We start from the raw sequence: 144,179 nt of genomic DNA on the forward strand, positions 1-144,179 counted from the left end.
GAGTTTAGTGCAATAAATGTCTTTTTCCATCAACTATCTGCATTTTTGTCTTAACACATAATGCCCCCTCTATATTAAAAAAAAATTAAAAAACCCCACCCATATATTATATATATAATATCCTAGGCTTATTTTACCCTGAAATAAAGCATGGCTTTTAACACTGTCCTAGAAGAACTGAGGGATCTGATATTCAGGACTAATTTGCAATCTAATCCCATTCCTAAAAACCTGAATTTATGTTATTTTAAACAGTGAAAACAGTTTAATTTCAGAAGTATAAAATTACCTCAAATAAAAGATGTCCTATTTTAGCAGTTGTTTCACACTCTGAATCTCTCAAAAAGATCTGAACTTTATGGGTCTGCCTCACACAACATGCGAAAAACCAAGCACAGGTTAGGGGGCAAACCAGTTAACTTCTGCAATATGGAAACATGACATCTTTCCTGACCCCTACCTTTTTCCTTTTTTCTTTTTTCTTTTTTTTTTTTTTCTTTTTTGTTAGAGACAGGATTATGCTCTTTATGGGAGCTTGCAATGCTTAGACAACCTGCTTTGATCCTTGTACATCTTTGAAATAAAAGAGAAGCACACAAGAAGATTGTTTTAACTTAGTTGACCCACTTCTCTTCACCATGGATTCAGTATTGTGCAGTTTACGCCAAATAGCTGTATCAAAACACCACAGCAAATGACAAGTAACAACACAAAATTAATAGTTGGTAGTCCTTGAGAGGTTGAATTGGTCCATACAATATTGAAGATGGAGCAATGCTACCATATGTTTCGTACACCACCCCCCCCACCCCCCAAAAGACTTCCATTACATTGAAGCATCAAAATACTCGGAAACAATTCATCTCACTGCAACATACTCATTAAACGCTCCGTGCATCCCTAGCACATTCAGTTTAAGCCACTCTGCACTCAGAATGAAGTAGAGATTCTAAATGGCATGCATATTTTGTCATTATCTGCCATAGTGTTCTGATGCTGACCATGAGGAAAACATACAGGGCAGATACAGAGTGAAAGTACAGAAATGCAGGTTTCCATCAGTAATATATCAAAATGTAATTTCCCCAGACCCCAAGGAAGTTAGATTTGTTAAATAAATTTTCATTTCATTTGGACCTGCATAGTTATAGACATGATTTTGGATTAGATGTGGCTATTTTTTTTGTTTGCTTTTTCTTGACAATACTCATGTTGAGATTCTTTTCTTGTACTTTATCCCTGGTTAGAGTTAAATATGGAAGAACGACATGAACTGAAACAAAGAGAAGCAAATAGAGCAAACAGAATGGATCTGTGTCAAGTCAAGGACATCAGATCTAAAATAGCGGTTGCCTGAGAGAAGGTTTGGCAAGGGAAAGAATAATGCCAGCGATATGCATGTCAGGTTTACTTCATGAAATGTTTTAATGTTTCCTTCAAGTCAATAAGGCATTGGAAAGACATCCAGCAGACCAGGGACCTGTGCTATTTTCCATTTTCTAATGTCGGAACAGATGCTTAATAATGAGCTGACAATGGCAATGACATTGCATTTCCATGTAAAAAGATAAACAAAAAGAATACATAGAATATCACAGAATCGCAGACTGTTAGGGATTGGAAGGGACCTCAAAAAATCATCTAGTCCAACCCCACCCCACCCCCACCAGAGCAGGATCACCTATACCAGATCACACAGGAATGCATCCAGGCAGGTTTTGAGCATCTCCAGAGAGGGAGACTCCACAACCCCCCCAGACAGCCTGTTCCTCACATTTATGTGGAACTTCCTACGCCTCAACTTCTTCCCATTGCCCCTTGTCCTGTCACTGGGCATCACTAAGAGTCTGACTCCATCCTTTTGACACTTGCCCTTTATGTATTTGTAAACATGAATGAGGTCACCCCTTAGTCTCCTCCAAGCTACAGAGCCCCAGCTCCCTCAGTCTCTCCTCATAATCTTTTTTGTGTCTCTGCACTGGACTCTCTCAAGCAGTTCCTTGTCCTTCCCGAACTGAGGGGCCCAGAACTGGACACAGTATTTCATCTGCAGCCTCTCCAGGGCAGAGTAGAGGGGGAGGAGAACCTCTCTTGACCTACTTACCACACACCTTCTAATACATTGCAGATTGTCATTGGTCTTTTTGGCCGCAAGAGTACATTGCTGGCTCATGGTCATCCTTCCATCTACCAGGGCCCACAGGTCCTTTTCCTCTATCTTATAAATATCAGTTGGACACCAATGTTAGCACCACTCTGTTCTCTCCAACAAAAGAGCAATGCAGTTTATAATTACTCCATATGATCTGACATTCCTTGAAGGTATTTCTCTTTCAGTTAAGAGTGCTCTGACCTATTTTCTCTCTGGACCTGCTGACTGTACTTCCAACATTTTTAGATTCTACAATTAAGTTCTTATCCCCTCACATCAGACCCAGTATAATCCCTCCCCCAAATGTTTCCTCTATTTTTCTCTGCTAGTTGTTCTTTCCCTTTCTGCTTTCAGAATTCTCTCTATTTTTATGTTCCAAACTATGTTTGGAAAAAAAAAAGCGAAGTGAAGTCAGAATAGTTAATCTTGACAGGTGCCGAGACAGCAAATTCCCCCGCATTCCCTAAGTGGGATGGCTCCAAAGGGAGAGATGGAGGATTCTGGCACCTATCAATATCATATCATAATTACTTCTGCTTTGTCTATTTTAACCTTAACATTCACAAATCTTTCTTAGCTGATTCACAGTTATCTCCATGATCTCCAATGTGTAAAACTTCAGTTAGGTCTGGTTCTAAATTTGGCCTCTTCATGCTTCACTATTACTAGATATTCAAAATTCAATTGCTGGCAAAAGTACCTTGCTTTTTGTGCCGGGCCAGGAGACAGCCTGTTTTGGCAGACAGTGATTTTGCTAGGATGACCAATGAACTTGTGAGCCTCCAGGCTTCATTATTGGAGTGTATCATATCTGGCCTAGCATCATTTCCCACAGTGTGAAAGATGTGACAGCCTACCAATGTACAAATTCTGATAGTACAGATACAGCATCCAATCCAGTAGGTTTCTGGGTTAAACTCCAAATTCTTGATGTCGAATTCTCTGAGGCATTCAGTCTGGACTTGGCAATCACATAAAGAGTTGTGGGAGAAGGAGGGATGAATAGCTTGATCCTCGAGTTGGTCCAATGCCAGATCCTGAACAGTTTAAAGCGACCAAACGGCATTTCTAAACTACACCAGCTGCTAGCAGCTCCAGAGGAACCATCTGCCAGGTTAGCACATCCCAGTGCAATCATGCCTTGATTATGCAGCTTTCAGTTCTTGCACTGGGAGAACAAACTCTCTGTAAGAAGCTATATGTTAACATAAGGCTCCCATGGAAATTAGGAAATTCTGTTCTGGCAGCTGACAAATTTCAAGCCACTTTGTAATCTTCTTGTATGACAAAGAGACTAGAAGAAGGAGAGAACATATAATTTCACATCTTCACTTTCCAAGCTCTCAAGAGGCTAAATGTTCTGGAGTCACGCTCATTGTGCAGGCACACCAAAATAACATCAAATATCTAGAACGATGGAGTTGTCACTAAAAGCAGAGGCTGGTGCTTCCATGGTGGCTCATAAGTGGGGAACAAGCTGTCAAGAGAGATTAAAAAAATCTGTTTTCTTCTGGATTAAAAAAAAAGAAGAAAAGGAACCTGTTCCTTTGCCAGTACAAATAACAATAATGTCTCAAGGGAAAAGACACAAAAGAAAGAGAAGGAAAAAAAGGAAATGTGTGGAGAAAACAGAAAAATAACTCTTGTGTAGTACACACTTCTAACAGAACAAAGAAAATAGGAATACAGCATAAGACATGTTATCATTGGCTAGTATTTTGATCATTATTGACATACTGGAAGGAAGAAAATGACAGATCAGAGCTGGAATCTCCATGGGTGTAAATCAGTATCATTCTTTCTTGACTGAAAAAAACTATGACAATTTAGAACAGCTGTTATGTGGCTCATATTATTTTTTAGAGGTTTGTCTTGTTTTGTTTTATTTTTGTAAATCCCAGTGATGATCATGGGACAGGGGATGGACAGACAATGTGAGCTGTGAATCCCATGAGACATGTCTGCTGTTTTGAGTTTTTTAAGTATTTTGAGTTCATAATGAAACACTATTTGAACAGCTAACAAAGTTCAACGTTTTCTTTGGCAGAAACCCCATTTGGTATCAGAACAACTAAATTATGACTTCAAGTGCTAATTACCAAATTGCGTTATTGCTGTTTCATGATTGCATGTTTAATGTTGGGAGAGGGAAAATTTAAATTCTTTATCACTGACCATGTCAGCATAACTGCTTTTCTGAGTTCAGAGGGAGAGAGTTTAGACTTCAGTTCTGCTTTTGCTTTGAAAATACACTTTCTTCTTCGTGGAGAACAACATGTTGTTCCTCAATTAGGTTTTGTTCTATTTTGCCCGCAGTCCTTATCTGCTTGTTAAGAGCACCACAATCCAATATGCCTTTATAGTGGTGATTCTTTTACAAATTATTTATTGTAGGCAAATAGGAGTACATTTTATTTAGTAGCAATAGCAGAGTTGTAGGGGGGGGGGAGGGGGAAGAGCACGTAAATTGTTTCTTCTTTAGTTCACAATACTTCAAATACCTATGTGCTAGACACTAGAGATGGCAAACAGATAAACAGTTACAACAGTGAAAGAAAACAACAGTGGAATACAGCATAGCAGAGCCAAAGGAAAATTGACTTGTTTTGGGACAGTATTTAAACCAGCCAAGAACATAGGCAATACAGCTTCTTCTCACCCAGAAAGCAACAAGAGCCAAATGCTGCAGGAGTTGCAGCTGAAGAACCCATCCTAACAACAAACTACACCTGCACCAAGGCAGAAAGGGGAAAAGCTCCAAGAGAACTGAATCCCAGAAGAGCCACATAAAGGCTACAGCCCAGCAATGGAGCACACAAGAAAGAGAGGCCCTCTTAGTCCCCTCTGAGCCAAGCGGAAGCTCCAGACTATAATCTGGGTACGAGAGGAGAGAGGTCCCTTAGTCTTCTCCCAGCCAAGAGCTGCTTGAATTACAGTCACAACACCTGGGACAGAGGAGCAAGTCGTGAGTCCCCGGCTAATCTGCTACAGAATCCCCCTTGTGGGAAACCACAGATTGCAGCACCTTTATTTCCAATTTGAACCACTGTGTTGGAAATTCTTAGATCTGCGCTTACATTGTTTAACTGTCTTCATATGTGAAATGTACTACTCACAACCGAATAGTAGAACCTGCAAATAAGTTATGGCGGTGTTTGAAGGTACTACTGCCCAAAATATGAAATATAAAATACATAGTTTATTACAGTTAATTATGGGAAATGAAGGCATGACCCTCCTGTACTTTTATTTGTTTAAATTACTAATTCAGATCTTATCCACAGAAGTTCAGGCCATTTTAGTAAGGTCTAAATAGCATGGATTTGCTAAATTTCTATTACTTTTTTTTTTTTTTTTTAATGTGAACTCTAATATTTGGCAGCAGCTTGACAGCCACTGAGGAGGTGAAACATCTCAACAAAAAGGAAACATCTCAACAAAAAGGAGATGCCCTCTCAGGGCCAATGGCATCCTGGCCTGTATCAGGAACAGCATGGCCAGCAGAAGCAGGGAAGTCACTCTGCCCCTCTACACTGCACTGGTTAGGCCACACCTTGAGTACTGTGTCCAGTTCTGGGCCCCTCAGTTTAGGAAGGATGTTGACTTGTTGGAACGTGTCCAGAGAAGGGCAACAAAGTTGGTGAAGGGTTTGGAACACAAGCACTATGAGGAGAGGCTGAGGGAGCTGGGGTTGCTTAGCCTGGAGAAGAGGAGGCTCAGGGGAGACCTTACTGCTCTCTACAACTGCCTGAAGGGAGGTTGTAGACAGGCGGGGGCTGGTCTCTTCTCCCAGGCAATCACCACCAGAACAAGAGGACACAGTCTCAAGCTGCACCAGAAGAGGTTCAGACTGGATGTTAGGAAGAAATTCTACACAGAGAGAGTGATTGCCCATTGGAACATGCTGCCCGGGGATGTGGTGGAATCACCATCACTGGAGGTGTTCAGGAGCAGACTTGATGGGGTGCTTAGTTGCATGGTTTAGTTGATACGGCGGTGTTGGATGATAGGTTGGACATGATGATCTTGAAGGTCTCTTCCAACCTGGTCTATTCTATTCTATTCTATTCTATTCTATTCTATTCTATTTGGCTGCCCAGGGAGGTGGTGGAGTCACCATCACTGGAGGTGTTTAAGAAGAGACTAGATGAGGCACTTGGTGCCATGGTTTAGTTGATTAGATGGTGTTGGATGATAGGTTGGACTCAATGATCTCAAAGGTCTTTTCCAACCTGGTTAATTCTATTCTATTCTATTCTATTCTATTCTATTCTATTCTAGTCTAGTCTAGTCTAGTCTAGTCTAGTCTAGTCTATTCCATTCCATTCCATTCCATTCCATTCCATTCCATTCTGTGATGCTACAGGTGAACAGAACAAAGCAGCCCTTTTAGTGAAGGTGGCCATAGATCAACACTAATCCACAAAGTGCCTGTAATCAACTTCTATGCAGCTGCCATATTGGTCTGCTATAATCCATCTCAATATACTGAAATGCTGTTATTATTTCTACCCATAGCGCATACTTGGCAGGAATATTTTGCGAGGTTGTTTAAGAAGGCATCACAATGACAGTGGTCTGTAGCTGCAGAGCACAGCCACTGTTAACACTTGTTCTCTGAGAAATAAAGCAGACCACTGCGTACTCTCATTTGTTGAGCTAACCCAACAGACGAATCTTGTCTTTTAACTCTTTCATAGAGAATTAAAAGGGATAAAGAACTGCGGTTTACTTCCAGGGACTGTTGGTTTGGGGTTTCCATTGGTTTTGGTTGTTTGGGTTTGTTTTGTTTTCAGGGCTAGATCTAGCTGTCACTGTGATAAGTTCCTTTATATAAATAGAAAGATATGTGTGCATCTGTATGCATCTGTGTCTACCTGTGTTCATCTGTGTGTCTTTATGGTCTGTGCGAGCTCCAACAGGACAAGAAAACAGAAAACAGCCACCTCTCTAACTGCTTAGAAACTCCTCATCTTGCCTCTGTGATCCCCAGCTTGACTCCACCAAGAGTTATTAAAGAAATCTTAATTTCAGCACGGAAGTACCAGACCCCAGTATGGGCATTTGTTCAACATCCAAAGCTGAAGCTTTTCCATTCTAACTTTTTAACAAGAAATAGTCCTCCTTCCTCATGTAGAGATTTATTACATAGTAGTCTAGAAATCTTACTTTGTCTTCCTTTTAGGCCGTTATTACACAGTCAGCTGGTTTCCAGAGATTTCTCCAGACTGGGTGGGTTTGGGGGGATTTTTTTTTTTTTAATGTCATTCTAACATTTATTTAAAGATTATTTGAAATGTCTTGCCTCAGTTTAATTTAGGAGATGGAGTTTTCTGCCAAGAAATTGACAGTAAGTATAGATTTAAAGTTTCTCAGAATAACGTTGCTTACAGAAGCATCTTCAGAACTGTTGAATTACTGTTGATGTATCAGTTATGGCTGCAAAATTTTTTTCAGCAATTCAGAGTTGCTAGTATTCACTTCTAGCTTTTACAATAAGTTTATGCTGGTACAGACTTTGCTTAATGCTTGAGTGAAACATGACATTTGGTCTTAATCTAATTTAATATGTTGCCCAGTCAGGATTTCCTCTAATGACTCATTCATACCCTTACTAAATTGAAAAGGATATGTGTGAATTGATGTTGAACTTAAATTCCAAGACTTCTTACCTTTAAATTGGCACCATATGGTATCTTTATATTCTAATCACATTAAAAAAATACAAAAACCCAGGTCTTCCTTTTTTGTCTTGTTTTTCTTGTCTAATAAAGAATACAGGTCATATAAAAGAATACAGGTCACATATACAGGATAGGACAAAAGCAGACTGCAGTTCTGGACAGCCTGTGTGCATAAAACAGTAGCCAAGTGATCCCACAAGCAAGCAATAATGCTGTAAACTCTTAAAGAAACCAGTGGATTTCAGCTACCTTTTGGGATCTGCTTGTGGGCATGCTCTTGTCTTTTGATGAGTACAAGCACACTTGCCCCTTAACAAGAGAACACTCCCTTAGCAAACGATTCACCTTTAGCACAGGCGGAAGAAGGAGTTACACCAGGGTAATTACGCAGCAAAGGGTGTCATCTTCTACTTAACAGTCCATCTTGCCCTGTGGCAACTTGTTTATGTGACTATATCCAAAGGTGCCAAGATTAATACTCAGAACAAAAATCCATGATATCAAATACAAAGTTTTCATGCATTATTGTCATATCTCAGGGAATTAAAATACACTCTTCATAATCTGTCCAACAAGCTTTTGAAAGAAGGCTTGAAATACACTGGAAATACATGGATGGCAATAAAATTCATGAATATGGAAAGCCTCTCTTTTAAAACAGGCAAAGACAAAACTAAAACAAAACAACAGCAACAACAAAAAAATCAGCTGATTGGGAAGCAGGATAATTTAACAGTGATGCTAACAGTCTATTACAACAATATTGTTAGAAGTGTAGTGATCAGGATTAGATCACTTTCTGAAAAACATGATCAAGTTCAACCAGAAATTATAGGGCTTTATGCCAGAAGCTAGAGTACCTGATTATGGTAATTGTCCCTGACCTTTTGATCCAGTAAGACCATGCACTAGTTTCCCAACCACACATAATATGTTTCATTCTTCTGCACAGTTGTGCTGAACATGTGAGCAGGGCCTTGGATGCCACATTGTGAAATTCTCTGTGTGATTCACACAACAGAATAGATAAATCAATAAGCATTTAATAAAGCCTGGGCTTGAGACTACTCTCCCCTTGTGCTAGCTGCCAAATAAATGGTCTATTAACATTACAGAAAATTCCTGCACAATCCCAGAAACAAAATTGTACACACTGAAACGTGTTTTCAAACTAATTATGCAAGTTTTTGTAATCTTGTCTCTTCTTATGGATGAGGATCTGATCTGCATTCTTTACAAGGCAACCCTCTTGCTTTCGGAAATCTATTGACAGCAGATTGCTCCACTGTGGGGTAATGGATCAGGTTTGGACATTATTAGCATTGAAAACAAAACAGAGAAAAACAAAACCCCAATTCATTCCTATTGCACTCCCAGTTATGTGGTCTCATGGTTTCTTCAGTTGTAGCAGTTTCATGCTGGTACAAATTGTTTGTTAGCATGTGTGGTATTGTTTGTAATGAGTGACACTGTTAACAGCGCCAGTACAATGCTGGACCTGTACAATGCTGTTGTTCTCTCACTTTAATAGAACTGTGCCTATACCTGTATCAGCTATTTTCACATGCTTTTAAAAATGAAAATGTTTTTCCAAACTGAGTAAAACATTGATACAGTGTAAGGCAAACTGATGGTGAGGAAAACTACAAATATACATAATTATTATTATTATTTAAAATTGGATGTAAATTAGAAGTCCCACTTATATCTGCTCAAAAATCTGAAAATGAAGATAAGAACAGCATGTCTGCTTTGGTCTCACTCTTTTCAAATAACTACATAGGTTTTGCTGCCCTATAAAAGTGGTAGTTATTCTTGATGGTCCTCAAAACTAAATGGGATTGTTTTGGGTTTTTTTAAAGAGAACGTTGAAGCATCCTGAGGACTGCTTTGAATGGCCCAGAGTCATCATGGGTCATCACATGACTGAATTACAGCTTGCCTTATGCTATTTCAGGACATAAACTTACTCTGTAATTACTAGGTTTTGCTTCATGTGATATTGTTGGTGATGTTCCTTGTTGGAGATATCACACACCAGCAGTCCTAGGCCACCACCTGGAAGTCCACAGGCTGCCTTCATATACATTTTCATAACCCTTTAATGTTACTGTTTAAGTTACCTGTACAGCAGAATACTGATTCCCAGCCTTGCTGTTCTGAAAAAAATGGCAACATACTGTATCTTACTGGACTCATACCTACTAGCCCCCTGTGACCTCCTTTCTGTTTCTGACCATCTTTTCCATCACAGGGCTGCTGCCCACTTTCAGGAACAAGTACAGAGGCACCAGATTTGATCCTGCACAGGGCTAAAAAAGCTCCTGCAGGGCATACCTTCATGGGCATTGTGCCTAAACTAAAATGTGATCATGTCTTGGTCATAAGCAGTATTATCAAGCACCACACCTCTAAGTCTGTCTCCAGGTCATTTCTTGGGGTTTCAAAAGTAATGGAGGGTCTTCTTTCATATTAATTTACATCAATGTATGTGATAGCTGGTGGATGATGTGATTGCTGCTGTCTGCAATGGGCCCCTTTGATGAGGGGCCCTGCAATTTAATTTTGCAAATGCTGCAAGCCCACAGAAGATCCATCTTTCCCATGTGCATCCACCCATATCCTTTGAGTTTCATCAAGCAGGAATACTGAGGTTCAACAAACCACTGAATGATCCTGGAGAAACATACTATAAAATCAACAAAACCCATACCTTTACTCCACTGAGAATATGACTAACAATGGGAAGTTGTTCCTATTTCAGCAAAATTTCTATCTGCATGCAGATGGGCAGAGGCCAATGGGATGGCATTTAATAAGTCCAAGTGCCAGGTGCTGCACTTTGGCCACGGCAACCCCATGCAGAGCTACAGGCTGGGGTCAGAGTGGCTGGAGAGCTGCCAAACAGAGAGGGACCTGGGGGTGCTGATTGACACCCGCCTAAACATGAGCCAGCAGTGTGCCCAGGTGGCCAAGAAGGCCAATGGCATCCTGGCCTGTATTAGGAATAGTGTGGCCAGCAGGAGCAGGGAGGTCATTGTGCCCCTGTACTCTGCATTGGTTAGGCCACATCTTGAGTACTGTGTCCAGTTCTGGGCCCCTCAGTTTAGGAAGGACATCGAGACACTTGAACGTGTCCAGAGAAGGGCAACAAGGCTGGTGAGAGGCCTTGAGCACAAGCCCTATGAGGAGAGGCTGAGGGAGCTGGGATTGTTTAGCCTGGAGAAGAGAAGGATCAGAGGTGACCTTATTGCCCTCTACAACTACCTGAAAGGTGGTTGTAGACAGGAGGGGGTTGGTCTCTTCTCCCAGGCAACCAGCACCAGAACAAGGGGACACAGTCTCAAGTTGTGCCAGGGGAGGTTTAGACTCGAGGTGAGGAAAAAGTTCTTCACTGAGCGAGTCATTCGTCATTGGAATGGGCTGCCCAGGGAGGTGGTGGAGTCACCGTCCCTGGAGGTGTTCAAGGGGAGATTGGACGTGGCACTTGGTGCCATGATCTAGTTGTGAGGTCTGTTGGGACAGGTTGGACTTGATGATCCTTGGGGTCTCTTCCAACCTTAGTTACTGTGATACTGTGATACTGTGATGTTAAGAGAGGTAGGGTTCTGAAAAATTATTTTGGACAAAAAATAATGATGGTGCCATGTAACTGGCAGTGAAAAAGAATCCTGAAATTCTTACAAGAACTTGAGTTGTATATCATAATTTGGAATTCGTACAGTCATATGGCCTATTCAGCACTTCTTATTCAAACAGTATTTCCATCAGTGAGTTCAGAAGTAGATAAATAAACAGGGCTATCAGCTCTAATTGAGATACTATCATATAAAATACATGCAAAGACACGTGGCAAGTTTTTATCTTAGAATCTGCATTTGCATAGGGGTAATATTTATAGCCTCTAGATTAAACCAAGATTTTTTGGGGGGGTTTTAGGTTTTTTTATCAATGCTGTTCTTCAAGCAGACAATACTCCTACATGATATTGTGTTCTGGAGCTGACCTGCATTCCTTTCAAACCATTTAATCACACACAGCTGACCAACATTCCTGTACAAAACCACCTAATCAAATGCACTACAAATACCCCAAATGATTACTTAATCTCCATACACGTACAAGTGTGAAACATGCAGTGTCCAAACATGCTGTGTCACAAAAGCCAATGGTACAAAAGCAAAAGACACTTCCAAAGTAAACCTTCCCCCCGAACACACTCAATCAGCAGAGGTGTTTTTTAAGGTGGTCAAGATAGTATTGCACCATGTAGACAGTCTTGCACACGAAGAATAGAATTCACTGTAATTCATGTTCAAGTTTTCAATACGTCTCAAAAAATGCAAATTAAGAATAAAATATCTTGGCTTCTGGGCAAGTATGTCAAATGAACTGCAAAATACTTGAAAATGCACGATACTGCAGCATCTGAATAGCCCAAGGAACATATCATGGAGGACTGTATTTCCTTTCATCTCCAAGTCTCAGAGTTCAGATGAAAAGCTTCTCAAAACCATTGCTGTCTATCACAGAATCACAGATTGCCAAGGTTGGAAGTGACCTCAAAGATAATCCAGTTCCAACCCCCTGCCATGAGCAGGGATACTTTGCATTAGATCAGGTTGCCCACAGCCCCATCTACCCTGGCCTAAGAAACTTCCAGGAATGGGGTTTCTACCACCTCCCTGACCAACCGGTTTCAGCGTCTCACCGCCCTCACAGTGAACAATTTTTTCCTAACACCCAATCTGAATCTACCCACCTCCAGTTTTGCTCCATTTCCCCTAGTCCTATGACTACCTGATACCCTAAAATGTCCCTCACCACTTTCTTGTAGGCCTCTTTAAGATACAGGAAGGCCACAATAAGGTCTCCTCAGAGTCTTCTCCAGACTGAGGAAACCCAACTCTCTCAGCCTGTTCTCACAGAAGAGGTGCTCCAGCCTTCTAATCCTCGTGACCCTTCTCTGGATACATTCCAGCACCTCCATATCTTTCCTGTAATAGGGGCTCCAGAACTGGATGCAGTACTCCAGGTGGGGTCTCACCAGAGTGGAGTAGGTGGGGAGAATGACCTCTCTCGACCTGCTAGCTACGCTTCTCTTGAGGCAGCCCAGGATGTGATTGGTTTTCTAGGCTGCAAGAGCACACTATTGGCTCATATTGAGCTTCTAATCCACTGGCACCCCCAAGTCCTTTTGTTCAGGCCTTCTATCAAGCCAGCCACTGCAGAGTCTGTATCAGTGCTTGGGATTGCCCTGACCCGGGTACAGGACCTTGCACTTGGTCTTTCTGAACTTCATGAGGCTGACTTGGCCCCGCCTTTCCAGCACGTCAAGATCCCTCTGGATGCCATCCCTTCCCTCCCATGTGTCAGCTGCACCACACAGACTGGTTTTGTCAGCAAACCTGCTGAGGGTGCACTCAATGCCACTGTCCATGTCACCGACTATCTCAGGATTAAGTGAAACAAGTTTGTTGGGTGGTATTTGTTATTTGTTTACTTATTTGAATGTCTGCTAGCCACAATTCGATTAACACTTTCCCTAGAAATCCCTGTCAGAAGGGCAGAGACCCACTGAGACGGAGATTGTTTTCCCCGTTTCCAGAGCAGCACTTGTCGGGAGCAGTGCTATACGCTGACATAAGCATGCTTACGGCACTGCTGACTCTGCTCTGTGAGTTCTCCAAAACGCCAAAACAGCATAAATTCACTTTTTAATTACCTACATGCATCTTTTGGGCTTTTGAAGTGTTTGTTCATCAGAGGAAATTAAAGATACCAAGTTCTCTGTTTGAAATGTGACAGCACACAAATGTGGGGGCGGGGAGAAGAAAGACTGAGAGGGGTACGAAAGGGATACATTTAAGAGACAGGACGTCTGGACTTGATGATCTCAGAGGTCCTTTCCAACCCTGAATGACTCTATGAAACGAGTGTCTCCCAAGGCAGGTAACACCCGCTCAACGAGAAGATGCTGTCGCAGACGTCGCAGGGCGGTAGCGGCCACCCGCCGCCGGCCAGAGGCAGCTCTGCCAACCCGGCTATCGCTGCCAGGCGGCCATGCCGTTGCCGCTCCCCCCGCGCCCGCAACGGCAGCCCTAAACACCTCCGCGTATGGGCCTCTCCGCTCCCCCAACCCCAAACGGCGCCGGTCACGTGGCAGCGCCCCCCGCGCCCCAAGACCGCGGAGGCATTGTGACGCAGCAGGCCTCCTCCCCTCCTCCTCCTCCTCTTCCTCGGCAGCCGCGACGGGGAGAGTGCCGGCAACGCGCTGCCGGGGCCGCCCCCCTCCTCCCGGTGGAAGGGCAAGGGCAGAAGGCGGAGCAGCGGGAGCCGGGCCACTGCCGGAGCTCTGCCTGTACCGGTGGGGAGTGGCGTAGAGGCGGGGGGGGCGGCAGTTGAGAGGCGGCACCTGGGCCCTTTCCGTCCCCCCCCATCCCTCCCGCCCCCGTCTCCATCACCCGGCGGCTGCCGTGAAACCAAGCGGAGGGGTGAGGTGAGGCGGGAGGGGGGGCTTTGTTGCCGCCGACAACGCTGTCCATTGGGGCGGTGGGAGGTGTGGGGCGCGGAGCCGGGCACGAGGCACCTCTGCAGGGGAGCATGGCGGGTGCGGTTAGCGCTGGAGGAGCCCAGGCCGACCTCGGGGGATTTGGGAGGCGCGGACGTGGGGTGCCCGTGCGGTGGGAGAGGCGGACGTGGGGCGGGAGCGGGGCTCGGGGTTGGCAAGCCTTGGCCCCTGCCAGCCTGCGTCAGGGAAGTGTTTTCCGCATGAAATCAGGGCTGAAGGCGGTGAGGTTTATTTGGGCTGAGCATATCCGTGATGTCAGCTCTTCGAAGTGCCTCACCGGACCCCTTGGAGCGCGGTGAAACCCGCTGACACCCGAGGGCGACGCAAATCTGCTGCTCCACTCGGAGCCGTGCGTCCCTCGCGGGAACGCAGCCCTCAGCACCCGCCTGTCTCACTGGGCATCCCGAGAACTGGAAGAAAATCAAGTAGGAATTGCATGTTTGTAACTGTGGAGAAGCAAATGCCAAGTTGTCTGGTAGAAAAAGTGTGCCTTGGCTTGAACTTGGGTCAGTCCGAGACCGTGCTTTTGCAGCACCAGCGATCAGACCTTATTCATACCCGTATCAGTGAGTGTTTTCATGCGAGAAAATGGAATTTTTATTGAGAACTCGGGGATCATGTCCTGATAGTGCTGGATACAAACCAACTCCTGAACAGCCTCAGTCTTCATTGTCAGCGTTATCACCTCGTGGCACTTTGAATGGTTGGCTTAAAGCCACAGTTCTTAGATATTAATCAGGCACAACTGCTTCTTAAAAGGACTTCCCCACCCCAAAACCCACCAACAAACTGCTAGTGGCCATGGTTCCATAGAAAATCTTGGAAACATGGCCTCATTGTGCACCTCAGCGATCCAGACACAAAGGTAACTGAAAAACTTTTAAGCTATTCAGAAGCAAATCACTTGATTGTTGGACGCTTTTGTGATATTTAAGTGGCTTAAGGAAGGGTTACAGTCGTAGCGTGGGAAAATCAAAATTACTTTGTATCTTGTGCAGATCACTGATCCTGCATCCCAGAATTATGTTGAATGACGTGCATTGTAGTTAAGCCTTGTGCACCATGCTGTAGCAGACTTTCAGTGTCCTACCCGTATTGAATTTAGTAGGTGTACTTACTGCACGTACTCCCAACAAGCCATAAATAATACAACCCGTTGCTTTACTACCACCCATAAACATGAGTTTCCTCACCTTCTGCAACTAGCTCATGGGCTCACTGGTGAACATGGTAAGCCTCTTCATACTGCTAAGCCTGCAGATATACCGGGTGTTATACAGGATGATTTTGCACCCAAGCTGGAAACCTGATTTTGAGAGCAAGCTTGAAAGATTGTTCCAGAAGGAGTTCAAACAGTAAGAAGTGGTTTTCATCTGAATAAAACAGGTCACTACAGTTACAACTCCAAAACTGTACAGTAACTTTTCCGTTAGGTAGTCCTTCAGTTAACACAGAGGCATAGTGCCCATGCCTGGTATGAAATGCTTCCTTTGTAAGATGTGTTGTATTTAATTTTCTGCATGTTTTCATGTGTCAAAGACTGACTTAGACAAAATGACTGTTCCACTTCTATCGGTCACTAATGGTATCTTAAACCAGCAGTTCATTTTTCAGATGTTTGTGATTTCTGGTCTGTGTCATTTGCTCAGTGTGCTGCACAAAACAAGTGTGCCTTGTAGCTTGTTGAAAACGTGGGCAAAATAGATTATCAGGCGAAGGGGCCAACAAAAAGTTCCAAATCTGAGGAGCCTGTAAGAGGCCAGCCTGTTAACCTCCTTGTTTGAGTAAGTGGTCCAGTATGGGCTACTCAAGATACTTTAAGTGGCATTTTGGCATAAAGAGATGGGCCATCCTCCAAATAAGAAAGTCCAATAGAAGATAGCAAATTGTATTAGATATAAACTGCCCCTCTTAATGTGTCTGGGGTGTTGGGTTTGTTGTTGTTGTTGTTGTGGGGTTTTGTTTGTTTGTTTGTTTTCCCTCTAATGACAGAAATGTGGTAAGTATGACATGATGTCTTTGGGGCCAGCTTCTGAGTTTACAGAAGCAGCATGTAAAAGATAGACTGGTGGGCAAGGTGGTTGAGTAGTACCTTTGGAGATGCAGTCTCTTCCTCTGCATACTGTGAATAAGTGATAGGTCACTTAATATTCTCTAGAGGTACAAGAAGTCTTTCTCCAAAACGTACCTGAGGTGGGACACCACCTGCACTGATAAAACTCCCAGCACAGTCCTCTTCCAGAATGTCTCAGTCCTAGGTTGTCTCTACACCCGCAGCAGCTCCATCCTGCTTGGACACTTGCCTCATTAGAACCGGGAAGGGGAAAGTGTAACAGCTCTGCTGTGGCTGCTTTAGTTTGTGTCCTCTGAAATGGAAACGTGGGTAGCACTGCCTCTGCACTGATGAGGTGCCAGCGAGAAAGGGGAACGTGCAGCCAGAGGCAGCCAGGTGCAGCGGACCCAACTGTCACAAATAGTGCAAAAGTCATACTGCCAGTAGCGCAGGGATGCTGGCACTTGTAGCATTGAATGGAGGCATGTATGCATGGAGTGGTGATGCTGTACCTTATAAGCACAAAGACCAGTAGGTTCCAGGAGCCTTTGTGGGAGGTAGTGTGTAATCCTCCTTCACTTGGTTTTGTAAACATTCAGCTGGCGGGATGTGCAGCAGTCTGATTACCTTCATGAAGCTCCAGAAGCAACCCATAAGTTGCAATCATGGTTACATAAGCAAGAAGGAAAACAGAAGGGAAGTACTACTATTTTAATTTTAGTTTTATTAGAATAAACCTACATCTCTTTCAGGTTACAGACGAAAGTGAAGTGCTGGAAGGAGAGTATTCTCATCTGTCCTTATGCACCCGTGTTAATGCTAGGTAAAATAAAATTCACGTTTTTCAGGTGAAACTCTTTGTAAGGAATCCATTTGCCAGTGCTTTACTGTATATTCAGTGATTTTCTACTGTCAAAATGCACATATTCATTGCCAAGATGAAAAATACATTGCAAAAAGTTGAGAAGTACTGGAGTTTGCAAGGGCAATTAGCTGTTCTTTTCAACTATGGTCAGAAAAGGACCATAACTAAACTAAAGGAAGTAATGCTTAGGTAATTGGCAAGCTGACTTGGAGGAGCACTGTGTCTGTGCTTTCTCTTTTTCTGGCAGATGTCTGTTTCTCAAAGGAGGCAGAGAAGTATAGGTTTAGGTGGAGCAGGTGCATAGTAAACACAAGGGATTGCCTCTTTAAATGCAAATGTGGTTGAAACAGATTTATGTGCACAATGAAGCCATTGGAAACAAGAAAATAGAACATACACATCAGATACCTTATTGATTTAAGGTCCCAAGATAGTTTCTAACAGGGGGAAAAAGATAATTAATTATTGTGGTAGAAATATTACCAGTTGCTTACTCATCTAAGGTGGAACTGTAATTTCACCTTTATCTTAGAAGTTAAAAATATCCAGAACTCTGAAGATCTTAGAGGTATCAGAGAAATACAATTCAGCTGTCATAGTTTGGCAGTTAGAGCAGTCCTTCATTAGGTACATTTTCTTGTAAAGAGGATTTACAAAAGCTTATTTTCAATATGTGCTTGATTTGCACTCTATTAAAGAATTATTAAGTAACACTTGAAAATGTATTTTTCTGGTTAAAGCTGGCATTAGGTTTGTAAGGTTTGCTGTAAGCATTTCCTTTTGAGTTCCACTTCCTCCCCAATTCTTGTTTACTGTGAAACTGCTGGCATTATTTTTCTTTGTTTATACTGGAGAAAAAGGCATTGTCTCACTTATCTTGTAAACTCAGTACAGTGTATTACATGACCTCTCCTTGTGCATAAATCTTCTACTCTCTGCCCCCATCTGTTTTATTGTTACTATATCAGTCTGGAACTTACAATTGAAAATTAAATTCTAATCAGGAACTTAGCACTTCCCTTCAACACCCACCCCCCAACCCCCCCCCCTCCCATTTTAGCAAGCTTGTTTACATCTGTGAGTAAAGATCAGGCTGTGCTGCATAGCTTTGTCACATGCACATGACAAGGGGATGTACATGGTTACGATTCGAAGCTGTATAGCTCTGCTGGTTATTCATCCATGTAAGAATTGCAGAATCTGGCCATACTGACTGGCATTTTTTCTTAAGGAATAGGAAATAACTTTTAACTGTCCATACTAACAATATGTAACTTTTGGCATGTTTATATGTGCATGTACACATCTCATGTTCATTTACTAAAATACAACTGTAAATATTCTGCCTTTTGTATGCTGTGCTGTCAGTTCCAGTTGAGTCACAGTAGTGAATTTATGAAGAGCCCAAGAATTTCTTTTGATTTGGCTCAAGATTTTAAATATTGAAGTTGTCAGCATGGTAAGAGAATAATTTGAATATTTGTAAATGCTGTGTTCAAGATGTTTTTTAATAACTAAAAAAACCCAAATGAAATAAAGCAAAATAAAACTGGGAAACATAGTTCACACAGAAGCACCAGAATGCTAGCAAGATAAATATGTCACATTCCTGACCCACACTTCTATTGTGCTCGGTCTAAGTATATTAGTTTCTCCTATTTTACATTCAAGAGGTTTAAGGTATGTTTCCCAGTTATGCTGGGATAATTTTGCAAATCCATATGTTCATTACTGGATAAAGCACAATATTTGTGCTTGTTGCTAGGACATAGGCAGAAATTTATCTTGAGTAACAGAATGGAATCACCAGGAAATTCAGTTATACTTAGATCATTAATTATTTGCTTTTCATTAACCTAAACCAGATTTTAAATTAGAGGTAAAGGATTTTATGCTGGCAAAGTGTAAGCAGCTTTGAATATATACTGTAATCTTGAACTCCGCCCTTACTTTTCACCTCATATCTGCAGAATCATTTCCTGGACCTCTTGACTTACACTTCATATTTCAGTTAACAGGCATCCATGTGGTAGATGTGAATGAAGTGAGGTGGTGTACCCTTGGAACAAGCAGTGGTTTAGAAGGAAGATTCAGCTTTCCACTGTCCTTTTGAATGAAAGAATTTCTGCAACATCTTGATATGATATTTAATTAAAACAATTCCATAGCTTAATTTTCAGGAGGCTGAGTTTGTTTATATTCCTCTATATACATCTTTGTGGTGGTTGGTTGGTTTTTTTTTGTTTGGGGTTTTTTTGTGTATGGCATTTTAAGTTTTCCATTGAGAAAGAGCTACATTAAAGTCTAATAATGATCACAGTAGTTACTGTTATGATTGAACCGGCCATATCCTCCAAAATATGCTGTCAAAACAAGCAAGTTGTAAGTTGAAAATTTGTGACTGCACATGGTGCAGTTCTGAAAATTAATGGCTGGAGGTTTTGCATTTAGTTCAATGTGCTTCTGTTAATGATTGCAATAGTGTACCATCTATCTTTGACAAATGGTGATGATACTGCTTTTTGGTGATAAGCTGATTCTAGATTCAGAAATCCTCTACTTACAATACATTTCTTGAAACAGTGGTTTGCAAGCACCAATAGCTGAGAGGTTAACATAAGGTCATTACTTGCTGTTCAGCTTTATGAATCTGCTACTGGTATATATTACACAAATTTAGCAATTATCTCAGCTGCTTGGTAGTGCTTTTAAAAGCATTGATGTAAGTCTAATGGGTAGGTTTTTCACACCATGCTTGGCAACTTTAGTTGTCTTTCTCAGAGCAATTAAACTCTCACCCACCACATTAGAGTTGTCCTTGAGGGTCATGGATGAAGCACATTGGAAAACAGAGTAATGAAAATACTGTTTCTGCTTGTTACTGTGCTGCTCCCTATGTGGAGGAGTTAACCACTGCCTCTCTGCACTTCGTAGTGCTTCCTGATTCAGATCTGAGAATAAAATATCTGGAAAACACTTCCTGATGACCTGAGGTTTAGCTGTGACCTGAGTGCTGAGATGGGCAGGTCTGGACAACTAAGTGGAGCAAGACTGCGCACTTTCCACAGAGAGCAGCGTAGTATTTTTGTCCTTAGTCTCAGAAATTTCTGTATTTCTCTAGCTCGCTTCTTCCCATGGTGAACTAGCCTGTGTGTAATCCCTGCTGATGTGATCCAATTCCTACTAGAACTTCTAATTGTTTGAGTCAACACTAGCTTGTTTCTCTTTATACTCTCCTCATAAGGCAGCTAAGCGTGCTGAAGAACTGCATTCCTTCTTAACTTGTCTTCTGGTTGTGATTTAGCAAAATGCACACAAAATCTCCCTGGAGTGAATCACTCATTACACAGTCAGTTTAAAAGCATGCGTAAATCCCTTTGGTCACTTGCTGGACAAATGGTAGTAAGCCATCCTTGAGAGTAGGTAATGTCAGTAGCACTTTGTAGCTTGTAGAGGCTGTAGCATTGCAGCGCTATAGTAAATCACTGCTTGAAGATTGGAGGTCCTGAATTTTAATTTCTTTAGCACCTTCTGGGTCGCTGCAGTAGTGGATGGTGGCATTGTTAGAATTTGATGTTCTCCCAAAATAACTAGCTGTGAGTGAATCTGTGGATGCTAATGTGCCTGCTTAGGTTTGGGCTTCACCATCCAGTGTTAGTACTTTATGAAGAGCAACGAGTGCCATTTATGTGGAGCATGCTTGTTTCCAGCTGCCTGTAGAATGTAACAGTGTCTCTGTTAGACAGTAAAAGTAAGTGAGTTGAGGTACCTGAAGGATGAGGTTAATCTGGCCTGACTTTGTGAATCCCCACAGGAAAGGCCAACCAGCACACCTTACAGCGTCCTCCAGAAGTACAAGAGAAGCATGCTGTGTAGGAGGAGTAATTAGCCCAGCTAATACAATTTAACAAAATGGACTCTCTGGCATGTGTTCCCCATCAGGTCCCATATGCTTTACAGTATGTTCCCAGGCTTTGCTTTATACAAATGCAGTTTTTAGATTAACGTGTCTACAGTAGCGCTATTTCTGGATGTGTCTCCACTGCAGTTAAGTAGTGTGACTGCAGGACATGCAGACAGATCTGTACAAGCTTTGATCTATATATGATGTGAAGATACGGCAGCCTAGACTGAAGAGAGAGCTGTCCAGGCCTTCTGGACAGATTGTTAAACCACACTGAATTATTTTTTCATCTGTCTTTTCTGCTATTTTTAACTGTGCAATCTAGATAAGCTCTGCTGTGGATCCTTCTACACATGCTGACATAAATTCATGACTTCATACCCACTGCTTCACTACAATGTTGTCAGTGAATGCTCTGCATCTGGGTGTGTGAGCCTTATTCTTTGTACTAAGACAGTCTAGTTTTCTTTTCCACTGGGTCTGGATGTTTTTTTCACTATTTCAATTCCCCTCTATAAAATGTGTAACAGAGTGTAGGAGAGGATTCTGGCAATTTTCCACTCCAAAAATTCACTGGTCTCTATTCCAAGCTTGATTGTTAAAGTCAGGCTTAAAGAACTCCAGATCCAAACCACACATTTTTTGCAAGTGTTAAAATCCAGAGGAGAGACCAGATTCAAAATCCAGAGGATCTGACCAGGTTCATGGAGCAATGTTTAAAAGTTATAATTTTAAAACATTTATGAAAGCATTGAGTATAGATTACTGTTTTGTGAACAACTATTGTGAAATTGTATGAAAAATGTCAGAAATGACAGTGAAGTACAACAGCAGTTATTAAAAGGAATTGAATGTATTTTTAAGAGAAGTAATGTGTATGGGTTTTGAGTATTTCAAGGAAGAGCCCTGCACTGGTAAGAGTTTCTTGGTTTGGCTTCTTGGTTTTGGTGTTTGGGTTTTTCATTTTGTTTCTGGTTTTGTTGTTGTTGGCTTGTTTGTTTGTTTGTTTTCCAGTTGTTTTTATTTGTTTGCTTTGATTTTTGTCCATTTTGTTGGTTGGTTTGTTTCAAATAGATATTTGAGATACTAAAAAGCCACCTGGGTGCAGTCCTGGGCAACTGGTTCTAGTTTGGGCATTGGACCACGTGGCCTCCAGAGGTCCTCAACTGTTCTGTGATTTGTGAAACACTGCAGAGATAGAAGAGGCATCATTATAGTTAATACAGACTATGCAATACTGATTACCCTATGTCTCTGCCTCTGTGATGGTGGCCTTGTATGATGCTGAACATGAAACCCAAGGCATTATACAGCAGGTAACCACAAAAGCTGTACGATTTCACATTTAGGTTGCCTACAATGAGCCTTTAGGTCGTAGATATGTAGAAATAGTCTTCTGCTTCTAACAGTTGTCAGTAGGGAGGTACGGACAGATACAAGGGTACTTCCATGTGCTGTTTATGATTGTGGCCTTTCTGCTGTGTTATTCTGTGGCTTTCCATTAGCCCCTTTGTCTCTTGTTTCCAATTCCTGGGTAGGGATAATAATGATTTCACATCTCGTAATGGAGATTGTGAATGAGTTATTGAATGTTTCTAAAACACTTGAACAATACTGCTGAGCATCCTTGGAAAAGCACTAAAGATATAAATGGTCTTCCACTTACTATAGGGCTTAGTCTAAGATAAGTAAGATTTATACTAGCTAAATACTAGCAGGGAGAAATGGAAATAGCCACCAGATATTTCTGAGTAGCTTTAGTTGTACCCTGCATGAGGTAGAAATTCTTTTGTAAAACATTAAAGTGTGATCTATCAGTTAGACTTTGTATCAAAATCAATACTAGCAAATGAATGTTCCCATGTGTAAATTTAGTAACACTGCGTTTTTTTCTGATGTGGTGAGGTGTATTTCACAAGGGACCTTAAAGATCATCTAGTTCCAAGCCTTCTGCCACGATCATGCCACGCTATGATCATACCCCCCTGCCATGTTTTGATTTGGACTAAATTAATGAGTCGGGAATTATAAAAATATAGTTACCTTTATTTTTCTGAAAACCCCACCCCAAAATTATGTACAAAACTGGTTACATTTTATTTACAGGTTCTGTTCGGTCGTGAATTTTACAAGGGTGCTTATGGGCAACTTTAGTACAATTTAGAGGATTCAGAAAATGGAAAAGGCTAAGCCACAAGATAGCTTTACCCTGCTTACAAAAGCAGAGAGAAGCCAGGACCCTAGGGAAAGCCGAGAGTCGGATTTTACTCACGAGGACGGAGCAGGAATTTGGAGATGGACCCTGGGTCTCTCCTCGGTGGCAGCCTCCAGAACTGCAAGTTTATAATCCAATTTGTAGATCCCATGGCATAAATCCAAAGGAAAAGGGACCCGCCAAAGTTAAAGTGTCCTTAGACACGGCTCCCACGAGGCAAGTCTTGGGGAGCAGCACGCACTGAGCAATGCAGGCGAAACCGCGCTGCTGGCGTGTTTTCAGTGAATAACCGGAGTTTACGGCAGAGGGTCGCTCCAGCGCGGGCAGGGAGGAGGACCCCAGGGTAGGCAGGTCCGGAGACACGCCAGGTCCGGGTGCTACTGGCTAATGTCGCCACGAATCTATTGAGTCCCAGCATGAATCCCAGGAAACCGAGTCCAGAGCCAGTCCGAGTCCGCTTTCTCGTCACTCAGTTTAACATTTCCTTAGACGATGTGTCCAGCGCCAATATATACTGGGCACGAAGAACCCAGCCAATCACAATTCCAAATCCTAGCGTGGGTGAATACACATGAGGGACTTAAGCCACTGGTGGGAAGAAAGGCCCTTTTTTGCCTTTCCCCACTCAAGCCCCCAAGGGGAGGGGAAGACAATTTCGTGCCTTTGCCTTCCCCCATTCAAACCTCCGCAGGTGGAGGTGGGGGAAGCACAGGGCTGGGGGTGGTTGGAGCACCCTGCAACAGGTTTCTCAAAGCTGTAGTCACCCTGGCCTTGAAGACTTCCAGGGAGAGGGCATCCACAACTTTTTTGATCATCCTGTTTTAGTCCCTCACCACTCAGTTAATAATTTCTTCCTTATATCTAATTTAAATATACCTTCTTTAAAATCACTGCCCCTTGTCCTGTCAGTACACTCCTTGATAAAGAGCCCCTATTCATCCTTCTTTTTACATATTGGAAGGCTGCTATAAGGTCTTTCCAGAGCCTTCTGCACTCCAGGCTGAACCACCCTCTCTCAGCTTGTCCTTATAGGGAAGGTACTCCAGTGCCCTGATCATCCTCATGGCTGGTCCATGTCTTTCTTACATTGGGGACCTCAGAGCTGAATGAAGTACTCCAGATGATGTCTCACAAGAGCAGAGGGTTGTGAGTGCATGTTGCTGACTCATATGCAATTTTTCATCCACCAGCACTCAGAAGTCCTTCTCATAGCTTTTCTCAATCCACTCATTGTCTAACCTTTATTTGTGCTTGGAATTAACCTTACCCATGTTCAGAACCTTGCATTTGGCCTTGAACTTCATGAGGTTTGCATAGGCCCACTTCTGAGGCCTGTCAAGAGCCCTCTGGATGGCATTCTTTCTCTCCAGGCTGGTGTGTTTGGCAAATTTGATGAGTGTGCACTCAATCCCACTGTCTTTGTTTCCAACAAAGCTGTTGAACAGCCACAGCCTGAATACTGGCTCCTGAGGAATGCCATTCATCACTGATCTCCACTTGGACATGGAGCTGTTGAGTGCTTGTTCCTTATCCAACAAGTGGTCCATCCTTCAAATTCATGTCTTCCCATTTTAGAGACAAGGATGCCATGCAGGACAGTCTCACATGCTTTGCATAAGTCCAGGTAGATTTCTTTAATGTAGTTTTATAAATGTAATTTGATTTTTATAAAGTATTTTAGGAATACTCTGATAGAAGACACTGAAAAATTACTGCTTAAAATAATACCACTGCTTCTATGGTTGGCCTTTCTGCCATCATCTCATCCTGCACTTTTGTTAGAGCTCTAGTATCTGTGCAATTGAGAGCTAGTCTTGGGGCATATATGCTGCTCATATTATTTCAAACAAGTGGTATTGGATAGCAGTACGATAGCTAGTAGGACAACACTGTGTAGCTGCAGAAGTGGAGTTGCAGGCTATTTCTGACTTCTAAAAAGGAAAAGTAATGACACTTTCTGAAGATAAAATTCAAGATTCACAAACATAGATCTCTCTCAAGAATAACTGAACTGTTGTTTGCTGAATTTTACATTTTCCACAAAACTTCAACTGAAATAAAAAGGCTTTGTTTGAGAGTGATTAAATTTATAGTAGTTTACACTGTTTGACTTCTAAGATACTTTGCAAACAATATCATAGGGTGTGTCTTGGGAATTTGATAGGAAAAATTGTCAGGTTTTTCTGTCCTTTTTAATTTTTTAAAATATATTCACATAGATGTTAGTGGTCAAGTGGTATTGCTAATTACGAGAAGAGTTAATATTTACAGTGAAATTAAGTGCTTTTTAATAGTTATTGGGGGTTATTTTGTTTTGTTTTAAAAGTAAATACCTACAATCACAGAATCACAGAACTACCTGGCCTGAAAGAGGGCCATGAAGATGATCTTTGGGCTGGAGCTGCTCTCCTATGAAGACAGGCTGGGAGAGCTGGAGAAGAGCAGGTTCCAGGAAGGACTTAAATCAGCATTTCAGTATCTGAGGGGACCTAAAGGAAGGCTGGGTAGGGGCTGTTTAGAAGGGCTTGTAGTGACAGGACAAGGGGCAATGGTTTTAAACTAGTCTGGGGTAGAGTTACGTTAGACATTAGGAGGAAGTTCTTTAGAATGAGAGTGGTGAAATACTGGAACAGATGTGCCCAGAGAGGTGGTGGAGGCCCCATCCCTGGAGACACTCAAGGTCAAACTTGATGGGGCCCTGAGCAACCTTATCTAGTTAAAGATGACCCTTCTCAATGCAGGTGTTTGGACAAGAAGACCTTCAAGGGTCACTTCCAACCTGATGTGGTCTGTGGTTCTATGATTCTATGTTCTGCATGATGTGCCCTGCCTAAGACTGACTCACATAACACATGGTAGTATGACGCTGGTTATCTCCTGGTCCCCCTGATTGTGGCTGTTACTAAAACCCACTTTGCATCAAAGGGAAGATTCACTTTGGAATATTTAAGTTTGTTAGAGTTTAGCCATTTAATGTCCTAGTGAATCTCAGTGTGCATCTGCCCTCAGTCTTCTCTTTTCCAGACTGGAATGACCCAGTTCTTTCAGTCCTTCCTCATGATAGAGATGATCATTTTCAGCGTGGTTTTTATGGAGGATAGTAAAGATGTTGGGGAAAGCTGGTGTCTAAAGATGAATGTGGACTAAAAGGGCCTCTGTAAAATCTACTAATAGTGGATGAGGAGAGCTTTGGTGGAAAGTTTTGGAATGTGGTAGTAGGTTACAGATCCTTACTGGCATCACTAGAGGAAATGGTTTACTACTTCTATTAACAGATACTCTGCTTGGTAAATCCAGAGAGTGCTTTTCTGTCAGCTGCTACAAAGGAAAGGCTGTGCTGTCACATTTTGCATAAGAATGTTTGCATTTTGAAGAACTAAAGGTGTTACTTCAACAGCTGGATGATTTAGTGGATTGATTTCAGGTGTTGGAATGGGCTGCTCAGGGAGGTGGTGGTGTCACCATCCTTGGAGGTGACATTTAAAAGATGCGTGGATGTGGTGTTGAGGGATGTGGTTTAGTGGTACTAGCTTAGCAGTAGTTGTGGGATTGTGAGCTCTAGGTGTGAGCTGGACTTGACCTCAAAGTTCTTTTCCAATGTCAACAGTTCTATGGTTCTATGATTCTGTTGTATAAAAGTTAAGAGTGGGGAAAATGGGTGCACATGGAGGACAGATGGGGAAAATGGTTTGGCCCTTGTTGCAGAAAAAACATGTGAGCAGGGACGTGTGTAGACTTCACACAAATGGTGGATACACTTGACATTCTGTGACCCTTGCAGGGAATGTTACTTACATAGGAGTTTTGCCTTGAATTTATAATTAAAGTTCACATGAAGCAAAAGGTCATCATGGGACTAAATGCAGGATATATATTTTGGCAGGCAAGTGTAAATAAGACAAGTTCTAAGTTTCTTATTTCAAATACAGCGTTTGGATGTTACAAACTTAAGAGAGCACCATTTGGCATTGGTTCTTTTGCAGAATATTTCTAGAAGTAATTGAATAGATCACTATTGGACAAGAAGGTGTTGAAATTGTAACTGATGATTATTGAATTTGGATTCAGGAATTTGAATAAGAAAATGAAAGATGCAGGGAGGTGTTTGAACAGAGCCTTTTTCTTATCCTAAAGATAACAGTAAAAAGCCCCAAACCGCAACATGACCAAACAGATGCTTTCATGTGTTCAAAACACACCGAGCAAAGCTATCTCAGATTACTTAGTTTATTGAAGGAACGGTTATAAATGACATGTGTTCTCCAATGAAGAAAGCATCTTAGGAAGATTTATAGGGCTAGTATACTGATTAAATTAATTCCACATTTTTCTATGATCAGTGCCACTGTAGAAGATGAGGTGAATGAGGCTGTTGCATGGCATTAAGGAGGCAACCAGAGCCAGAATTTGAGCACTGTGTCACAAAACTGCAGTGCCAGATACTATGATTTAACTGAACTAGTTGTAGTGAAAGCAGAAACTTAGTGATCACTGCTTCAGTGCTACTCCCCCCAGTGCTGCTGCTGTTGATTCAATGGAAAAAAGCAGAGACCTCAGTTTCTGATTTTAAATGAGAGTGCAATGAGTCACATCTGCTTTATTAAAGACGTTGACACAGAATTCCCCACCTCCTCCCAAACCAACACATGGTTTGGAAAGGCTGAGCCCTGCTATGCTTGATTTCATCCTAACATTAAGTGCTGGAGCCTGCGTTAGCAGTGGTAGTTGCCATAAGCTCTTTGCTGTTCTGTCTTTGTGGCCAAGTATCTGGCTCCTTGTGGATGCTGTTACTAGGGTGTATTATTTTTGGATTTTTACACAAGAACTAGGCTACCAAAAGAAGGCGTCTTTTTTATTTCTGTAGTTCATGAACTTGCAGCAGCCCTGCAGATGTTGAATATTCTTTGCCTTTGCCAAAAGACTGCAGAGGTTGTGAGCACTTTTATGGCACAGTACTTTTCAAATTTTACCTGGAATAAACTGTAGTTGAAGAAAAATATCATGCCTATTTGTATGTATCACTTTCTTCTCAAGCTGGTTAATTTCCTGAATGTTATGTTTAGGTCTTGTAAAAATGCATGCCTCTTAAGCATTGCTGAAGTAAACACAAGGACAGTGTGTACACTTACACACTCTTCCTCATGCAGTGTTTCTTTAGTTTGGTAAACAGGCGTTAAGTGTGGAGTGGTTTAGGTGACAGATGGGCTTTATACTTTCATCTCCTGTTCTGGATGTAATGGTCAAATTTTTATTTTACTTTGTGTTTTCTATACAGAATGTGTCTTGTCTAATTACTTATGGTATATTACAAGACTTGGCAGGGAATGTGGAAATCAAAAATAAGACATTGCTAGTATTGAAACAGTTAATTCCTCCTTAGTTGACCATTTTACTGAATAGCTGCACAAGGCTGTGCTCCTTCTTTGCTTACATTAGCAGTGTTCTGATTGTGTCAAGTAATTTAGGAGTCCTGTCGGCTGATCTCCCAATTGTCATTTGGTAGGTACCTCTTGAATTAATGAAAAGCACTGGCTTTAAAGTACAGTGCACTGTATTTTAGTCACCAGTACTCTTTGAAATAATGAAGTGAACTGTGAATAATCTTGACATGAAATAGCACATTTTATGTCTCCCTTTCAGTGTTCCAAGCAACCATGACTTAATCCATGTAAGTCTTTGGTTCAGTCTCACATCTAAAGTTTTATGGAGGATTTACAGAAATGTTGAACAGCTCTAGTACTTGCACATGATTGATGCAGTGTTCTATATATATTTTACAGTTCTCCATTGTAAATTATTTGGTGTTTTAGTATTAAAAACAGATGACAACCTATAGCTTTAGGATTATACATGCATAAGAGATGGCTATATAGCTATACATACTCCCTGTATTTGTGATTGTTGAATCTCTATATTACATTAAAATGTATATTTCATTTCTGCCAGCAATCAAGAGTCACTGGAAAATAATGGGAACAATCACTTGAAAAATGTGCATTTGCAGTTTGCTTGTATTCATCTCAAAGTTCAGACTGCAGATGTGTAGCCATTCATTTTACTGTTCTCACTGATGCATGCAAACCTCCTGAGGATTCACATTTATGAACTTCCTGCATTGCCATTGGTATTTGAAGTAGAATGGATATGTGACATGAAATAAAATTTGTTTCTGCCATAGAATTTACTGTTACAGAGATATTACAGAAAACAAAATCAACACACAATCTGATTTTGTTAGTTCATCTGTTTTATTTTCACTTGTAGAGTCTTAAATTAGGTTTGCACTAGGCTTTTCCTGGTAATTGCAAATATTGTGTGTGTGTTTTCTCCAAGGAGTCACACTTTAGAGTAGAAGTGGCTTGTTTTCCTAACATTTTACAGGAATTAAAGAAAAAAACCAAAATATTAGTATCTTTTATGCTTGCTTTGTTAAACAAGCTTTTCTGGTCAGATTTCACATTTCTGAAATGACTGAAGAACAGAATTGTTAATTCCTAATGTTTCTGCTCAATCATCATTTGCCATGGAAAGTTATGTCATACACAATCTCCTGATTTGTATGTGAACGTATTATTTTAACCTGGGTTTGATGTTAGCATTAAATTACCAATACTCAAAACAAATGTATTTGAAGATTTCTTTGAGTAGCTCTGCTTAAGAAAATATTTTTTAAAGCACAGAGGAGGTACAATGAACTGGTTACTTAGCTGTGCAATCTAAACTTGAGCCTTCGTACATTCAATGCTTCAAAATAGATCAAAAGCAGATTTCCCGCTGTTGTGCATGTTCTCTTACTGCTTGTTCCAGATGGTGCTTCTGGTCTCATTTAATCTTAGTCATAACCTGATAGGATATGTAATTTTTATTTTATTTTTTCCCTTTGGTTCAGTTATTTTTGTTTTGCTGTAGTCCTTTTACTGCTATAAAATCCTTTTATGTTCTTTCACCATCAGTAAACAAATGAAGAAGAACTTCTTGACAGAGCTGCTTTTTACGCGTTGCTCAGATCTTGCAATTTTAGTGGTCATTTTGATTATGGGCATAATGCTGCATGGTATAAATTCAGTCTTACTAGAACCTTCATGAGGAAATACTGTGATATCAATCCATTGCTGTCATTTTGGACCTTGAAACATCTTGGAATGCAAATTATGAAATGCTTTTCTTCCTTTTTTTTTTTTTTTTATTAATTTAAAAAACATGTTAAGATTGATTGATGGAGGGGAAACTGGAAACAAAGTTTTAACTATAGATACAGTGTAATATGTTCCTTAAATATACTTTAGATGTCCAACTGCAAGGTGAAATATGCGGGTTTCAGCGGGACCAACAGATACAAAAATTCTTTACCTGTAAATGGAGTGGTTTAAACCAATCAGATGCTTGAAAGCAAATTACAGTTTTTCTAACCACAATCCTCCAGGATGGCAACATAATAAATAACCTGCTTTGAGGGGAGTTGCTTCCATAAAACTGAGAAAGTAAAAAAATATTGTGCTTACATCACCATAATTCTGGAGAGTGTAGGAAATCATTATTTTCCTTGCTTTGAAAACCCACTTTGCTGTACATAAAAAAAGAAGAGGTAATAATGTTTTGGGGTGTGCGTTGGTCTCTCACATCATAGAATCCTGCCCTGTCCTGGTTGATGTCAGAACTGTCACATCTGCAGCCAGGCAGAGAGGGACCTGGGGGTGCTGGTCGATGGGAGGCTGAGCATGAGCCTGCAGTGTGCCCAGGTGGCCAAGAAAGCCAATGGCATCCTTGCCTGTATCAGGAACAGTGTGGCCAGCAGGAGCAGGGAGGTCATTCTGCCCCCGTCCTCAGCACTGGTTAGGCCACACCTCGAGTACTGTGTCCAGTTCTGGGCCCCTCAGTTTAGGAAGGATGTTGACTTGCTGGAACGAGTCCAGAGAAGGGCAATGAAGTTGGTGAGGGGCTTGGAGCACAAGCCCTATGAGGAGAGACTGAGGGAGCTGGGGTTGCTTAGCCTGGAGACTCAGGGGGAACGTTACTGCTCTCTACAACTACCTGAAGGGGGGTTGTAGTCAGGCAGAGGTTGGTCTCTTCTCCCAGGCAACCAGTACCAGAACAAGAGGACACAGTCTCAGGCTGCGCCAGGGGAGATTTAGGCTGGCGGTTAGGAGGAAATTTTACACAGAGAGAGTGATTGCCCACTGGAATGGGCTGCCCAAGGAGGTGGTGGGGTCGCCGTTGCTGGGGGTGTTCAGGGCAAGGCTTGACAGGATGCTTGGTTGCATGGTTTAGTTGATTAGGTGGTGTTGGATGATAGGTTGGACACGATGATCTTGAAGGTCTCTTCCAACCTGGTTTATTCTATTCTATGCTATTCTATTCTATCATTCATTGATGAAAGTGAGACTAGACTTAAAGGGATTTTTTTCAGATTTCTGAACTGGAAAATGCACATACATCATGGCTTCTAGGGGCTAAATACCTTTCCCCCAGTTCAGTTTTAGAGACTGGCCAATTCAGCAGCTCCAGTTTTAAGGTATGTAGGTGAAACTCAGTTGTACGAGCAGCAATCCTGTCTGGTTCTTCAGTGTAAATCTGAATTTTGGGTTCTGTACTATATTCAACAGAGCATGATACTCTATCAAATTGCTTGGCTTCTGTGTATGCACAAGTACACAACAGTGTATTTTGTGTCCTAGTGAGATTGCCAGGAAAGATCTGATTGAGATCCACTTTCCTTATCATGTAAGTAATGCTTATAAGGCCCTGCTATATTTTTAGAAAATGTGTACAAGCCTAACTAATTTGCAGGCAAACAGTTGACTCATTTTGCAGGGAAGAATGTAGTTTTGCAAGTATTTTGATGATGTTTTTTTTAAATCTATCAGGAGAAAGATTGTCTTTATCACTTGGGGTTCTACAGATGTGCATAATCTACTGTTGAAGCTCTCCCATAAGACTTTTAGTTTCTTTGTGGACTTTCCATCACTTCTTCATGTGGACTTCTGGTTATGTTTCTGCAAATCTGCAAAGAAATCCAGCAAAACTGAGTTGCTGATCTGAACTTGTGACTATGTTGGATCTTCAGGTGTTTGAACAGCCAAAGTGGGTGTGTTGGGTTGAAATTTCCCCCCCCAACATTAACTTTGCCAGACTAAGTTGGAAGCAAATGGAAGCTGTATTTACAGGCAAAACTACACTCTACAATAGAATGCAATGAATATGTACAAAATATACAGTATTTACAATGTTTACAACTATTTACAATTAACAAGCAATATGAAAACTCCCCTGGTCAGAGACCAGGGAAGCTTTCCCTCTGCCCCGCCTTCCAAAAGGGAGAAAGGAGCAGACTTCACCCAAACAACGCAGCCAAGGTCAAGCAGAAAGCAGATTAGTAATCCCTTCAGAGCACGAAGCCAGCAGAGAAGAGATCAGAAGAGGAAAGACTGTTTTGGTACAGCCAATCTTATAGCAGATACTTCTCCAATGAAATTGTTTTATACCCAGTGGTGATTGATTTATATTTTTTGACTTTTCTGCTCGAAATCTGTAACAAAATTTTAAAGGCATATCTAAAACTACCACAGTGGGTGAAATTCTTCATAACTGGTAAGAATTTGAGAATACAGCTACAAGACTTGGAAGCTGTTGGATGCATGATTTCAGGCAGATTCAGAATTCAGTTACCTCTACTATTCTGCCTTCTCTAACTCCATGTTGTTTTTAAGGAAGTAAAGTTGTAAAATTTATATAGATGAATAACTGCCTGTTTGGTGCAGTATTTCTTTTACTGTGGTACTGTAACTATTCACAAAAATAGAAATGATGGTGATGACATAAGGGACATTCATATTTTATGTGATCCTGAAGGACTTTGTGAACAGAGGACTCTGACAGATGCAGATAATGCAGTCTTTTCTTTGCCTAGCCAGCATTGTTCTGGAATTGTTAGGCATCATCTTTCATCTTCTAAGAGCATTTGTGAGAGTTGCAACTGACTTTTGAGTAGCAAGAATATACTTGCTGGAAGATAGCTAAGTTAGATAACAAGCTGCCCAAGGTCATACTTGTCAGTAGCAGCTAAATGCTGAGCTGACATTGCAATGCAGAGTTCCTTTTCAGACTATATGCCTGCAAATATGATAAAGATCAGTGAATCATCTGTATAATTGAAACACCATATGAACATCCTGGAGCACATAAGGTTCTCCACTTTGACAGTATTCCACAATGCAAATTCTGGGATTCTTCTGTGTAGTAGGATATATGAACCAGGAAATCCTTGTTCCTCACTGTGCACCAGATGCAATGTCCCTTTACCTTGCAACAAGTGAATGGAAAAGGTTTGAGCTGGTTTAAAAGGAATACTCGATTAAACAGTTTAGTGCTAATTTGTTCTGAACAATATTAAAGTGGTTTTCTCTTCCTAGAACTGGGATAGATTTTACCTGGAGTGTTGTTGCTTGTTTCAGTATGTGTGTAGGGAAAAAAGTGGCATTAAAAAAATATTCCCTTGTTGGAAAAATGGATTAATAGTCTTACAACACTGCCTATGTAACTGCACTTATTCTCAGTAAAGTGACTACGCTTGTACCTTGGTCACATGCCAAGGCTGATGATGTGCTTTATAAATGCATAAAATTATGTTAATGCAACTATAAATTATAGTACTCCACAAGCACAAGCTTTTTTATGACAATATTATTTGCTTAAAACCTAAACATTATAACATTGATGCTGAATTACTTGTGCAGATTTTAAACCAAATTTAGCCAGTCCGTGTTTCTGCTTACGTGTCAATTGCAGGTAACAAAATATTTGCTTGTGAAGCTAAGCTGCTGTTAGCCAAATGTTCTCAGGTTGTTTTTATTTTTAATGTAACAGACAGATGTATTCTCAGTTTCTAAATTTATTTCTTTACACTCTTATAGAACTAGGAGTAGAAATGTTGGTTGTTACACTTTTTAGTGAAAAAAACAGATTGTGGTATTTGGCCATGCATTCTTTCAGTAGTCCTTATCAACAGATTGTACTAACTGTAGCAGCTGTTCCTGGTGGACCCAATAGTCATTACTAGAGAAGAGTTCAAGAGTGCAGTACAGGCTATCTCAGTAGAGGTGGAGGAGTTGGGGGGACTAGAAATGAAGATGATAGCTCAGTGGTGAGAGCTCAGGCCTTCTCTTTGTGTGATAAACAACTCAGGCATACTGTTTGCCTATCTGAAGTTACGGTCCCTTTCAGGGGTCATCCTAAGTGATTGCATATTTCACTTGTGAAGGATAGCAGCTCAGAATCAGAGTTGCATATTAGTTAATAGTTACCAGAGATCAGAACCGTCTGGTTTTGGCATGCTTTCCTTTTGCTTTGAACAGAAATGTACTTGGTATGGAGCAGAAACAAAGCTGTTCCTTGATTACAAATTAGTACAGAAATGTATCTCTCTTGTCCCATTCGGGTTTATTACCAGGCCCTATCTAATCATCTTTAGCTATTAAACCCCCCAGTTCTTACTGACTGGCCCATTACAAGGTCCAATAGCTTTATGAATGACTTCTTGTGCAGGGAAGTATGAGTAGAATATTTAAATATATTAATTTTTTTTAATAGTGTCAACAGGCTTGTCCTTAATATTTTTGTTTTCCCATTACCTTTGAAACTTTGAGGTTATTCCCCCAGTTTTTCATTCATTTGAGCCTGCTTTTTGAGTCATTTACCTTCATCTGCTTGAACAAGAGGCACTAGACTGTTCCTCTCAGCTGCAAACACTTCCTGTTATTCAGCTCAAATTTTCCCTGCTGTTGTCACCCATGTCCATGTATTCTGGTGTTTTTCCAGACAACAAGGCTGCTTTTTGGCTCCTTCATTTCCTTTCCATGTGTCCTTAATTAACAGTGACACCCGCAGAAGTAGCTGAAGTCCTTTAAGCAGAGCCCTTAAAATCTTAGGCTCTAAGAGAGTCACATGTAATGGAGCAGGGGAGTCTGAATAGTTGTCTGGAGAGTAGAGTCCTGGATGGAAAGTAATGGAAGTGCAAATGAGTTTTTCTGGTTTGGTTTTTGGTGGTTTTTGTTTTGGCTTGGTTGTGGTTTTCTTGGGGTTTTTTTTTGTTTGTGTTTTGCTTGTTTGTTTTGTTCTTTGTGTGTTCGTTTTATTTGGTTTGTTTTCTGTTTGTGATGTGTTTTTTTTTATTTGGTTTGGTTTGGGGGGTTTGGGGTTTTTTTAGTAATTTATAGTGTGGAGTCAAACCCATTTAAACTTTAGTGGCAGGACATCTGTGGTCTGGTTTCCAACTGTAGTAGCAAGTCATTGTGGCTAACTGACATCCAAAAAGTTAAAAATACTATGGCAATACTTTTGCATGTGGTTTAAACCCTAATGTTACTATCCATGATACTTCAACATAAATTTCTGTATGTTCATTAAGCATCTGATTTCTTTCTTTCTTTCCTGCATTTTCTGCAGCTTTTTACTGATACGAAGTGTGAGAGTAAAATGCTGGTAAATGAGAATGGAGTAGTTCTAAATCTAATTCTAACAAATGTAAATTACAGAGGGCAAAAGTGCAACCACTTCCTTTCCTTATCTTGTGCTGTCTTTTAAACACGTAATTTAAACTTGCACAATTCATAAAGTTCAATGTTTCTGCAGTGAGTAGAAAACAATGAGGCATGCCTTTTCGTCTGTCTGGTAAACAGCTCTGGAAAAAATAGCAGTTGCGAGGGGAGATGATGCATGCTTTCAGAGACAACATACACAGCAGTCCTGGCAGAGTTCTGATTGCTACTGGTTCTTGGTTTAGTAAAAATAGATAATTATAGTAGGTAATGCTAGATCTCAGAGCACTTCAGGAAGACTAATTGCTACACATCTGATTTGGAATATGAAAGAACTATAATTAGAATAAAAAGTTCAGGATATTTCTAGCAGTTTTCTCTGGTTGCTTTAAAAGTGTTTCCATGTTTAGTGTGATCTCTAACTGAATTGCCTTGTTTGATGCAAGGAGATGAAAACTCAAAATAGAAGTACTGAAGAAAAAATAGCTGAGGAAATAATGCTGTCCTTTTTAGGTTTTGTGAAGAGCCACCTGCATTTTTCAAGTAGTGAAGTTTCTTGAAATGTTCGTCAATGTTAGGGTTCCCCATCCAGAAATTTGTGACTTTTTTATGTCTCTAATGGCTTATATATATTTAGCTGGATGACAGTTAGTACGGGAACTGTGTTGATCTGTTTGTGTTCTTCTTGACATACCAGTCAATAGTAATGAAAAAAAAAAAGGTGATATCCATTTGAGAACCTCTTAGCAACCACATAAAAAATAACAACTGTATTGATTTTTCTAATAATTGCCCTGGAAGAATGGTAGGAGCTTAATGGTATGAATGTAACGAAATGCATTTATGAATAGATGGTGTGTTGGATATACTTCATTAGATGCCTACAGTAAGATGTTGTCAGTGGGTGGTCTACATGTAAACTTCCATGGCTGCTTTCACGGATTGATGAAAGTGTAGAAACTACGGAAATAAGAGAGTAAAAATATAATGCAAAATACCTGTAACAAAAGGCAGACATTTGAGAATAATGTCCTTTGAATTAATCCTTAAAAGAATGTGAAACCTAGTCTGTTGTACATATGTTCTAGATTTTATAGAAAAGACTTTGTGAGAAATACTTTTAGAGCCTGCTGGGATATAGTCAGGATTATGGCAATTTCCCATAAGAACATGTGTTTACCAGCTCCAGCTTCCTTTTGAAACACTGTAAAGAATTGCTTTCATAAACAGTCTGGGTTGGTTTTTGTTGTTGTGTTGGGGGGTTCTTTTTTTTTTTTCTTCCATTTTTCTGTTTGAACAGGCAGAACAAACAGGATATCTTGGTCATAATGAGCAGCATAATTGAAAGTGCATCTGAGTTGCAGCTTGTTTATGTCATGATTATGGAAACTAATTTTGATAGGTATTTCTATGCACTCTCAAATGTCTTTAAACAGTATTATCTCTCTGTTCTCTTCTCTGTTAAATGCTTAAATATATAAGAAGGACACTGAAATGACAAAGCATGAAAACCTTTCCAACCTGTAAACATGCATATAAAAGGTAAAATTAGTCTCTGTGTGTGCCTTGTGTTTAGTTCTCAGTGTTGGATATCTAATATTACTAGCATTGTCATACTTGGTGTTTGAAATGAAAACTTCCTTTTGTTTCACACGAATTTGTAAGCTGGCAAAATAATAGAAAATAAATGCTTGGAGAAAGAGAGCATTGTTAACATAACGGCCACCAGTACTATCCCATAGACCACTTCAGACGTCAGCTTAGAAGAATCCCATGAGCTACAGCTCTGGAGAGAAGAGAGGTCTGAAAGTCTCTATTGATATAGAAGGATCACCTCCAAGCTCAAGGAAAGTCTATCCCAATAAGCAGAAAATCAAGCAAAAGTGGCAGGAATCAGTCCTGCTTTGTGCATGGATGATCCAGGAGCTTCTGACTGAACTCAAGTCATGAAATGTACAAGAGTTAGCAACAAGGGCAGGTGATCTGATCTTGCATGGATAGGGTAGGGAAGGCCAAGGCTGATCTGAAGTTGAATCTGGAAAAGGATATGAAGTCTTATACAACTATATGAACAGCAAAAGCAAGACCAGGGAAAACATGGAGCTGCTGCTGAATAGGGATGGGAAGCTGGTGACAAAAAACACAGAAAAGGCCAAGATACACAATGTCTTGTGGCAGTCATTACTGCTATGAAAGGCTGCAGGAATCCCAGGCAATGAGATCAGAAGGAAGATCTGGAGCAGGGAAAGAGGAGTAGGATAAGATGAAGGACAAGGTTAGGGAGTGCTTAAACTCAACATACATAAGTCCATGGGGCTTGAATGTAAGTTCTGAGTGAGATGGCTGATGCCACTGTGTGACCGCTCTTGTCTTTGAAAGGTCACGATGGCTGAAGACTGGAGAAAACCAAATATCCCTCCTATCTTCAAGAAGAGCAAGATGGAAAACCTAGCTTAAAGCACACTGATCAACCTCACCTCAATCTCTTCTAAGATGATGGAGAGAATGTCCCAGCAAAGGACTTCCAAACACATGAAGAACAAGAAAGTAATCTAGAGTAGACAGCATTGATTTATTAAATGGAAACAATGGATAAGCAGCCTGATGGAGAATGTTGTTTACTTTTGATACTGTCTCACATAATAATCCTTATAGACAAGTTGACAAAGGTTGAATGAAATAAGTAGACAGGGAGATGGGTTCAAAATTGAGTGGCTGGGCTTGGAAGATTGTGATCAGCAGCACAAAGTCTAGTTTGGAAGTCACTAGTGGTATACTCCAGTGGTCAGTACTGGTGCCAGTACTGCTTAAAATCATGATAGCAGTTAAACAGACTTGGAAAATGGGACAGAGTGCAGTTGCACGAAGTTTGCAGATGATACAAAACTGGAAGGGATTGTTCTGCCATTCAGGACCTGAACAGGCTGATGGACTGGGTAGAGAGGAATGACATGAAGCTGAACACAGGGCAATGCAAAGTCCTGCTTCTATGGAGAAATAACTGTAATAATCAGTACATTCTGGGGGCCACACATCTGGAAATTAGTTATGCAGACAAGGCCCGGGGGCTCTTCGGGATGCCAAGCTGACCATAAGCCAGAAATGTGCCCCTGTGGAAAAGGTAGCCAACAGCCTTCTGGTTTAGTGTTGCCTGCAAGTTAAGAGATATGGCCCTTCTGCTCTATTCATCCCTGATGATGCCACACCTGGAGTATGGGGTTCAGTTCTAGCCTCCACAGTACAAGGCAAATATAGACTTACTGGAACAAATCCAGCAAAGAGACAGAAAATGATTACGGGACAGGAGTTTCTTTCATAAAGCTGAGAGAGATGGAACTGTTGAGCCTGGAGGAAAAAAAAACTGTCAGGAGAATCTTACTCGTGTATAAATACCTGATTGGACTGAATGAAGGAGAGGGAACAAGGCTCCTCTCCGTGATGCCCACTGACAGGACAAGAGGGAGCAGACACAAAGTAGCTGGTCAAGCACTGGCACAGATTTGTGGAGTCTTCATCCTTGCAGATACTCAGAATCCAACTGGACACAGTCTTGTGCTTAACCTACTCAAGCTGACCCTACATGAGCAGAGATGATAGACTAAATGATCTCAGGTGGATCCTTCCAACCTAAATTGTACTGTGCTTTAACCTTAACAGCTGTTCTGTTTTGGGGGGTAATGTTGATCTATGTGAATTACTTCTGGGGGTTTATAAAAGTAGTAAAAGCGTATTAGCCAAGTTTTTAACTTTTTCCTTTGAGAAAATAACTTTTCCTTTCTGAATTTATTACTATTTGATGGGCAACCATTTTAAAATTTATTGTTAAAATTTCTGTTTGTAAGGTCACTGTAAGTGTCCATTTTTTGAGGTACATCCTATAAGCCAAACAGACATTCCTTGCCTTCAGGTGGGTGACATCTTCATCACACAGCTATTAATGTCAAAGCTCACATCTGCTTTTCTGGAGCTCAGGTGTCATTCTTGAAGTAGCACTTCCTTATTGCAGTAAGTTTTGTGGAGCACTGTTCAGTATGTTAAAAAAAAAGCATCAATAGAGGAACTGTGTCTTAATAAGCATACTTTGTCTTCATCCTGTGCATTCTGACATATATATTACAGTCACTGTAATTTTCAATAATACTTGATGTTAATATGCCTCAAGTTGTGATGAATTCCCCTGCAATTCATGAGGGTAGAAGAGTTGAGTGGTGAACCACATGCTACCACCTGTGCCCACATAGCTTCTTTGACATCACAGAACAGTCTGGATTGGAAGGGACCTTTAAAGGTCATGTAGTCCAACTTCTCTGCAATGAACAGTAACATCTTTAACTAGATCAAATAGGTCAGTGCTCCATCCATCCTGACCTTGAATGTTTTTATAGATGGGGTGTCTACCACCTCTTTGGGCAGCCTGTATTTTTTCACCCTCATTATAACAAAGAATTCATTATATCTAGTATAAATCTATCCTCGTTTAGTTTGATACCATTACCCCTTGTCCTTTTGTTACAGACCCTGTTAAAAAAAGACTCTTCCCATCTTTCTTATAGACCCCCTTAAAGTACTGAAGGGCCTCGCCAGAGCCTTCACCAGGCTAAACAAGTCCAACTCTCTCAGACTTCCCTCTTAGCAGAGGTATTCCAGCACTCCAATAATTTTTGTGGCCCTCCTCTTAACCGCTGTAATATATCCATGTCTCCTGTGCTGGGGATTCAAGAGCCCACTGCAGCAGCAAAATCACTTCCCTTGATATGCTGGCCACACTTCTTTTGATGCCACCCAGAATATGCTTGACCTTCTGGGCTGCGAGCTTACATTGCCAATTAATCTCCCTTAAAATTCCATATGATTGTTTTATATCCAAGCAGTATAGATGAACATGTGATCTTGAGTTCTAGGTGGATGACTCAGAGCCAAGTTTGATTATATTTGGCCAGATGCAAAGACATTTGTTCTTATCTAAAACCAGTGCTGAATGTGCACTGATTTTGTAAGAAACAGAACTAGTCTCAGTATTTGTCCCTCTCCAGGGATGTGGCCACGGTTTCTACATGTCTGGAATGCAGGGGTTTTCTGAAGCTGAATTTTAAAAATAGCATCTTTTGGTCTCAGAAAAGTGTTGTGCTTTGCTGCATTCTTTCTCCTGGTCCTATCGGTGTAGTTTCTGCACTGATGGTATTTGCATGGTGATTAAAAGCAGTGCTTTTATTTTACTTTAAAAGTGGCATGCCATTATGAATTGCTGCTGTGAACTTTTAAACTCCGGCAAAATTCTGAATAAATATGATAAGGGTAAGGTAATCCTGGTTTCAGAATTCATTCCTTTTCCTTGGAATAAGTCAGATAATTTTTCAACTTCACTGTTAGCTTTCTTTTTCCCCCCCTGTTGTTGTTTAAAATTATTCCTGTTTTAATCTCCCCTTGCTCCTGTCGAGCCTTCCCTTTATTTATTTATTTAAAATTTGACTGGACAGATAATTTCCTTTCCATAATATTTTTTTCTTGGCTTACATAGAAAGAAGAAAAGTAAATAAAACAAACTAGTACAGCGAAAGTGCTCAGTCAATAATAGACAATCCAGGCACTGAGGATGCCAAGTAATAGAAAAAAAGTGTTATTTCATGTGATTAAAAAAGCCAAAACAGTTTGGGATCCCTAAAAGGTGATGAAAATTGGTTCCACAATGCATTTCAGGCAGCATTATCATACCACAAACCCTTATGTGACTTAGAAGTGTCAGCATAGTCTATCCATGTCAGCTTCTCACTTGATATGAATGCTTGAAGCTAAAGTGGTTTACTTGAAAAGAAAATTACGCTCCATTTGAGCTGCAGTGTTGGTCTTTACATTCTGAAAGTCATGTGCTTGAATATTTATTGATTATATCCAAATAGTTTTGCCTGAGAGATGATGAAGAGAACGTAAATATGAATGAGAAGCTGGGATCTTCTAAGACTTTGTGTATGTGTAGTATTAAAGTATTGCTCACAGCCAGATGATCATTGCAGGTCCTTTCCAATGAAAATCTATTCTGTTCTAAATAGATTAAAATAAGCTTTCTGTGTCTTTGATGCTTTATCCTTGTATTCTGCATTTATCACCTGCAGGGGCACCATCTGAATTTGTTGAATAAAAATTTTCAGTTCTTCTGAGGATTTCCTACAAAACATCAAATAAGGCCTATTCCAGAGTCCACTGCAGTGTATTTGCATCATGTATATTTTTTAACTGGATTACTCTTGTACTATGGAGCTCTGTTAATAGACAAGGACACAGGCTATGCAAAAAGCCAGACAAATGCAGAGTGACTACACAATACCTGTCTCAAAGAACATGTAGTCTTTAATATGCGACAACTCACAGCTAGGCACCAACTAGGGAGCACAAGAAACAGTAAGTGGTGGTATAGCTGGAGACAGTGGTGGCAGTAGCCCAGACTAGCTTTGCTAATACCAAATATCCAGACTTTCTTCATTCAGTAGTCCAGCTCTCATATCCTGTAATTTTGGCAGTGTTCCTGAATATACTACAATGCTGCCTTTTTTTTTTTTTTAATGCTGTGAAGTAAATAGGGGTTACAAGGTGTGCTGGGCTATACCTGTCCTTGATGGGGGCTGAGGAAAGAACCCAGCCCCTAAGTGGACAAAAGAAACTTGATCCAGGTGGGCAGAGAGAGACTTGGTTTTCCCCCTCCCAGGAGGAGGGGTGCCCTGGATCAAAGGTGGTCTATTCCACTCTCCTGTCCTGTGCAGCAAGCCTATTAAAAAGGGTAGACATCTTTTACTGCTCTCTCTTTCCCTGCTTCCCTGCTAGAGAGAGAGATTATCTGCTGCTGCTTCCTGTGACCACGTGGTTGGGGCCCATTTTTCAAGCTGCATCCATGCTTTTCTAAAGAGCTGAATGCACTTGTATCCAGGGAATACAAGGCCATCCAGGCTTGGCTTTGTATATTTTCCTATTTATCCTTATCCCTTACCTTTGCAAACCCTCCCTGTTATTGCTATGTATATATTTTGTTAAAAATTTACCTCTTCCAAACTGATTCCAAACTCTTTTGTTCATGAATTTGCCGCCTCTTTCCCCTACATAATTTTTTTGTTTGGTTGTTATTTTGTTTTGCCTTACCAGGAAAGGGAGGGGGGAGGAATCTCAATCTGCTACCATTTGAGCTTTTAAACTCTGGTTGAAGCTCAAAACAGCACACATGGTCAGCATCATTTAGGTATAACTTCACTGTTGCTGTAGAATATGAGATTGGGGGAGCTGAATTAAAAGTTCTAGTGCTGATAGATGATGTTCCTTCCTGAACTGTAGATTTTACTCATATGCTGGTCTTTTAATTGCATGCTAAACAGATTTTATATAATGTAATGCTGTGCTGTTCTGTTTATTTGAAAATGAAGAAACTTTGGGTTGTGCTGTCAGCGTTTCTTAATGTTAGATATAAAATTCAGGCACCAGATTCGCAGCATTATCTGAAACATGTACTGTATGCTGAAATTAAAGATGTAGTCTTTGTGCCCATGATTCTTGTCATCTTGAGCTAATAGAGCTTCTGCTTAGGAAAGGCCAGTATGTTTGTTTTGTTATCGTAGGCCTGTAATTGTAAAATGTAACCTTATCCCCTAATTGAAAAGCAACTGTCATTTAAAGCCTAACTCTTTAAAATTAACTGTTCTTAAAGAAATGGTATTTTGCCAACCACTGCAGAAGTATTTACATCTAATTTACTTTATACTTTATTGAAAGTTTAAATAAATCCCCAAATATTTTCGTATAGCAGTTCTGAGATGTGGAAAATAAAATCCTATGTGGTGTTTAGCAGGATTTCTTACTGTTACAAGTGAAGTAGACATTTAATTGACAGCACATCTTTTAATTATTTGTTTTTGTTAAATTAAAATTATTCATTCTTAATTAGTTGTTTAGCCTTCACTCAATAAAGGAGATTTATTGTGTGTTCCCTGTTGTATTTAGTCTTTCACATGGAGCACTGAGGCTTTTTCAACTAAGGTACCAGATCATATTGCTTTCAAAGCTACTGAATTTGCTGCAACCTTGTTACCACAATCAGTTTTGCTCTTAGTTCACAGTTTTTCATATTGCAGGCAGAGCAAGATGCTTGCTTACTTTCTGCCTACCATTCCAATCTCTTCATTCACTCAGTTAATTGAGATACAGCAAATGCTCACCTGTTTGGCCTTCTTTTCACTTGGTGTTCATTGGAATGCAATGAATGCAAAATGAGCAGCAGGCTGATCAGGACTGGCTTTTAAAGCATTCCTGCTGTTCCCAGACTGGGTCTCCCTCATCCTCAAAAGGCACAGCAGTCCCTAGGGATTGGTGTTGGTATAATTGTTTTTGAGACTGGTGAGACATATCCCAGGTTTGATCTACTCAAAAAAGAAATCTGCAAACGGTATATGCATTTCACCTGTAGCCTAATGCATGCTGTCAGCCTAGAACTGAGTTTTAGTGTTTGCAGAAACTGATGGATTTGTTCCCTCTAATACTTCATTGGGCTTTATTTTTTTTTTTTTTTAATTATATATCGTGATATATTTGATTCAGCCACTGCAAAGGTCTCAAAATAGTCACAACTCTTGAATACTGTGCCTACCATGTGGTTTGCATTATACCTGCTGTAGTTGCACTATGTTAAATTGTATAAAAAAGCGGGCACCTCTCCAATAGGAATCCAAGTATAGTCATGGGAAACACTTCATCATAGTATTTGTTCTGAATTGCTGTCCAGTTTTACCTCATGAAGGAACAAACGAAAAATCTTACAATGAAGAGATTTCATGAGTCTTTTGCCCTTTCTTTACATGTGAGGGAACACTCTTCAGAAAGCTAAGTGTCTGTAAAGAAAATGAGGGTTTGGTAACCAACTTCTTCAGCCTTTGTATGTTTTATTGTCTTTATGTTCTGAAGAGATATTAGACAAGGTAATGTTGCAAGATTGTTCAACAGTATGACAAGTTTTATTCACCTGTAGGTATAATGTAGTTCTTCCGTCAGCCATGGATAAATGTAGGAATTTTTTGCCTCATTGGCTTCTTTCAGTTTTGAATTACAAATAAATTTGTAAGGTTGGGATCTTTCTGTTTTGAAATCTTGAGGTACATGGTAATTTGGAATAGTAGTTCTTTCTTTAAAGTTATGGAGTGTTTTTTTATCTGAATAAATCAATTTTAATTGCAAAACAAAAACTTCAGGTAACTTCTTGATTCTGGCTTATTATGTGGCATGATTAGAGTAGCTTATTTATCTCTTCCATCGATTTTAAGGCATATTGGGTGGGAGTTACAATTCTGTCATTTGTGTAGGACAGTACATGTAGATTTGGCATTTATCTTGCTTCTAAAACTGACTTAATAATATTGTTTGCATGGTATCAATAGTTGTAGTGATAAACTGACAACTAGTCTTGACCCCTGTGGAGGGACACTGTGATGGGTTGACCTTCACTGGCTCTCAGATGCCCACCCAGCAACTCTCTCATTCCTTCTCCTGAAAATAAGATGTAAAGATTCATGGGTTAAGATCAGTTAGTTGTTCACCAATTACCATCATAGGCAAACCAGAATCAACTTGGGCAAAATTAATTTAATTTACTGCCAATTAAAAATAGAGTAGGATAGTGAGAAACAAACACAGAAACTAAAACAGCTTCCATCTGCCCCTCCCTTCCCAGGTTCAGCTTCACTCTTGTTCCTGATTCCTCTGCATCCTCCTACCTGAGCAGAGCAGGGACATTGGTGATGGGAGTTGCTATCCATTGATCACACATTGTCTCTGACGCTCCTCATGCTATTCTTGTGCTCCAGCTTAGGTCACGCACATGGTCACAAGTCCTAACAGCAAACCAGTTCCAGTGTGGACTTCTCTTTCCACAGATCCATGGGTCCTGCCAGGATCCAGCTCTGTTACTGGCTTTTCATGGGGTCACAGCCTCCTTTGGGTACACCCAACTACTCCAGTGGAGCACTTTACGGGCTGCAGGGGAATCTCTGCTCTGATGCTGGGAGTACCTCGTCTCCCTTCTTCATTGACATTGGTGTCTGCGGGGCAGTTTTTCTCAAAATTTCTCAGTCCTCTCTCCCAGCTGCTACTGTGCACCAGGTTTTTCCTTCCCATCTTAAACACATTATCACAGAAGCGCTACCTCCATTGCTCATGGGCTCAGCCTTGGCCAGCAGTTGTTCCATTTCAGAGCCTGCTGGCATTGTCTTGCTTGGACACAGGGGAAATTTCTAGCAGCTTCTCACAGAAGCCACACTGGTAGCCCTTCTGGTTTCAAAAGCCTGCAGCACAAACCTGATACAGTGACATGGAACTTTTCCATAAGTAAGCTGTAGTGTCTCTCAAATGCAATACATTAAAGCATAAACCCTAAAAAAAAAATACTGAAATTCTGTGTTTCTGTTAAGAAAGCAGAATTTAATGTAGAAAAGATTCTATAGACTTGGTTACGTCACACCTTTTCACAAATACCGACTCCCTTTAATGCAAGGATTTTTTAAAGGAAGGATTTTAGTGCTTCCCTCTGTTTATTGACATTTGGAAATTGTGCAAAATGAAAAGCTTCTGATAAGTTTCACATTATAGCTACTTACGTTTCCTCGTATCGAGCTGGGCTGAGGGCTTTGTGCTAATTTTACCTTTTTGTAGCCGTGTCTTTTCCTTGCCTTTCACTCAAGCCTAACAGCCACAGTGAGAGGCAATAACAGGTCGCTGAGGTTGTTTTTGCCTGCTTCCCCAGCTTCTCTTCCCCAGTTCCTTCATTCTCATATTGCAAGAAACAGAAATGCTCTAGTACATTAAAGAAGATCTGTGTATTTTTTCCTCATTTAAAGAGAAAATGTTGCTCAATAGTCCTTTATCTTCAGTAACTTACTGAGAAGTAAAAATTTACTTTTGTAGCTCTTTCAGCTGCAGATTTTACTCTTGGTTCTTCCAGAAACTTTCCAAGAACAGATGTCTTAGTATCAGCCTTGTGCTTGAGTTGTGTATTATGAAGGAGATTAATGGCTGAAGCTTTGTTTGCCAATATGTGTAACACCTGCAGAAAAGCATTTTCTTCGAACCCCATATCCTAGGACATTCTTAACTGTGTAGGAATGTCTCTGTGCCTTTATTTAGACCTATACAGCTGAGTTATTTATTCATGAACATTTTTATTGGCATTTGTCATATGAATAAACTAGGCTTACAATATTATTTTTCCACAGGCATTTCCCTTTTTAAAAAATGTGTGAGTTCTAGAAGGATTTGATTTGCTTCCATTGTAATACTTAACACTTACATAGTGCCTCACATTATTTTAAAAAGTCATTACACTTTTTCAGCTTCTGTTGAAATAGCTTCTTTTTTCTACTTTTGCTACTGCTGTACTTCTCAGTAGTGATAATGCACAACTTTATTCTAGTTATGATTAAAAATATAGTAAGAATTTTATTGTCTCTGATCTTCTGATTTTTTAAGCTCCAAATTATTCAGAATTGCATATTGGCTTTTCCAGCCATATTTCTTCTTTTTCAAGAGAGTTTTCTTTTTATCCTTGCTATGAGGAAATGGTTAAGGCTCCTGATAATGAGTGCACGTTGATGTAATTCTCATTTTGCCATGATTACTGTTTCAGGGGAATGAACTTGCAGGTTGAAGAGAGAGAAATCATTCATCTGTAAAGCACTGACTGCATTGATTGTTAGTCTGCCCATTTAAATGGAGATAAGATATAATAAGATTTTGGTTTCTGTGCATGGCACAGTTCATTTCTACCTTTCTGAACAGAAAAAAATCTATAGTTGTTGCTGTTTAGATGGCAGACAAAAGCACAAACTCATACACTTGTGGTAAGCAGAGTACAAAGTAAAGTTTCTTTCTGCAAGCAACACATATTTGTATGTATGTTATGTCAGTGTGGCTACATCTGATTGGTTAACAAGCTCTTCACAAGATTCTTATTGGTTGCTGATACATTGCTACAGTTATTTGCTGAGGCAGTAGCGCAGTTACCAAAACCAGTAACCTGGTCTTGACAATTGAGGGAAGCCATCCAGAGAGTCCCCATCCCCTTAAATAATCCTTCAAACCATCCTTCAATATCTATTTGCAAAAGTGTTACTTCCTGTTCCAGTTCTTAAATACGCTTTTTTTATAGAGACTGAATGATCTAACAGATTCATGCAACACAGTTCTTCAAGCTCTTGACAACCATGATCTTGCTCTAACAACACAATTTATAGCGGTTCTTTTTGCAAGGTAGTTTACACCGTACCGTTGGCTCAACATTGGTGGGGCTCACAACAAAAGGTAAAAAATTATATAGAACAGAAACTCTTTTGCTAGTTATGGCCTTGATTTCAACATGCATCACAGCATCATGACTGAGCCATAGAGAGTTATAGTGCATGCGCAAGGTTGGAGTTGTGCATTCTCACACCTGAACCAGGAGGTGTTACCACTCAAGCCGCAAGAGATGGCCACCGGCAGAGAGGATGAGACCATCCCAGAGCCATTTCCAGAGCTTCCCGAGATAGCAGCCCAGTCCACCAATGGTCCATCAATGTTTCTCTACAGTGCCATAACGAAACACCAGGAAGAATTTCCTGACTTGGCTATAACGCTGCAATGTTTTCTCACCATTAGGCTATTAGGCTACTGTCACCCACCAGAGAGGAGAGGCCTAGACGAGCACTTGTTTGCCCTCCGAGCAACCAGAGAGGTTAGTTCTGTTAAGGCCCTCTCACCCTACATGGTTGATTCCAAAGAAATCAAGGCTATTCCCTTTCCTGTTACTTCTTCCTTTCTCGGGGTGAGCCCTCACCACTCATTGCACCACGCTGCACCCAGATGCTGAGGTAGTCGATCGAAGGCAGCTTAGAATTTTAGTTTAGGTGTGTCGATGTGTGCTGTTATCCTTATTTTTGTTACTGCCATTCTTTGTTATCTCAATAATTGTTGTAAATAAGTGATTTCTACTGTTAACTGTTAGTTGCTATTAGTTGTTCACACATATTATAATGAAGTTATTCTTTTGCTATGAAGTTTGGCTAACAACTCTATAACAAGCAGAAACAAAAGGCAACAGAACTATATGATTCTAACCTAACATTCTTGGCATACATAAAAGCAAGCAAGGTAAAATTAACAATGTAGCAAAAGCAATCAATAAAATCAACAATCCAATATTAATAAGAGACTGTATCCACCCTGGTAACAACACATCCCATCAAAGTCTTTACATCCATGTCTATGGACAAGTAACAAGAAATCTACAACAGCCCTATTCTGTAATGTAGCATGTCTAACAGATGGTAACCCCTAAAAGATACAATACTCAGAGCTGTACCAATTAGCTCATTCTAACACAACTGGCATAATGTATGGTTAAAGACAGCAAGGCTTCCAGCTGCACTAAAATAACATTCCTTTCCACTTACGTTACAAGGTCAAGACACAAACAGGACAGTTGCTTCTTTCAGACAGGTTTCTCTTAAAGCAGAGCTTAGATCTTGCTACTTCCAATTCTTACATTTCCCTTTTCTTATTAATAAACAAGACTTGATTAACCATAGGAGTTCTGCCCCGAACACATACACAGGGATTAGAATACAAAGACCTACAAATACAGCAAACCCAATCTTCAGCATTGTCTTTTTCAATCTGCTTCAAAGGCATGAATGTTACACCTTTGCCTTTTTCTAAGATGGTCAAAAATCACAGAATAGTTTAGTGTCAGCAAGGTCCTCCCTTGATCCATGAGGGTAGGGCTGGCCAGGCTCTATCTGCACAGATAAGGAAAATACCTACAGGCAGACAGCAAGAGTGAAAAGGCCACTCGCTGGGTCAGAGATGACATCCTGAATATTCATGGCTCTGCCTGATGTAAAATTAAACATAACACAATAATCCTTTTTTACTCATCCTAGCATACTGATCTGAGTCCTGTTGTTCCTACTGTTGATGTAGTGTTGTTTTTTCTTTCAAATTTCTCCCAACTAAAGCTTCCAAAATTGTTATGTCCTCCATAAATTTCGTTAAACCACACTTAAGACCACATATAGCATGAAAATTTGAGAACGTAGCATGCTTTAATTATTCTTTCTTGTGACATAATACCTGTACTCCCCCCCCTTTTTAAAAAATTTCCTAAAATGAAAATGTCTTTTGTACTGTAATTCACTTTGACCTTCCTTTTAATATTACCTATGACTGACTGTTAACATATAAATCCATGTGAACATATTCCCTAGTCACACAACAGTTAAGCAATCATGATGTTCAGTCCTAATTCAAATGTTTTCTGGTGATGTTCTTGTGCAATCAGCCTCTGGTTGATGCTTTTGCTCTCATCATGACAGTCATTGCCGTGAGTGTTGGGTAGGTTTGCTGATTTTCCTTGGCACTGCTGTTTGTTCCATCCTCTTGATTCTTGTGCTGTCATCTGCTGAGATGATTGCAGCACTGAGTTGCAAAAATCAGTGTTTCCAGGTCATGACATGGGTTGGCTTTTCCTTGCTGATACCACTAAAACCTGTGGGTGATAAAATACGCATCCCTTTCCTAGACTTTTTATTTTTCCCCTAGGCTAAACTTCTGTGTGATATATCATAATTGTCCTTTTTCTTTTTTTATTTTATTTTTAATAATTCTTATCTCAATGCTATTGTGAATACAAAGAGAAGACCGAAAAACCCTCGTTTTATAATATCCATATATCAAACTCCTAACTTATGCTTAATACCAAAAATCCCAAGAAAACTTAACTATGTTAAACTAAAATCATCAAATCAATGTCTAAAACAGGAACAAAAAGATGTTAAATTAACTAAATCATGCTTTTTAAAAACTAAAACCTATTTACCACAACCCTCACCTATATTACATAGAGCTCTTTTGAAATGCCATAGCATACAAAAAAAGAAGGTTCGAACCAGAGAGAAAAACCTTGACTTGTCAACTCCTAAAATAACTTATTCTACTTAAACTTACCCATTATCACTTATATCTTATTATTTGACATACCTTATTATAATCACTAAATACCTAAGTACCCATTATGTTTACTATTAAAACTTAGCTACTAAAACCATCAAAATAACAAATCTCCAATATCCCGTACAATCAGAAATAATGCATCATCCATATCAGGTTTGCACTAACAAAATGTTGACTATTTTTCACAGCTTTTGCAGGCAAGGGAGAGAGAACCGAGATAGCGAAGGCAGGGGGAAGGGGGAACTGACAGGCTCCGCAAAACTGCTGTGGCCACTTGGTGTTGGGGGGGAAGCTGCTTTCTGCTCCGAAGTTGCTTTTTCACTAGTTTCTTGGCTCTGAAAGATAGAGTAGTGTTTCTTTAAATAATCAAGGGCTTGTAGCCGCCGCTGCTGATGATGTACGAGAGTTACAGGAGTCGCCGCCGCTGTCTCTGGTTGGGCTATGGGAGGGGCTTTGCAGTCGTCACCGCCGCTCGCTTCTGCCGGGCTGGTACCATCGCACTGTTTGAAACACCAGAGTCGGGGAGAAGATGCAAAAGTCTCCCTGACGATCCAAATTCTGTCACCACGGATAGTTTGTTCTGTTTTGGAAACACAGCTCACAAAAGGTACTAGCTGAGCAATTCGAGTCCCTTTATCAATTGTTGTAGGTGGTGTAACAGTAGATATCAAGGCACAAATTTGTCCCACATCATCCGCATCAATTACCCGTGCATGTACCACCAATCCTTGAAGGGCACTACTTGATTGTCCCATCAAAAGAGCACCAAGCCCTCCACCAGTCAGTCCCCATGCATCCAAAGGCACCCGGTGCACCCCTTTTGTCTAAGATAGTTATTACATCTGCTGTGCATACATCCATCCCTGCTGATCCCCTTGTTTTGGCTGACAGTTTGTCACACAAGGTGGGACCTGCTGAGCTGGGTACACCCTGGTCAGGAATGGATTGCTGACCTTAGGCGGGTATTTGTGTCATCAGAAACACCCATGTGGGAATGCAATTCTTCTGGAGCAGCAATTACGTGTGGCACTTCCAGCTTTTCCACTAAATCCCAATCATCCTCTGCAGCAGCTTTCCAATGAACATGATGGCAAAATCTCACTGGTGAGTAAAGGGTCACAGTCACACTACAGGGAGGCAAGGTCCATGGGGCGGATGTGCCGAAAGATCAACAGCCCCCTCTCCCTTGGTCCTCCTCAGTCTTTCATACTTGCACACTCTGAGTTAAAACTTCCCCCTCATTCTCTTCCTCACTGTCAGATGGTAAAGAAGGAAACTGCTGCTGTGGTGTCTGTAGATCATTAAGCTGATTATATTCCCCTCTTTTTAAATGTTCTTTCAGCTGATGGCTTGGAGGTTGATAAGCCAGTGGTATCTGAGCAAAGTCTTTGGGACTTTAACATTTTGTGGGGAGTTTAAGTTGCTCATTAGGAGAGGAAAATATATTTTCACCAGTGCCTTTTATGTTCTGTGCTGTTGAAAGTGCTCCTGAGCAGCTAGGCTTGGGGTGGGGGCAGAGGATGCTGGTGTGTCCTCCACTGATCTATTAACCTCCCCCATAGCTAAATCAATTGCTCTTTCTTTCAACTCCCCCATTATTTCCTCCTCCTTTTTGTCCCACTCCTCATTAATATCATTCAGTTCATCACTAAGTAAGCTCCAGGTAGTAGCCATATCCACAACTTCTTTATCTCCTTTTGATATGGCGTCCCACAAATGACTACCCAGCTTCTGCTCTGCAGCAATGCTGAAAGCAGTGGTAGAGGAAGGCTTGAAACCTTGCTGCTTACCCCACAAGAGTAACCTTCATAAGTCATAGTCACCAATTTTTAGACCTCTATGTTTCAGTAATGATTTCCAGGTCCCAAGGAGCAAGTCCTCTTCCTTCGTTTTATCCCATTATGTTCCCAGTGGCTCACCTACCTCACCCAGGCAAGTGTCAAAGTGCAGGTCTGGACCAAGGCAGTGTTCCCCACTGCTCTCAGAGCTTCACTGGGCTCCATAACCGCTGCATTCACCAGCAGCCTCAAATCATGTTGGGGTCACCAGTTGTTGCTGTTTAGGTGATGACAAAAGTGACAAACTCATATACTTGTGATAAGCAGAGTACAAAGAGGTTTCTTTCCGCAAGCAATACATATTTGTATGTATGCTATATCAGTGTGGCTACATCTGATTGGTTAGCGAGCTATTCACAAGCTATTGGTTGCTGATACATTGCTACAGTTATCTGCTGAGCTAAATCCAGATTTCTTCTTCTGCTGTACTTCTATCTCAATCTTGCAGTGTCTCTGCCTCAAACAAACTACATATTCAGCTGAGGGATTTTCTAGACATACAAGGGTACACAACAATGTATTCATTCACGGGTGCATAACAATATTTTCTCATGGATACACAGCAATATTTTCAAGGTTAATCTCTTCTTGGTCCATCAAAGGGTCCACAGATTCATCACAATTTCCCACATACAGTATCAGAAGTTACTGTATGTTACTATACAGGACAGTAATGTAATACTATGCTTAAGAGAATCATTAATGCAGCTATGGCTGCAGGGTCATGTAGAATAGAATAGAATGGAATTAACGAGGTTGAAAAAGACCTTCAAGATCATCGAGTCCAGCCTATCGCCCAACACCATCTAATCAATTAAACCATGGCAACAAGTGGCCTATCTAGTCTCTTCTTGTTGTAGTTTGAGCTGGGTGCCCCCCTGGTGCATTCACTTCCTGTGTCCAGAAGTCCAGCCCAGAGGGATGGACACAGGAAATTGTGTATTTCCTACCATAATTCTTTGCACCACTATAAGATCCAGTGTGGAGTCTGGCACTTCCTCTTTCCTTCCCTCTCCGAGACTTGGTAACTGGGGGAGAGATCTCCCGGCCATGGGCCTGATTGGGCCCAAGGCCACAGGGGGATGGGCAGTCTCAGGCCTGGCCAGCTGAGACTAGCCCAACTGAGGGAGGGGGAAGAAGGAGCCCTGGGGGTTTTGCATGCACCCTCAGGTGGGGATGGGATCTTTCTATGTCACTGCGCTGTGGGTTTTCTGTAACATTCACTGCTTTCTATTTAAACTTTCATCACTTTTGCAATCCGTTTGCCTGAGTCGTTATTTCTGCCTGTGGTGGGGAGGGGACCTGCCCCAAACCCATTACATTTTTGGCGCACCAACGTGGGGCCAACTGCAGCTCGGATTGCAAAAGATGGAGAGTTTAAATTTAGTTCTGGGCGTCGGTTTGGGTTTGGAAAGTTGGGGCTCAGGTTTTGTGTTACCGGGGCGACTGTGTGAACTCCTGTATACTGCAGAAGGATAGCTGGTGCGTGGCTGATGGCATGGAAGCCCCTCCTGTTGCTTGGGAACAGCGAGGGGTGGCTCTTTCTGTGACTTTCTGCCCAGGGTAGCTTAAGAATGCTCGAGTAGCCTAAGAAGGCGAGACCTGCCTTCTCCTCCTTCTCTGCGGAGCGGCAGGGAGCAGAGGAGGGGCAGCGGCAAGCAGAGCGTGGTCGGCCCGCGGCCGCTGCGGGGAGCGGACACCCGCGGCGAGCGGGCAAGCGACTGCTGGACTTGGACTCTGCATCGCGGCGACAGAGACGGCGGGGGCCGGGCCGGGCCGCGTTCAAGCGGCGGCGGCGGCACCGCCCGAGCCGGGCTGCGTTCAGGCGGCGGCGGCAGCTGTAAATCTTTCCCTGGCGTTTTCGGACGTGTTCCGAAAATGGCGCCGAGCACCTGGCTCCGCCTCCCTGCTTCTTCAGCGGGCTGTGGCGCAGCTCCTCCCTCCTCCGGGGGTGGAGGTTGTGCAGCCGGATGCTGTCCTGCCTCGGTACGCGAGCGCCCAGCCGGGGGGTGCGGAGTGCCTCTGACATGCATCCGTGTAGCTTTGGTCCGCGTGAAAGCGGTTGGCTGCGGCACCCTGGATGGATTGAAAAAGGCAGTCGTGGAGCCGGATTGTTCCGACTGGCCTGCCCCAGGGGTGGAGAATTTGCCGCTGAATATGAGAGTAAAGGCTTGGCTGAGAAGTTGTGAGGTATTTCCAGGTGACCAGGATGTCCCAAGGAGCCCACAAGGAATTCACACTGCAGGAGAAGGACTGCGTCGCTGGGAGGTTCCATCACATGAGGAAGAACAACTGGAATGGACTGATGCTTGAGCCTGAATGAGAGACTGGTTGAGTGGACGCCCAGATGAAGATGTGGACTTCGCCGGACATGTCATCAGAAGTTTTCTGATCTGATGATGTGTTTGGGTGCAAAGATTATGGTATGAAATACAGGGGTGGCATGTTGTAGTTTGAGCTGGGTGCCCCCCTGGTGCATTCACTTCCTGTGTCCAGAAGTCCAGCCCAGAGGGATGGACACAGGAAATTGTGTATTTCCTACCATAATTCTTTGCACCACTATAAGATCCAGTGTGGAGTCTGGCACTTCCTCTTTCCTTCCCTCTCCGAGACTTGGTAACTGGGGGAGAGATCTCCCGGCCATGGGCCTGATTGGGCCCAAGGCCACAGGGGGATGGGCAGTCTCAGGCCTGGCCAGCTGAGACTAGCCCAACTGAGGGAGGGGGAAGAAGGAGCCCTGGGGGTTTTGCATGCACCCTCAGGTGGGGATGGGATCTTTCTTTGTCACTGCGCTGTGGGTTTTCTGTAACATTCACTGCTTTCTATTTAAACTTTCATCACTTTTGCAATCCGTTTGTCTGAGTCGTTATTTCTGCCTGTGGTGGGGAGGGGACCTGCCCCAACCCATTACACTTCTTAAACACCTCCAGTGATAGTGACTCCACCACCTCCCCAGGCAGCCCATTCCAATGGCCAATCACTCTTTCTGTGAAGAATTTCTTCCTAACATCCAGCCTAAACCTCTCCTGGCACAGCTTGAGACTGTGTCCTCTTGTTCTGGTGCTGGTTGCCTGGGAGAAGAGACCAACCCCCACCTGGCTACAACCTCCTTTAAGGTAGTTGTAGAGAGCAAGAAGGTCTCCTCTGAGCCTCATCCTCTCCAGGCTAAGCAACCCCAGATCCCTCAGCCTCTCCTCATAGGGCTTGTGCTCCAAACCCCTCCCCAGCTTTGTTGCCCTTCTCTGGACACATTCCAGCAACTCAACATCTTTCCTAAATGGAGGGGCCCAGAACTGGACACAGGACTCAAAGTGTGGCCTGACCAGTGCTGAGTACAGGGACAGAATGACTGTCCTGCTTCTGCTGGCCACACTGTTCCTGATACAGGCCAGGAAGCCATTCGCCTTCTTGGCTGCCTGGGCACACTGCTGTCTCATGTTCAGCCTACTGTCAACCAGTACCCCCAGGTCCCTTTCTGCGTGGCCACTTTCAAGCCACTCTGACTGCAGCCTGTAGTGCTGCATGGGGTTGATGAGGCCAGTGTATAGAACCTGGCACTTAGATGTGTTAAATCTCATGCCCTTGGACTCTGCCCATCTGTCCAGCCTATCAAGGTCACTCTGCAGAGCTCTCCCATCCTCTAACAGGTCAACACCTGCCCCCAGCTTGGTGCCATCTGCAAATTTACTGATGATGGACTCAATGCCATCATCCAGATCATCAGTAAAGATATTGAACAGGATGGGGCCCAGCACTGATCCCTGGGGAATACCACTAGTGACTGGCTGCCATCTGCATGTGGCACCATTCACCACCACTCTCTGGTCTTGGCCCTCTTCTGGCCCGTTCTTAACCCAGTGCAGAGTGCACCTCTCCAAGCCTCATACTGAGATCTTGGCCAGGAGGTGATCAACAACTGAAATCTTTACAGCTTTCCTGAACTTCTAGAAGGACTGAGTGATACTGAATCAAGTATTTTTGACTTTAAGTATCACTTAGCTGTTCTCCCTAAAAACTGAAATGGCTTTTGCATGCTATGCAGAGATGGCAAATTGTATTTATCGTGTAGGATTAAGTTATTAAAGATTTTACAATTTAAATGTTTTTAGTAATCTAGTAACTATATTAAACCATTTTTCTGTGGTTTTGACTGTTTAGCATCAAACCAATTATCTTTTCTTAATTAGGTCTTTACTACTGTGCTGACTCACCCAAAATGTCCATAGAAGAATAATGGAAGCCCCTGAATACCTTGATTTGGATGAAATTGATTTTAGTGATGACATATCGGTAAGTACAAGTCTTTTTTTTGTTGTTGTTGTTATTCAGGTTGAGATAATATTAGAGATCTCAATCCTTGCATGATAGACAACACTACTGATATAAATCACACTCCTTTTTATATCATAGACAGAAATGTTTAAACAGATTGAATCTAGAATAAAATATTTTGTAAGGGAAATCTCATGCTTGAAAGGAAAACTTCATTCTTGTCCTTTGGCTAGTAAAAATTATTTACAGGTCAAATTAATAGATGAGTTTTATCCTGGGTTGCTTATCTACTCTATTGTGTTGAACAAGTTGTATGTAATGCTAGCCTTAGACACCAAAATGACATGCTGCCTTTTTTTTTTTCAAATGTAGTTTATTTCAGTTGTTAAAAAATTCCTGCCTTTCTTGTCTCTGAATTGCTTCTTTTTCATGTAAGTTGCTACTCTGCCCTTTCCACCAGTAGCCATCTCCAAATACAGCAAGATTTTATCAATAGGTATGATGTAACTGTGTGTGACACGGTAGAGTACAGAAGGGATTCATAGACAGCATTGATCCTTAGTTTCTCAACTAAAATAACTGTGCCTGTAATTGGAAGCAAAAGTACTGTTTATCTACGATGTTAGTGGTTCCTACAGAAAGCATTGATACAGTATATTCCATTACTCATCATGTTCTTTTTGGTATAGCGCAGCCTTTTGTATAATACAGCTGCTAATATGTTTAATGTCTGATTAACAATGGACCTGAATCCATAAATTATATCTACTGTAAGAAAACTTACTAATTCAGTTTTCAGATCAAAGAAAATGTGCTACCATCCTCTACCATGTTTTTCATATCTTTGTATTTTTATTTCTTTTGTTTTACAAAGGGTTTGGTTTTCCTTTAGCATTTGGGACTTGATTCATTTTAAAACATTCCAGATGCTTTATTTGCAGACAGATTCCTTTTGGTGAGGATTTAAGGAAAAAAAACTTAAGTATTGTAACATTGAATTTTTATTAAAGAGCAATTTGGCAAATGGCCAATGAGCCAATCTTGAGCAAATACCTTTTTCTGGGTAACTTTATTTTTATTACTGTTTTATGCTAGATCATGTCTTGGTATCTGTTTCTATACTCAGTTTTGTAAAACTGTAAAATATAATAGACATAACCTCTCTATGTCTCTCCCATTGCGGCTGTTGCTGCATACTGGTGTTTCAGGTTACTCACTTTTCCGCTGAACAGCTCATGCTGCCTGTTTTAATGGGCTGTGCTTTCCTTGGTTGTTGAACCTTGAATAAAAAACCAGCACAAATTACAGAGGTAGCAGTTGTACTCTCTGCTTTAGCACATAAGAGTACAAAGAATTTGTTGCCAGAATCCAGATTAACAAGAGAATTCATGGTCATTCTAGTGCTCTGCTCATATCTCACCATATGCAATTTAGAGATACCTGACCTTCACATTTTATCATTAGCCTGCTGTGAAAAGAGCAGCTGCACAGCATCAGTGTTAGCAATTTATATTGCTCCTGTTAGCCTGCTGATTCTAATCCAGTGCAGAAAAGTACTGACTGAAAGTAGTGACAGCAAGAAAGCTGTTAAAATGAGGCACTTATAAATGTACCGGTGTAAGAAAGCCACTGTTCAGACTCTTGTAGACTATTTCAGCCAAAATTACCAAAATGCAATAGGGGTCAGAAAAAAAAAGGACAAAAAAGAAAAGGACAAAAGAACAAAGAGATAGGATTCCTTCCTTCTGAGTTCCTTCTTTCCTTTCTTCCAACTTCTGACTTCCTTCCTTCTAGGTTCCTTGCTCCCAAGTTCCTTCTGACTTCTTTCCAACTTCCTTCCTTCCTTGCAAGTTCCTTCCTTGCAAGTTTCTTCCTTCTGAGTTCCTCCTCACCTCCAGGTTCCTCCCTTCTGACTTCCAAGTTCCTTCCTTCCTTCCTTCCTTGTTTCTTCCTTCCAAGTTCCTTCCTTCCTAGTTACTTCCTTCCGAGTTCCTCCCTTTCAACTTCCAACTTCCTCCCTCTCTTCCAAGTTCCTTCTGACTTCCTTTGGACTAAGTGCCTTCCAACTTCCTTCCTTCTGACTTCCTTCTTTCCTTCCTAATTCCTCCCTACTTCCTCCCTTCCTCCCTCCCTCTTTCCCTCCCTCCCTTCTTCCCTCCTTTCCTTTCTCCCTCTCTCCCTTGTCTACTAATGGGCTGGCAGTTCCCAAGTTTCCATTTTTCACCCTTGTTAAAGATGGATGTGATCCTAATTTTATCATGGTCACTGGAGACTTGACCTGACTTCCATGACTTTTCACATGTGATTGAGAGGGGCTTAGTAACTATATCTGCCAGTTCCCTCTGGGCCCTGGAATGCAAATACAATGCTTATTTTGCAAACTAAGATGGTACTCCTCCAGATCCAGCTGTTATAGTACTTTTGAGTGTAGTTGAGAGAGCAGCATAGGTTGATGGAACTCTTGTTTACATTAAACAAAAACAATATTCTGTCTGCACTGACATGAAGCAACCAGGCTGAATAACTGATTTCATTACAAATAGCTACTCACAGAAAGGAAGAATAAAGTCATGACCTTTTAGTTGCGTCAAATGATAGACCCACCATTAAAAGTGTATCTATTTCCCCTTTTTCCAATTAGTAGTCTTGATTTTGCCCATAAATTTATTTATGCTTTTAAATTGTATGCTATTGTCGTAGTTACCTGGAGGTTTCCTAGTCTTTAAAAGAAAACCCATGATTTCGCTTATGCTGGCAAATTGAAACTATTTTATTTCAGCTTTACAAAAGTAATAGCAAATTACCTAGTCATAGCCAGAGCTCCTGGTGATAGATATTTAAAGTATGTTGAGCTGACTGTATAGATCATTGCTTTGATCATTGAAATAGCTCTGCATGAAAAAAAGAAAAACAATCAAAAAAAAGCCTGGTTGACTCAGTAGTGCTAGTCTAGGACTGGGCCTAATCTGAAAATTTGTGAAATATGAATGCAGCAAGTGAACTCAAACATAATTAAGCAGCTATTAAATTGTCAGATATTTCAAAACAGCTTGAAAAAACTTCTCCATGTTATAGAATCATAGAATGGTTCAGGCCTGAAGGGACTTCCAAATGTCATCTAGTCCGACCTCCTCTGCAGTCAGCAGGGACATCCTCAAATAGATTAGGCTGCCCAGGGCCTCGTTGAGCCTTACCTTGAGTATCTCCAGAGAAGAGCCTCAACCACCTCCCTGGGCAACCTGTTCCAGTGTTCCACCACCCTCATATTAAAGAACTTCTTCCTGATATGGAATCTAAATCTGCCCTTCTCTATTTTGAAGCCATTGCCCCTCGTCTTGTCACTGCATCCTCTCCATCTTTCCTGTAGCCCCCTTCAGGTACTGAAAGGCTGCTATTATGTCTCTCCAGAGCCTCCTCTTCTCCATGCTGAACACCTCCAGCTCCCTCAGCCTATTCTCGTAGCAGAGGTGCTCCAAACCCCTGATCATTTTCATGGCCCTCTTCTGGACCCTCTCCATCAGGTCCATGTCCTTCCTATATTGAGGGCTCCAGACCCGTACACAGTACTCCAGGTGAAGTCTCACCAGAGCAAAGTGGTAGTATTACCTCTCTTGATCTGCTGGCAACACATCTTTTGATGCAGCCCAGGATGTGATGGCCTTCTAGGCTGCAAGTGCACACTGTCTGCTCATGTCCAACTTCTCATCCATCAGCACCCCCAAATCCTATTCCACAGGGCTGCTTTCTAATACCTCATCCCCCAGTCTGCATTGATAGTAAGGATTGTTCTGGCCCAGGTGTAGAACCTGGCACTTGCTCTCACTGAACCTCATGAGGTTCACCTGGGCCCACCTCTCCAGCTTGTTTAGGTCCCTGTGGATGATGTCCCCATTCTTCTGGTGCATTGACAGCACCACATAGCTTGGTGTCAATCCTCATCTTGCAGGGTAGATGTAAACTATGCTTAGTCAAGAACACAGCTGATCTCCTGACCTTTTATTTACTTTCAAAAGGTGTACATTTTGAACCTTTTGTCACTTTCCATGGTCATGGAAAGAGCTGTGTCACCCCTCAGGCTCAGGTGTATAGACAACATATAGCCATACTTGTCTACCCACCAAGCAGGACTTCAGGGTTCAAGGAGGGTTCTACACAGCAGTGCAGGCACAGACACAAAGTGCCGCAAGTTGATTTATTTCCCATCCAGTTGTTTAATTCATTGGTAGTTCTCTTTTCCTCTCTGCCTTTTCAGAATGAAACAAAATGTGGACGGGCACTAAATTGTTCATAGGAAGTATTAGATTCAGATGGATATTTTGTACCTTTAAAAGTGTTACTGTCTATGTAGGTCTTCATTAAAGTCAAAGGGAAGAATAACACATAAAGTGTCTGCTGTAAGCAATACATAGCACAAATAACCTAAACCGTACTCTAAAGATGCTGATGAAAGCCATTAAGTAAGTTTATTTTGTAACGGTATTATTTCTCACATGTATTGTGCTAGCCTAATCTTTTTCCTACACTTTTGTTTGTTTGTTCTCTGAAACTGCTTTAATACTACTATTGAGAAAAATGTTCTGCAACATCAGGTCACATATTGTTGCTTTGCTTGCCCTCAATGTAGCTTACTGCTCCATAGATGTCTAGGAAAAGGGGTGGTTATGGTTGCATGGTTATACATGACAAAGCAAATGTAATATAAAGGTATTAATTTAATGATCTTTGAATATTAATGGAACAGTTTATTTTTTATGATAGCAAATAAACTCAAGTAAGACTGTTAAATATTTGACTTATACTGATAGTATCTGGAAATAAATTAGCTGTAATGAGGGAAGGTGTCTGTTTTCTCTGTCTAAATGAAAACAAGCTGTGCATTTAAGAGCAGGACAGATTATACTGGTGCCTTGGTTCAGTGGAGGTGAATTTTTTGAGTTTTGGTTCTGCTCCAGTTGGAGCAGACCATTATCTTTAGTGCTTTGGGTGTGTCATGGTTCTGATAACGTGATTCAAGAGTCACTTTACCTGTCCAACTTTGGCTATGTTTCAGAAGACACTGAAGGTGTTCTCAATAACAGAATGCTTGAAAATAACATTTGCTTGTTAATTTCCTATTATTTCACTATTTTGTGTATACATTTCTATACTGGTGATCCAGTACAAGTGAGTCTTCAGATGGCAGACAAGTGACACAGAACATGACAGCCTTGAAGGATTTTTTTCTCATACAGAGTTTAACATTCATTCTATTAAAATCTGAGAACCATGTGAAATACTTAACATTTTTAATAGTTCAGATTCTGTAGTGCAGTTTCACAGAGTGAACAAATGTAATTGTTTTGTATAATAAAGGAGGTTCAGTTTACCCTGAATTAACAGTGTCTGTAGAAGGAGATTTTTAATATCTTGAATTTAGAATAGTAGTTAACTGCATCTTGTCTCTGTTTGCTGTTGACATTGTTCTTCCATCTTGAAAAGTTCTTAAAGAGTTTACTGAATTTCACTATTTCAGACAGAAACCTCAACCTCAAAGTGCAATAAAAAATGCTATTAAATGCATTATTCTGGAAATAAGCCTTTAGTTTTGCTACCGATATTTCACACTTTGATTACATACCAGAGATGACAGTAAACATTGGCTAACAAAGCAACCTGATATGCTTAGCTCTCACCTTGTCACTTACTTCCTTGGGCACAGCCCTGAATTGTAGTTGAATTGGGTACTCTAATGGTGAATTGAGAGAAATGGTGTTTAATTTTGTATGTAAAATGGTTTTAAATCATTGACTTAAAAGTAGGAAATAATTATTTTAAATGCCATTGAATAAGCATTAAGTCTAGAATTCTGTTCAAGGAGAGGGTTACATTCTCAATCTCTTTTGCTGTCCCTCTGTGATGCTGCTAGTAACCTTGAAATGTTTTGGTTGACTAAAAGCTAACATTATTGATGATCAGAGGTGGAGCTAGAGTATGAGAGAACATAGTTCTAGAGGGAATTGCTGGCAGTGGATTGTGTTTATGGTTGGGAAAGGTCTACTTTAAAAAGTCATTTTAGTTTCCTTCTGGACCAAAACCCAGTTCTTCACATGTTGACCACAGAATACAGATGGCAGAATGTGAATGTCTCTTTGAGACAGAGGTAAGTGGGAGGAAATTGCTGAATAAAATCAAATCAATATGATTAAAATGCATAATGAAATTTATAATGTTTGATAGATTTTTGGTGGTGGGAGGTGGTAACTGAATACATTTTAATGCAATATTGAAAGAGAAAGAAAATCTGTTCTTTCAAGAAAAAAGGCAGTAAGAAAACTGGCTTTATGTTTTTGAGGTTGCCTGACAAAACACATAGCAATGGAATACAAAAGGCCTCATTCTAATTGAATTACAAACTGTATAATAGTTTAAACTACACCAGCTGGTCCTATGAAGCTACCATATTCCTTGGAGACGTGTTCTTTGGATTCTGTTAAGAATCTTTACTAGACCAGTTCAAAATTGCCTTCTGAGTCTTTGTGCTGAAATAGCAAGATGTATAGCTTAACAGCTCAATCTTTATTAAACAATAGCTAGAGTGAAGCACAGCACATGGCGTTTGTGCATGTGTGTAACTCGTATTAATTTGTATTTAGTAGTGTTTTTTCTCCCTGTCTCTCTTCTGCTTGTTGTTACTGTAGGCTGCCATATACTGGAGCAGTCACAACCTTAAAGACAGCCCCTTGTTTCATGGGAATTAGAATCACTGGATAGTTCTGCTACACACTTTAATTCAGTGTTGATCTTGGGAATATTTATGAGGGATTCTTATGGTAGTTGGAGTTTCTCAATACATCCCTCAATCAGGAATAAATAAGGGGTGGGAGATTTCTGAGGCTTAACTACAATGAGTGGAGCAACAGTAGTTGAAGAACAAACAAGATCAAGTGCAGTGCTGGACCTAGTGTTAACAAACAAAGAAGGACTGGTTGTAGATGTTAAGGTTGCAGGTAATCTTGGTTGTAGTGGCCATGACATGTTAGAGTTTAATATCAGCAGACAAAGAAGCAGGTACGTACAATTTCAACCCTGGACTTTAAGAGGGCTAACTTTGCCCTCTTCTAGACACTACTTAAAAATATCCAGTGGGCTAGAGCTCTGTAGGGAAGGCAGGCCCAAGAGAGGTGGTTAGTATTCAAACGTTACCTCCTTCAAGCTTGAGAGAAATGTATTCCCTGGAAAAAAAATCAAGTAAGGCAGGCAGAAGACCTGCATGGATAAGCAAGGAACTCTTAGTAAAACTCAAAAAGAAAAAGGAGGTTTACAATATGTTGAAAAAAGGTCTGTTCAATTGGGAGGATTATAGAGATATAACCAGAGAAGGTAGAGATGCAACAAGGTCAAGGCCCACTTGGGACTGAATCTCACCCGGGGTGAAAGAGAACAAGAAGAGTTTTTTCAAATGCATCAATGATAAAAGTAAGAGCAGGCAAAAGGTAGGCCCACTACTGAATGATGTGGGAGATATGGTAAGTGATGGCAGAGATGGCAGAGTTGGTGAATGCCTTCTTTGCCTCAGTCCTTTGCTCCTAAGACCAGTCCTCGGGAACCTCAGTCTCTAGAAGCAAGGGAGCAGAACTGGAGGGATGTAGACATTCCGCCAGTCAGTCGGGACCAGGTTAGAGATCTCTTATATCAGGTAAAGCCACACAAATCCATGAGCCCTGATGGGGTGCATCCATGAGTGTTGAGAGAGCTGACTGATGCTGTTGCTGAACCTCTCTCCATCATCTTTGAAAAGTCATGGAGAATAGGAGAGGTGCTGATGACTGGAAGAAAGCAAATTTCATTCCAGTCTTGGAGGATCCAGGTAACTGCAGACCAGTCGGCCTCACCTCCATCCCTGGAAAGATGATGGAGCATCTCATCCTGGAGGGCATCTCTAACCATGTGGCAGACAAGGAGGTTATCAGAAGTAGCCAATATGGATTTACCAATGGGCAATCCTGCCTCACTAATCTGATAGCCTTCTATGAAACTATGACCAAATGGGTAGATGAGGGAAGAGCAGTGGATGTTATATACCTTGACTTCAGTAAGGCTTTTGATCCTGTCTCCCATAACATCCTCATAGAAAAGTTCAGGAAATGTGGCATAGATGGTTGGTCTGTGAGGTGGATTGAGCAAACTGGCTAAACAACAGAGTTCACAGGGTTTTCATCAGTGGCACAGAGTCACCATGGCCACATGTGGCCATTGGTGTTCCCCAGGGATCAGTACTGGGTCCAGTTTTATTCAATATCAATAACTTGGATGAGGGGATTGAGAGTACTCCCAGCAAATTTGCTGATGATACAAAACTGGGGGGGGTTGGTTGACACCTCATCAGGCTGTGCAGCCATCCAGTGTGACATGGACAGGCTGGAGAGCTGGGTGCAGGCAAACTTCATGAAGTTCAATAAGGACAAGTGCAGGGTCCTGCATCTGAGGAGGAATAACAACAGGCACCAGTACAGGTTAGGGGCTGGCCTGCTGGAAAGCAGCTCCACAGAGAAAGATCCTGGAGTCCTAGTGGACAGCAAGTTCTCCATGGGACAACAATGTGCCCTTGTGGCCAAGAGAGCCAACAGTATCCTGGGGTGCATCAAGAAAAGTGTGTCCAGCAGGTCTATGGAGGTTCTTCTACCCCTCTCTTCTGCTCTGGTGAGACCACACCTGGAACGCTGGGTCCTGTTTTGGGCTCCACAGTTGAAGAGAGGCAGAGACCTGCTGGAGAGAATCCAGTGGAGAGCCACAAGGATGATTAGGCCACTTGAGGATCTCCCCTATGAAGACAGACTGAGATCCCTGGGGCTGTTTAGTCTTGAGAAGACTGAGAGGGGATCTCATCAATGTGTATAAATATCTGAGGGGTGGGTGTCAAGTGGAGGGGGCCAAGCTCTTTTCGGTGGTGCTCAATAATAAGACAAGGAACAACGGGTTCAAACTTGAACATTGAAGATTTCATCTCACCTTTGCAGTGAGGGTGACAGAGCACTGGAACAGGCTGCCCAGAGAGGTTGTGGAGTCTCCTTCTCTGGAGACTTTCAAAACCTACCTAGATGCATTCCTGTGTGGACTACCCTAAGTGATCCTGCTTTGGCAGGGGGGTTGGACTCAATGATCTTCTGAGGTCCTTTCCAACCTGTAATGTACTGTGATAGTGTGATACTGTGAACAGTTTTAAACTTTAGCAGACAAGAAGACTACTTCTGCAACTGGTCACATGAAGTTGACTTTAGATTATTTAGAAGTAGAATGCCAGCTGTGCATTAGAAGCACATCAGACTGAATGACGAATTCTCAGGGAGAAAAACAGGACAACTTAAGTTTCTTTCTTTTGTGTGGAAAGCTCATAGGTTTCTCTGTTGTTATTTCACTTCATTGGTCAATAGCACACCAGCTAAAAATACCTGTTTCTTTGAAAACATATGGTGTTTATATATTCTTTAAAAATTTACAGTTGTGCTAATCCTAAATGCTTTTTTTCTGGTTTAGTTTCCAAAACACTGGGTTTATTTATTTATTTTTTTAAATATGAGCAAAGACATTGATCTTTCACAGACATAATGATTTTCATTTGTTTAACTGTAACATTTAAACATTTTTAACATGATTAAAGGAGGCTTGGTATTAAAGAAACTTAATTTCTGTATGTTAGAATGTGTAATTTTACAACACTGTGTCATGTGTCTTACCAAGACCATAAGCTCCCAAGAAAAATACTTCTCTTTAGTAACATACCAAAGTAATCCCTGTTTTCTTTTCATTTTTAATGCTGGCTTCATAGAGTAGCATGCTGACTAGTATTGGGCATATCCTGTCATGTCAAAGTAATAATGCTAGTTTGCTTTAATGAAGCCTAAGTGAGAGAAATGACTCTGTTGTCTGTAGTGTATATGTACATGCATCCCACTGAAATCAGATCTGTATGCTGCAGAGATTGGTTAGTGACACTGGTTTGTGAGAGCTGAAATTCTATTTTTTAACCATCTTGCTATATCACCATAACAGATGCCCAGGTGGGCAATGTGAGACCATTAATAATTACTGTGAAACCTAGATCTGTTCTCACCTTTGGTATGTCTTGCATCCTGTAGAAAGGATAGATAGATAAAATGGGTTTGTGACTTGAATAATGGTGAGCTTCAGGAAGGAGAAATCTGAGGTGGAGAGACACTTCACTTTAGCTTTGGAAGTCTGTTTGATATCCTTCAAGGTGGGACGCAAAAGCAGTTACCATCTGTTTTTCTCCTACAACCTGAGAAGACCATCAGACCACTGGAAGTACCCTTGAACTGGTAGATTTAGGCAGTGCCCATGACATCAGAGCCTTTTGAAAGTCTTCTGTGTTTTTAATTTTATTTCTTTTCTTTTTTTACAGTATTCTGTAACTTCTCTCAAGACCATCCCGGAATTATGTAGAAGATGCGATTCACAAAATGACGACAGATCAGGTATGATGCCTACTTCTGTCCACCCATCATTTTGTAGGCTGCTTTTTATCATTTACAACTTGGCAACAATAACTTCTTGGCAGTGTTCTGTTGTTTTGTTTTCTCTCCTTTTTGTACAGCTTTCTGGAAACATGATTTTTTTTTTTCGTTAAACAGATGTTTGTTCATTAGAAGGAAAAAGAGTTCCAAAAAAGGATTTGGCTGTATACAGATAAATGTAGGGCTTCATCTCAGCAGCTCCAAACCACAGTATATGCAACAATTTACTTGAAAACCCAAGAAACCATTGGTGACAAGACGTAATAATGTAGGCGCCAATGAAAAAATGTTGGATGCATTTACTACCCATAGGGCCATGACCAGTTTGAGGGATGATGTTTTGCCGGAGTCTGAAACTGTATCAAGGATGCTACATGATAGAATCTACTCTAAGGCATACTGTAATAGTTAAGATTAAAGCCGAGTTTTTTAGTTTAATGGTGTAAACTAAATGAAGAATCACGGCACATAGATGAGAACCAGCTGGAGACCTTCCCCCTGCCCCCTTGACAAAAAGTGCATTCAGTGTTGTTTTTCACTCTGTAAATCAGATTAAGCTGCTTTTGTTTTTCCCTCCCTGATGGAAGAGAAATTATTTGGTAAGAGGAGCATTTTTTGTTGAGCTGTGAAAAGTTTATAGTGCTTTCTGATGTGTTAATTGAACTTTTGTAAACGTGGTTTCATCAAATACTTTTGTAACAGAAGCAGGAGATAGAAAACATTAACAGAGAGGGCTACAAACCTAATAAGGGTACTGGAACATCTCTGTTATGAGGAAAAGCTGAGAGACCTGAGGATCTTTAGCCCAGAAAAGAAAAGGCTGAGAGGGGACCTTATCAATGCTTATAATTATCTGAAGGGTGAGTGTCAAAAGGATGAGTCCAGTCTCTTTCCATTGGTGCCTAGTGACAGGACAAGGGGCAGCAGGTTATAAACTGGAACACAGGAAGTTCAATCTGAACATGAGGAAGAGCTTTTATTACTTTGAGGCTGCCCAGAGAGGTTGTAGTCTTCTTCGAAGATGCTCAAAATGTGCCTGGACATGCTTCTGTGTGATCTGCTCTAGATGACTCTGCTTTAGCGGAGGGGTTGGGCTAAATGATCTCCAGAGGTCCCTTGCAGCCCCAGCTGTTCTGTGGCTCTGTGGTTTGGTGACCTGGAGTTTGTGGGATGACAGGAGACTTTTAGAGCTATGAGGTACACTGGCAACTTTTCTTTCTACATTTCTGAAGAGTGTAACTAAATTCAAACTTTGAGAGCTACTTCTTCTACTGGAGTCGTTAAAAGGCAGGTCATCACAGCTGTGCACCACAGTCATTAGCAATAAAAGGAAGCAAAACTCTCCTAAACATGTAACTGCCTTCACAGGACACAGCAGGGATTGTGTGCAGGGTGCAACCTGCTGCAAGCAGAGACAACGATGCAGAAAGGGAGAGTGCCACTGATTCACTCTCCTCAATTTGTTGTTGTTAAACTTACCTTTTTACTTCCAAATTGATTCGAGACTGTTTCTTTTGTAAGTTTACCTCTCTTTTGTCCTGCCTAATTTGCTTTCCCCTGCCGAGCAAAATGGGACAGGATAGGCTATCTAAATCTGTTCCATTTGAGCTTTTGGACTCTGGGAAAGCTTAAACCACAACAGCAAACCAATAGCAATGATGAAACGCTGGCTGCGAGTTCTTCCTCAGGACTATGGGATATTGACAACTTCATGTATAGCTCTGTTGTTTCATGGTCTTCCCTGCAGTTGGACATTTTCCAGTGATAATTTTAATTACATCTGCACTCATTCATTGCATTGAAATAGAGTTGACAGAAGCAAGTACAGGCATTGCTGGAAGAGACTAGAATACATAGAATACATAGAATAAACCAGGTTGGAAGAGACCTTCAAGATACATAGAATACATAGAATACATAGAATAAACCAGGTTGGAAGAGACCTTCAAGATCATCGCGTCCAACCCATCAAGATCATCGCATCCAACCCATCAACCAATCCAACACCGCCCAAACAACTAACCCACGGCACCAAGCACCCCGTCAAGTCTTCTCCTAAAAACCTCCAGTGATGGCGACTCTACCACCTCCCCAGGCAGCCCATTCCAATGGGCAATCACTCTTTCTGTATAGAACTTTTTTCTAACATCCAGCCTGAACCTCCCCTGGCGCAGCCTGAGACTGTGTCCTCTTGTTCTGGTACTGCTTGCCTGGGAGAAGAGACCAACATCCGTCTGTCTACAACCTCCCTTCAGGTAGTTGTAGAGAGTAATAAGGTCACCCCTGAGTCTCCTCTTCTCCAGGGTAAGCAACCCCAGCTCCCTCAGCCTCTCCTCGTAGGGCTTATGTTCCAAACCCCTCACCAACTTTGTTGCTCTTCTCTGGACTCGTTCCAGCAAGTCAACATCCTTCCTAAACTGAGGGGCCCAGAACTGGACACAGTACTCGAGGTGCGGCCTAACCAGTGCAGTGTACAGAGGCAGAATGACCTCCCTGCTCCTGCTGGCCACACTGTTCCTGATGCAGGCCAGAATGCCATTGGCCCTCTTAGCTGCCTGGGCACACTGCAGGCTCATATTCAGTCTACCATCGACCAGCACCCCCAGGTCCCTCTCAGCCTGACTGCTCTCCAGCCACTCTGACCCCAGCCTGTAGCTCTGCATGGGGTTGCTGTGGCCAATGTGCAGAACCCGGCACTTGGATGTGTTAAATCTCATGCCGTTGGACTCTGCCCATCTGCCCAGCCTGTCGAGGTCCCTCTGCAGAGCCTCTCCACCCTCCAGCAGATCAACTCCTGCCCCCAGCTTGGTGTCGTCAGCAAATTTACTGATGATGGACTCGATGCCCTCGTCCAGATCATCAATAAAGATGTTAAAGAGCATGGGGCCCAGTACTGATCCCTGGGGCACACCACTCTTGACTGGCTGCCAGCTGGATGTGGCACCATTCACCACCACTCTCTGGGCTCGGCCCTCCAGCCAGTTCCTAAGCCATCGCAGTGTGCTCCCATCCAAGCCATGGGCTGACAGCTTGGCCAGGAGTTTGCTATGGGGAACGGTGTCAAAGGCCTTGCTGAGGTCCAGGTAGACTACATCCACAGGCCTCCCCACATCCACCAGGCGGGTCACCTGATCATAGAAGGAGATCAGGTTGGTCAGGCAGGACCTGCCCTTCCTAAACCCATGCTGGCTGGGCCTGATCCCTTGGCCATCCTCTAAGTGTTGTGTGATTGCACTCAGGATGACCTGTTCCATAATCTTGCCTGGCACTGAGGTCAGGCTGACAGGCCTGTAATTCCCTGGCTCATCCAACCGGCCCTTCTTGTGGATGGGTACCACGTTGGCCAGCTTCCAGTCATCTGGGATCTCTCCAGTGAGCCAGGACTGATGAAAAATAATGGAGAGTGGCTTGGCCAGCTCATCTGCCAGCTCTCTCAGCACCCTAGGATGGATCCCATCTGGTCCCATGGACTTGTGGGGGTCTAAGCTGCTGAGGAGAGCTCCTATCACTTGCTCATGGAACACAGGGAAACTATGCAGCTCCCTGGCTCCTTCTGCCAGCTCTGCAGGCCAGCTGTCTGGTAGACGTTCTTTCCAGCTAGTAAAAATTGAGGTAAAGAAGGTGTTAAGTACCTCTGCCTTTTCCTCATCCTGTGTTACAACATTTCCCTCCATGTCAATCAACGAGTGGAGGTTGTCCCTGCCCTTCCTCTTGCTATTAATATATTTATAGAAGGACTTTTTGTTGTCCTTCACATCAGAGGCCAGTTTAAGTTCCAAATGTGCTTTTGCCTCCCAGCTAGGGAGTCTATCAGTGGAAGTTAATTCAGAACTTTGTTTGAAAGTCTTGAATTAACATTAGGAATCAAAATTAGGAAAAATTTTCTGGACATTAGGAAAAAAATTTTGACTGAAAAACTGGTTTGTCAGGCATTGGAACAGGCTGTCCAGAGAAGTGGTTGAATCATCATCCCTGGATGTATTTAAAAGTCCCGTAGATGTGGTGCTTAGTGATGGCTTAGTGGTAGACTTGGTAGAGTTAATAGTTGGACTCAATAATCTTGAAGGTCTTTTCCAACCTAAATGATTCTGTGATTCTGTAAAAAAAAGATCTTTATCACTGATAATGGTATTGTCAGGCCAGGAACAGTACTAAAATCTATTTTTTCACTCCACTTAGCACTTAAGGCTTTTGTTGAATTTGAAATACTACTAAACTCTATTTTATTTTTACTTTGCCTAGTGACTGTGTAAATATGTAGTGCTGAACAGGAAATTAGCATTTTACATCTCTGTACAGACTTCAATGTCTGAGGTATCTTGAAATATCAAGAGGTGCATCAGTCAACATCGTGTAAGGCCCCCATCTGTAGATATTTTCATAGATGCTTTCAATTCAGTCTCTTGCCTTCCTCACATTGTAGACCATTGTAAAAAAAGGTTGCTATGTGCTATTTTTGATGAAGATAAATAATATCATAAATTTTTAGTATGCATGACGTTCAAGCTATTTTCTATCTGTGTTCTGTTAGCACTTTAAGTAATTACGTGTAGGAAAATTCAGAGGTTTTACAAAGAGACAAACCAGCTTCCCACCTTATACTGACTCTTGCTTAGTTGGAGGCGGCATGTCTTTAAACCAGAGAACAGCGTGGAAGTAGAACTGTTCAAGAAAGTTGGGGGGGGGGGGTTGTTTGGGTTTTATGTGGTTTTTTTTTGTTAAAGAACTAAAAGTTAAGCATATGTTAGCTACAGGATTAGGTATGTCAGGTTCTTAATAATCTAAAAAATAATTCCCTTATCTGCTTTGTCTCAGAAAAAATACTTGATTCACTGAGACAGTTGAGGCAAAGTTATACAGAAAGTAAGATTCAGCTTCCTACTTAAAATATATATATAAACATGTAGAGAAACATTTTTGCCACAAAGATTGTTAGAACATATTTAAAATGTAATTGTTTTTTGTGGAATTACATTTTTAATTTTATGGCTGGTACTGTCAAAGTCTCACTATTCATTGCCTGCAGATGAGTTTACTAAATAGCCCTTTAAATCCCATTTTCTTTCCCCATTTCATGTAAACATTGAATAATATGTTTGTAACGTATGAAAGTGTTTGCATATATTGTTTTCAAATTACTCTAAACACTTTTAATCCTAGGCAAACATACCCGTGTTTACCAGTTGGTATGCTTTCTCAAGCATTTCACATAGACCTTTCAACAGATTTTAGCCCCTTGGGGCTTTTTTAACTATTTCTGCCCAATTGCAACTTTTACTCAAATTACTTGCTCTTTTGGATAGAACAGGATTAAAAACTGAGAAAGAACGTCCCTGTGTGTAATTAATTCAGGTTCCTTCCTCGCCCTTTTGAAAGATGCATGTGGAAGTCATGTAATCAGTACAGTCTTGGTCCTAAGTCCTCTGTGAGGACTCCCTTCCTTGGGTTTGGGGAATTCTAATTTGGGAAAATTCCAAGGGATCTTTGGAGCCCAATTGAAGGCGCCACTACCCCCAGACTACAAGATAAAAGGTATATGAGATTGAAGACAAGATGTAGGGCAAATTCTAGTCTATCCACAATAGAATGTGACTAAGCATAACCGTTTTCTCTACCATCATGCTTCAAGAGAATTATATTTGTAGCTAGCATAATAACCACTAAAATGGTCATTGTTCTTCTTCAAAGAAGGAAAATGAAAGAGTAGGTTTTGGATGTAGCTAAGTCATTTTTTCTGAAATAAAGTGTTAGCCCATTGATTTCTGCCATTGTCTAATGTAGAATGATGACTGAAATAGAAAATAGTCCTTTATTTTTCTGTTATGAGGCATGAGATCTAAGGCCACTTGAGGAAACAGTTCAAGACATCTGTGTTTAACAAGCTTCACTGAGCCATATTGTTGCTGAAGTACATTGTGTCATGATTTTTGTTTGCCACTATATGTATATTTCAAATCAGGACAGTATCCTAATCTAAATCTTGAGTCATGGGTTGATAAATGCAAGTTAGTGCTTGATCTCCAGCAGCTTTTTCTCTGCACTGGTTTATTCCTTCCCAAAGTAACTGTCATTCACAACATTTTCAGAGATTGCTTTCCTGTTTTATAAAAACTAATAAATCAGTGAATATAAAAATGCACACAATTTTTGTCTCAAGCTTTTGGTATTTTTTTTTTAGCTATAAGAGAAGTTAAAGTGAAATTCAGTTTGGAGGTGGTGTTGCATGACATTAATTTCACAATTTGTTGTGCTGCAAGTGAATCCCAGGTAAACAAATCTGAAACAATGCAGTATGATAGATATTTCCTTGGTAGAATACTGAAGAATTCTCAGGGAAAAAAACAAACAACAAACAAACCAATAATTGATATAAAATGACACTTATGATAACTATATATAAGCCCTTTTTCTACTTAATTTTCACATCCTCCCTCTTCCTGTTTTACACATTCTGTGCCAGGATGAACTATTCTGGTTTCTCAGTAGAACTTTACTTGCTCCCTACATTCATAGGTAGTCCAGACAAGGGTAAATCCAGTATATTAATTTTATTTGCCTCTTCTGTATTCTCTGTTTTAGAAATCACCCCTTTTGTAGTGTTCTTCCTCAAGCCGAGATAAGAAACATTCATTCATTAAGGGTCATAGTAGTGTCAAATTGCCTGGAAAAGATGCATTGTTATTTAAAAGGATGAATTGTTATTTACCCTGTTTACCTTTCTTTCATCTTTAGAGTTGCTTCAAATTCCACTTAAATGGGATCAGATCATCTCTGTTTTTACCAGTCAGGGAGGGTTGTTCTTTAATTCGGGTTCTCATGCTACAGATGTTATGGTAAAAAACCTTGAAATGTAACCCTGGAAGTTATTAATATATTAAAACTGTAAAACAGTGCCACCTGCAGTTAAAATTGTTGAATATTATTTCAGTGATATTAATAAAACAGTAAATAGATACTCAGAATGTGATGTGCAAGGGATATACTTTCCTCCATCTCTTAGAGCTAAAATATCACTGTGTTGTAGTTTGAGTTGGGTGCCCCCCGGTGCATTCACTTCCTGTGTCCAGAAGTCCAGCCCAGGGGGATGGACACAGGAAATTGTGTATTTCCTACCATAATTCTTTGCACCACTATAAGATCCAGTGCGGAGTCTGGCACTTCCTCTTTCCTTCCCTCTCTGAGACTTGGTAACTGGGGGAGAGATCTCCCGGCCATGGGCCTGATTGGGTCCAAGGCCACAGGGGGATGGGCAGTCTCAGGCCTGGCCAGCTGAGACTAGCCCAGCAGAGGGAGGGGGAAGAAGGAGCCCTGGGGGTTTTGCATGCACCCTCAGGTGGGGATGGGATCTTTCTTTGTCACTGCGCTTTGGGTTTTCTGTAACATTCACTGCTTTCTATTTAAACTTTCATCACTTTTGCAATCCGTTTGTCTGAGTCGTTATTTCTGCCTGTGGTGGGGAGGGGATCTGCCCCAACCCATTACACACTGCCAACGTGGAAGATAAATTGGTGTTAACTATGAAGCATTCTCCAAAATTTGCCTGGTGTAGACAAAACCTTCGTGTCTGTATACAGTGTTGGAATCACAGTGCTCTAAATGGATCTACAGCGAGTATAAGTCTTAACTGACTGAAGAGTCTCTGTGGAAGTCATATCACAAGTAAGAAACTCAGGCATATTTTTAGTTATAGGACAGTGAAACTCCGAACGTGAAACTGTGTATGTTTACTCTCCCCCCCAGATGTTTATAGAGTATGTGAGCAATACGGTGAAATAGTGTATTTTAAAAAATAAAAATTAATAGATACTGGGCCATTCTCAATGCTAATCCTGGGCTTCCTTAGGATGATCATAGGAAGTGAGGTAAACTCCACAGTAAGTGAAGTTTTGGAGGAAGAGTTTCTGATAACAAAAAGTCATTTGAATGTGTTCATCCTTTGGTAGCAGTGAAGTCAACCTAAAAAGGTTTGCTCTCATTTATAGAATCATAGAATCCTGGAATGGTTTGGGTTGGAAGGGATCTTCAAATATATCTAATTCAATGCCCCTTTCATGGGCAGGGATACCTTTCATTAGATCGGGTTGCTCAAAGCCCCATTCAGCTTCCAGGGATGAGACATCCACAGCTTTGATGAACACTTTCAGGAATGAGACATCCACAGCTTCTCTGGGCAACCTGTTCCAGTGTCTCACTACTCTCATCAAAAGTATGCTAAATTTTACACTTAGCCTTGTTGAACTTCAAGAGGATTCCATTGGCCTAGTTCTCAACCCTGGTAAAGATCCCTCTGGATATCATCCCTTCCCTCAAGTGAACTAAATACACCATACAGGTTGGTGGCATCTGCAGATTTGCTGAGCATGCATTCAGTCCCACTATGTCATTAATATTGAACAGCACTAGTCCCAGTACAAACCCACTTGTTACTAATCTCCATCTGGACACTGAGCTGTTGACTGCAATACTCTGGATGTCGCCATCCAGCCAATTCCATTTGCATCAAACAGTCCATCCATCAAACCTATATCTCCAAATTTGAGGAAAGTATGTTGGGGGGGGGGGGCTATGTCAAAGGCCTTACAGAAGTGGAGACAAATGACATGATTAGCTCTTCCCTTGTCCATTGGTGTGGTCATTCTATCACAGAAGGTTGCTAAGATTAGTCAGGTGTGATTTACCCTTGGAAAGCCTTCTTGGTTGTCTCTACTCACTCCTCTATCATCCATATATCATCACAGAGCATCCAGAAGAATCTGTTCCATGATCTTTCCAGTCACAGAGGAGAGGCTGACTGGTCTGTTGTTCCCAGCATCCTTCTCTTTACCCATTTTAAAGGGTAAACAATTGAAATCTAAATGGCAAAGAAGCTGCTTGTGTTGCCAGCAAGGGTAGTCAGAGTTGTATACTGAGAGTTTCCAAGTACATGCTGACAAGTTCTTGAGGTAAAAGTCCTCAGTCTCTTGACTGTTGTTCTGTGCTTTTGTTTCCAGTCTGGCTACCACATACAGGCAGGTGGTGTTCTTCCAGGGTGGTTGCATCTTCATCATAGAAAATTTAAATCAGAAGACACCTCTCAAGGCCATATTCTCTAGTCTCAGTATAGTTCTGGTTACTCCTCAAGGACTTTTCTCCCAAAGAACATTGCAACCAAGTTATTTTGATGAAGTATTACTAGAGAAGTGACCTTAATGCAGTCATATCTTTGTCAGCAAGAAATAACCACGATTCAACTTCAGAGATTCACAGACCACTGAAAGATCCATTAGGCATGATAAAACCATCAGACAGTCTTAACACAGTCTTACCATACTCAGATTCAGGGCCCAAACAGCTTGTTGTTCTCCATTGTTCACAGTTTTGCCGTGTTTTCATAGAAAACAAAGGTTGTCATACAGAAAATGTAAAGTTAGCACAGCCTGGCTGAAGATCAGGTCATTAAGCTGAAGCATCAGTGGCATTGTTAACTGATGCCTCTTGGGATAAAAGGAAGTTATCCAGATTTTTTTCCTGCATGGTGGTTTAATGCAGCTGACTAGAAGATAATGCTCTCCACCCCAAGCGGTAACAGATACCAAGATAAAAAGGTTCAAGGAATTCTGTGGCAGATGTAACATAGTAATGGGGTCACTGGTTGGCACCTGTGGAATAAATTAATTGAAGTTCTCTTTAATTGCTGTTAAACCAGTATGTAGCTGTCAAGTGATCTAGGAAAGCAACATGGACACTGTTACCATCTGATGTGCAAATGACTCAGATCTTTACATCTATTTGTCTACTTGCCTGCACTGCTGCCTGTTGTATGTCCCAGTATTACGAATAAGGAGGGATAAGGCAAGAGATTTATAATAATTTTCATTTATTTATTTATTTATAAATTGTCTCCATCTTCCTTGTAACGTGATAAAAATTCGATAGTTTGGTTAGGGGTCATCTTCACAATAGGAATGGTTACAGATTGCTTTAGAATAGTTAAAAGAATAGTTAAAAGTGTTGGAAAAGATAGATCTAAAAGTAGCAGTAAAACTCCACTTAAGAAAGGAATAAGCTTCCTGGGGACTTAAGAATATGTCAGATACTCACAACACTATATGCTGATTGTGGGAATTCCTCTTTTCACCCCTTTTTATTGGAGAATCCTCCTGAGCTGCTACAGCTGCTAGTCCATATGTGTGATGAGGAAAAACCTGAGAGAAAGAGCTCACTCGCTCCACAACTGACTCATTTATATACAACCAAGTCTAATTTTTGTCACATGTCACCAGGAGAATATTTCCAAAGCCCAGACAATAGAAGTGGGTGCCAGGAACAGATAAAGATCTGTCCTCTGTGCAGACATGCCCCAGCACAGAGTCTCTGTCTTACTGTGCCTGGTCGGGCCATGTGGCTTTGGGGAAGAGTTCAAATGAGTCTACTGACAGGGTGGGGGGAGATATCTCCCTCTGTTTCTCCCTTCTGACTTCACGGGGAAGGGAGGGGATTTGGATGTACTGCTACACCCATCTGTTCAACAGCAGCATTTGTAACTACAGAACACTGGTCAAAGCATAAACCAAAATGAGTAATGGTGACAGAAATCCACTGTTGGGAGTTTGACCATTTCTTCAGTCATTCAGTGCTCTATTAATGTGAGTCCTGGGTTCCTGAAGATCTGGCATTGCAGCATCTACAAATACCATCCTACAGTATGTTCAATTTGTTTTCTAATGGTACTGATGTGTAGTGTGATATGATGCCTTTTACCACCTTCTCTCACTGTACCTATATGCCAAGGAGACAGGCTCTTGCATGCACATGAGCAGTGAATTTCAATAGTAGTTTCATTATTGAGCTGAAGTATACCCAGGACAATTTGAGGATAATCTGTTGTTTGGCATTAGATCATATGACAGAAACTGCTGGCCGCAAGAGTGAAGTTTCATCTGTGCATGAGACAGTCTTGATGGTGGGACAAAACTCATATAGTTACCCTGTAGTTCTACCGATGCTTGTACACAAGATAAAACTCCTCTCACCTCCCTCTGCCCTAGAGATGTTGAAAAATAGCATGCAGTCAGCAGATGCTTCTAATTTAAAGCATACTGCAAAGATCCTTTTTAGAAAGTTCAAGGTAAATTTTCACTCCTAACCCAAAATCTGATTAAGTGATTAAACTGCAAGAGAAATTACATCCTAATTATCTGCTTTTCTGACTATTAGCCCCCAGTAGTTCTGGGATAGCTTTAAACAGACAAAGAAATAAATATATAAATAAAGTTATAAATAAGCCTAGAGGGACGTTTATTCACATTTTACAATAGTTTCCTCCTCAAGAAGGGCACAGAGCATGAAGCATGATCAGGAAACTTAATTTGATCCTGGGTTTTCATCAAATACTATTTTCTTTCATGCCAAGGAAATGGTTTGGCACTCTAGTTCTATCAGGCAGCATGATACTACTGATGTAAATGAAGTTTCCCCAGTTTTGATGTTCCTCTCTCTTTTAACTTCAGCAATACACAATGGTGTTATCTAGTTCTCTCATATTATTGAATCAAAGTTTAAAACCCCCATTTTTATAACATAGTGGGAAGAAAAATAATTGTTTTACATTTAGGATACTCTGGTGCACAGAATTATTTGTCAGACTCGGCATCAAGCTAGCTGCTCCAAATTCTAGCCCCCTGTCTTAAACTCAAACAATCTTTTACTTTTGTTTATAAAAGAACCAAACAGTATTTATTTGACCCAGACTTTTAATGACCCCTGCCTGAGTTCATAAGTATGTAGAGATGAGCAAAAGGCTTTTCCCCTAGAGCAGCTGTTAAAGACTATTCACATAACTCCTGCTGTGCTGGTGCTTTGGAGTACATAGGCAGCACTTGATTTTGCTTTTACAGGGAAAAAGCATCTGAAAACAGAGCAGCCGAGATTCAAGCCATGCCCTGGTACACTCTGACCTATGATTTCAGCGTTCTGTAGGAGGAAACCACACTTGTAACTGCCTAAGCACTGATACAGCTTTTGCAGCACCCGAGTAAAATAGCACAAAGAAAATAGCACAAAGAGGGATTGTGTCTACCATTCTGACTTATTTTCTTTCCTACTGCTATGCAGTTAAACACTGTATTTTAATCCTTTATTGAATGCAGTGTAAATTAATCATCCCAATTAAGTGAAGCAGCTGAAGTTTGTAAGCCATTAATAATTTGCTAACTGTTCTCGGTAATCCAGTTAGTTTTCTGGAAAAACTGTTTGTAGAAAGATGTTGGGAAGAAAAACAATTAAAAGATTGAGGTACCTTACTGTCCTGTAAATGTAGTGAAAGAAAAGAGAAATAGATGACTTTACAAGGATCTGAGACAAATTTGTAACAATGGTCATTGCTTCTTCCAGTGTCACATTTTACAGTTTTGTCATCAGTGGTTTATGTAAATGCATGTTAGTAAGGTTAGAAAGTGGGGAAAGCTGGGCAACATAATAAATGTAAACTTGAATAAAGTGACGACAAACAAAATGTTGATGCCTTTTCCTCTGTCTAGACCCCTGTGTTGAAAGCAGTGTTTTCATAAAACTCAGACAGAATTCATTTCCATACTGAGTGCTTAATAGTTCCTGTTGGAACAAAACAGCTGGGAAACATATGGTATCCATTTCCCTGTATCACTTGGAAAAAATTTCACATGTAAATAAAACCAACATAAAAGTGTAGGCCTTTGAACCTAAGATCTTATACAATACATAAATAAGTCAGTACAGTGCATTCTTTGTATTGGCCCACTAAGTTGCATGACTTTTCATTATTATTATTTTTATTTCTTCTTCCTAAATGTATTCCTAAATACATTCTTAAGAGTTTCCAAAAGTATTAAGGTAATTTTCAGACATCCATAGCTACTAAGCCACACTAATCTTTCACTTTAGACATTAACGTTGCACTGAAAGTGTGTATCTGTTTCCTTAGGAAAGTGTTCATGGCAAATTGTGTGTTTTGACCACAAATTAGATCTCACTGATACGCAGTTAGCACGTGTAATAAATCTGCCTTGTTTAAATAGTATTCATGACTTTCAGTATGCATTAACTCTTAGCGCATTTTGAAAGGGACATAGAAACTGCCTAAAGGTTTTAATGGTTTTAGTGATGTCCCTTAACTGAAAATAACAAAATAAGGAAACCCCTTTTTGCCAGAATTCCACAGATTATGGAGATCATAAATATCACCAGCTGGGACTGTGTGAAACAGAATATGAGTTCAGCAGGATTAAGAGTTCAGGTAACTTGAGCTCCCTTTCTTCTCTGCAAGTCAGATTCACTGGTCAAACTCCATATCCTGCAGTGCACTGAAATGATGGTCTGTTAGATCCAGTGCTATGTGTGAGTCTGTTCATGTGTGCATATACAGAATATATGTATATAAGGGATGGAAAGTTTGACAGAGAAATCCATCACAGAAATGGAAAAGGAAACATCATGCTTGAATAAGTTGGCTTAATTTTCAAATCAGAGAATGACAAATTTGTTGAGGTTGGTACGGACCACTTAAGATGATCTAGTCCAATAGCCTTGCTTAAGCAGGGTCAGCTGGAGTCGGTTAAGCACAGGACTGTGTCCAGTAGGATTCTGAGTGCCTCCAAGGATGGAGGCTCCACAGATCTCCTGGTAACCTGTGCCAGTGTTTGACCAGCTTCACAGTAACAAAGTGTTTTCTTGGGTTCATGTGGAATTTCATACACTTCACTTTGTGTTTGTCACCTCTTGTCCTGTCAGTGGGCATTATGGAGAAGATCCTTGCTCCCTCTTTTACCTTCTGTCCTGTCAGGTGTTTATACACAAGTAAGATTCTCATGATGCTTTTCTTCTCCAGGCTCTCAGTCTCAGCAGTCGTAGCCCTCAGTTATTATTCACATGAATTTCTAGTTCCTGTATGAAAAATACATCTCCCATAGACAACAGGCCTTAGAAATTAAACTGTTGTTTCTGTTGTTAAAGTAAATCCACTAAAAAGTTTTGACTAACCCTTTTGCATACTTCCCAGAAAATCTTCCTACACTGATGATACATGTCTGTGCAACAGAAGCAGCAGAGTGCAAAATGGCATATTTGGACAGGACCACTGTAAACATCACCAGGCTCTTACTGATGTCCCTTATTTTATTAAAACTACTTTATTTATTACAATATATGTCTTGTTTGAAGAAAGTTTATTTTCTAGACTGTCAAATTCTTCAACTGTTTTGATACAGATATCATTAAGTCTGCTTAGATATGAATGTGGCATGTTATGATGAAACTCTTGTTTCCAGTTTGGCCAGCTATATCTTTAAAGCATGCTGTATCATATCACATTTCTGGTAGTAATTGTTTCTAATTCACATTCCTTTATTTCTCTAGTCTCCAGCAGCAGCTGGAACTGTGGAGTCTCAGCTCTTATCGGAAATGCACAGAAACCAACAGGAATTGCAGATGCCTGCAATAAATTCAGACCAGTGAAGAGGGTTTCCCCATTAAAGCACCAGCCAGAAAGCTGTGAGAACAATGAAAGTGACGACCAGAAGAATGAGAAGGGAGAATGCCAAAAAGGCAGTGATTCTCACTCTGCACCTCCAAATGATGACCAGAATCCAGGAGAAGGAGAGAGCCTTAAAAGTAAAAACGTTGACCCTGGTGTTCTGCTTGGAGAGCTTGAGCACTATGATCTGGATATGGATGAAATTTTGGACGTGCCTTATATTAAATCAAGTAAGCAAGTTGTTCCCTTTTCAAAGGTAGCTCCTGAGAAAAAAATTCTGGGTGTCTGTTCAACAGTGAATGGTCTTAGTGGCAAGACCTGCTCTGTGGGGAATGCAGAAAGCTCGCCTGCCAGTGGGACACAGTTCTGTGTGCTGTCTCCTGTGAAAGGCTCTCAGCTGAGAAAAACACAACCCATTGTTCTTGATCAGCACAAGCATGTAACAGAAGAATTAGAGCTTTCCCAGCCTTTAATACGGTGTAGCACAGCCCATGAGTCTGAAGCCCAGGGCATGGGATTCCTCAGTAGGACATTTGTTGATCCTCATCTTCACAAAACTGAGAAGACTATGCCAAACTGCCATCTGAGGACTTTCCACCTGCAGACAGCAGTGACAGAAAGCAAGCAGCTAGAGGAACTGAATATGAACTGGAGCAGTTCAGGGGCCCCAGAAGAGAAGAATGAAGAGGTGAAAAAAATGAAGAGCATTTTAAACATTGTAAAAGAAGGCCAAATATCTTTACTGGTAAGTATAATCTTTTTCATAAAATACATAGAAAAAGGGTGATCTGTGATGTGGTTTATTAAGCCAGCAAAGCTGATGAAGCATGCTTTGAACTGCTGCCTATTTTGTCTTGTATGCTCCTCAGAAACTGAGCATGTGGGCTTCCAAGTCAAAAGTTTAATCTTTAAATGAAATGCATAGCAAAACCAAGATACTAGTTTTATGTAAATGTGGCCAAGATTGCTAGCTTATGCAATACACTGAAATAATTTTAAGAGGCAGGTATTTTAACCATTGACATCACTTAAATACTGAGTTTAAATCTTGATTGAGTTTTGCTTCTCACAACATTTGTAGGTCTCTTTGTTCAGTTATTGCGGGTTTACTGCAGTTGTTATTTAGAGCCTAATGATGGGAACAGAGGGGCTTCTGTTGTATTCTGATTATTATTCAGCAGTGTTTATGCTGTCTTCTTACAGCAGCATTCTCAGGCATGAGCTTTCTCTAAAGCCCGCTTGGCCTCTGACCCACATGAAGTTTTTTAGTAAATTCTAGCACTGTGATCAGGCATTATCAGTGATGGTTTCCAAAGTAACTAGATGCAAGTTAACACAATGATGCAGAGCCATGTGATCTGTGCTCAGAATGGCTGATGGAGGCACAGTGTATGTATAATAACTGGGGTTTTTCACATGTTTGTCTAGCTTGTCTGTTGTTTAGCTCAAGCACAAAGGCACATTATTAACATAGCAGCAAGAACAAAGGTGGATATTCAAAGACTAGACAGAGGCAGAAAAAAAATACTAGATTGCCCAATAAGAAATAATAGCAAAGTAAATTAATTCTGAAATAGGAATTGGGAGGAAAAGAAGAGGTCATCATAGGTGAATAGATGGAAAGATGGAAAGAAAATGCCCATTTTTTCCAAACAGGGTGAAAACTGTTTGAAGTAGAGTCGTCAACTGGCAGTCTGGCAAGTCTGTACAACTCTAGGAACTTGACATTAATACTCCTTAACTCTTTCTTCCTTCTTCTGGAGTTTCTCAGTCCAGTTGTTTTGTCTCAGAATTATATTTGGGCAGAAATAATGTATTAGGTCATGGATGTCTAGTGTTTTGAGTAAATATTCCAACAATTTTTTTCATGGAAATGTGCTATCAAATAAGTCATCTGTCATGTGTTCTAACTACATTTTAGATTGTGCTTAACACAAGCTGCCACTTTCAGGATGAGCAAAATCAACCAGGAACTTTTTCAAGAGTCGTGTTTGGTTTGTATTCAGTTATTCATCAATATAGTGACACAAAGGGAACAAAAAATTTAAAAGGGAGAGAAACCACAGAAATTATGAAAATGCAACTCATTTTGCAACTACTCCATTGATCAAACTAGTACAAAGACTTAAAGTTATTCAAGATCTTGTACAGTTGTATGACAGTCGCATGAAGGAGAAAAATTATAGAGTGAATCAAGACAGAGATCAACTCACCTCTATCTTTTTGCTAATAGTAGCCAGATTCTGTATAGTGAAATAAAAAGCTTCTGGTTTGGAGTTTTAAAAAAAATGCCTGTGGGGAAACATCTTTGTATTTGGCTGATGTCTTGGACTATGAGGCTTAATGTTCTTTTTATCCTTAGCTGTAACTAACATAATGCTTTTTTTGACAGCCACATTTAGCAGCAGATAATCTGGATAAGATCCATGATGAATGTGACAACAATCTGTTGCATGTAGCAGCATCAAAGGGACATGCAGAATGCCTGCAGCATCTCACTTCTTTGATGGGTGAAGACTGTTTGAATGAACGGAACATTGAGCAGCTAACTCCAGCTGGATTAGCAATAAAGGTAGCTTGATATCCGTTTCTACTGTAATGTGACATAAAGGACTTTTTTGTGTGTGTGTGTGATGGTAATCAGTAATACATCCAACAGGATGTTATTTTTCAAGCATTTTGTAAAGCAAGAACAAAAAGAATTATTGGCGGTTGCCACCACATATGCAAACAAGAATGCATTACTATGCAGGATACAATATCTGCTGTGTAACACTGGTGTTTTGTACATTGTTGTCAGTGTACATGAATTCATATTTAAATAAATTGACTGACTTAAAAAATTAATTGTATTTTAAGGAACTTTCATTTAACTCAGACTCAGATGTTTCTATAGAGATCCTTGGTTTTTCACAAGTACAGATACAATGTTGTAAGACAAATGGATAACATGTTTGCAAAGCATGAAAAAAATCTTTGACCCACATCTGGGGGTGAAACTTCCTAGTTGTCTAAAACAATCAATCACATCAAATTTAAAACATACCTATTACAGAACAATCTGTTGGAAACAGCAAAAATTAATATCAAAGCTTACAGAACAACCTGCTATGTAGGAAAATGTGAAAATTGCTGATTTTGCTGCTCTGAAATAAAGTGTAGTTGTGTACAGGAAGGCTGGTAATTTAATCATACTGATTCTGATTCTTCAATAAATGAGACTGAATAGCAAATTCCATTCTTTTTGGCCACTAAGTACCTTAAAAAGAAACAAGGAAAGGGGTGAGAAACAATGCAGCAGCTTCTGTTTCTTCTGGGGGTTTGTTGTTATTTGCTTCTTAGGAAAATTTTAGCAACTGGCAGTGGACCACTGGATTCCAGTCTGCAGGACTGCATGTTTGAGGCATAATTTCAGTGACCTAGAGCCCTGGTGCAGGTTATGGGGTTGAGGGTTTTGATTTCTTTGGGACAAGCCATATGAATATAAAATTAAACTGATATCTGGTTGTACCAATGAAATGCTGTTAAAAAAAATATTTAGGTTCAATACTGTCTTACAGTTTTAGTTGGTAGTTGTTTTCTTTCTTGTTTTCTTGAAATGTTTTTTTCTGTTGTGGTTTTGGTTTGGGTTTTTTGTTGGTTGGTGGTGGTGGTGGTTTGTTGGTTGGTTTCTGTTTGTTTTGGGCTTAGCTATGTAACGATTTTGTAAGCCCAAAAACCCTTTTGTCTTTTTCTCCAGAAAGGTTGACTTTTTAAAGAATTGGTTTGTTTAGTTTCTGTAATGCATGAGCATGCTCTGACAGTCACAGAAAAGTGTGTAGATGTAATGTGGTTCTTCAAGTAAGCAAGGATGCTGAGACCCATGTAGAAAAAAAAAAACACCAATGCTCAGACCCATGGGGAAAAGAAGGCTCCTGGGAGACCTTATAGCAGCCTTTCAGTACCTGAATGGGGGCCTACAAGAAAACAAGGACTTGTAGTAATAGGATGAGAGGGAGTGGATTTAAGCTTGAAGAGGGTAGATTTAGACAAGGAATTAGGAAGACATTCTTTACAGTTTGGGTGGTTAGACACTGGAATGGGTTGCCCAGCAAGGTGGTGTAGGCCAGCCTGGATGAGGCCTTGAACAGTCTGGTCTAGTGGAATATTTCCTTGCCCATGGCATGGGGGTTTGAACTAGATGATCTTTAAGGTCCTTTCCAACCTAAAGCATTCTATGAATCTATGCATTTCTGAGGACAGCCTGCATAGCTAGACTTGTCCTGAATCACTGACAAGTTATGTGAAAGCCTTAAAAGTAATCTGGCATAACTGACATTTATGGCTTGTGATCCTTACTCCCAAAGGGTTTTTTGCACACTGATAGAATGGACTTTATTCTTCTTGCTCTTACTTTATACCATTGTAACTCCTGGAGTGTTATATCATGTGGGGCATGTCCCCATGTTCCACAAGAATGGTGACTACCAGAACAGAAGAAAACTTGTATGCAGGAACATAAATTTCCATGGAAGTGAGTTTCAACAGTTTAGTCATGATACATAACATTTCTCAGTAAGGAATGAAAGAATCAAAACTAATTATTTTGATTCATGACCTTTTTCTGACCTCAAGCTATGAGTGAAAGTGAAAATGGAGTGGAAAATTATGGCACTATCATATTGTACTAATTGTAGAGAAACCCTTTCCACATTAGCAAAATTACCTTATTTAGCTGGTTCTTAATTTTAATAATTCTTTGCCTTAATTTTAAAAACACAAAAATATTTTGCTCAGCTATGACACAAGAAATGCAAACCAAGAAATTATTAGTTAGTCATGCTTACTAATATTTGAAGCTAAATATGATGAGGAAACTTTTTCTAGTGTAATAAAAAGAATATGGGTAGTTTCATTGTCTTACTTCACTATTGAAATTGAGAGAAATAGAAGGTAAGTAATGTAAGATGATGTGCATTTTTGTGTTTATGTACATACATTACATATGGAAGGAATAAGACAAATACCAAGCTAATTTTGTTACAATTTTTCTTTCTCCCATATAATTTTTAATGGGTTAATGTTTATTACATTCTTCTCCTCATTTTCATAAAAATTAAACTGAAACTTGAATATTTCTTTCATTCTTAGGATGGTTTCTTCCATTTGATGCACACAAACAGCTTTTAGTGCTGTGTATGTTGGCCTCTGTGAGGTTTTGACTGAGTAACTGAAATACTTGTTTCAGCTATAAAGAATATAACAGCCTTTATAAATATGAGTTGAAAAATTATGTAAGAGCAGGCCAGAATGTAGGTCATGCTAAAGTGCATTTACCGAAGTATCATTGCTGAAAAACAGCTGCAGCAAAAGATGATGCTAAAAGCTCTTGCCTGTACACTAGGCAAAAAGTGTGCTCTGATGAAAATGTTCATCTGTTCCATAGCATCCACATCCCCCCATCACAGTAACGTACAAACTACTAGGAGCGCTCACAGCAACTTGCCAATCTTGAGATTAGACTGTAAAAGGTGTTCAGGGCAAGAACCATCTCCTTGTTTGTGTTTGCACAGTATCTATTGCAGATATGTCCTAATCCATGAGGTTTAGATATTCAGCTACTACATACATGGTAACAATTTAGGAAGCATGCATGCAATTGCTGATCAGTTAAGACCTGACTTTGCAGGGAAACTGTTCACTTTGCTCCAGCAAATGATTTCATTTAGTCTTTGAGCCTTTCTCTACAAGTGATGGAAATGAAACTATGGTTTTGCCCTGAACAGTCTGAGAGCAGGGACCAGGTTGAGTTCATAAAACTATTCGACTGCCATTTTCACATTGCTTTTTAAACTATAATTTATCTAAGGCAGCGAGATAAAAAAGTGCATTACATAAGGGTAGATAAAGAGCACATTTTCAAACAAATTGGAATTTCATAACATATTAATAATTTTAATAATCTTTTGTCTGTTTAGGAGACATGTTTAGAACTGAAACAGGTGGAATTTCATTTATTTTCTTGTTATTTGTTTAGAATGGTCATCTGGAGTGTGTTCGATGGATGGTGGGCGAAACAGAAGCTATTGCCGAATTGAGTTGCTCAAAAGATCACCCAAGCCTTATTCATTATGCAGGCTGCTATGGCCAGGTATGACTTTAATTTACCTATTTCAAATGGATTACTTAGATTCTCATATAAGAATCTTAATGTAATGCATGTTGTAATTTTGTGGGGTTTATTTACAGCTGTTCTTAATTAGTTGAAACACAATCTGTGTGGGTATTTTATTTTTTTTCCCCTCTTAGGTCTTGTTTTATGGTAGTGTTTTTTTTAATCTTTAATTAATGGCTAGGAGATGAGTAGCTAGCATATTAGACCAACCCATCAATCTCAAGAACATCAAGGGAGATTGGCTGTCATGATCCCTAGTGTACTCCTAGAACACATCAGAAAATCATCATTTTGTGATAGTTCATATTCTTTTTCCAGGAGAGACTCATCTAAAAAGAAATTTGCAAAATGTGACAATTTAGGAATTCAGTGTATTGGCAGTGAAATGAAGTGTGGTGAAACTTAAACATCATCTGTCTAGCTCTAGCCAGTTTTATTGAGAATTGTATATAAAAGTATGTTGTAAAGCAATCCTGTTCCACACTTAACTTACATATAAATCTAATGATGAGAAACCACAGAAGTACAGCATTTCTGTGCTTTGCTAATGTCTGGGGAAACATAGACCACTTAATTGCATCACATTCTCTTCCCACAAAGTCTGTTTTTCCTAAGAAGACCTTGCAATAACCCCTCTTCAAAGGACCTTTTCCAGGATGCATGGAATAGTGATCAGTTATTCTTCTCTAATCTCTTCTGCAGAAGGGCACTTTATCACACAGTTTCTTCAACAGACATTAAGGCTAAGTACAGAAAACCCACTATTTCTGTGCTCTCTGACTTGTTAAGAGAGAACAAATAAAATATAGCCACTAAGAAAATTATCTTTCCTATACAAGTCTGGTTGTGACATTCTGTGCCATACAATGATTGTGGCTGTTAACTGCTAATGCCGCTGATTGTGGCTGTTAATTCTGCTGTTAACTGATGCTGTCCAAGCATGAATTTATCTGTCCAAGCATGAATTTACAGGATGAGGAAGGAAAGAATGGGGACAAGTTTGGAAAGCTATGGAGCTAGAAGTTGACCCGTTGTCCTGCTGCTTCAAAAGGCACACAGACACTCCTGTTTTCATACTATACCTTTGCCTTTTCTCCGCTCGTGTACTATGGAGATGTTACTGGTGCAAAGTAGGACTGTACTGGATATACTGATTTATTATGTCCAGTTTTCCATAGTGAGTTTGGCCTGTAAATCTAACACTGAATGTAAGGAGGCTGTGAGCTATATCAGAATTGGATTCAGGAAAGGTATGTTTGATACTGGGAAGAAAAAGTATTGAAGGGAAATTTCATGTGAACTTACATTCATATCTTCAGTTAATTAGCCTAATTTTGTCATCTTTATTTATACAAACTAAATCTAGTGAAGCCATGCTGTCTAATGCCAGGAACAGTTCTGGCACATTTTGTCTAATTTTCAAAGCAGGACAGAAGCTCTACCAGTTAAGAAACACCAGCTACAACCAGCCACCAAATTTTAAAAGGTGATATATAAATTGCTGCCCAATTTTCTTAGTTGGCTGAATGACAAAGAAAAGTTCAGATGTAGTGTTCATTATCCTTTTTTTTTTATAATTCATAAATATCTTGAAAAACATGAGGGAATGCTGGGGCTGAAGGAATGCCAGACTATCTTACCCAACTGTGTTTAGAAGAAAAAAAAACTGAGAAATTTAAATGTGTAGTTGGCACTATTCTCAAAGCTCTAATTTATTTTTACCATTACTTTGATGCAAGATAATCCATGTAAACACTAGTCTTGGCAGAATTACAAGAGCAATATTTTTACAAAGAAGACCTGTTATTGAGTTGTTTTCTAACAGAGGCAGTCCATCCATTGTTTCTCCAGGCATTAGATGTACATCGTATTTTTCTTCCATAAATATTGTTTAGAGTGGGCAGCAAAATAGGGTTCATAGAAAAGCTCCTATGTTAAAGGTCACCAAGCCACAATCATGGCCTGACTCCAAAGACATCTCAACAGTATTATGTTTTTTCAGTGAGAGAGGGACCATATAAACTTATCTAATGGAAGAGGAGAAGAGCGTAAAGTCAACGTGTAGCCTGGTCAGCTTACCTCCTAGCAAGGGCATCATGCAAGATGTAACCATAATTGTTGGCAGGCTTCCCCATGCCAGGAATAAATCATGGGTACATGGCAGACTGTGTACCATCAGTGCCTGACACCATCGCCTTGTGGAAGGAAGGAGATGATGGTGCGGTCCTAGGTTTACATAGTAGGTCCTGACTAAGAGCTTCATGGGGCTGTAATTTCTTTCCTACCCAGATGCTGTGGTAGCATGTGGTATCACAAGTAAGAGGCAGAGGGTGGGGAACACCAAAGGTAAATTGCTTCTGAACTCCAGAATATAGGGGTACTTTGGGGAGCCAGAAGCACAGCTTGACTGAGGACCTAGAAGGTGTCCTGTGCACCACTTGGCAGAGATGTACTGCTGGAGAGTGAAGTGGGAAGGAGTGTGTGACATTCAGATACACAAGTGCCAAACACCACACCTTTTGTGGTACCTCAGGATGTTTGCCATCCTGTCTGATGTAATTTTTTGCAAGGATAATGTGTTTGCATTCACTCCTGGTTGTCTTCTGTGAAGACATACCAGGAAGAACAGTTTATTTAATTAATATTGAATGATGGGGCTAGTTTTATCTGTAGAATCAGTACTCCTCACCATGTAATCCTGCCATTTGTAGTCCATTTAATTATATAAATGGCCTTCATTAGTTATTCTTTCTGCTCCAAAAACCAGCTAATAGAGCCAAAGCCTGTAGTCTGTCCCAAGACAGAAATTACATATTGTGACATTTTCCCAGAATCTTTTTTTAGGGAGGTTGGAATTGTTATAGAACTAGAATATGCTAGAGAGAAGTTCAGCACTGCTACAACATGAGACTATTGTAAGTCTTAAAATGATCAGACATACTGAATAATTCAGTATTTATCCATTCCTATTACATACCATGTGAATATTTTCCATTATCCTAATCTCGTGAATGTTGTTATTATCCTTCACTTTATCCAAATAATTTGAGTTTATGAGTCAAAAAATCCATTCCTAAGAACACCTTTATCCTAAATATATAATGTGAGTGTGACTAAAGTAATATATGATGTATTTTGACAGATGAAGTTTTCATTTTCTCTAGATGTAAGTGAAGAAAATAGTTGTGTTTTTTTCTATCAAGGATACATTTGTTAAGAAACAGTCATTTCAGAGAAACATAAACTGTTTGAGTGAGCATCTAATTTTGTGCCTGTAATCACTTAATGCACAGACAGTCCTAGGTACAGATGATTACATTAGCCATCCAGGCACTTGATTTTCATGTTGATAAGACAGATGACTATAAGGCATTGTTTGCTCCATGCTGATTGTGATCATAGAATTACAGAACATGCCTAACATTCTGGTCCCTGTTATGTTCCAGAGAAATGTATAATTTCAAAGCTATAGCTGTCTTCCAATTCTGCAGAGGAGTTTTGCTAAAATATTTTTCTTCTAATTATTAAAACATAAGGGCAATTCATAGGAGTGGTGTAATCTTTCTTCACTGCTGGCCAACACCACAGGCATCTTGAGAAATTGCTCAAAAGTATTTTAAAAGGGATATGTGTTCTGAAGTAATCCCTCCAAGCTGGCTGTCAGCTGTATTGGGCATTGAGCCAATGAGAAGTGAAAATACCTACTCTGTAATAAAAACAAAACTGCTGTTAAAGTGGAAATATGAAGAAGATAAGTTCCAGACAGACTGGCCCTCTGAAGTAGTAAGCACAGAACCAGGTGCTTGAATGAGCAGAATCATTTGGAGGAGGTCTAAAAGAGTCTGAGGAGGCATCTCCTTTTCCTTGACATTAAAAATTCCATGATAGTTTTGTACAAGTTAAAAGAGGTTTATACCCAAGGTTCTTAGCTGGGATTTCCTTCCCCTATTTTTTATTCTTTCTCATTTCTACCTGATTACTGCTCAGAGTAATAGACATGCTTTCAGTAGAGTTTTATTTAGCTATACTTCACTCTTACAGCCCCCCTTATCTAACTGAGGGCAATTACATCCTTATATATCAGTGAAGATGATGAAATGCTGCAAGTTAAGTGTGTGCATTGGTGTTTGCCTCACCAACACCAGAATCCATAAAGCCCTTTTGGACTAGATCTTCTAGCCAGTGTAACACATGACAACATGTCAATGAAAGAAAATAAATGTGTTCAAATTAAAAAGCTTTAAGCTAGAAGGTAATTTATTCTTTTCACCTATTCAGATGCAAAAACTGGGAGAACAACTGTACTCAGCTATCCTTTAATAAACCTCACTTTTTGTCCTGGATTTGGCTAGGATAGGGTTACTTTTTTTTTTTTTTTTTTTTTAAGAAGAAGCTGAGAGAGGCCACAGCCCAGCCAGCTGAACCAGCCTGTGGGGTATTCAACACCATACTGAAATCATGGCTGCTATCTGAGGGGAGGGCCTGCCAAGGCAAGGGTGCCTGGGCACTCTGAGTAGGTGGCTGTGGCATGCTATGGTGGGGCAGGATCATGTGGACAGGCTGAGCCAGGATGGTCAGTACTGTATTTTGTACCACTTGCTTGTATATACTATTTCATAATACAGTTGCTCTTCTTGGTCATTTTTGCCTCTTTGTGTTGTTCTATTAAACTCTTAACTCATGGAGTTTTGCCTATTTCTCCCAGTTTTCCTTCCCATCCCACTGGTGGGTGGAGGGAGGGTTGAGGGTGGAATGGGACAGTTGTGTAAGCAGTTGTGTGGGGCTTGACTGCCAACGGGGCCTGAACCACAACACATTTTATGTAATTTATAGATTTAGTATAGATTTTCAATATGTATCACATTCAGTAGGGCACATGGAAATTTAATCTGGGGAGGCCTGGAAGATTCCTACAGAGAAGAAGGTTCTTCCAAATAAACCTTCTGGGGAAAAGAAGAAATAAAATAATTTCAATGCACTTACATAAAGTCTCTGTTTTTAGAAAAGAATGCTCATTTAAATATATACTACAGCTGCATATATACACAGAAAGTAATGTTAAAAAGAACTAAGTATTGTTGCCCACACCTCCCCACACTTCCCACCATGCACGGACATACAAATGGTCTGTTACTGAGAGTTCAGATTAGAAAAATTCCCTGGTTTTGGTTATGTTGCTTGTGCTCTTGCACAGCAGCCCAGAGCTGAGGCATGATAATGGATTTTAAGAATCTTAACTGCTCAGTTTTGTAATCTGCACACACTCCTGTTTTAATTTTCCAAAGAGGCTTGTGAAGTTCCACCAAATTTCACAAGCTGATACTCAGATTAACACCCAGACTGTTCTGCTTCATGTCTTCTCTCAAAAATACAGACATGCCTGTTTTTTAATGTGGAATTTTTTGGGATGTGTTACACTACTCATACTTTTCCTGTTACGTCTTTTTCATTAAGCAAAAAAATATTTCAGCTTATTTCCTTGAAAAACAAACAATCAGAGGCATACTTAGGAAGTCCTACAAAATTAAGACAGACTGAAAACAAGGAATCATTTCACAGTATTAATAACAGAAGACAGAACCAATATGTCTAGTAGATTTAACTTTTCATTATTTCATATCTTTTGTGACATCTCTTTATCCCTCCCGCTAGGAGAAGATCCTTCTGTGGCTTCTTCAGTTTATGCAAGAACAAGGGATTTCACTGGATGAAGTTGACCAGGATGGAAATACTGCTGTTCACATAGCTGCTCAACATGGCTATCTGGGATGCATACAGGTAGAGTGATAACTATATCAGAAACCTTTTAATATCAAACTCAAATGCTAACAACCATTAAAATTATTATAGGAAATCTTAAAAATGGGAAGAGTTACTGATACACTAAAATATGCCTGAAGGAAGAAATTTAAACCAGTAGGACTCAGACTAAAACACCAAAAGGTTCTTGGCTTTTGAATTCTATTCTCAATGATGCTATTGTTAGCATAAAGGAACTGTTGGATTGCAAGCAGAAAGGATTATTATGTTTGCATATGTGATTTGTTTATACGTAAGCAGATAATTAGTATGTTTTTATGTTACAAAAGGTGAATCAGTGTAGATACGCATACTTTTCTTATGGTTCTGTTGTTTTCCTTCTGTTTCTTTCTTCATTGAGTAGTTACACTTCTCTGATGCAGGGGAAGTCTAAGACAATTTTCTTCTATTTTGAAGAATTTTCACCTTAAGTAAACCACCCTTTCTGAACTTAACTCGTAATGTTTGAATGTATCTGTTCCTAAGAATGTGGTATGATGGTGAATTCTAAATGAATCTCACTGAAGCAGCTTGTCCACTGAAGGTGATAAAGCTACAGCATTTCTGGGAGCCAGATCTGAATAAACCACTTCAGATAACTCTGTACAGTACCAGTATTCAGTGCAGACATACCAAAAAAAGTTGTAGAGTTGAACTGGATAGCTAGGCAAAGTGTCTCAAATTTGTGTTGAATTGCAAATGTACCCTCTGTCCATCCAAGTTACTAGAACTGTCACAAGAGTACATTTCAGTATTTGGTGGTGTTGTCACTTTGAGTAAAAGCTCTTTAGAGAGGAAATTATAATAATCATTAATATTCTGGGTGACTGCAGTAAGGTGAAGTGACAAAACAAGGCTGTATTTGAGAAAAAGAATTAGTCATTGGAAAGAAATCAACAAATTAGTAAATAACCACATGACAGAAAGATAAGAAATAGAAATCAAAGTGATCAAGTGAAGTTGGGTAGGAAAACATGTCTAAGAATGAGCAATAAATCTCAGAGTCTAAGGACTCAGATATATAGTAAAAAACATGTCAATCCTGTTTCTGTGTATGACGTGATCCACAGCACTTTTAGGACACTGCAAATGCAGAAGACAGTGTAATAGTTCAACCCTAAAAGAAATACAGATAGTTAATTCTTGTTAGCTAATCTCTTCAGAAAGCTAAATATATTCATGTACATTGTCATGTTGAATCTACAGATCCATTGCTGGTTATTATTATTACAGCAGGCTATTTATATATCTGGATACAGAGGAGATATAGCTCCATAAAAGCTAGTTTGAGAGTCTCGTACAATAAAAACAAAGAAAAACAGATGACAGCTGAGCTAGATAAATAGGCTTGAAAAGAACACAGTCAAATAGACATGGAGGACATGACCATCTCTGCATTTTCTCATTGATGGGACGTAGCTTTCTTCTAAAGATGTCAGGAATGGACCCTGTACAAACTATTATGAGATTAAAATAAACAAATCACATCTGTGCTAAATCTAGTTGGTTTATTATTGCGTTGTAGACAATTGCTGTGATCAGTTGTAAAAAAGTGGATAAAAGAGATGTTTATGATTTACTGGTAGGGAGCATTGTGGTGGAGTGTGTGCATAGGATTGCTGACTCAACAGTCCTTCATCAAGATGTACAAAGCATTTGAAGGAGAAATTAGAATAGATGATTTTGAACAGTAGTGACCTCTGCCGGCTGTTTCTTTGCATAAAACTAAACCAATAAAATAATAGCCCTGTATTCCCTATGAACTTAATAAATACCTTCAAATTCCCAGGATTGTTTTGTTTTAGTTAAATATACAAATCAACAAGTGTTCTGTGTTGAAGTGAAGCCATGAGAAGTGAGTAATGAAATTAACTAATGACAACAAAAATATACAATGTTAGTAATGTCACTTCATTAACATCTCACAATTGTATGTATAGTTGATGTTTTGTTGTGCTGTGATAAAAAATAAGCCCATTGCCCAGTGAGTTATAGTCTAATTTAAAACAAAGTCTGGTGAGTGATCTGATACAAAGAGGTCATAAAGGATGCAGGAAGATTATAAGTAACAGCACAAAAGATGGAAGGTCACAGGCTGTCCCTGATTCCCTGGCCCTCTCATTCATAATGTGTAGGAACAGGTGACACTCCTACCACACTCCAAGCTATAGAATTGCTTTCTACAAGTACATAAACCTCCCTTTATTTTATTTGTTGGGAAATTGAACCAAATTTATTGGCATGAGATGCAGTGGCAGACTGTTCATAATTTTCCGTTCTGTATAGATTTAGCAGATCAGGCAGACCATGATTCCTTTTTTTCTGTGTGTCTGCTGTTCTGAGTCAATAAGGCCACTGCAGTACCATGCAGGCTTACCAGCTCTGCTTGGATAAGTCAATCAAGAGCTCAGCCACATGGTTCCTTTTCTGCCTGTCAATATGTAATATGAATGCTGCTGAAGTTTTGGGATGCATTATGATTTTGTTCAGAATTTCTTCTGAAGTGATATGAGTAATGTGTGTAAGAACATTGCTGAGAACTTTCAGGTCTTATTCCAGGATCTCCAGTAAAGCAAATAGTACATAGCACTAATCACCACAAACAATTCAGAAGGACTGAAAGCTTGGTCTCCATTCCTGTGTCAGTTATTTGATGTCTTGAGGTCAGCCTGAGAGAACTTTTGTGCTTAGAACACTCTTACGTCCCAGAGATAGCTCAGATGTCACACTAATAACCTGGACATCTCTAGTAACAAGCTAGTATTCTCTACTGGTACTGTAAATAACAGTGTGCATCAGTATATAAGCCATTATTTTTTCTTAAAGACTGACACATCAGTAACACATATTTGAGTATCTCTCTTTAAAAAAAAAAAGGGGGGGGTAACCAAGAAAGTACAAAGCACTCAGACTTCTTTCAGCATTAAAAAGCCCCACAACTACCACAAATAATAATAATTTTAAAAGGCTTGAAAAAATAATTGTACAGATTCCTTTCTGAAAAAATAAAAAGAAAGATGTGCTTGTCTGACCTAAAGGAGTTGTTGGAAAGTGTCTGCCATACTTTTCATATCCAAACGTCACTTGGCTAAAGAATCAGGACATTGGGACTGCTGCACTGAGTGTTTTAAACTCAAGGATTCTGCTGTGGTAGGAAATTAAGAGCTAAACCACAAAAGTAGTCAGCAAATATTGTAGCAAAGACATTCCTAAAATGAGTTTCCAATGATGTGTTGCAATGCCTTACAGTGTGAAGATCGCAAGAACAGCTTATGCAAGATGTGGTAAGCTATTACAGCCCATCAGCACCCTCTGTAAACTGGCTAGCTATGTGTTCATGCTTCCCTGGACTCTGATGTTCTCTAGCACAGATGTCATTTGCATTGCAGTTTCCCTTGTCTCCCTTCTTAGGTCTACCAGATGCAAAGTTAACACAATGTGCAGTAATGCACAGGTGCATCTGGGAGGGTCTACAACCGTGGCTCAGGAGAGACTCAGTATATGTGTAAGTCCTCTTTTGGTTTCATGGTACCACTCAGTGTATGAGTGCTACAGATCACACTGTGCTATACAGCCAAGTGAAGAGAAAACAAATTACTCAAGCAGAACTGCAAGTGTTGAGGTCAGGCTGCATATAGACTTGTCAGAGACTGATTTTAAAAAATTATTGGCTTAGACCAACATTTTCAAGCATTTTATTTAGGAGTGCTTTGCATTCAACCCTTCTTGTGATTGACCAGAAGTCACAGCAGAGACTTATACTTAAAAATATCAATGTTTCCTTTTGTTTTTACAGACATTGGTTGAATATGGAGCAAATGTCACCATGCAAAACCATGTAGGAGAGAAACCCTCACAAAGTGCTGAGCGGCACGGGCACACCATGTGTTCCCGCTACTTAGTCGTTGTGGAGACATGTATGTCACTGGCCTCTCAGGTTGTCAAGCTAACTAAGCAGCTGAAGGAGTAAGTGTTTCATTGTTTGCAGAGGAATCATTCTTAAAACAGTACTGTACTTCACTTTATTAGCAATATCTGTTTTCTACTATTATATATGATATTTTCCAGTCATATTTCTACCTTATTTCTCCATTCTTTCTTGCTTTTAAGCATTTGCCCTTTGACCTTCAGCAGCTCAATTTTTCAACAGTTTGTGGCAGTTTGCTGTAAACACAGATGAAGGGAGTGGGAGTGGAAAAGGGCATGCTATGAAGTGATCAGGTCCCTTTTCCCTTTGGATATCTTGTGATCACATCATTGCTGAACAGAATTTCTGCTTGCATAGCATGCTTTTTTATACAGTGAGTGGCTCTTCCCAGTAATACTGTTGGGTGTTGGTGTTGGGAGGAATACTGGAAATAGTAGCTGGAGGAGGTTTTTGGACTTGGAAGGTCACCAAAGCCCACAATGACTGCTCAGGAAGTGTCTTACGTTCTGTTTTTAATTCAAAGGAGCTGCTTTTAATATTTTAGTATGCTTTTAAATCCACGTTCTGTAAAGAGCCTGTTAATTGGAATCATGAATGTATGCAATTGCTTGCTTTTATTGTAGGTGTAGTTACTGTGGCTTAGCATGTCAGCAGGCTTGTAAGACTTTGAAACCATCAGCACTAAGCTAAAGTTGTTCCATCTTAGATACATGATAAGAACTTATCAGCTACCATAAGCCATAAAAATGGCTTCTGATAATCCTATGTTTGGAGGAGACCATATCATTTTATGTGAGCAACATATGGATAATTGTACTGGCCATAAATTACAAGACTGTTAGCAAGGAAGTTGCAAGGGGTGGCCTCTATGAGAAGAGGTGAGGGGCTGCTTTTTGCTGGACACAACTTGGTCCACATGATTTCCACTGCAGCACACAGCTAAGACCATCAACCCAGTTGGTGGCACTTTAGTGTAAACATATTTGAGAAAGGGCAAAAAATGCCAGAGGAGAAGAGTGACAGAGAAAAGAGCAAAGTCAGAAGAGCAGGAGTTGTACCTTGGTGGAGCAGGTACTCCCCTAAAGGAACTGTGGGCTATGGAGTACCCATGCTGTAAGAGGTACACCCCTTGAAAGGACTGCAGACAGTGGATTAGGCCACACCAGAGCCAGTGCTTCCCCAAATGATCTGCAGCCTGTGAATGACCTATATTGGAGCACAGGAATATGGTTGAATATGATCAAGAAGGAGCAGAGAAAAACTGCTACGCATGAAGTTGTTGCTTCACTGAAAACACTGAGTGTAACCTCCAGCAATGACAAGATGGGAAGAGAGGTGCCTGGAGCAAAGCCTGAGGATGAGGGAGAAGAAGGGCTTGGAGTGCAGATGAACTTACAGGGGAAGATGAGCCTAGGTGTTTTGCATGTCTGTACTTTCTTTCCCAGTACCTGAATCAATAATTTATACTAATTGGCAATTAATTAAGTTCCCCAGGCTGAGTTGCTTTTGCCCATGACAGTAATTGGTAACTCAGCTCCCCTGTCTTCCTTTTGATCCATGAGCACTTTTTGGCCCTGGTCTTCCTATTTTCTGTCCCTCCAGCCCCAAGGGATAGGGGCAGTGAGAGTATAGGTGCTTGGCTGCCAGCTGAGTCCAACCTATTACAGTGATACAATTTTTTAGATTGAAACTGGATGTCTTGCAAATGAGGATAAAAATAAGCTTTATTGTTAATTCACTCATTGGGGAAAAAAAACAACCAACCAACCAAACAAAACCCCAAACAAACCAGGTATCTGTTTTGTACTGGCTGTACAGCAAAGAAAAAAATGTGTGTTAGCAATCCTCTCTGTCATTACAGAATTCCTTCCTGCATTGGAAATATTCTTATGTTTAATTTTGTAGCTTTACATTTTATATTATAAAGGCATCATCCCTTTATGATGTCTTCACTTTTCTTTTACATTTATGCTCTCATAAATAGAAACAATTAACTGAGGATTATTGTAAGTCTCACAGTTTTTGTAATTGTGCAGTCTGACACTCTTCACTGGACTTTTCAAAATACCAGCTCTTTTGTAGTTGGTTTATTTACAGAGAAACACTAAAATACACAAATCAGTGGATACAAAATAAATACAACAAAAAACACCAAGAACACAGGGTAATCCCTGAGTAGTCTGCATTAGCATCTGACTCATCTCAGTTGTATTCTCCCTGTAACAATGCAGCCAAAAACACCTGCACACACCAGGAAGCAGAAGTGGCAGCAACTGACTCTTCATGTTTCAGTTCTCTTTGGTGCTCACCCAGTACTTGATACATTACCTCTCATATGGAAGAAAGGCTTGTTGTATCAGTCAGCAGGCTGTTTACCCCCATAGAAATAATCTAGTTCTGATTTTTCTGACAAAAGCAATAACACTTTTCCAAGCCTCCCCACTGCTGTCTCACAGACAGCATGCATGGAAAGTCATGTAAATTATTCTCAGGATGGGTTCCTTTGCTTGTCTCAGCTGGAATTAAATCTCCTTCTCTTCAGGTGCTTACTTTTTCAATCTTCAGATGTAGCTCTTCTAAGTGCAGCAGCATCCTTTTTCTCTCTCTTCTACAAAGAAATGTGAGTCTATTGTACCACCCTGATGCAGTTTACTGAGGCAGTGAAATATTTTATCTTCTGGAAGAACAGCCTCTGCATGGCAGTTTGAACTGCAAGCCTCAGGCTGTGAGTGGCTCTGAGAGAACCAGTGAACCATATTCAGAGGCCTGTGCTCAGAAGCCAGAAGGGATGATGGAAGAAGATGTTTGCCCTGGTTTGCAGCCCCATCCTGCATAAATTTCCAAGGATAATATTAAAGACATGGCTAGGGCAGCTTTTCAAGGAGTTTTTCCTCTAGCATAGCAGGAGATTTAGTTGGCAAAGGCATCTATGAATATCTTGAAGTAATTAGATGGAAACAAATGGAAGTCCAAGTCACTTCAAACTGCTGTTTACATAGGAATAGCTCTAACCTGGGCATTTGAGCTGGCCTTCCTGTATTTTTTCCACCTACTTCTGCTGTTGTTATTGGACATTGTTCTAGAAATGGAGGAATTATGTTTCTATAATGATTAATTACTTGAATGGTCAGTGTAAAGACAGAAGGCCCTTACATGCTTTCCAGCTTTCTTTCAGCTGCTGTAAACATGACCTGATCATACAATCTCCTTTTATTCTGGATTCCTTACTATCCAGAGATAAGAGCCTCTCTCTGAAAACAGTTATCCCCAGCCACCGGAAGACTGAAATGAGTGATACTGTATAAGAACAAAAGCAGCACAGAAACTGTCTTAGAGGAGCACCTAGCAAGACCTATCTTCAAAGGTCATAAACTATCTTTCATTCTCTTTCTATGAACTCTTTGAGTCATCAAGGCAACACAGAGCTCTTCTAGAGAGAAATGACCCTAATCCACCACACTTTTTGGAGTCAGTCCTGAAAAGAACAAACAAACCCAAAACAATAACATCACATTTTGCCAGAGGCTTAACGTCTTTTCTGCTCTTTGATCCAAAGCAGCTCAGATGACAAATACAGAGGAGTGTAACAGAACCTTCTAAATTAGGTCTGAGTCTCCATTCAGAGAATAAAGCCTTTTTTATTTGAAAGAAAGAAATAATTGCTCACTATAAATGTGCCATCAGATCTTCACAAGAGGATTAAAAGATATTTGCAATCCCTTCCAGCCTGGTATTCTGTGATTCTATGATGATTCCATGATTTTCCCCAAAAGAGTGAAGGAATTAAATTCTTTCCATAGGTAAATAGGAAAGTGGCCCACGAAAAATGCTATTACTGGCTTTAAAATAAAGGCTTTGCTTTGGTTCTCTTGCAAGAGTTTGGTGTATCCAGTAGGACTTTCTGACCTAATCAAAATGCTTAGAACAGTTTCTTGCAGAGTCTATGCATAATATTTGCTTTCATTTTACTTCCTGAGATCTCCATAGGCCTTACAATCTTATGTATTCTCTGCCAGTGTAGAAAATTCTTACCTTTATTAGCAGTAATGACTTGCATTGATTTGACCTCCATCCCCAGAAAGGTAATGGAGCAATATATCCTTGGCGCTGTCCTTAGGCATATCAAGGACAAGAGGGTCATTAGGAGTCATAATGCTTTCATCAAGGGGAAGTCATGTCTGACCAACCTGATAGCCTTTTATGAGGACATAACCAGGTGGATGGATGAAGGTAGAGCTGTGGATATGGTTTATCTTGATTTCAGTAAAGCATTTGACAACATCTCCTATAGCATCCTCACAGCTAACCTGAGGAAGTGTGGTCTGGATGATCAGGTAGTGAGGTGGATTGTGAGCTGATTGAAGGAAATAAGTCAGAGAGTTGTGGTCAATGGGACAGAGTCTAGTTGGAGGCCTGCATCCAGTGGATGCATCAGGGGTCAGTACTGGGACCAGTAGTATGGAATATATTCATCAACGACCTGGACGAGGGAACAGAGAACACTATCAGCAAGGCTGGTGATGACACAAAAGTGGGTGGAGTGGCTGACACACCAGGAGGTTGTGCTGCCATTCAGTGAGACTTAGACAGACTGGAGAGCTGGGCAGGAAGAAACTTAATAAAATTAAACAAGGGCAAACATAGAGTCTTGCACCTGGGATGGAACAACTCCATGGACTAGTAGAGGTTGGGGACTAACTTGCTGGAGAGTAGTGAAAGGGAAAGGGACCTGGGGGTCCTAGTGAATGGGAGGAGCCAGCAATGTGCTCTTGTGGCCGAGAAGGCCAATGCCCTTCTGGGGTGTATTAGAAGGGGTGTGGTTAGTAGGTTGAGAGGTTCTCCTCCCTCTACTCTGCCATGGTGAGGCCACATCTGGAATATTCTCTTCAGTTCTGGGTCCTTCAGTTCAGGAAGGACAGGGAACTGCTTGAGAGAGTCCAGCGCTGAGCCACAAAAATGGTTAAGGGAATGGAATGTCTCCCTTATGAGGAGAGACTGAGGGAGCTGGGTCTCTTTAGCTTGGAGAAGAGGAGACTAAGGGGTGATCTCATTAATGTTTATAGATATGTAAAGGGTGAGTGCCGAGAGGATGGAGTCAGGCTTTTCTCAGTGATGCTCAGTGACAGAACAAGGGGCAATGGGTGGCAGTTGAGGCATAGGAAGTTCTATGGAAACATGAGGAAAAAAGTATTTCAGTGTGAGGGTAACAGAACACTGAACAGGCTGCCCAGGGGGTTGTGTAGTCTCCTTCTCTGGAGACTCATCTCTGAGATCATTGAGTCCAACCTATCATCCATCACTATCTAAGCAACTAAACCATGGCACCAAGCACCCCATCCAGTCTCTTCCTAAACACCTCCAGTAATGGTGACTCCACCACCTCCCTGGGCAGCACATTCCATTGGCCAATCAGTCTTTCTATGAAGAACTTCTTCCTAACATCCAGTCTAAACCTCCCCTGGCACAGCTTTGGACTGTGTCCTCTTGTTCTGGTGCTGGTTGCCTGGGAGAAGAGACCAGCCCCTATCTGTCTATAACCTCCCCTTAGGTAGTTGTAGACAGCACCCCTGAGCCTCCTCTTCTCCAGGCTAAGCAACCCCAGCTCCCTCAGCCTCTCCTCATAGGGCTTGTGCTCCAAACCCTCACCAGCTTTGTTGCCCTTCTCTGGACACTTTCCAGCAAGTCAACATCTTTCCTACAGAAGGGCCTTTTCATATTACTTACTGCAAATATTGTCAAAATGAAGACACTCAGAATTTGTGCATTAAATACCATAAAGTGAATAGATCCTTTTACCTCTGAAGCTACAGTGGTCTGGTCTCCTTAAACTATCCAGTTTAAATACTTTGCAATATTGCTGTTCCAACAAGTTGTGATCCCTGGTTTTCAATGTCATTTTATATATGTAGGCATACATTGCTTATCTTAAGGGACAGTGCTGACAAGATGTGTGGGTTTCTGTGAGCTATTTACTAACCAGCTAAATGGTGGAAATGGAGAAAACTTTAAGTCAGTATCATATTCAGTATCACTAAGGTTGGAAGAGACCTCAAAGATCATCGAGTCCAACCTGTCACCACAGACCTCATGACTAGAGTAGGGAGGGCACTAGTGCCCACTGCAGGCTTGAACTCACAACCTTCCCATTAAGGGTCTTATGTGCTACCAAAGTCTTTTATAGTAAGAAAATATTTAAAAGGAATGAGCACATTAATTTAGTAGAAGAGGTGTCAGAGATTTCCACGAGAGCTAACAGTATAAGAAGCTGTTAGCTACATTTTTCAGAGATATTTATAACGAGAAGTTGAACAAAGCATAAAGGGCAAATAAAACAGATAAATTGCATCATAATCTAATCTCAAATGAAAATTTCCCTGGCTCTTAAAAGAGAGTATCTGGGGAGTTGCAGTATAAGCCAATGTTGACAGATGGTAGGAGTAATTTTAAAATAGTCTAAGGAAGTGTGTAGGCAAGAGAAAGGGAGATGGAAAAATAAAGGAATAAAGAATCTGCATAAAGGTTGTATTGTAAAATATGATGTCAAGGCAGTACGTCAAGATCCCGCCTTTATTTCTGTAACACTCTTCAGATCCACTCTGATTTAAAAGTAAAACTTTGTTGTCTGCCAGCACTGCAAGTACAACCCCTAGTTTTAAAAGTTATCTGGATTATTTCTGGCTTTGACACTGACAGTTATAAAGACTGCATTTGGAACACAGCTGAATCTTCTGCTGATGGCATGTGAGCTAGGAAGGAGTCCAGCTCACTGTATTAATTCTGCAGATCCAACAAGAATAAAAACACTAAAAACATTATTACTTCTGCAGCAACAGAAGCAGAGCCTGGGAGAAGCAGATAAAAAGGCATTTTCACATGGTCATTTGATCAGGACTAGGGAATAAAACCAACTGTATTCCAAGTGAACAATAGCATATGGACAGTAACAAGAACCTGTAAGTCTCTCTTGGTTTTTAGTAGTTTCCCAGTAGTGCTGTCTGTGCAGTGTCTAGAGGCACTGGAACTTACAGATCATTAAACAAGACTGAATGTTATCTGTGGAGGTTGACAAACTTTCAAAGAGTGTTTTGATACTAGAATGGAAGGACTGCATTGGATGGGTGCAGGGAGATGGAGAAGAACTTTTTGTGGTAAATTGATTATTCCTTCATTGTAGAACTACTTGAAGGTTTGCACGTTACCTTATTCAAGTGAGTCCTTACGGAAGTAAGTATGTGGCAGGACAACAGAGATGGTGATTACAGTTCTATGTTAAATGGATTTTCTAACATGGATGCCACCCTCATATTGCTAGCAATTTATATGTACTATTAGAATTTTTTAAGTTTTAGTCTTTGAAGTTATTTACAGTGCACTGTAAATCACAACATCACACTGAAAGTGATAAACTGCAGTAGGTACAGCACTCCCAAGAGTCTAAGGAGGGTGCAGAGCACAGCTAGGACCTTTGATAAGGCTGGGCAGCAAGCAGATGTGTTTTATCCTACTCCCCTGAGTACACAGAGGTCATACTTAGCTCGATCGTTACAATAGTAAGGATCGGGCCAGCCTTTCCTAGAGGGCAGAGAGCTTCTCTGAGTTAATTTGCAAGTAGAAAAGGCGAGAGCAGTTGCCTGAACTATCACTTAGCTGACTAAAAGCCATCCACTAAATATAGGCAGTGACTTTTTCATCTGTCCCTTTCCTCTTCCTTTACGCAAACACTAAGAACCAAGTGGCCCTAAGTTTGCTCAGCTGTATCGTTGTTTCTGTGCTATTATTTTTGAGAGTCGACACTTGTCCATATATGAAGTATAATAAACAGCACTTGAGAAGTGAATGTTTCACAGGTGGTCTTGTACAGTGATCACTAAATGTCCGCAGAGATTCAGAGACAGGTACAAACTCTGATTATGTTATTATTTATAGTGTCTCTTTTCATATACTATGTAAAGTATAGGTAAAGAGAACTTTTTTAAAATACAAATGTCAGTTATCCTGTAGCTTATTAATTCTGACAGTTTTACAATTCACGGTAAACAGTCTTACATTTCCCTGCAGGCAGACACTGGAACGTGTGACGTTACAGAACCAGCTCCAGCAACTTCTAGAAGTGCAGCGATCAGAGGGCAAGTCACTGCCCACATCCCCAAGGTAAGGTGATTGGAATTGTCCTGCAGTCTGGATTTGCAGTTTCATGATATATCAGCTATCAGAAGAAGATGTGACCTGTCTAGTCATAAACATGTTCTGTAAAGTAAAAGTGTTTTGTTACCACATGGGCTTGGACCTGAGCTTCTAGAACTTGATGGCATGTGATGTTGTGTAAATATTGGAGGTTTTCACTGGCATTAACAGTCTGTGCTTCCCAACAGAGTGAAAATCAGATTTACAGTGGAATAGAATATATTTTGTATTAGATGAATAGCAGAGGATTGTAAAAACCCCTAGGATAATTGTAATGGTTGACCTTGTGGTGTTCTACCATACTTCACTGCTATCAGTAATTCATAAAGCCAGCAACCAAGAAAGCCTGCTTCTGATTCCTTATGTTCATTAATTTTTTGCCTGCAGTAGCTTTTATAAAAATAAAAAATTCCTGAAATTGTATGTATTGTTTACTGTCCTGTCAGAAGGCCCATAAATAGACACAAACTGAGTAACTTTGAAGAGGAGGAAAGTAAAAGTAAAAGTAAAAGTGGCTGAATCTGGAGTCTGCCAACATATGTCTCTGACTTTTGCCATAGATTTCCAAAGTGATGCATGGAAGTCAAGCCAGCACATGACTTCTCTCTGATAGGAATCTGAGGATGACTTTGAAAGGAATTAAGTAACTCCATGCAAACAGGACTGATTTTGTCAATCAGTTTCCTCCCTGGAAGACATATACAGCTCTTCTCCTTGTTTCAGGGTTGTTAAGAAGCTACATAAATGTTAAAGCCAACATAAAAGCTTCTACACACACTGATGGTCAGAGGTTTGGGTCATCAAGTATAAACTCATAGGCTCAGTGACTGCTTTTTTTCCATCCTCACAGAATCTCAAGCTCTTTTCTGGGCAAATGCTTCATGTCCCTGAATTTAATGCCTCAGTGTTTTAGACAAGTGCAGATAGATACTGAAGTCAGTAACAAAGACATCGAGATTGGAGAAGTATTTGTAAAGGAATTTCATCTAGAAGAGGACTGTAAAGGCCACAAATTCCTGCTGAAGCAGAGTACTACGCTGGAAAGAGTTGTTTTGTCCTTTTCTTAGAAAATCATGATCTTTGTCTTCCCTGTCTGCCAGCTCAACAGGGACAACTGGACCAAATCCTGTCCTCTAGCTCATTTGGTTTCCATAATTTTGCTGACTGGTCTTTCCAAGTGGTCTCACATCTGAATACTGTGACTGTATTACTTTCGGTATCAGATAAGATCACATGAGAGCAGATCTCTCATCATTCACTATTCCTGTGAAAGGTTTCAACATCTTTTTAGTTAAGTAAGCAAGTCTGAAAATTATACTCTATTTAAAATTTTATTTCATAGTAGACTACGACTTTTTATTCCAGCTAGAACTCACTTGTGGATATTATCATCATCCAAGGATCCAACTGCAGATATAAGAAAACCTATCCCTTTTTACTGTGAAACTCTAGGTACATACTTACTTTTCAGTGTCTGTTTCAGATTGCCAGACAAGAGAAAGTGCAAATTAAATTGAAAATGAGGTGGCCAGTAAACCCTGTGAATTTTGTGCACTGTGAGAATTATGGGCTCATCAGAGTAGAAGTTGCTTGCAAAAAAAGAAATTACATTTATGAATTCACTGCCTCACACTAACCTAAATTTAGTCACCTTGCCCTTGCTTAGGGGGAAAAAGGTTTTAAAACAAGAATGTGGAATATTGTGAGTTCTGGCATATATCACAGGGAAAGAAATGGTCTCTATAATTTACATTCTTTGCAAATCAGACTTACTGTTGCTGTTTCCTCACTACTATATATCATTTACAGTTCTAAATTTAATTTATTTTTCTAATAGTATCGAAATACAGTCTTGTCACCTTTCTCATGCTTTTCAATATTTCATGTCTGAAAAGGTTGTGAATGCAAATGGCCCTGGCTTTTTACCAAGTCTTACATGGCTGTTATGAATACCAGGTGATGTTTAGATTTGTTAAATGATTGCTATGCAGAGACCTGGTACTTTAGCAGTATTTAGAATAAGCCACTTTTGTATTATGATGTAATTTGGATAGTAGGCATTTGGTCTTGTGGAGGCTGTTTGTCTAGTAAAACGTGTTAAAGCCCACAATTAGGAAGCAGTAGTTTCTTCAAAATTTTTCTTAGAAAGTCATCTTTGGTGTTGAAATAATCATTCTAAGTTTTGATGTTAACAAGTCTCCTTTGTAAGAGAAAGTGAGGAGATGCAAATCCTAATGAGGAGTGGAAGCAGGGTTACATCCTCCTTTCTGCTAATCTTAACTGTCGCATCATCGTAATGAACTCCATATGAGTGGTGATGAAGAGGATAAGTAACAATAAGCTGAGACACACACATACACTGGAAAGACAGTTTCACATTTTGTTATCTGTGTTAATTTGGCTGTGGTATTCCCTCTTTTTTTTCTTTAAGCCTGCCATCATCTCCAGCTTCTGGCAAACCCCAGTGGAAACCATCTGAAGCAGAGGAGCTGTCTCCACCAAAAAATAAATTGAACACCCAGGATGGGATTCAGATTCTTGGCAGCCTGGGAACCTCTAGTCGTACTCGAGCCAAGATAAAAGATGAGGACTCTGACAAGATCTTGCGCCAGTTGTTGGGGAAGGAAATCTCTGAAAACGTCTGTATGCAGGAAAAGCTGACTTTAGAATTTCAGGATGCTCATGCATCTTCCAAGAACGTGAAGAAGATTTTGCCAGAGAAAAGGGAGCTGAAGTTAGCCAGACTGAGGCAACTGATGCAGAGGTCACTCAGTGAATCTGACACAGACGCAGCTAATTCTGAGGACCACAAAAACACCCCTGTGAAAAGAACTGACAAACCAAGGCCTCAGCCCATAGTAGAGAGTGTTGAGAGCACAGAGAGCTTGCATCTGATGATTAAGAAACATACCTCTGCAGCAGGACGCCGCTTCCCATTTGGTATCAGGGTCTCTAAGTCTGTGGATGGCCACAGTCCTTCCCCTACTTCAGAGAGCAGTGATCCAGATAATGAAGTCCCATATCAGCCTGGTACAGTACCTCAGAGCCAATTTTGTGGAGACAGCTGTCCAGCCGGGATGGACAGTGCCACTGCTCAAAAGGTTGCCACCAGCCCTAAGAGTGCTCTCAAGTCTCCATCTTCAAAACGCAGAACCTCACAAAATTTGAAACTCCGAGTAACTTTTGAGGAGCCTGTGGTGCAAGTGGAGTTAACAGAGTCAGAACTAAATGAGGAAAAGGAAAAAGACCGGGGCAAAGGACTTGTGCGGGCTCCACCCAGCTCTGGAGAGCCTGTTGGGGATCAGCTGAAAAGGCCTTTTGGAACCTTTCGGTCCATAATGGAAACACTAAGTGGCAACCAAAACAACAACAACAACTGTCAAACAGCAAACCTGATCAAAACCTCATCAACGCTGCCTTTTACCTCATTAGGAAGGAAGACAGCAGACAGCAAAGGAAATTCAGCAGCTCTCACGAAAGGAAGAAACAAGCCAGTGAGTGTACTAAAATAAGGGCTTTTTTTCTCTTGTCTAATTCAGTAATGAATAAGTTTGACAGCTTCTTCATCCTGCCTGTCTATAACAAAAGGTTGCACACAAGTGCTTTACTGTAGAAAGCCCATCCACGGTTTTAACTTTGGAAGGCTTTTCCAAGGAGTGGCAGCTATTGCTTGTGTACAGTTAGTATACTTGGTGCGTATGGTTCACATGTTCAGTGTTCAAAGCTTTCCACAGAGACATGATTCACCTGCAGATGATGTTTCACGTTGCTCTGAGTGACATCATACAATAAGAATGTAACATTTGAATCTGGGGGATTTCTGAGGAGTAAATAATGGAAAGGCTAGCCAGCCAAGATTAATGAGGCCAACAGGATAAAAAATAAGTGATAGAATATAAAGAGGAAAAATAGCTGAAATGGTCCTTCCTGCTTCTGTGGGAGCTACAGCCAACATTGAGATGTTGAAACTGTCAATTCCCAGCTTTGTCCACCCTTTCCTCATATCAGAGTATACTTGTCACAGAAGGTATGGTTTGTCTGTAGGAAAATGTACTGAATCTAGACCATCCTGTCTCTGTGGTCAACAGAGTGCCTCTTTCAGGACCCCAACAGGAAAAAAACAGTGTCTCCACTTAGGAGACTAACAAAGAAAGAAAGAAGAGAATACTCTGAAAAAAATTATCTTCCAAGGGAAAGGAAGAGGTACTGCATGAAAACACAGAGGTAGGAAATACTGTGAGTGTAGGGTGCTTGTGGAGTAGAGAGGAGAAATGCAACCATCTGGATAGAAAATAGAGAGTTGAATGAGGGGGAATGGTAGATGATTTAATCCTCTATGAATAAAGACAGGGTAGGAGGGAAGGAAAGGATGGAAAGACATGAGGTGAAAGAATAATTTCAGCATGTAAAAAAGAACATAAAGCAGGCCAAGAGGAGGAGGAGGAATAGTGAATTATATACTGTAAAGAGTATGACCAGGTAATCGAAGAAAAACACTGGAAAGTCTTAGGCACAGAGGAGACAAAATGAATATGGAAAAGAGGAGTGGAAAGAGAGAACTGGGAAGCAATGAACCATCCATATTACTGGGTACTGCTAGAACAGTAATGCTATGTAGCAGAATGCCAAATGCAATGAAAACATCAAAGGAAACCTAAGAGAAACCAAATGGCTAAATTGAAGTGGGACTACATTTATTAGGCTTTACTCAGAATCACAGTATGAACTACTGATTTGATCCTTTAAAGATGTTACACCATGTAGTCAAAGACCTGGTTTAACATGCAAGAATTTTCACAACGCAATAGCCATTTTTTTTCCAAAAGAATGATTCAGATTTTATAGTGACAGTGAAAAGACAATCTGTCTTCAAAGATGTTCTAATAGATTGCACGGTCATGAGGAGTTTTTGTAGTTCCCTCAGAAATTTGAAGAGCTGGATGAAGTAATTCTAACAGTATTGACACACTATAAAACACATTTTTGTCTGTGAGAAAGCCATGTTTGCATGTCGTTGTTTCCAGTATCAACACTGTGGAAGAAATACTTTCCACACCAGCCCAAAACACATCTCAAAGCTCTACTAACTCAAAAAGAAATCTGTTACAATACTATTGTGGATATTTGACTGCATGTCTTGGTAGACTTCCATGTTGTGCATGTGGTAAGCTCAGTGCATGTTTTAACTGATACAATGTTGTACTTCCTTAGGGTCCTTACTTCAGCCACACCAGTCTTTCCTCTAGCACGCTGAATGAAGAACTTCTGTGTAATTATGCTTGGTATGTGCTTATGCATGGTGTCACATCCCTGCTGCTTTGTTTTTTCGAACTGCATGTGTTTGCTAACTTGGTTCATAAATAAAATACTCAAATTGATTGATACACAAGAAAGTAAATAGATAAACATCTAAATTCCTAGAGAAGTAGAAATTTATGGTGGATTTCTGCTGATGTCACAATTGAACTGGCTACAGGCCTTCAGTTCCAAGCAAGTATAGAAAGTATTCATACTTGTAAACCCACCAGGGAGTATAGCACACTTTGGCTGAGAATTCAGCCTTGTTGAATGAAAGTCAAGTACCAGATGAGAATGGAAATTAAATTTCCTCTCTCAAGGAGAGCAAAAATGGAGTACAGAGAACATGAGGCAGAGTGCTGTACTTTAAGTTTCTAGTGCTCTCCTATTTTTACACTTTTTTTTAACTCTCCATTAGACTGTTTTATAGAAGTCTGATAACTTTGACTGTGTCCAACCTCCTTAATTTAGACATACCCCATCAGGGCTACTCAGGCAGATAGAGGCAGGTCTCTCAAGGTTCATAAAAACATGCTGGAAAGTTTGACAAAATTTGTGTATTTTATAAGCAAATGCTTTCTAGAAGTTGACTATCATTTTCATTCAACTTTTAACACTCACGAATTCTTGTGGGGTTTTTTTGTTTGGTTGCCTTGTTTGTGTGTTTGTTTTTGTTAAACAGATTTAAAACCTTTAATTAGGCCTGGAAATGATGGCTGTTTACACCAAAATTATATATTTGAAGACACTTCTGGTAAAATTATAAAACAGTAATTTTGCAGTTTGGGAGCCTACATTTCTGTCAAGTTATACTTTTGTAAAGGTCTAATTAATTCTTTGAGTTCACTTGTTTTCCAATGCCAGGACCTTCCCCTACTTAAAAATTCAATTTCCATAATAGAAATGGGAGTCTTGTTCTGAAGTCACTGGCACAGTGTGTGTGAAACCAGAAACAGATCTGACAAGTTTCCAAGAAGTTTTGCCCTCTCCTGAAAATAAAGGGGAAAGTCCAGGGAAGGATACTGACTCCTGCACAGGATCAGTGGGCAGCCTTCAGTGAAAACATCCAGCTGCCTGTCCATACTGTAGAGTAATAACAAAGTCATTGATCTTCTTTTACCCTTTTCTTAGAGCTAGCTCCTGGATATAGCCAGTTGTTGCAATTTGGTATTGCCTTGTGTAAGTGCTCCTGTGTGAAAAAACCCTGGTAGCATGACATTTCCCCAGAACAAGTGGCAGATGAGGCATATCTGGCTGCCACTGCAGAGCTGCAGAGTCACCTGCTGGGAGGGTAAAGGCATCCTTTACAACTTTTATACACCCCATTTCACACTGGAGTGGATTTCAGATGTGCAGGACAGGTTGCAATGTTTTTTTCCTCTTTTGAAAAGGTTGGGTAGTTTCTTGCGTATTACAACTCCAAGCAAATGCCTGTAGATTTTTCCATCTTGCATGCATGCCAATGAGTGGTTCTTTCCCACAATTTAAATCATCTGAGATCTGCAGTACATTAAAGTATGCACTAACTCACCATGTCAATACCAATGCTATAGCTGCTGCTAGCAACTGTAAAAATTGCTTCACATGTCAGGGGCAGTCAGCAAAATCTGCTGTCAGGTTTGCATCAGATGTAAACTAGGCATGCTTCTAAAATAACAAGTGTATTTAACTAACAGATACCCCACTGCCAGACCTAGTGCTGGATGTATTATTATTTCAATTACTCTAGAAATAGGGTGTTTACCTGTATCTCCAATAAAATAGTCATGATTCAAACTAGTCCAGTATAAAATCAATATGAAAGTAACTTAGGCCTCGCTTACAGTTCTGCTGTGAATTTTTATGATCATGCATGAGAGGATGTTTAGTATTTCTGTGGTGACTGTAGACTGGAATAAAGCTTTTCTTGCTTACAATAATCAAGCTCACAAGTGTGTGAGTTTAAGGCAAATTGTTGTTGCACATACTCTTGCCCCTTGCTGTTGGATTTCACCTCCCACAGTGTCTGTCCTTGCAGCACCAATCCAGCTAGTCATCGCTGCATTATAGGAGTTTCACTGTTCAGCAGAAATAACTAAAAATGAGCTTATCAGCCTGTTTGGAAGTTTCTTGGGGCTGGATGCTTAACCAAAAATAATTCAGCTGGGAGGTTAATTGAAGAGAGGGGGAACATAGTAGGAATTCAGAACAAGGACATCTTAAGAGAAGTGAAGAAACAATGTTTTCAAGTACTTAGAATTTAAGTTTTCCACTTTAACTGGCAAGCTATCATTTGAGTGATACACAATGGATAGGTTTGGTTTTTTTTTTTTTCATTTCAGTTTACATACTGTGGAAGTGGAGACACACTTTAGAGAAATTATCCTTATCAGTGTATCTAATAAAATCTTACTGGACTGAGATTTTACTTAAATTGCAGTGTTAAATGTGATATACGCTCCATGTCAGAGAATTACTGCTTGCCATTTTTCCTATGGCCTTGGCCACTATCTTTTACTTAAGCAAACACATAAAGTAGGTCTAATTAATTAGTCTTTTGAAAGTGTTTTTCTGTAGTGATTCTTAATGAGGACTAGAGATTCCCTTACAAGCAGAGTCAGAAAAAAAAAAGGGGGGGATCTTTGTTGTATTTGGATCTTTGTATCACTCATTCTTTTTCCTAGAGAAATTTTTTGACATTCTGTCCATTGTTACCCTAACATTATGACACTGTACTAATTGGCTTGCAGTTTTGATTTTAGAATAGGAGCTGCATGAAGTTCAGTAAGAATCCACAGTATTAAAAAGTATTTTGTGTAGTATTAAAAATTGTTTTGTGCAGTGTGTATTTAGAGAAATAAGCCCAAAGAGAAAGATTCATTCAGAATTCAATACTCACAAATGGAATAAAACAGGGTGAAAAAACACAAGGCAAATCCCTCTATGTTGCTTGCATTACCAGGAGTAATTTTCTTCTTTTTCTCTCCAGGCTTGATGACATCAATAGGACAAGCCAGAAATCCAACAGTCAAAAGAGTGATGATGAGCCAGAGCTGCAGGAATTCTTCCTCTAAACCACATCTCTTGATGTCTCACTTTGAAATACCTGAAATACATCCTTTCGAAACACTAATATGAGACATAACCCTCACCAGCAAAACAACAGCTGTTAGGATGCCTTAATTTGTATCAGACCATATACAAAACTTTTTTATGATATATGTGTATATGTAACTTGTTTGTAAGTTGTGCTGTGTAAAGGCATGGGTGAGCAAAAGTAACAATTTGAAAATTGTTATGACACAGGCAACCTCTGAAATGTTTGTTGGGCCACAGAACACGTTTTGTACTTTGTGTCTTGCATGGGTATATTGTCATATATCTTTGTTTCCCTTTGTCGATGGCATATACTGTCAAAGTTTCAGCCAGGACTCTGCCTGCTCAGCTCTTCAGTGAGACCAAGGCAAAAGCATTGATTTATTATTTTTTTTTCGGGGGGGTGGGGTTTGAGTATGTTTTGTCTGTTGTTATTTCTATTTTTTGTAAAAAGGAAATAAAGACTGTGTTAATAGGACACACTGAGTGCATACACTTCTTACATTTTACTTATTCAAGTATTTCATTGGTCTTTTTGGTGTTCATTTGGTAATGAGACAATGTCCAGTACTAGGACTTTGATAGAATCAGATGAGTCAATAACTGCTTTAATGGTTAGTGGTTCCTTTTATGGCTTTAAAATGTGTAGAAATAAAAAGAAAGCATAAATGGAGCTTTAAATTACCATTTATTGTTAACTTGCCAAACACTGGCAATGTGCTCAGCTCCGTTCAAATTACCAAATAATCTACTAAGACCGAGTCCATATACTCTCAAAGCTGTCATGATCTTTTTATTAAGTGTTCTTTGAACCTTTCCAAGACAATGCAATCTCTCACTGAATTCACTTTGGTTTGGGTGAACTCTGGATATGTTTTGCAAACGTGTCATGCAGCACAACATGCAAAAGCAGAGTACTAAGCAATCTTTACTTGACACATTTATTTATGTGTGTATGTGTATGTTTGCTTTCTTTTGATCGTATTGATCAATCTTCCATTTGAAGACTGCTACAGCTTGATGAGAAAGATTGAAATACACAAGGATTTGTTTTGCTGACTGTTGTGAGAGAATGCAAGGAAGTTACAAGAAGTTTGCATAAGAATTTTTTTATCATGAAGACAATCGCACAATCATCAAGCAGTTTGGGTTGGAAGGGACCCACAAAGGTCATCTTGTTCAACCGTTCCTGCAATGAGCAGGGACACCTGCAAGTGGATCAGATCATGAATATCTCCAGGGATGGGGCCTCAACCACATCCATGGACAACCTGTTCCAGTGTTTTACCACTCTCATTGTTAAGAACTTCCTCCTAATGTCCAACCTAAATGAACTCTGCTCCAATTTAAAGCCATTGCCCCTCCTCCTCTCTCTTTAAAGATCATGTTGCTCCAACTTCCCTGCAGTGGGCAGGGACATAAAAAATACTGAGACTAAGCAAATTCCTTCAATTGAAGAACTGTTAAGTAAATAATGTGAACACTCAAGAGACTTTTTATTAAATACAAGGGGTTATATCATGTACAAGGAACTAGAAGGTAAAGGTGGCCAAGACAGCTGGCTAACATTCAAGGACCACTTCATCCAAGCTCAGGATCAGAGCATACCAACAGGTAGGAAATCAAAAGGGGGTGCCAGGAGACCCACGTGGTTAAATAGGGAACTGCTGGACAAACTTGACAGTCTACAGAGCATGGAAGGAGGGGATGGCCACTTGAGAATAAGACTGTTGTCAGAAGATGTAGGGTGACAGGAAAGCTAAGGCTTCCTTGGAATTAAACCTTGCAAGGGAAGTTAAGGACAACAAAAAGGGCTTCTTCAAATACATTGCAGGAAAAAAATGATGGAGGCAATGTATGCTCACTGCTGAATGAGGTGGGTGCCCTGGTGATGGGATACAAAGAGAGTACTGGCTGCCGCCTTTGTCTCTGCGTATACTGCTGGCAACTCCTCAGGAGCCTCAGACCCATGAGGCTCCTGAGCACATCAGGATAAAGGAGGAGTCTCCCTTGGTTGATGAGAACTGGATTAGGGAATTATTAAGTAATCTGGACATCCATAAGTCCATGGCTCCTGATGGAATGCACCTGCAGGGTCTGAGGGAGCTGGCAGAAGTCATTGCTAAGTCATGGGGAACAGGAGAGGCGCTAGGGACTGGAGGAAAGCAAATGTCACTCCAATCTTCAAAAAGGTCGAGAAGGAGGACCCAGGTAACTATAGAACAGTCAGCCTCGCCTCCATTCCTGGGAAGGTGATGGAACAACTTATCCTTGGCACTGTCTCAAGGTATATCAAGGATAAGAGGGTCATAGGGAGCAGTCAACATGACTTTCTCAGGGGAAAGTCAACCTGATAGCCTTTTATGAAGACACAACCAGGTGGATGGATGAAGGTAGAGCAGTGGATGTGGTTTATCTTGATTTCAGTAAAGCATTTGACACTGTCTCCCACAGCTGCCTCACAGATGAACTGAGGAAGTATGGTCTGGATGCTCAGGCAGTGGTTGAAGGGAAAAAGTCAAAGAGTTGTGGTCAATGGGACAGAGACTAGTTGGAGGTCTGTGTTTACCGGAGTCCCTCAAGGGTTGGTACTGGCACCAGTGTGATTCAATATATTCAACAATGACCTGCTAATGGTACAAAAATGGGCAGAGTGACTGACACACCTGAAGGCTGTGCTGCAATTCAGTGAGACCTGGACAGGATAGAGAGTTGGTCAGGGAGAAAATTAATTAAATAGAAGTGTAGAGTCTTTCATCTGGGAAAGAACAACCCCATGGACCCTTATAGGTTGGGGACTGACCTGTTGAAGAGCAGAGTAGAGGAAAGGTACCTGGGAGTCCTGGTGCATTAAAGGATGACCATGAGCCAGAAATGACCTAGCAGCCAAGACCAATGCCATTCTGAGGTGTATTAGAAGGGATGTGGTTAAGTAGGTCAAGGGAGCTTTCCTCCCCCTCTACTTTGCCCTGGTAAGGCCATATCTGGAATACTGTATCTAGTTCTGGGCCCCTCAGTTCAAGAAGGACAGGGAATGTACAGCACAGAGCCACAAAGATGATTAAGGAAGTGGAACATCTGCCTTATGTGGAAAAGCTGAGGGAGCTAGGTCTCTTGCTTGAAGAAGGGGAGACTGAGAGCTGGCTGTATTAATATTTATAAATATGTGAAGGGTGAGTGTAAGGAGGATGGAACCAGGCTCTTCTCAGAGATACCCAATGATAGGACAAGGGGCAATGGGTACAAGCTGGAGCATAGAAGGTTCCATGTGAACATAAAGAAAAACCTTTTCTCTGTGAGGATGACAAGACACACAAATGGGCTGCCCTGAGAAGTTGTGGAGCCTCCTTCTCTGGAGACATTAAAAATCTGCCTGGATGCATTCCCGTGTGACCTACTCTAGATGATCCTGTGTTGGCAGGGAGGGGTGGACTAGATGATCTTTCGAGGTCCCTTCCAACCCCTAATGTTCTGTGATTCTGTGATTTGCTTTCTATGCAATTTCTCTTGCCTGTTTTATTGCTGCATTCATCTTGACCACTGGGTTTCCTTTCTGATTAGTAAGAAAAGAGAGATTTCCTGAATATGATTCATCCTAAATATTATAGATATCTCATTTACAGGAGTATCAGTGCTGTTCTACTTACTAGAAGGGAAGATGAGGTAGTAGAGCTCTAGGAATAGTTACTTAGTATTTGGATGCCTTTAATTAACTGACATAAATGTCTTAATTTTGGGTCACTCTTTAGGGTGATGTCACATTTGGCCTGAACCAAAATGACAGAATGCCTCAGACACCCTGCTTGTAGGTTTCCCATAATCACAATGTACTACTGGATAAAATGGAGCCAGTTGAGAGATCAGAAAGAAAACAATCCACAAATATAAATAATAAAAGCATGCACTTACAAAAATAAAACTCTGAGTTTCTTTCCACAGTTCTTATCTGTCACTTGGCAATACTTTGGTTTTTGAACTAAAGCAATAACCCTAGCACTCTAGCTGACCTGAGCTATGTTGTTTAAAAAAACAACCAAACCTCCAAAAATATCAGCCAGGAATCTCTAACTGGGCCTCCTGATGTCTGTGTGTATATGAAAAATCTGAATGCAAAGTGAGAAGAGACACATGTACTGCAAGTGCCAGAGTGCTGAAAGAGAGCATAAGAAGGGGAGATCCTCTGGTAGATGGGCTTAAAACAAATTGACAATTTGCATTTTTGAGAGTGTGAAGAGTGTTAACTGAGGTCATATGAATGACAGAAGCAGCAATCTTGCTGAGTGATCCTTGACTGACTGGAGATTCGTGAAGTCTGCCATAGCTTTCTGTAGTATCTCTCTGAAACAAGAGATAAAACTGAACTTATGTGAAAGAATTTAAAACAGACCAACTGTTATCAAATCCCAGAAGAAAGAAATTCCCTGTTCTGGAGACTGAGAATTTAAGAGTCACCTGCCTTTCACAGGGTAGCAATTTCTGCAGTGTATACTCTCATACAGTATGTAGTGAATCAAATTATGCAAGTTTTGTATGGCAGCTGAGATTACTAAATGAGACTGGTGCAGCATGCCAGAAGATGTTCAAGGTCTGTGGTTAAAGATATTCACCAGGTGAATGCTGTGTCACAGACCCCCATCCCACATAACTGTGTAATTGAGTACAGCTGAAGAGGGCTAGGTGTTTCAAGTGAGAGCTACATTGGGGCAGAAAGCAGTTTCAGAGCTAGCTAATGCAAAAGAAAGGCCAACTTGATGTAAGCATTAAAAGTAGTGTCTGGAGGGTTTCATTTCTGGAGAAGGTGAACTCATGTTGTATAAACTGCTGATCTTGTTCTTTCTAATTTGAAAGCTCTTCCCTGTCTAGGGCCCCAAAGCCTGCACATGGTACACTGATGTCATGCCTATTAAAGAAATGCTGATTCTGTGACCTTCAGCTGCCTGAAGTGTGTGCTGCATATTTGTATCCTTAGTAGCTACAGAATCCAGGTGCCACAGTTCCTTCTGCTTGGTTTATAATTTTCCATGCAGATCCCTCCTGGCATAGGTCTAAGTCAGATTTCTATTAGCAAAGCATAAGCATTTCCCAGAGGCAGAACAACTCATCAGGTGTTTTCCAGAAAACACCTTCAGGAAACATCAGTTAGCCAAAGCTTTTAGCAGGAGCACAAACCCCTGTGTGTGCTACAGCAACAAGCTGCAGAAGCCAACAGAAAGGGAAACTCTGTTCCTGACACTTCCACATGGCCGATGCCATTTCGGTTTTGTTTAAATCCCCACATGTGCTGCAGGGTACCACGATCAGTGACTAATTATTAAATCTGATTTTTATAAGCATCTGTTAAAGGTCTGTTGCCCTAGAGAATTCTAGATTCCCCCCTGCCTTGTGGGCAATCTCCAGCATGTTGCTGAGGCTCTTCTCTTTTTTCTTTCTAGTTTAAATTACTGTTTGTTGTTTCTGGATGGAGTGCATCTGTCCCATAGGGGGAGAAAGATCTTAGCACATGAGCACAGCCTATCCCCCAGAGAGGAAAGGGTTCTAGGAAGGGAGTTGGCAGGTCTCATTGACAGGGCTTTAAACTAGATTTGAAGGGGGGAAGAGGCTGAAACCAGTCTCCCCAGACAGGAGTCTGAGGGTGGTAAGCTGGAGTCAGGGGTGAAACCAGCAGCCCAGCTGAAGTGCATGTACACTAATGCATGAAGCATGGGTAACAAACAAGAGGAGCTGGAAGCCTTGGTGCAGCTGGAAAGTTATGATGTAGTCAACATCACAGAAACGTGGTGGGATGGCTTACATGACTGGAGCACTGTAGTTGGTGGCTACAGGCTCTTCAGGAGAGACAGGCAAGGGAGAAGGGGTGGAGGGGTGGCCCTGTACATCAGGGAGGCTCTAGATGCCATGGAACTAGAGACTAAGGATAATCAAGTTTAGTGCCTGTGGGTGAGGAAGGTCAACAGGGCTGACATCCTGGTTGGAGTCTGTTATAGACCACCCAACCAGGATGTACAGGTTGATGAATTATTCTATAGGCAGCTAGAGGCTGTCCCAAGATTTCCACACCTTGTTTTTATGGGTGACTTTAACCTGCCTGATAGCTGCTGGGAATTTAACACAGCAGAGAGGAGGCAGTCTAGAAGGTTCTTAGAGTGTATGGAGGATAGCTTCTTATCCCAGCTGCTGAGTGAGCCTACCAGGGGTGAGGCTTTGCTTGACCTTCTTTTTACAAACAGAGAAGGGCTGGTGGGAGATGTGGTGGTTGGAGGCTGTCTGGGGTCCAGTGACCATGAAATAATTGAGTTTTCAATGTGCAGTCAAGCTAAGAGGGGCAGCAACAAAACCTCCACTCTGGACATCCAGAGAGTGGAGTTCAGGTTCTTAAGGAACTAACTCAGAAGGTAGCTTGGGATACAGCCCTTAAAAACAAAGGGGTCCAGGAGAGCTGGACCTACTTCAAGAAGGAAATCTTGAAGGCTCAGGAACAGGCTGTGCCAATGTGCTGGAAGAATAGAGTTGAATAGAACAGAACAGAGCAGAGCAGAGCAGAGCAGAACAGAACAGAACAGAACAGAATAGAATAGAATAGAATAGAATAGAATAGAATAGAATAGAATAGAATAGACCAGGTTGGAAGAGACCTTCAAGATGAGCCACCAGGGCAGATGGCCAGCCTGGATGGGCAATGAACTTCTGAATGAATTAAGAGAAAAAAAGGTGTATCATATTTGGAAGAAAGGAGAGGTTACCCATGAAATGTTTAAGGATGTTGCTAGGTCATATAGGAAAACAATTAGAGAGGCAAAAGCCCATTTAGACCTTAGACTGGCCTCTGCTGTGAAGGACAACGAAAATGCTTTTACAAATATATTAATGGCAAAAGGAGGGGCAAGGACAACCTCCACTCCTTAGTGGACACAGAGGGGAATATTGTAACAAAAGATGAGGAAAAGGCAAAGGTACTTAACACCTCCTTTGCCTCAATTTTTAATAGCAGGATAGGTTGCCTTCCAGAAAACTGGCCTCCTGAGCTGGCAGTTGGAGTCAGGGAGCAGTACAGTTGCCCTGTAATCCAGGAGGAAGTAGTCAGAGACCTGCTCAGCCACTTGGATCCCCACAAGTCCATGGGACCAGACAGGATCCATCCTAGGGTGCTGAGAGAGCTGGCAGATGAGCTGGCCAAGCCCCTCTCCATCATTTTTCAACAGTTCTGGCTCACTGGAGAGGTCCCAGATGAGTGGAAGCTGGCCAACGTGGTGCCCATCCACAAGAAGGGCTGGAAGGAGGAACTAGGGCATTACAGACCTGTCAGCCTGACCTCAGTGCCAGGCAAGATAATGGACCAGGTCATCTTGAGTGCAATCACACAGCATTTACAGGATGGCCAAGGGATCAGGCCCAGCCAACAGGGATTTAGGAAGGGCAGGTCCTGCCTGACCAACGTGATCTCCTTCTGTGATCATGTGACCCGCCTGGTGGATGTGGGGAAGGCTGTGGATGTGATATACCTGGACTTCAGCAAGGCCTTTGACACAGACTCCCACAGCAAACTCCTGGCCAAGCTGTCAGCCTGTACATAGAATACATATAATACATAGAATAAACCAGGTTGGAAGAGACCTTCAAGATCACCGCGTCCAACCCATCAACCAATCCACCACCACCCAAACAACTAACCCATGGCACCAAGCACCCCATCAAGTCTCCTCCTGAAAACCTCCAGTGATGGCGACTCCACCACCTCCCCAGGCAGCCCATTCCAATGTGCAATCACTCTTTCTGTATAGAACTTTTTTCTAACATCCAGCCTGAACCTCCCCTGGCGCAGCCTGAGACTGTGTCCTCTTGTTCTGGTACTGGCTGCCTGGGAGAAGAGACTAACATCCGTCTGTCTACAACCTCCCTTCAGGTAGTTGTAGAGAGTAATAAGGTCACCCCTGAGTCTCCTCTTCTCCAGGCTAAGCAACCCCAGCTCCCTCAGCCTCTCCTCATTGGGCTTATGTTCCAAACCCCTCACCAACTTTGTTGCTCTTCTCTGGACTCGTTCCAGCAAGTCAACATCCTTCCTAAACTGAGGGGCCCAGAACTGGACACAGTACTCAAGGTGCAGCCTAACCAGTGCAGTGTACAGGGGCAGAATGACCTCCCTGCTCCTGCTGGCCACACTGTTCCTGATGCAGGCCAGGATGCCATTGGCCCTCTTAGCTGCCTGGGCACACTGCAGGCTCATGTTCAGTCTACCGTCAACCAGCACCCCTAGGTCCCTCTCAGCCTGACTGCTCTCCAGCCACTCTGACCCCAGCTTGTAACTCTGCATGGGGTTGTTGTGGCCAATGTGCAGAACCCGGCACTTGGATGTGTTCAATCTCATGCCGTTGGACTCTGCCCATCTGTCCAGCCTGTCGAGGTCCCTCTGCAGAGCCTCTCTACCCTCCAGTAGATCAACTCCTGTCCCCAGCTTGGTGTCGTCAGCAAATTTACTGATGATGGACTCAATGCCCTCATCCAGATCATCAATAAAGATGTTAAAGAGCATGGGGCCCAGCACTGATCCCTGGGGCACACCACTAGTGACTGGCTGCCAGCTGGATGTGGCACCATTCACCACCACTCTCTGGGCTCGGCCCTCCAGCCAGTTCCTAACCCATCGCAGTAGGCTTGGATGGGAGCACACTGCGATGGGTAAGGAACTGGCTGGAGGGCCGAGCCCAGAGAGTGGTGGTGAATGGCGACACATCCAGCTGGCAGCCAGTCACCAGTGGTGTCCCCCAGAGATCAGTGTTGGGCCTGATCTGGTTCAATATCTTCATTGATGATCTGGATGAGGGGATTGAGTCAATCATCAGTAGATTTGCAGATGACACCAATTTGTGGGCAGGTGTTGATCTATTGGAGGAAAGGAGAGCTCTGCAGTGGGACCTTGACAGGCTGGACACATGGGCAGAGTCCAACAGCATGAGATTTAACACATCCAAGTGCCAGGTTCTATACACTGGCCACAACAACCCCATGCAGTGCTACAGGCTAGGGTCAGAGTGGCTGGAGAGCAGACAGGCAGAAAGGGACCTGGGGATACTGGTTGATAGTAGGCTGAACATGAGCCAGCAGAGTGCCCAGGCAGCCAGGAGGGCCAATGGCATCCTGGCCTGTATCAGGAACAGTGTGGCCAGCAGGAGCAGGGAAGTTATTATGCCCCTGTCCTCAGCACTGGTTAGGCCACACCTTGAGTCCTGTGTCCAGTTCTGAGCCACTTAGTTTAGGAAAGATGTTGAGTTGCTGGAACATGTCCAGAGAAGGGCAACGAAGTTGGTGAGGGGTTTGGAGCACAAGCCCTATGAGGAGAGGCTGAGGGAGCTGGGGTTGCTTATCCTGGAGAGGATGAGGCTCAGAGGAGACCTTCTTAATCTCTACAACTACCTGAAAGGAGGTTGTAGGCAGGGGGGGTTGGTTTCTTCTCCCAGGCAACCAGCACCAGAACAAGAAGACACAGTCTCAAGCTGTGCCAGGGGAGATTTAGGCTGGATGTTAGGAAGAAGTTCTTAATGGAAAGAGTGATTGCCCATTGGAATGGGCTGCCCAGGGAGGTGGTGGAGTCGTCATCACTGGAGGTGTTTAAGAAGGGGCTGGATGCCATGATTTAGTTGATAAGACAGTGTTGGGTAATGGGTTGGACTTGATGATCTTGAAGGTCTTTTCCAACCTGCTTAATTCTATTCTATTCTAATTCTAACCTCCATACAATCATAACAATGGGTTAGTGAATAGACCTCATGGTGAGACTTCTGTCAACATGTAGACTATAATTCACTATAATTCAGCTCCTAGTACCCTTAAAATATTTCTTAGCCTCTTAAAAACCTACTTGCTGAAAATTTGACATAAAGGTCCGTCAAAAAATGTAGTCCCTGTGTTTGTAACATCGGACTGCAAGACTTTATTGTCTTATGAAATGGTTTCTTATTGACAACATTTCTCTAATTTTAGTGCAATTCCTATTGTAAGTTCAGAAATTTCTTTCTAACGGTACATCAACTATACCCGAGTATAGCTTGTTACATAATTTTGTATAACATTGTTTCTCTGTTTTAAAAAGCATCTTGAGGTTGCAGGGAAGAACACAGTTGCTCATGAGAAGTATTGCACATACCCTGTAATCAAATTGTCTGTCAAACACAGAACTATGTTCAGTAAAAATGGCCCAAGTGAAAAAGCCTAAGGAGTGAATCACCTGCAGTTCATCCTCTGCACAAAATCACTTTCTTGCATACAGCAGGCATTCTGCCTCTTCTTAATATGTTCAACAGCTTCTTGCAGACATAGAAATGGTGCTACCCACACAGCATCCCTATGCATCCTCCTTGCACACATTTAATCACACATCACCAGTTCTCTAGATACTCCAGATTTTGTTACATGGACTGCTTTTGTCCTACTGCTTTTTGTGTATGGACAACTATAAATGCTATCTCAAGCCATCCATTTCCTGAAGAAAACATGACTCTTTGTCTTTCGTGTCTGCACAGCCACTTCCTTTACCGCTCTTAACTGCTAGGTGTTTTGCCAATGTGCTTACTGGCAAGCAGTGTACAGGAGGAAGGAAATTAATTCTTTCTGATATATTTATGAAGCTGATAAGAAATTCTGAGGCTGCTAGACTGCAGGGCTCACTTTCATGTATCTCTCTTGTCAGTCAGCAGAACTGCTCAAAAAAAAAGTAAAATAAAATCATGTGGTTCTGGAAAGGATGAGGCCTGAAATGACTTTATCCTCCTTCCTGTTTAGTCATGAGCATAAATTTACAGGTAGACAGTTGACAGATACTTTTATAACCTTGAAAAACTGCAGGTTAGGGTTTTCTCAGTTCAAAAAGCTGTGCCCCAGCCATTTACATAGCTGTTTGCACATACATGCAGACAGATAACTGCACAGACATTCATACAAAGATTATCTTTACATTTTCCTTTTCATCAATGGATATAGACAGCAAACCCAGAAATACATTAAACAATGAAAACACAGAATTACACAAGTGCAAAGCTCTAAGGAAACACTGAACATTAGTTACTGTTCAAAACAAACAAACAAACTGTGGTCGTTTGAGGCTGTGCCTTTAAGAACAAACACTGCTGGAACACACTGGCTAATGTTTTTGGTACTAGAACCAAAACATTCTGATATTCTAAACGAATTTCATTGGTTGATAAACAAAAATTCAGCTTTAGATTGTGAAGCGGTTGGAAAATTTTTTCCTCAGTTCAGTTCGGTTTGGGAGTTGGGGGAGTTTGGTGTTTCAGCCTGTTCTCCCTGCCTGCTTCTTCTGCGAACTGCTGGACTTGGCCTTCAGATAAGCAAACACTAATCCTGCATGGGCTTTTGAAGCTTGCTAACAACTCTTTTCCTTAGTAACTTGCCTTTCTCTCTCTCTAACCCCTTTTTGGGGAAAAAGGGAGGTAAGGGGGGGAGAGAGGGGGTTCCAAAGAGGGGATCCCTCCCTGAGGGAGGGATTTTTGTTGTGTTATTTGTCTTTGCTGTGTATTTCTGTGTATATATTGTAAATACCTGTATATATTGTGTTATATATAACCTGCTTTCCATATATGCTTGTAAATATATAGCTTTTGCTCTTCGACTGAGTTAGCTGTGGTTTCTTACTCTGTGGAGGAGGGAGAGCTAAGCCCTCTCTCAACCTTCCACATTTATTGGCGCCCAACGTGGGGCTTGCTGACAAATTAGTTTGATTTATTGCTTGCTTAAGTCGAACGAGCAAACATGAAGGTGTTTTGGCTTTTTGAGCGTCTGTTCTTCTCGGTCTTTGGTGTATTGATCTACAAGTATTGCCTGGGTATGATTATCGATAAGATAGGTAAATATATAATGCAAAAATTATATTTGTGGTTTAAGTACAAGATTCGGCTTCTGTATGATCAGTGCCTGGAATTCTTTTATGTTAAAAAGTACAGGAATGTTACATCTAGCACACTCCCTATTGAGATAAAAGAGTTTAAGATTCCGCTCGGTGAAAGGGTAATTTTAAGTGATGGCTGGGATCCAAAGCTGATTTTCTTGATGTGTGTAGTCCTGCTGCTGGTGATAAGTAATGTGTATTTGCTAGTGACACTGTACCGGGAGAGAAAAGTTTATAAGGCATGTTTTGTTATTAGACGGAGGACAAAGAGACGAAAACGCCACCCTAGCTCTGTTTCAGGAACATCCAGTGAGGATGATAATGGAGAATCTGTGTCAGTTAAAGATAAAGCTAAAAAGTCAATCGGCAAGGCAGCTCTGAATAGCAATGGTGATGATTCTGGCAAGCAGCCAGGGGCTACAGTAGCCCCAAACATGGCGGCTCCTGTGTCCCAGGCAGCCACCATTAACGAGGCAAAGTCATTTCCTCCTTCTTCCATGGCAGGAGCGGAAGCGTCCTCCAAAGCAGCTAATCTGTCTCAAAGCTTATCAGCTTCTGATAATAAGGCAGCTGGAAACCCAAACACAGCTCCAGTAAAGCAAGTAGCAGTTTTAACAACAAGGAAGGGTAAGACTAAAGCTGATTCAGGAGCTGACGGGGATGCAGAGCAAGGTTCTTCTGCTGGGGAGGAAGAGAAAATCTGTCTTAAAAATATAGCTGAGTTATTGAGATCATCAGAGGATCGAGATGCATCTCTTGGTAGGACAGCAGCTAGTGGTGGTGCCTCTCAGCTTAAAGGGATCCTTGAGAGAGTGACAGAAAGGTTGTTTGGACCACAAGTTGAGGAAGAGGAGGCAGAAGAGCAACAAGATGACATAACCGACTGCTCTTCACCCCGGGAGGAGCTTAGAAATGTAAGAAAAGACTATCTCAGAGCAGATAAGGAGCCAGTTCTCGCTTGGCTTGGTAGATGTTATGATACAGGTGCTCCAGCTCTAATGGTTGGAGACAAGTCAGCAGCCCAGCTAGGAACTCTCTCAAAGGATAATGGAATAGATAGACATCTAGGCAAGGCTCTCGGTAAGGTTAATCTGTGGATACGCCTTCTAATGGCGGTTCTCATGAGATACCCTTCCCGAGATGATCTTCCATGGAATCCTAAGCCCTGGACTACCATAGATGAGGGAATCAAGCGTCTGAGAGAATTTGCTGTTAGAGAGGTACTCTATGGTGAACATGAATCTCTGAATCCTGATGATGTTCCTGTAGGAAATGGTCTTACTAAAAAGCTCATCAAGCTTGCTCCTTCTAATTATGCAAACATTCTGGCAAGCAGAATTGTAGCAAGAAATTATGGTGGAGCTCCTCTTACGGTTGGCCAATTCACTGATCAATTGAGACAATTGGATGATAGCATGACACGTGTTTCTTTGGTTTCAGCCATTGAAACTCTGTCTGGAAAACTGGAGAATTGCATGAAAGAGCTGAAGGATGAATTTAAAAACACCATCTCCCAATTGGCACAAAGAGATGATTCCAATTCTTCCTCCAGGTGGGTACAGGTTTCATCTGTGAGGAATAGACATCCTCCAAGGAGGTCATTCCAAAACAGATCAAACCAAAACAGACCACCAAGGCAGTTACGTAGGACTATTTGGATTACCCTGCGTGATCAGTTTGGTGAGAACACGAACAGGTGGGATGGTCAACCAACTTCTAATCTTTTCAGGAGACTGAGAGAACTGCAAAGTGGCAGAACCCGAGGTAGCAATACCAGAAGGGTAGCTGTTACTTCTACAGTTCCCCAGGACAACTCTAGTAGCTCCAACAGTGGCTCCAGTTCTAACACTGCACAGTGTGCTCGTTGCACCTGTGGACATGTTCCCCATAACTAGGGGTGCCCTGCCTCCCGCCAGGGGGAGGAGAGGGGTAATACAGATAACAGAATCTATTGGGATGTGTACATCCAGTGGCCTGGCACTTCACACTTTCAGAAGTACAGGGCCTTGGTTGACACAGGAGCTCAGTGCACCATATTGCCATCAAATTATCAGGGATCAGAGTCCATAACTATTCTGGGAGTCACTGGTGGATCTCAAGAGTTAAGTAAAGTGGAGGTTAATATAAGCTTAACTGGTAAACAATGGAAGAAGCATACAGTTGTGACCGGACCTGATGCACCTTGTATTTTGGGAATTGATTTTCTGAGAGAAGGGCGTTTCAAAGACCCTAAAGGTTACAAATGGGCTTTTGGAGTAGCTTCTGTAGAAATTGATGGACAAAAACTGAAGCTGTCTGCTAGACCTGAGCTTTCTGATGAATCTGCAGTTGTGGGACAACACAAGATTCAGGACATTAAGTTGCCGGTTGCTTCTCGGACTGTGCATCACAGACAATACAGAACCAACCGTGACTCTTTGTTGCCCATTCAGAATCTGATTCGTCAGTTGGAGAGTCAGAAAGTCATCAGCAAAACTCATTCACCTTTCAACAGTCCAGTGTGGCCTGTGCGAAAGCCGAATGGAGACTGGCGTCTGACAGTGGACTACCGAGCCCTGAATGAAGTAACTCCGCCTATGAGTGCAGCAGTACCAGACATGATGGAACTCCAGTATGAGCTGGAATCCAAAGAGGCCAAATGGTATGCTACCATAGACATTGCTAATGCCTTCTTCTCTATTCCCATAGCAGAGGAATGCAGGCCTCAGTTTGCTTTCACCTGGAGAGGAATCCAGTACACTTTCAACAGACTGCCAATGGGCTGGATCCACAGCTCCAGCATCTGTCATGCAGTAATCCATGATGCTCTGGAGGAAGGTGGTGCTCCAGAACACATCCAGTTCATCGATGATATCATCGTCTGGGGTAAAACTGCTGAGGAAGTCTTCGAGAAAGGTAACAAAATCATGGACATTCTCCTGAATGCAGGTTTTGCCATCAAGAGAGACAAAGTGAAAGGTCCTACCACAGAGATCCAGTTTCTGGGAGTGCAGTGGCAGGATGGACGCCGACACATTCCAGTGGATGTGGTAAATAGAGTCTCTACCATGGCAAATCCCACGAACAAGCAAGAAACTCTACGTTTCTTGGGGATAGTGGGATTTTGGAGACTACACATCCCTGGATACAGTCAGATTGTGAAACCTCTGTATGATGTGACTCGAAAGAGGAACAGTTTCCACTGGGGACCTGAACAACAAGCAGCCTTTGACCAGATAAAGCAAGAAGTAGTCCAAGCAGTGGGTCTGGGACCTGTGCGAGATGGTCCAGACATTAAGAACATTTTGTACACGGCTGCAGGTGACAATGGTCCAACCTGGTGCTTGTGGCAAAAAGCTCCAGGTGAGACACGTGGACGACCTCTTGGTTTCTGGAGTCGAGGTTACAGAGGTTCAGAGGCTAATTACACTCCAACAGAGAAAGAGATTCTAGCTGCCTATGAAGGAGTGAAAGCAGCTTCTGAAGTAATTGGAACTGAGTCACAACTTCTCTTAGCTCCCAGATTGCCAGTTTTGAATTGGATGTTCAAAGGCAAAGGTTCCACACCACATCATGCCACAGATTCCACCTGGTCTAAGTGGATGGCCCTGATAACACAGAGAGCTCGAATGGGAAATCTTGAAAGACCTGGTCTGGTGGAGGTGATCTCAAGTTGGCCTGAGGATACCAACTGTGCTAAACCTCCAGAGGAGAGAGTAACTCGTGCTGAGGAAGCTCCTCCTTACAATGACCTTTCTGATGATGAAAAGAAATATGCTTTGTTCACAGACGGTTCCTGTCGTCTCGTCGGGAACAAGCGAAGGTGGAAGTCTGCCGTGTGGAGTCCAACACGCCGAGTTGCAGAGGCGAAGGATGGAGAAGGAGAATCCAGTCAGTTTGCAGAGGTAAAAGCTGTCCAGCTAGCTCTCGACGTGGCTGAACGTGAGAGATGGCCAAAGCTTTATCTCTACACCGACTCATGGATGGTAGCCAATGCTCTATGGGGTTGGCTAAAGAACTGGAAAAAGAATGGCTGGCAGAGGAAAGGAAAACCCATCTGGGCAGCTGAACTGTGGCAAGACATTGCTGATCGAATCGAGATAATTCCAGTGAAAGTGAGACACATTGATGCTCACATTCCCAAGAGCAAAGCTACTGAGGAACAGCAGCACAACCATCAGGCAGATCTAGCTGCAAGAGTTTCTCAAGTAGACAAGGACTCTGAACTTGATCTCGACTGGAAACACCGAGGTGAGATATTCTTAGCTCGGTGGGCTCACGATTCGTCAGGACATCAAGGCAGAGATGCAACATACCAATGGGCTCGTGACAGATCCATAGACATTTCCATGGATGCCATCACACAAGTCATCCATGACTGTGACATTTGTGCTGCTATTAAGCAGGCAAAGAGAATTAAGCCCTTGTGGTATGGTGACAGATGGTCCAAATACAGGTATGGTGAAGCTTGGCAGATTGACTACATCACTCTACCACGTTCTCGTTCTGGTAAGCAGTACGTGCTTACTATGGTAGAGGCAAACACTGGATGGCTGGAAACTTACGCAGTCCCACATGCAACTGCACGCAACACCATTCTCGGTCTGGAGAGACAGATCCTGTGGAGACACGGAACTCCAGAGAGGATTGAGTCAGACAACGGAACTCACTTCAAGAACAACCTTGTAAAGAGCTGGGCAAAAGAGCACGGTATTGAGTGGATTTTCCATATTCCTTACTATGCACCAGCTGCAGGGAAGATTGAACGCTACAACGGTTTGTTGAAGACCACTCTCAAAGCCATGGGAGGTGGATCTTTGAAAAACTGGGAGAAACATTTAGCACAAGCAACCTGGCTGGTGAACAGTAGAGGTTCAGTGAACCGAGCTGGACCTGCACATTCTGATCTGCTACAGAAAGTAGAAGGTGATAGAGTTCCTGTTGTTAGGGAAAAGAATCTGTTAGGTAAAACTGTTTGGGTATTTTCGCCCTCAGGAGAGGCTAAACCTGTCCGAGGGGTGGTTTCAGCAGAAGGTCCGGGTCACACTTATTGGGTAATGCAAGAGAATGGTGAAATTCAGTGTATTCCACAAAGAGATTTAACTTTAGCTGAGAGAGTTTAATTTCAGAATGTTGTACAGCTACAGCGCGTCCAAAGGAAAGAGTCCCTGAGGAATCTACGGTGCACGAACCCTGAGAACCCTGAGAGCCCTGAGTCAACTGAGAGTCCCTGAGTCCCTGTTTCCCTTTTTCTTCGCTTCGTCTGCGGAGAGACAAACTGTTTTCCATTTTCTTGATTTTGGATTTTCTTGGACTTCTGAATCATCTACATCTGAGTATAGCCGGAATGGACGATGAACTTAACTTACGAACTGTAAATATTGTTCTGGATTGGATGGACAGTACGAACAGCCAATGAAATTGTTTAGAAAGGGGTGGACTGTGGTCGTTTGAGGCTGTGCCTTTAAGAACAAACACTGCTGGAACACACTGGCTAATGTTTTTGGTACTAGAACCAAAACATTCTGATATTCTAAACGAATTTCATTGGTTGATAAACAAAAATTCAGCTTTAGATTGTGAAGCGGTTGGAAAATTTTTTCCTCAGTTCAGTTCGGTTTGGGAGTTGGGGGAGTTTGGTGTTTCAGCCTGTTCTCCCTGCCTGCTTCTTCTGCGAACTGCTGGACTTGGCCTTCAGATAAGCAAACACTAATCCTGCATGGGCTTTTGAAGCTTGCTAACAACTCTTTTCCTTAGTAACTTGCCTTTCTCTCTCTCTAACCCCTTTTTGGGGAAAAAGGGAGGTAAGGGGGGGAGAGAGGGGGTTCCAAAGAGGGGATCCCTCCCTGAGGGAGGGATTTTTGTTGTGTTATTTGTCTTTGCTGTGTATTTCTGTGTATATATTGTAAATACCTGTATATATTGTGTTATATATAACCTGCTTTCCATATATGCTTGTAAATATATAGCTTTTGCTCTTCGACTGAGTTAGCTGTGGTTTCTTACTCTGTGGAGGAGGGAGAGCTAAGCCCTCTCTCAACCTTCCACACAAACAAACAAGGCAAGTGACACAGACAAAACCACTGTCTTCCAGTACAAAGGCACAAAGGAGAATTGGAATAAATGCCCCTCCTTGCTGCTCTGCCCATTGTCTACTATGGGTAGTGAATATAGAACTGTATCAAAGGGGAGGGAGGTTATGTGTTAGCAGAACTTTCTACAGGTAATGATAGCACTAGAATCAATAGCCTGGAGTAAGATGTGAGAGAGTTGCAATTGGAGGATTTTAATAACAGATAGGAGAAAAAAAATGTCAGCAATTACATGACAGCAAACCATCAGAAATGCCATGGGGTAAGCAATTGAGCCTGGATGACCTCCTGAGATCCCTTTCAGGCTGTTCTCTTATAATGGGCCTGTGATTTAATTGTGGCAGAATCAGCTTAAGAGAGAAAAGTCTTGGGGTCTTTACAGATTGTGGCTTTTATATCATTGTCAAGAAAACCAACAATTCTGCCAGAGATTTGTGATAAGACATTTATTATCTGAGAGTACCGATTAAATAATATCCACATAGCAGTTTGCTAGGGAATCAAATAGGTGACATAACTTTAGTCTTCATTGAAAATGTCTACATGAATTGTAGCCACTTCTGAAGTACGTGTCTGGTCCATTAAGGAACCAGATAAAATCCTTTTGCTTAGTGCAAGGCCACGCTTCACTAGAGACCAGTTTTCTGAGCTGTAAGAAAAGGTTCTTTAATAAGATCCTCAGATTTCACTGTTCATGTGGTAGTGGCACAAGAGGAAAGAGGAGAGGTCATTCAGTGAGGGTTTAGTGAAAAGGAATATTCTGAAGCAGCAACTAAGGGGTCCAGTTTTAGTGAAGAGAAGCTGCCAGTACTCAAGCAAGCTGGTAGAGCAAGTGTAGGATGAAAGTGTGTCTATTCCGGGAGTGATCTTAGTCCCGTACTGACCCCTCAGTTCCCATGTTTCTCAGACATGGATTCTGTCTTATCTCCCTTGCTGGAGGTACACATTAAAAAGCATTCTACATATAAGAACCACATAAATATTACAGTGATAAAATGCTGAGTTTTCAGCATGAAAAGGGTGTACTGGCAAAGTGATCGCAAATGCCAGACGTGCTGCTATCAGATTCTGGGGGCACTCCCACTTAGCAATAGCCACTGTTGTTTCCACTGTCCTGACACCTGCAAAGTGGCAGCAGTGCTGATGCACTACATGGCTGCCTGCTTTACCAGTACTGGGAGCAAGGCCTACACAGAAAATAAAAAGACAAACAAACTCCAACCCAAACTCCAAAACAATCAATCGAACAAACAAAGCCCCCCAAGCAAAACACAACAAAAACAACAGGCTGTTGGTAAGCCTTTTCTTGTTTTTCAGAGAGAAATGCTTGTAACATGCCCTTGGGTAAATCTGTTTCTAGGGATGACTAGCTGTCTCTCTTGGGTACCTCGTTCTGCAGAGCACTCACTTGCTGCACTACTCACTGTTTACTGCTGGTGTCAGGGGCTGCTTCATTGATGTTGCTCAGGAAGGTGTCACTTGGCTACACACAATAAGCTGTGGGTAAGACCTGTGTTGCTCCAGGTCCTTTAGTTACCTGGGCAGTACCAGGTAAATTAGTCAGCCACAGTCTTTTGCTTCCTGGAGTTCTGATGCCTGACAGTTCTCCTAGAGGAGAAAAAGCTCCATCATTGAAGATTTAGACTTCAAATCAGTGACTGAGGCAGCTGCATTTGTGTGAATTACTTTATGATACACTTTATAATGAGATTATCCTTTAGAACACCCATTACAGATGATTTTACAGCTCACAGTTGTACCTTGACTTCATAAAATCTTAACAGGAGAAAGAGATATTTTTAAAAATCTACAGCCTAAAATTTCTGCATGCCCTGGCAATGCATTTGCAAGAAATAATTTTAAATGCATTGCTTTAAAACAAAACAAAAAAAGGTACAAGCAACGCTGCGTGCAAAGTGCTGACTGTTCTCACCAAATAGTCACTTGAGTGTCTCACAGGCTTGAAAGTGTCTGCCTGCTGTGCTACCACGTGTCTTCTCCTAAGCTGTTTTTCTTAATCTGTTTTCTCTCTGTAGCATGAAGTAGTTAGGAAATGGTCAGCCATACTCACAGGCATAGCTAATCCTGCGATGGAAAATTGCCATCCAGTGACACCCAGTGTCAGCACTGGAGATAATTTTTGCCAGTTTCAGTAGAATTGGACTGTGTCTTCATAAACCTGACAGTGCTGAAGGTCAGTGCTCTGAAGAGTACTTCAAGACACTCTACAAAGAATACTCATTAAAAAATTCCAACATAGGTATCCAAGCTGAAAGCTTTTGCTGTCTTCATATGAACCAGCTAAGCAAATGCTGTAACACAGTCCACACTAGAAGAAACAGGAAGCCTTTCTAGGCTGAAGTAAAAATTATAATAACAATTAAAAAAAAAATAAAAATATCAAACCCAGGCATTCATTCTCCTTTAGTATTTATTATACTGTTTCAGCTAACATAAAATGAGCATGTTGTTCATTAGGCAGTGTTAAATAGACAAAAGATCCATCAGGATCAAATGCTTATGTAGGTACCAAATTATTTTGAGGTTTTATTTATAAAAAGTCCATTACTGAAAACATAGTGGCACTTACTCTTTCCAAATTTTCTGGTTTCCTTGGGTAAAGAAATTTGCCACAAGATAAACAGCAGACAGCTTTAGGTAGCTGTTATTCTTTCCACCTTTTCCATATCTTTTTCATATTTTTTTAATAGAAAGAGAGGAGATACTTGCACTTCAACATAAAATTTTAGTAACAGATTCTGAGTGTGCTTAACAAGTCTGTTGCCTGTTTTGAACAGCTTTTAAAATATGAAGCAGGCCATATCCAGATGAGGCTAAGGGGACAAGAGTTTGGTGGAGATTAAAACCACAGACGTTAAGACACTTGGAGATCTGCATTCCTGTTTCAGAGAAGTGTTTGTCAGTCAAGAGGCTACTTCATGGTTCTCCTGAAAATGCAGCTTTTGAAGCTGTTGGAAGTCACCATCGCTTGCACTGTTAAATCAGATATTGGAACAGAATGAATTTATTCTCAGAGTACAGGGGTCTAGAAACAGGAAAAATCCATTTCTAACAGAGAACATTTATTCTTTTATATGTATACATATATGTGTGTGTGTGTAGCTCTCTATATATAAGAATTTAAGATGTCACGGAGGTATATGGTATATGGTTGAACAGATTTTGTGCTCCTCATATACATTTATGTAGTATAGCAGGTCAATCAAATGCTGTATGTTCAGTGTAATGGTAACTTCAAAGCAGTGAAAGTATGCTGTGCAAGGCACCAGGGAGCTCCCTAAGAAATGTTTCACATAAAAGCCTTTTTGAGAGCCAAAATTTCCTAATGATATATTTAGAACTTGATTCAGCATAAGTTTGGAAAGACAGAATCACAGAATTGTTTTGTTTGGAAAAGGCCTCTGAGATTGTTGAGTCCTACCATTGACCTAACACCACCATGGGCATTAAACCACATCCCAAAGTGGCATATCCACATGTTTCACATTATCACAGTATCACAGTTCATTAGTGGCTGGAAGGGACCTCCAGAGATCATCAGCCACAGCAGGATGACCTAGGGTAGTCTGCACACCAGTGCATCCAGATGGCTTTTGGATGTGTCCAGAGAAGAAGACTCCACAACCTCTCTGGGCAGCCTGTTCCAGTGTTCTTTCACTGTTAGTTTTTCCTCATGCTGAGGTGATATTTTCTATGTTCAACCATGTACCAATTGTTTCCTATTATTGCACACCACCAAAAAGAGCTTGGCCCCCTCCACTTGACACCCACCCCTCAGATAATTTATACACATTGATGAGATCCCCTCTCAGTCTTCCCTTCTCTCTAAACAGCCCCAGGTCTCTTAGTCTCTCTTCATAGGGGAGATGCTCATGTGCCCTAATCATCCTTGTGGCTATCCATTGGATTCTCTCCAGCAGGTCTATGTCTCTCTTGAACTGTGGAGCCCAAAACTGGACACAGTATTCCAGGTGTGGTCCCACCAGGGCAGAGTAGAGGGGTAAAAGAACTGCCCTAGACCTGCTGGACACACTTTTCTTGATGCACCCCAGGATACCATTGGCTCTCTTGGCCACAAGGGCACATTGTTGTCCCATGGAGAAATTGCTGTCCACCAGTGCTCCAAGGTCTTTCTCCACAGAGCTGCTTTCCAGCAGGGCAGCCCCTAACCGGTACTGGTGCCTGTTGTTACTCATCCCCAAATGCAGGACCCTGCACTTGTCCCTGTTGAATTTCATGAGGTTTGCCTCTACCCAACTCTCCAGCCTTTCCAGATCTTGTTAGATGGCTGCACAGCCTGACAGGGTGACAGCCAACCCCCCCAGTTTTGTATGATCAAGGAACTTGCTGAGTGTGCTCTTAATGCCCTCATCCAAATAATTGATAAAGATATTGAAGATACTGGACCCAGTACTGATCCCTGGGGAACACCACTGGCCACAGGGCTCCAATACAATTCTGTGCCACTGATGACAACCCTGTGAATTCTGTTGTTGATCCAGTTTCCAATCTACATCACAGACCAACTGTCTATGACACATTTCCTGAGCTTTTCTATGAGGATGTTATGGGAGACAGGATCAAAAGCCTTACTGAAGTCAAGGTATATGACATCCACTACTCTTCCCTTGTCCACCCATTTGGTCATGATTTCATAGAAGGCTATCAGATTAGTCAGGCAGGACCTCCCATTGGTAAATCCATGTTGGCTACTCCTGATAACCTTGTCTTCCATATGGTTAAAGATGCCCTTCAGGATGAGCTGATCCATCATCTTTCCAGGGATGGAGGTGAGGCTGACTGGTCTGTAGTTACCTGGGTCCTCCTTCTTGCTTTTTTTGAAGACCGGAGTGACATTTGCTTTCTTCCAGTTGTCAGGCACCTCTCCTGTTCTCCACGACTTTTCAAAAATGGTAGAGAGAGGTTCAGCAAAAGTTTTTTTAACACCTCTAGGGACAGTGACTTCATCATCTCCCTGGGTAACCTATTCCAATGCCTGACCACTTTTTTTAGTAAAGGAATTTTGCCTAATACCTAGTCTAAACTTCCACTGGCACAGTTTCTGGCCAGTTCCTCTCATTCTATCACTTGATACAAGACAAGAGACTGACCCCCACCTCACTGCAACTTCTTTTCAGGTAGTTGTAGAGAGCAAACATTTTAGAGATCAGTTTTAGACTTTAAGCTTTGAAATTCTACTTGAAACCTATTGCATGCAAAATCAAAGTCAATAGCAGCATCACCCAATTAACAACTATAATATTGGTTTCCATATTCTGTGCTTTTTTGTGCCACTTCAAGCATGGCATGCTTCAGGTTTTAGAGTGTAATGTAGTCTCCAGATGCTGGCACTGAAGTATTACAGAAACTTATTTCAGTAATCTCTTGACAAAGTTATTATTGGAGGGAACAAACTGTTAAAAAAATAAGGTTTGCAGGTAAGAAGCAAGCACTTTGAGTTCCACAATCACTTGTGGAAAATGAACGGTGTCTCTGTGGAACACAAATGACAGAGCAACTACAGTGGCAACAGACCCACAGAAATGTTTGCTGCCATGTGGCGTTACAGATCACCAGAGGGAGACAGAGTGTGTAACATTTCAGGACAGCTGTGAAAGTGGCGAGCAATGCTCAGGGTAAAGGCAGCACAAGATTATGTGTTTCCAAAACAGTAATGGATAAGCAAAACAAGGAGATTTCACTGCTTTGCTCTCTCTTCTTTAGGGTGGCTGTCTGTAAGTCAAGAGGTAGAAGAGTAACTTTCTATAAGCTGAGAACTAAACAGGCCTGAATAAAGGCAGAGTTGTTGCTAGTAGCCATTTTTATTCTAAGTTAATGAAAACTGTGCTGTTGTTTGCAAGGATAGAGTTAATTGGTTGGTCTCTTCTCCTAGGCAACCCGCACCAGAACAAGAGGACACAGTCTCAAGTGGTGCCAGGGGAAACTGAGGCTTGAGGTGAGGAGAAAGTTCTTCACCGAGAGAGTCATTCATCATTGGAATGGGCTGTGGTGGAGTCGCCGTCCCTGGAGGTGTTCAAGAGGGGATTGGACGTGGCACTTGGTGCCATGGTCTAGCCATGAGGTCTGTGGTGACAGGTTGGACTCGATGATCTTTGACTCTTTGGACTCGATGATCCAACCTTAGTGATACTGTGATACTGTGTAATTTTCATCATAGTAGCTAGCATGGGGCTGTGTTTTGGATTTGTACTGAGAACAGTATTAACAGTATAGGAATGTTTTAGTTCTTGCTGAGCAGTGCTTACACAGAGTCAAGGCCCTTGCTGCTCCTCACACCACCCCAAAAGCAGCTAGGCTATGGATGCACAAGAAGTTCAGAGGGGACATCCCAACTGACAAAAGAGGTATTCCAGACCACATGATATCATGCTCAGCAATAAAACTGTGAGCAAGAAGGAGGAAGCAGAGATGTTCAGAGTTGCCTTCTCTAATGATTGTTACACATGATGGACCCTTGCTCCCTGGCTTGTTTTGGTTTGCTTACGCGTGTGAGTTTTGCTTTACCTGTTAAACTCTCTTTGTCTCAAACCATGAACTGTCTTACTTTTACCTTTCTAATTCTCTTCCCCACCCAGCTGCGAGGGAGTGAGCAAGTGGCAGTGTGGGGCTTACCTGCCAGATAGGTTTAAACCACAACAACTTATGCAAACAAAAATGGGTTGACCAAACTGGCAGAAGCACATGTATATGTGCTTTGTTGGGGTGTAGCCTTGTTGAAAGAGAATGAAAATGGTTCTTGAGGCCTCATCTTCAAACCAGAGGAAAGTCATTATTAAAAAGGGCACACATACACTGATATTTGTTTCAAAACTTGTTAATAGTAATGTAAATTTGGTGTTAAGAATACTGGAGAGGGAAAGTGCACTCTTTTTATAATCCCAGTGCTTGTAATTAGCCTGTTACAACATGGTTGAAAAGACAGCAGAGATCATCTCTGCCTGGGTGCCAGGGTCTGACACCTGCAGATCAATGAATTCAGTTTGTGGGTGATGAAATCAATTCTTCCCTGTTTCATCACCCTGTATCATCTGGGGAGGTGGTGGAGTCGCTGTCATTGAAGGTTTTCAGGAGAAGACTTGATGGGGTGCTTGGTGCCATGGGTTAGTTGTTTAGGTGGGTTGGATTGGTTGATGGGTTGGACGCGATGATCTTGAAGGTCTCTTCCAACCTGGTTTATTCTATGTATTCTATGTATTCTATGGATCAGCCAAACTAATGATTTAGAAGTCTACAGTGGCTGTAGCAATGACTGCTGGAAAAATATCTGGAAGCCAAAATTCATGGTACTGCTCAGGGCAGATCTCCAGGCAGACCTGCAGATCTCAGAGGTATTATAAATACCTGGATGAAATGGCTTCTCATAGCTACCACAGCTAACCAACATTCTCTGCTCTCAAAAAGTTGGATTTGCTAACTGCCTATATGGCTAAACATCATAATCTTGCTTTCTATCTTACCTTATTGATAAGAAAGAAAAAATTGGCAACTTAATGATTTACAAGTAGTTGGGCTGTCAGACACTGGTGTTCCCTGAAAACCCATTCAGTGTCATTTTTGTTGACATGTCTCAGAGCAGAAGTGTTCGGTAATGGTCAAGATGCTATGGACTATCAAGTGCTCTGTATTCCAAAACACGCAGAGAAAATCTATCATTTCTTCTGTATACCATTCATAATCGCAGGAGGAATGGATCATTTGCACAGAATTCATTTTAAATAGGTACACTACAACTTTCATCTATCCAAACACAGTAATATGAAGTTATTTAAACTATAGAAGAGGAAAAAAAAAAAAGAAAAGAGAAAAAAAAAACACTCACAGCAGGTTCTGTAGCATGGAAAACCAAAAATAAATTGTTAATCAGATAGCTAATTTTGTTCTGTTCAGAACAGTGCCTTCATGTAGGTCTCTGGCCTTGGTTCATTTTGTCTGTTGCACCTGTTTTAAATCTAGTTTGCAGTAAGTGTCCCATATGCCAGTGTTAAGATCCATTTCCTTTGCAGAACTGAAATAATGCAATTTCTTGATTGATCAGGCAAACAGGACTAACTGGTTGTTAATTTCTTGATCTGGCTTTATTAAAAAATTTTCACATTTAAGAATAACCTGAAACACGTAAGCAGACACATACTGTTCTCTTATTCTGTTTCTTCTCAGATTTGCTATTTCTTACATGCATTCTACATAGTAGGTAGAGAAAAAGAGGCATATCTGGATTTTTACAAGTAGTACACACATTCATCTGAATATCACCTGAATTGGAAGTTTCTGTGCTAGCATAGCATGGTTTGGTTCAGGAAATTGTTCTGTCACTGCAAAGAGAAAGTGGAACAGCACACACACAAAAAAAGCCTATTTTAAAATCACTTCAGAAAATATACACTACTGGGTTTTTTATCTTTCCACCCCTGTTATTTAGTTATTTACACCGTATCCATCATTACAAAGTTTAGCCATCTGTACAGTGTCATATGAGTCAAATATTCCTTCTAATGAAGTTCCTTAGGAATTTTGTCATTAATTTTCAGCTATACTGGGAATTTTTCCCACTATTTACAATTAAGTAATATCTTTCATCTCCAGAGATCCTCACAATTTCTCACACACTGTGGACCTGCCTCCACTCTTAGCTCTTTAAAGTATTTGTATCCAACGATGGGATTTAGGATTCAGTTCACTTCATGCAGTCTTGGGTGTGTATATATGGTGTTTTTATATATCAAAAGCAAACACGGTTTTGTGTCAGCGCTTGAGTCTGTACATGCACAAAAACAGGCTGATATTTTAAAGAGCCATTGTTTCATTTACTGGCAGAGCATAACACAGAAGAGGCTGATGGGAGGCAATGAAGATAATTAACTGCTTTGGCCTGGGAGTCAGGAAGATAGCTGAGATCCAAAGATGTCATTTGATGTTTTCTCACCATCTGCAAAAAGATTTTCTCAGCTGGTTGGTATAGGCTTCTATGGACTGTGAGTGAGCTCATGCCTGTGTCTGTCTCACAGAACTTCCTGCTGCAGTTGCTGGAAAGCCCATTTTCTCTCTGCAGTTTCAGGCATCTTTGCAAAGAAGAGACTGTTACAGCATGAAAGTGGAACACACAAGCCCTTCCTATGAGAGGCTAAGTTGTGAAAACTACTTTTATTCCTTTGATTTAGTCTCATGATGAAAGTAAGAAAGAAAGAAAGAAAGAAAGAAAGAAAGAAAGAAAGAAAGAAAGAAAGAAAGAAAGAAAGAAGAAAGAAAGAAAAAGAAAGAAAGAAAGAAGGAAGGAAGGAAAGAAAGAAGGAAAGAAAAAGAATGAACAGAAAGAAAGAAAGAAAAGAAATAAATAAAAGAAAGAAAGAAAAAGGGATACAATTAAAAAATAATAGGAAACTGTTGATAGTCCCTCTTGGATTTCCATGTTTCTTGCTGGAATCTAAATTGCATCAACCACTAATTGCTCCTCAAACTCTTCTTTAACTTTGCCTGTGTTCTTGTCCTTTCCTCTCTTGAAGGGAAGGAAGAGTTAAGCCCACGTCCTAACAGAGGAGTAATAGTTCTTCCCAGAAGACAAGTCACAAGCAAACTATTTAATGTTAAATGTCTCACTGAAGAATTGGTACACGAATGAGACATGACTTCATCCTTTAACCCACATGCTTCACTGGTCTAGGGAACCCTGGTGGGTTTGGCCCATTTTAGTCATAGTTGTCATGGGAGATCCTTAATGACTTAGTAAGGTAGCTTCAAAAATTTCCATACAGAATCCAGCGTATGGCATATTTATTGGCAACTGTTAATTCCCCTAGGAACAAGTTCTGTAGCAACAAATGATGAATTATGTGGCTTCATAAGCACTCATGTCATCAAATGCACCATTGACCTTTTTGCATTTTCATGGGGATTTTCTGCTGCGTGTAGTTTCTCTGCTTTGGAAGCAAAGCATTTTAGCAACATGTCCTGAAGGAAACAGGTTATCAATAATTTCAGTTTAGGTTACTGTAAAAGGTAAATGAGACCCGCAATACTGGTGAGGCATGTCAGCAATCCAGGGTTTATCTCAATTTAAGCAGGGGCTAGAAAGGAACACAAATACTCCTATTACATGGACACAAAATAGAATTCCTTAACAGGAGGAAAGAAATAAGAGTAGGTCAGCTAGGTCTTACAGTGCCAGAGGGGAAAAAAAAATAATGTTCATTTAAAGAATGCTTTGTTGGAGCAAGAAGTAGAACTAGGAAAATATTTCACTTCACTGAATACATTTGTTTTGTATTTTAACAGAAGATGCCTGTAAAGTAGCCTAAAGTTAGCAACAAAGTGGATCAGTCCTCATCTGGGTTAATCTGAGAGGTGACCTTCATCTGCTGCCTGGATCCTGTGAATATAATTTTGGCTTGTTAGGACATTGGAACTCTAGGAACTGTATTGAGAAGTGGAGCAGGGCTGCCTGAAATGACCAGATTGAGAAAGAGAGCAGGAAAGATCAGGATATGGTCATGTCTGGCTGTCCTCATAGCTTGAGACTAATATGCCCACAAGAACAGCATCTGAATCATCAATTCAGCAAAATAAGACTGCTGTTGGAACCAGAGCATCATTTTCAGCAGAATGGTTTTCCAAAACTAACATTTTAAGATAGAGAGGATCAGCTATTACGACACGTATGTCACACACAGAGCTCTGTGTGTACAGTATACAGTGGACAGTGTATGCGGGTACCACTGACTGCAGAGGCAGGACAAAGGATGTTTTCTTTTACTGTGTTAAATTAAAAAAAATATACCCTGTATTGAGCCTGCTGATTAATTTGAGCTCTTCCATCCTTGCCTTAATCACTACTAGAGTCTCATGTACCCAGAATTATTTCTGAAAGTGGTGCTAGAACTGCTATCAGGCCAGGCAGCAGACATGGGAGCAAATGAAACTATGTTTCACAAGATTCATCTACTGCCATGTGAAACCAAGGAGGTAATGTAGTTATTTTTGGTCCTGGTCTCTCTCTGCACTGTTTGCATTAGCTGAGATGAATTAACATAACATGGTGTTGCAACGCGTGTACATGCTGCAGAGCTGAATGCAGGCAGGTAGCCATTGGAAACACCATTCCTTGTGAGTGAATCTGTATAAGATGTGCAAGTAAACATGTAGTTAAAATACCTCAATTGTCATTTACTTGTGTGGAAAATGTTGGCACAGTATTGAGGAACAGCTAATAATAGTTAATCTCATGTTGCACTGGCACATTACATGTTCCTAACATCAATGCTAGGAATTGTTTCTTTGGTTTAACATATTTTCTATAGGGCTTTTCTCCATGGCTTGTTTGAGCTGGACTGTAAATCTGAACAGGGCTGCAGATGAAGTTGAGCTGCAAGTATGAAGACTGACCATAACCACAGCACGGGTAAAGGAAGCTGGGCACTTCTGCAGTTCCTCTCCTAGCATATGCCTCAGGCTGCCCATCCACATCCACAGGGATTGTTCACCAAAGGCTTCTCAGTCACCTCCTGTGTCTCTGCTGCTCACCTTAGGACCCAAGGTAAATAGGATCCTATTCAGCACTACAGAAACAATTCTTCATATCCCACTCACCCCAGAGGTATGAAGCAAACCACACTAGACCAGCATAGAACACTGAAAAACAGAGTA

At 41.1% G+C, this 144,179-nt stretch overlaps 1 protein-coding gene across 2 annotated transcripts; it reads left to right on the top strand.

Annotated features, from left to right (window-relative positions):
• The first annotated feature begins 14,141 nt into the window (after nt 1-14,141).
• Nucleotides 14,142-114,917, top strand: SNCAIP (synuclein alpha interacting protein). 2 transcript variants are annotated; one of them, XM_054178424.1, is made up of 12 exons: nt 14,142-14,335; nt 57,012-57,114; nt 67,496-67,568; nt 81,978-82,840; nt 84,488-84,667; nt 88,112-88,225; nt 93,902-94,027; nt 97,845-98,014; nt 106,035-106,127; nt 108,592-109,654; nt 111,372-111,442; nt 114,427-114,917. In XM_054178424.1, exons 2-12 carry the CDS (start codon nt 57,058-57,060, stop codon nt 114,509-114,511), a joined length of 2,895 nt encoding a protein of 964 aa, XP_054034399.1. In that variant the 5' UTR covers nt 14,142-14,335; nt 57,012-57,057; the 3' UTR covers nt 114,512-114,917. The 2 variants fall into 2 exon arrangements, with proteins under 2 accessions (XP_054034399.1, XP_054034398.1); XM_054178423.1 differs by lacking the exons at nt 14,142-14,335; nt 57,012-57,114; nt 67,496-67,568; ... (1 more) ...; nt 84,488-84,667; nt 111,372-111,442 and having other exon boundaries at nt 88,116-88,225.
• The last annotated feature ends 29,262 nt before the right edge of the window (nt 114,918-144,179 follow it).

This window comes from Dryobates pubescens, chromosome Z, assembly GCF_014839835.1.
Source record: "Dryobates pubescens isolate bDryPub1 chromosome Z, bDryPub1.pri, whole genome shotgun sequence".
NCBI classification, from domain to species: domain Eukaryota; kingdom Metazoa; phylum Chordata; class Aves; order Piciformes; family Picidae; genus Dryobates; species Dryobates pubescens.

Coding starts and splice junctions, on each gene's coding strand:
- SNCAIP (XM_054178424.1), top strand. CDS start 57,058: ATGGAAGCCCCTGAATACCTTGATTTGGATGAAATTGATTTTAGTGAT. Junction 94,028..97,844: donor GCTATCTGGGATGCATACAG/GTAGAGTGATAA, acceptor TTGTTTTTACAG/ACATTGGTTGAATATGGAGC. Junction 111,443..114,426: donor CTTCTGTGTAATTATGCTTG/GTATGTGCTTAT, acceptor TTTTCTCTCCAG/GCTTGATGACATCAATAGGA.